Source organism: Oryza sativa, chromosome 1 (genome assembly GCF_034140825.1).
Source record: "Oryza sativa Japonica Group chromosome 1, ASM3414082v1".
Taxonomy (NCBI): Eukaryota; Viridiplantae; Streptophyta; class Magnoliopsida; order Poales; family Poaceae; genus Oryza; species Oryza sativa.
The window spans coordinates 37,332,845-37,475,167 of record NC_089035.1 but is presented as its reverse complement, the minus strand read 5'-3'; the positions used below and the strand labels follow the sequence as shown (position 1 = coordinate 37,475,167).

General features: G+C 44.9%; 13 protein-coding genes and 1 long non-coding RNA gene across 22 annotated transcripts; 5 read left to right on the top strand and 9 right to left on the bottom strand.

The window, feature by feature from the left end:
* Positions 1-6,083: 6,083 nt before the first annotated feature.
* On the bottom strand, positions 6,084-8,114 carry LOC4324825 (cytochrome P450 86A1). The gene has a single exon (XM_015776231.3). It carries the CDS (start codon positions 7,997-7,999, stop codon positions 6,362-6,364), a length of 1,638 nt encoding a protein of 545 aa, XP_015631717.1. The 5' UTR covers positions 8,000-8,114; the 3' UTR covers positions 6,084-6,361.
* A 17,675-nt stretch (positions 8,115-25,789) lies between these two features.
* Positions 25,790-29,064, bottom strand: LOC136355001 (uncharacterized; the record flags this gene model as incomplete). Its single annotated transcript, XM_066306958.1, has 4 exons — positions 28,032-29,064; positions 27,392-27,930; positions 26,478-27,250; positions 25,790-26,369 (listed from the first exon to the last, which is right to left on the bottom strand). Coding segments are annotated over exons 1-4 (2,925 nt in total), but the record flags the coding sequence as incomplete, so codon positions are not given.
* A 4,303-nt stretch (positions 29,065-33,367) lies between these two features.
* LOC4324824 (WUSCHEL-related homeobox 9-like) lies at positions 33,368-34,655 on the top strand. Its single transcript, NM_001428163.1, has 2 exons — positions 33,368-33,978; positions 34,088-34,655. Exons 1-2 carry the CDS (start codon positions 33,600-33,602, stop codon positions 34,309-34,311), a joined length of 603 nt encoding a protein of 200 aa, NP_001415092.1. The 5' UTR covers positions 33,368-33,599; the 3' UTR covers positions 34,312-34,655.
* Positions 34,656-39,589: 4,934 nt separating this feature from the next.
* LOC4324823 (josephin-like protein) lies at positions 39,590-40,224 on the bottom strand. Its single transcript, XM_015790800.3, has one exon. The coding sequence runs from the start codon at positions 40,175-40,177 to the stop codon at positions 39,761-39,763; it is 417 nt and encodes a 138-aa protein (XP_015646286.1). The 5' UTR covers positions 40,178-40,224; the 3' UTR covers positions 39,590-39,760.
* A 3,697-nt stretch (positions 40,225-43,921) lies between these two features.
* Positions 43,922-45,529, top strand: LOC136356268 (uncharacterized). The gene is made up of 2 exons (XR_010740964.1): positions 43,922-44,240; positions 44,368-45,529. It is a non-coding gene; the product is annotated as an uncharacterized lncRNA (long non-coding RNA).
* A 5,875-nt stretch (positions 45,530-51,404) lies between these two features.
* Positions 51,405-53,501, bottom strand: LOC4324822 (uncharacterized acetyltransferase At3g50280). Its single transcript, XM_015763304.3, has one exon. It carries the CDS (start codon positions 53,365-53,367, stop codon positions 51,916-51,918), a length of 1,452 nt encoding a protein of 483 aa, XP_015618790.1. The 5' UTR covers positions 53,368-53,501; the 3' UTR covers positions 51,405-51,915.
* Positions 53,502-76,052: 22,551 nt separating this feature from the next.
* On the bottom strand, positions 76,053-77,408 carry LOC4324821 (leucine-rich repeat extensin-like protein 3). Its single transcript, XM_015763317.3, has one exon. The coding sequence runs from the start codon at positions 77,292-77,294 to the stop codon at positions 76,311-76,313; it is 984 nt and encodes a 327-aa protein (XP_015618803.1). The 5' UTR covers positions 77,295-77,408; the 3' UTR covers positions 76,053-76,310.
* A 5,615-nt stretch (positions 77,409-83,023) lies between these two features.
* On the top strand, positions 83,024-84,735 carry LOC4324820 (transcription factor DIVARICATA). Its single transcript, XM_015765961.3, has 2 exons — positions 83,024-83,610; positions 83,727-84,735. Exons 1-2 carry the CDS (start codon positions 83,177-83,179, stop codon positions 84,190-84,192), a joined length of 900 nt encoding a protein of 299 aa, XP_015621447.1. The 5' UTR covers positions 83,024-83,176; the 3' UTR covers positions 84,193-84,735.
* LOC9268259 (uncharacterized) lies at positions 84,357-91,455 on the bottom strand. 5 transcript variants are annotated; one of them, XR_010737774.1, is made up of 6 exons: positions 90,971-91,455; positions 90,327-90,538; positions 90,084-90,159; positions 87,216-87,517; positions 86,912-87,112; positions 84,357-86,652 (listed from the first exon to the last, which is right to left on the bottom strand). XR_010737774.1 is itself a non-coding variant. In XM_066305652.1 (2 exons), exons 1-2 carry the CDS (start codon positions 91,445-91,447, stop codon positions 90,518-90,520), a joined length of 498 nt encoding a protein of 165 aa, XP_066161749.1. In that variant the 5' UTR covers positions 91,448-91,455; the 3' UTR covers positions 90,204-90,517. The 5 variants fall into 5 exon arrangements, 1 of the variants encoding a protein (XP_066161749.1); XR_010737770.1 differs by having other exon boundaries at positions 84,515-86,652; positions 87,216-90,159; XR_010737769.1 differs by lacking the exons at positions 84,357-86,652; positions 86,912-87,112; positions 87,216-87,517 and adding an exon at positions 89,218-89,572 and having other exon boundaries at positions 90,636-91,455.
* Positions 91,456-97,419: 5,964 nt separating this feature from the next.
* On the bottom strand, positions 97,420-101,120 carry LOC4324818 (coronatine-insensitive protein homolog 1a-like). Its single transcript, NM_001405443.1, has 3 exons — positions 100,285-101,120; positions 98,647-99,121; positions 97,420-98,566 (listed from the first exon to the last, which is right to left on the bottom strand). Exons 1-3 carry the CDS (start codon positions 100,788-100,790, stop codon positions 97,760-97,762), a joined length of 1,788 nt encoding a protein of 595 aa, NP_001392372.1. The 5' UTR covers positions 100,791-101,120; the 3' UTR covers positions 97,420-97,759.
* Positions 101,121-109,403: 8,283 nt separating this feature from the next.
* Positions 109,404-115,634, bottom strand: LOC4324816 (pentatricopeptide repeat-containing protein At3g09060). Of its 4 annotated transcripts, none has more exons than XM_066305625.1 (4): positions 113,391-115,634; positions 111,973-112,123; positions 111,673-111,862; positions 110,789-111,578 (listed from the first exon to the last, which is right to left on the bottom strand). In XM_066305625.1, the coding sequence occupies exon 1, from the start codon at positions 115,519-115,521 to the stop codon at positions 113,410-113,412; it is 2,112 nt and encodes a 703-aa protein (XP_066161722.1). In that variant the 5' UTR covers positions 115,522-115,634; the 3' UTR covers positions 110,789-111,578; positions 111,673-111,862; positions 111,973-112,123; positions 113,391-113,409. The 4 variants fall into 4 exon arrangements, with proteins under 4 accessions (XP_066161732.1, XP_066161722.1, XP_015616080.1 ...); XM_066305629.1 differs by having other exon boundaries at positions 111,251-111,578; positions 111,688-111,862; XM_066305635.1 differs by lacking the exons at positions 110,789-111,578; positions 111,673-111,862 and adding an exon at positions 109,404-110,290.
* LOC4324817 (uncharacterized) lies at positions 111,197-112,266 on the top strand. The gene is made up of 2 exons (XM_015760611.3): positions 111,197-111,626; positions 111,700-112,266. Exons 1-2 carry the CDS (start codon positions 111,297-111,299, stop codon positions 112,150-112,152), a joined length of 783 nt encoding a protein of 260 aa, XP_015616097.1. The 5' UTR covers positions 111,197-111,296; the 3' UTR covers positions 112,153-112,266.
* Positions 115,635-117,987: 2,353 nt separating the features above from the next.
* On the bottom strand, positions 117,988-120,422 carry LOC112937599 (protein FAR1-RELATED SEQUENCE 5-like). Its single transcript, XM_066303674.1, has 4 exons — positions 119,118-120,422; positions 118,463-119,042; positions 118,120-118,220; positions 117,988-118,032 (listed from the first exon to the last, which is right to left on the bottom strand). The coding sequence occupies exons 1-4, from the start codon at positions 120,330-120,332 to the stop codon at positions 117,988-117,990; spliced, it is 1,941 nt and encodes a 646-aa protein (XP_066159771.1). The 5' UTR covers positions 120,333-120,422.
* A 4,807-nt stretch (positions 120,423-125,229) lies between these two features.
* Positions 125,230-130,319, top strand: LOC4324815 (uncharacterized). 2 transcript variants are annotated; one of them, XR_003240230.2, is made up of 4 exons: positions 125,230-125,815; positions 128,964-129,688; positions 129,876-130,044; positions 130,188-130,319. XR_003240230.2 is itself a non-coding variant. In XM_015760602.3 (3 exons), the coding sequence occupies exons 1-3, from the start codon at positions 125,366-125,368 to the stop codon at positions 129,910-129,912; spliced, it is 1,212 nt and encodes a 403-aa protein (XP_015616088.1). In that variant the 5' UTR covers positions 125,230-125,365; the 3' UTR covers positions 129,913-130,319. The 2 variants fall into 2 exon arrangements, 1 of the variants encoding a protein (XP_015616088.1); XM_015760602.3 differs by having other exon boundaries at positions 129,876-130,319.
* Positions 130,320-142,323: the final 12,004 nt, after the last annotated feature.

The window sequence follows — 142,323 nt, the reverse complement described above, 5'->3', positions numbered from 1 at the left end:
CGTGATACAGTCAGGTGTCCCTGCCAGCTTGACAGTACAGCCTACCCTAGAGTCGCAAATCCGGGAGGCTCAGAAAGACGACGAAGGGATAAAAGAATTAATAAAAAGAATACAGGAAAAGAAAGACACAAATTTCTCCATAGACGATCAAGGCACAGTTTGGTGCGGACCACGCATCTGTGTACCGGCCAAGAAGGAGTTAAGAGATCTCATCCTAAAGGAAGCTCATGAGTCCGCCTACTCCATTCACCCAGGAAGTACGAAGATGTACCAAGATATCAAGGCATACTTCTGGTGGGCTGGAATGAAGCGAGACGTCGCAGAATACGTAGCCCTGTGTGACATTTGCCAAAGAGTCAAGGCGGAACATCAGAGGCCAGCTGGTCTGCTGCAACCCCTACCGATTCCCGAGTGGAAATGGGAAGAGATCGGAATGGATTTCATCACCGGTTTGCCAAGAACCCCCAACGGGTACGACTCCATTTGGGTAATCGTGGACCGACTCACGAAATCAGCTCATTTCGTGCCAGTGAAAACCACCTATGATGGAAAGAAACTAGCAGAACTCTACATGACCCATGTCGTATGTAGATTTGGCTGTCCCAAGAAAATTGTGTCAGACCGAGGCACTCAGTTCACCTCAAGGTTCTGAATTTTAGTACAGCCTACCATCCGCAGACCGATGGTCAGACCGAAAGGGTAAACCAAATCCTAGAAGACATGCTACGTGCGTGTGCCTTGGATTTCGAAGGCACTTGGGATCGTTGTTTGCCGTATGCCGAGTTCTCATACAACAACAGTTATCAGGCCAGCATTCAGATGTCGCCGAATGAGGCAATGTTCGGAAGAAAGTGCCGCACCCCATTGTGCTGGAATGAGGTGGGCAAAGCATTGGTATTCGGTCCTGACATACTCAAGTCAGCAGAAGAACAAGTTAAGCTGATACGGGAACGTTTGAAGACAGCACAGAACCGTCAGAAGAATTACGCTGACAATCGGAGGCGTGACCTTGAGTTCGAAAAAGGAGATCATGTGTACCTGCGGGTATCACCCCTCCGTGGTATGAGAAGGTTTGGGATGTCCGGCAAGTTAGCACCCCGCTACATCGGCCCCTACCTCATAACCGCCAGACGGTGCGAAGTGGCTTATCAGCTTGAGCTACCTGAAGGTCTCGCAAACGTGCACAACGTGTTCCACGTATCCCAGTTAAAGAAATGTCTTCGAGTTCCAGAAGAGCAAGTTCCCCTGGGTAATATCGAGCTGGAAAAGAATCTGACCTACAAGGAAAGACCGATCAAGGTTCTTGAAGAGGCAGAACGTCAGACTCGAAGGAAGACCATCAAGCTCTACAAAGTCTAATGGAGCAATCATTCCGAAGACGAGGCAACCTGGGAGCGAGAAGATCTTCTCCGCACCGAGTTCCCGGACCTGCTCCCTTAGGTGCTGAATCTCGAGGTCGAGATTCTTGTTAGGGGGGTTGGTCTGTAGCGCCCATTCCGTCGTGGCGCCTAGCGGGAAAATTATCTCTTAAAAACCCTAATTGCGAAATTTGTTTCTTTGCTTGTTGTCTAGTGTCCGTGCCATCTCAAGATCTCAATCCCCAATCTATCGTCGAGTTCAATTCCGAATCCAAATCCTTCCAATCAAATTCCTCCGCAAAAGTCTATTTTGTCTCCCCCGAGGTCGATGGGCCGAATCTCGCTCGGCCCATCTTCCCCTCTTCCCCGGCCCCCTCTCTCCCCGGGCGCTCTCTCTCTCTCTCTCTCTCTCTCTCTCTCTCTCTCGCTCTCCCATCTCTCCCTCCCCCCGCTCGGCCTCGCCCGTACGCTGCTCGCGCGTGCGAGAGCCGCCCCGAGCGCCTCTCTCCCCGCTCCCCCGCTCAGCCTCGCCCGCACGCCGCGCGCGCGTGCGCGTAAGCCGCCGCGCCGAGCGCCCCCTCCCTTTCCCCTCGCTCTGCCGCGCCTGCAGCCGCGCAGCCGCTCGTCCTCGCGAGCCAGCGTGTGCGAGCCCGCGCGGACGCCGCTCGTTGCTTCCCGCGCGCGCGTGCCGTGGTGGCCAACCGCCCGGTCGCCGCCGCCGTCAGCCTCTGCACGCGCCTGTCGCCAGTGTCGCCGCTCCGCTCCAAACCGCCCCGCCGTCATCGCCATCGTCATCGCCCGGCCCCCGCCCCTCCGCGCGCAAGCCGCCAAGGGACGGAGGCAGCGCCCCTCCTCCCTCTGCCGCGTCGCCCCCGCTCCCCTCCACCTTTTTCCTGAATCGGCAAAAGGGCAAGCCCCTTTCTCCCCCTCCTTTTTTCCCCTTTTTCCCCCGCCGGCATCATCCTCCCTGTCGCTGCTTTGGCCACGACCGCCGAGCGCCAGCTCGCGCCTTGACCGCCCTAAGTCGGTTCCCAAACCGACATTGCCGCCCCCTTTAAACCCCAGCTCCTTCCCCTCCAATCTCCCTCGTTTTCGCCTCCTCGCCATAGCTGCCGCCCCCGTGCTCTGTTCGCCGTCGCCGTTCGTTGTTGCGCGTGTCGAAGGAGTCGGCACGAGCAAGGACGCGGAAGGGGACTTCGGCCGCGCCCTCTCCTTCCTCTTCCCCGGCCCGAGGCCGGAGAGATTACTCCCGCGCCGTCGGCCTCTCGTCACAGCGCCCCTCCTCATCTCGGTGATGCCTCCCTCCGTTCTTCCTCCTCGCCCCATCTCCTCCCCCTAGCTTACGGTAGTAGCTCGAGTAGACTCCCCGTAGCTAGCCGGCGCCGCCCCGACCGTTGCCGTCGCTCGCCGCGTGCTCGCCGCCATCGCCGCTCGAGCTCCGTAGCACCCGCACGTCGCCAGCCTCGCTCGGCGTAGCTCCGTCCAATCCGACGCTAGCATCAGATTCCCGTGGTCGCGTGGATGCTCTCACCGCCGGGAATCGGTCTCTCGTGACCTCGTCGCCGTTTCCCTCTTCTCCCGCCGCCGTCGAGCAACCTCCGGCGAATCCGAGCCGTTGGCTCGTCTCCCCTTGTCACGTGCAACCGCCCGGTGTGCACGCTTTTGCCCGTATCACCGTGGTTCGCTCCGCCGCTCGCCACCGCCGTCCGCCGTCCATTCGCGGCCGGGTCGTCGTCTACCTCCCGCCGGACCGCGTGGCAGCCACGTAGGCGCCACGTCGGCGCCAGCTCAGCCTAGACCGGATCGAGCCGACCCCGGTCAGTCCCTCCCCGTGCGCGCGTTCCACCGCGAGCCGTGAGGCTGCGCGTGGGCCCGCCGCAGCTGCGTCCACCGCGGACCGCGCGCATGCACCGCGTCCCTTCCCCACCCGCGCGCGTGCGTCGCGTGCTCCCTCCGCACGGTGAGCCGAGCCGCTGACAAGCGGGTCCCACCCGGGACCGCGCGTGGTGAGCCCGGTCCACCGGCTCTCTCTCTCCTCCCTCCCGCGCGCGCGCGAGTTTGGGCCGCCTTGGGCCGGCCGGCCCATTTAGCTCGGCCAGACCGCTCCATTTCTCTTAGGCCGCGCCCTAGCCGTCCGAGAAAAGTCTATATTCCGTCCCTCCCTTCTTTTCTTTTTCTTTTCCAAAAAAGGATTTAAATAAATCCTTTTTCCTTTAGACCAAAAATCCAATAATCTTAGAAATTCAATATCTTCCCAACCGTAAATCCGATTGACTCCGTTCAACTTCCAAAATTCCTCAAATCTCGAGATCTATCTAATGGCACGCTTAGAGGTCATTAATAGGGCTTTATTTTCGCCGTTTGTTGAGTTGTCCCGTTTCGCGTGTAGTTTCGGAGCCCGAAGACCCGCAGTGCGAGAATTTCGAGGATCAAGCTCCGGATCTCGAGCAAGGCCAGCCACCTTTGAACATCTTGAGCCTCTATTTAGAATTTAATTATATTGCTTCCGAAATATTATGCATTGATAGGATCACACTTAATCTGTTGTCCCGTCTGCAAGGCAGATTGGCAGACCTACCTAATTTGTTACATTTGATCCTTCCTTTGTTAACTGTTATACCATGTCCCCTTGTAACCACCCAGTTGCGCCTCGATATTCGTGCACTCTGTGCGAGTATCGACGGTCGCCTTCAAACTTAAAATCTGAGTAACAACTTGGGTAAAACTGGAGTTTTACAACAGACTTGGAAAACCCGACACCTGGGTCGGTGCTTGCGAACTAAATGAATTTCCAAAACCGCGGACCGGCGAACATACCGGGTGTACGGTTTCCCGCTCTCGCACTTAAGGACCGATTCCCTTGGAATTTCATCCAAACATAAGACAAGTACGACCACATGGGTGGAATGGGACACCCCTGGCTGAGTAACTAGCTTATCAGGGGAGCCTTGATGCCGAGAGACATGTGGATTCGCCGGGGTGGTGTCGGGGAGGACCCCTGGGCTTCCTGGCACAGTATGGTCTGGGACCTAACCTGTTGTTGGTCTGGGACCCCTCTCGTCGGCATATGGTAAACCTGTATCGGCTTTCGAAATGCCTTGTCATGAAAGCTTGGGGGTCTCCCGACGTGGCTGATCCCCACGGGCTGGGTGATCCGGGTTAGTAATGTCGTGTGGGTAAAGTGTACCCCCTCTGCAGAGGTTAACAAACTGCTCGAACAGCCGTGCCCACGGTCATGGGCGGATGTGAGGTGATTCCTAGCGTAGTTTTGTTTGATTACTGCTTGTGAAATTGCTGTTGTGAAAAGGGGTTCGATGTTTGAAAAATCTGCAGCTGATGGGATCAGCTAGGCCCGGGTGGCCGTTTGAAAAGTTGTTGGCCCGGGTGGCCGTTTGAAAAGCTGTTGGCCGGGTGCCAACCTTGTTGCAATCCTAAAGACTGACACATTGCACATACTCCGACCGGACGAGACGCACTGTCTCATCCATGTCGTTTGAGAAGCACTCACTTAGACTTTTTAGAAAAGAGTTCAAACAAAATCAATTACGAAAACAACAGCCTTTCCTTGAAGCCTGCATTAAACACTTATTTCCCCTGGCTTGCTGAGTACTCCCGTACTCACCCTTGCTCCATATAAATAATCCCCACCTAGTTGCTGAAGAAGATGAAGTGGATCCTGCTGACGAGGAGTTCTTCCAGGAGCAAGCCGGCTACGATGAGTTTTAGGGTTTCGGCCTAGTTCCCAAGTCGCACCTGTGATGATTGGTCCAAGTCCTGGCTTCCGCTTTCCTTTTGTAATGCAGTTGTGAGCTCGGGATCTGCCCGCAGCCCAACATGACTGTACTTCTACTCTATAATAAAGAGACCTCTGTTGCTGTGATACTCTGTCTCCCTGTGATACCAACACTGTTTCCTAGGACTGGTATCGATTAACAGGTTAATTTGGAGCGTCACGGGCTAGTTCCGGTCGGGACTAGTTCGGGGCGTGACACTTCACGGCCTGCCTGACGTCCCTCCTTTTTAATCGTCAGTAGGATTCTATTTGATGTTTTATTAACAATTTTTATATGTCGTATCAACCGCCACCACTCTACTCATTTATAGGCCTGTTACTTAATTTATTTTTATTCCAAATTTTAATTAATCTCGTGTATTGGGTTCTTATATGAACTCTTCTTTTAATGTTCCTTATTTTTAATAACGAATTTCAGCTATTTTTAAATTGTATTCCTACTTGGACTCTCATTTCCTTTTCTAATTTTAGATTTTATTTTATTTTTATTTCCAATTTTGATTAATCTTGTATTGGGTTCTTATATGGAAAATTCTTTCAATATTGCTTGTTTTTAATTCCGAATTTCAGCTATTTTTAAATTGTATTCCTACTTGGACTCTCCCTTCCTTTTCTAATTTTGGATTTTATTTTATTTTTATTTTGAATTTTGATTAATCTCGTATTGGGTTCTTACATGGAAACTTCTTTCAATATTGCTTATTTTTAATTCCGAATTTCATCTATTTTTAAATTGTATTTCTACTTGGACTCTCTTTTTTTCCTAATTTTGGATTTTATTTTATTTTTATTTCGAATTTTGATTAATCTCGTATTGGGTTCTTATATGGAAACTTTTTTTAATATTGCTTATTTTTAATTCCGAATTTCAGCTATTTTTAGATTGTATTTTCTACTTGGACTCTCCTTTTCTTTTTTTTCTTTTTCTCTGATTAATGTGGGAATTTCTAGTCCCCACAAAGTTGTTTTAATAATATAATAGATCCCAACAAAAGTACACCACCCTCACCCTGATCACACTATCACACACGTCGGTATCCATACAACCAATATGACCCCAGGCACGAACAATCCTAATTGTACGCAAGGAAATTCGATCTCTAGTGCAGGAGAATTGTGAAAAGGAAAAAGACAATCATTTTGGCACAAGCAGGACAACCTCACCAGGCAGCAGGAATCAGACGCAATTCATGTGGGCGCGTACGCTGGGCTACGCAGCGGCTGCGGTGGTAGTCGGTATCACGAGGGAGCCCTGCGGCGGCGCCGGCTCCGACGGCTCGACGTAGCTGGCAATGTCCCTCGGCTTGACGTGCACTCGCAGTCCATTCTTCATGAAAAGCGTCAGCGACATCTTCTGCTCCACCTTGTGCCCCGGCACGAGCTCCACCGAGTTGCGCAGCAGCACGGCGGACGCGATGGATTTCATCTGCAGGTAGGCCAGGTCCTTGCCGAGGCACGTTCGCGGCCCGCCGTTGAACGCCACGAAGCGGTACGCGTCCTTGACAGGCTCGAAGCGGCTGCCGTCGGCCGATAGCCACCGCTCCGGCCGGAACTCTGCGCAGTCCTTCCCCCATATGCTCTCCATTCTTCCCACTGAGTAGATGGAGTAGGTGATCGCCGAGCCGGCCGGCACCACTGTGCCGTCGGGCAGCACGTCGTCCGCCACGACGTACTTGGAATCCTGCGGCACAGACGGGTACAGCCGCAGCGTCTCCGTCAATGCCGCCTTGAGGTACACCAGTCGCTCCAGCTCGTCGAAGTTTAGAGGCTCCTCCGTCCACCTCGCCGTGTCGTCCCCGCGCGTCTCCCTGAGAACGGAGGCGATCTCGAGGACCACCTTGCGCTCCACGTCCCGCCTCTGCATGAGAGTCCAGAAGAACCAGCTGAGCGCGACGGACGACGTGTCGCGCCCGGCGAGCACGAAGTTGAGCGCGATCCACTGGAGCACGTCCTCCGGGAACGCTTTGCCCTTGCTGTCGCGCTTCTTCATGAACCGGGACAGCAGGTCGTCCGACGGCGTCGCCTTGCGTGCCGCGATGGTCTCCGTCATGTGACGGTCCACCACGGCGAGGCTGTCGCGGAGGCTCCGCTCGCTGCCGACACCGAACGCCTTCTTGATGCGCCACAACAAGCTCGGGAACAGGAACCTCTGCATCGTCGCCTCGGTGGCCTCGTCAAAAGCGTTGGCGAAGGGGTTCTCCGGCAAGCCGGGGGACAGCGTCTCTGGGTCCTTGCCGAAGGTGAGGCCGCAGATGTTATCGAAGGTGAGGCGCAGGAGGAGGTCCTGGAGGTCCACGCTTGCGGCCGCGTTGCAGTGGTCGTCGAGGATACGCCACAGGCGGTACTTGATGGAGCGGTTGGCCCAGCGTGCCATGGCCTGGCGCAACGTCCGGGTGGTGAACTCGAGGGCTGCCGTCTTTCGCTGGATCAGCCACGTCTCGCCGTCGGAGTTGAAGATGCCCTGGCCGAGGAGGTCGTGGAACGATGCCTGCCACATGGGGCCCTTGGGGTAGTTGTCGAAGCGCGCGCGCAGGATGTGCTCAAGGTTCCGCGGGTTGCACGTCACCGTCACCAGCCCCTGCCGCCGCGCCAGGAATGGCAGAGGCAGGATGCACGTCTGGTACGTCGCGGCGTCACCCGTGGCGCGCAGGTTGTCGGCGATCCAGTCGTGCACCCGCGCCCGGTTCAGCACGACGCTGGGTAGGCTGCCGACGAGCGGCCACATCCGTGGCCCGGACAGCCGCCGCGACAGCGCCCAGAACCACACCATGTACGCCGAAGCCAATGCCACGGCAGCCGCGGCCATGGCGTAGGGGTGCAGCTGCAACACGCCGCCATCGGTCGCCATGGCCCTGCGTGGGTGCGTTTTAAGCTCGCAACCACACACCTTGCTAAGTGGAGATATAATTAAGAGGGGGCGGGTTTAGCACTATGTGATTTAGAAATGGTGCGGTGCGCCTGGTGAGTTGAGAAATGTGTTTGGCGCCATCGTGTATATATATGTGCACTTCACACGAGCCGTGTGGCGTTGCTTCCCTTGTCGGCCCAAGTTTAAGTCTCTCAAGTTTTTGAATTCAACAAGGGGAAATAAAATTCATTGCTCTTGTTCATACTTCTTGCCTTCTTGGCCATTCTTCCTAACAAGAAATTTAGCGACGTTGTTCTGTTGTTCACTCCAGTAGATAAACAAATTGTGTTTGGTGCTCTCTTCTCTTTTTTTTTTTTTGGCAAACATTGCAACAGAAAGCGAGGAGCGTCCTCGGTATTGGACTATCGCGGACTGGTTTCGGCGCAGAAAATTCAGTGCGTGTATCATCTTGATATAAGTCTCTGTTTTTCCTTTCGTCTTGCTGTTGGTGCAAACTAGGGAGAAGGTTGCCCATACTTTTACCAATCATTTTCGTCAAGTGTTTCCCTAGAAGCAGCGCAGGCAGCGCACCAATGTTGTTTCGTATAACCGGCCAGCGAAAGTAGTAGGTGAGAAATATGGGTCTCCTCTCTTACCAATATTCATCCAACCTACTAGTAACATACAACAAAGAGAGAAATTTCGGATAGGAATAAGTTCGTCTGAGGTCCCTTAACTTGTCAACGAATCCGATTTTCATCCTTCAACCGGAAAACCAGATACAACAGGTCCCTCAACTATTAAAACCGGTGCAGATAAGGTCCCTCGGCGGTTTAGATGGCGGTTTTGGCTGACGTGGCGCCTACGTGGCAAATTCGACTCGGTCTTCATATGACATGGCACTTACGTGGCAATTTGATCCGAAAAAATAATAAACCCTGTGGGACCCACATGTCTGTTTCACATACAAAATAATAATAAAAAAAATGGTGGGACCCACGTGGGCCCCACATGTCATCCTCCCATCCCTCATCTTCTTCCCGTTATCCTCTCTCTCTTTTTCACGATGTGCACTGGGGCAGCGGGCGAAGTGGGGAGACGGCGGCTGGAGCGGCGGCGCGCGAAGACCACCTTCGATCGTGACGAGCTCGAAGACCACCTCTGCGTTGCCACCGCCACCGCGGCGGCGGCCAGCACCCCCACCGCCTCATCCACTCCGACCACGACCCCGCCGCCCTCCAACTCCAACCTCCTCCTCCACCCACCGCCCGGCGCCGCGCCCTCCAAGTCCCACCGCATCGGCCTCCCTACCAATCCCAATTGCAACCCCAAACCCTAGCCTCCCCTCTCCTCCCTGCCCCCCGTGATGGAGGTCGAGATCAAGCTCCGCCTCCCCGACGCCGCCGCGCACCGTCGCCTCTCCTTCCTCGCGCCCCGTCTCCGCCGCGCACCTCCGCCTCTCCTCCTTCCTCACGCCCCGCCTCCGCCGCACCACCGCCGCGCTCCGTGTCCATCTCTACGGCCTCGACGACCGCGCCATCCTCGCGCTCAAGCGCTGCCCGCGCATCGACGGCGGCGTCAGCCGCGTCGAGGAGGTCGAGGAGCCTCTCGACCCCGCCATCGCCCTCGAGGATGAGAAGGCGTTGGTGGCGAGTGGAGGAGGCGGTGGTTGACGCACGTGACGAGGTAGGTGGTGAATCGGTGGGGGCGTGGGGCGCCGTGAGAGAGCATGTGGACGCGGAGCGCGTCGCGGATTTCTCCCGCTCCCCTCGGCCTCCGCCCGCGTCTCCTCTCCTTCCGCCGGCCGAGTGCACGCGCCGGTCCTCTCCTCCCTCCGGCCGGCGCCCACGCCCGCGCCTGCGCACCGCTCCTCTCCTCCCTCCGGCTGACGCTCGTGTGCTGCTTCTTTCCCAGCGGCTGCCGGCAATAGGCCCGAGGGGGCGGAAGTGGAGGAGGCTGCGCCTCTCCAAGCCGTCGTTATCTCCGCCGGCCGGCGAGACTGCGAGAGGAGGGAGGAGAGGGGAGAGAGATGGAGAAATGAGGAAGAAGAGGAGGGCTGGGAGTATGACAGGTGGGCCTCACGTGGGTCCCACCATTTTTTAATGTGAAACTAACATGTGGGTCCCACGGGTTTTATTATTTTTTCCGATAGAATTGCCACGTAAGCGCCACGTCAAACGAAGACCGAGTCAAATTGGCCATGTAGGCGCCACGTCAGCCAAAACCACCCTCAAAACCGCCGAGGGACCTAATTTGCGCCGGTTTTGAGAGTTGAGGGACTCGTTATGTCTGATTTTCCGTTTGAGGGACGAAAATCGGATTCATTGACAAGTCAACGGACCTCAAATGAACTTATTCCTTTCGGATATGCCATGGTCGTCGGCCTTCGAATCCTGGGCGGCCCACTTTGCATGGTGGATGGGCCATTATGTTTAGCTAAGGAAACAGACCTGATTCGGCTGGATTCAAGTCCAATTTTAGCCAAGTTTGATTCGTATCCTTTGAACTACAAAACCATGTAAAAAGATAGAGAGAATCTATTATATGCCACTCGAAATTACCCGGCTTCCATATATGCTACCGAAAAAGTTACATTTCCTTCTATGCCGTTGGGTTTCAATTTTTATCTCTTTAGTGCCACTACTGTTAGACTACTGTTAAGTTGGTGTTAAGTAGGCCATGAAAAGACACTAGTGCCCTTGTTCCCTCTGTTTTTTCTCAGGTTCCTCTCACTCTCGTTTCTGTTCTTTTCACCATCGTGCATATTCCATCACCGAGACACTAACTGAGCTAGCTCCTGTAGTCCCACACTCCCACTATTGTGTGACATCGTCTGCTCCTCTCCATGCATACCAGAGAGGTTGCTAATATCGGTGAACCACCTCCACAGGCTCTGCTGAACAAGCTTCCGTAATTAACTGTAGGCACACATTTAATTATCCTTGATTGCAAGCTTGCAGTCATTTGATGTAACCATTGGCACACATTTAATTTGCATCAAGGGCACATATATACTAGACCATGAATTAACTATCGGCACACATTTAATTATTCTTGATTTTAGCTTGCATTCATTTAACTAATCATCTTGATTCGCTGGGAGTCCAAGGATGAAGAGAGTGCTAGGCGCATTTCAGATCGTTAATTAGTGATAGCATGGACAGAAGAGTGAGGGTAAAACAGATATAGGAAGAAAAATCTAACATGTTAACTCACTTAACGGGAGCTAGGGTCAACTGACTTGACGGTGGTGGTATCAAAGGGATGAAAACTAAAACTCAGTGGGCATAAAAGGAAACGTAGAATTTTCAATGGCTTTTAAAGGAAATGAGTAATTTTGAGTGGCATGTAAGAAATTTTCTCAAAAAGATATCCCTCAACTATTAAAACCAAATCAATTTACCACAGTGGACAGTTTTTGTTTTGAAGCTTGTTTCATCCTAAGAGGCATTTTGACCTGGTTAACTCATATCATAGGTCCTTTGTCAATCTTCTATCTGCTTCTTTCGTTCTTATCTCATTTTCTCCGCTTGAGTGTGGCCGCACCTCACCACCTCCACCGCACACAACCATGTCACGACCACATCCCCCACCGTCGGCACCGAGCAGTGCCACCACCACCACCCCTTGCCAGTGCCCCAGGGACCGATCGATCTGTGAAACTGGTGTCGAGGGCAAAGAGGCACCGGAGGAGCCGAGTGCGATGAGGCAGTGTCTAGTGCCAAGCAATGGACACCTGCATCGGGAGAGGCAGAGCCAGTGATGGGAACTTGATGCTAGCATCCACATCCTTCCTAAAGCCTAGGCAATGACAACGGATCAGGATGAGCTTCGCCCCGCCTCTAACTCTGTGTTGTAAGGGTGGACAAAAAAAAACTCGTGGCTCGTTAGCTCGCTCGGCACTTGGTTGGCTCGGCTCATTGTGTTTTTCTAACGAGACGAGCTGACAATTTAGCTCGTTAAAGATAACGAGCTAGCTCGAATTGGCTCGCGAGTTGCTCACGAGCCAATGATAGCCCAACCCACAAGCCCATATGGAACTAGCTATGTCTTTGTCGACAAATCCTTGGGTCAAAATCACCCAGATTTTTTTCTACCGTTAGATTAAGATCCAGAGGACACAAAAAATGCTACATATTTTTTTCTCTGACTAGTCAGATCACAAAACTACATGGGCTCGAATTCTAGCCCATAGAACAATACAAAAAATTATACAGGCCATAACTGCAAATACATCATGGCCCATAATGATCAACTTCACATCCAATAAAGGTTAGAAAAAAACAAAATAACACAGGGAGACCACACCAGTTCGCACAAATCCCCTAGATCGAGCAAAACAAATCGAGCACGCCATAGACAGTGAGGAGAACGAGAAAAAGAAGAAGAAGCAAATTCTTACCAAGAACATTGAGGTCAAGAAGTTGAAATCAACAAGACATAATCTTCCAGGTAACAAATTACCTAGCACAAAATCCACCTTTACCTTTCCCCATTGACTTCACCATATTCTGCCAGTCATCTTTTAAATCAAACAAAAACAACTCAGTTCTGTAAAAATATTGGAGAAAAGCACTTGGAATAGTGAATTTCTTTTGGAGAAAAGTGCTTGGAATAGGAAATTTCTTTAGATCAAGTAGTTAAAAGTATGTAACTTTTTCAGAAAAACTCGTAACAAAAACTATCAATCTATAGTCAGTTACAGTTACAAATAACAAAAGTTACATATATAACTACAGTACATCTAAACTGTAACTGGGCTGTAAATGGAATCATTCTTAAATTTCTTAAAAAATTCAGTACTTATACTGCGACATTAAAACATTTCCCCAATTATAACAAACTCTAAATTATGTTACAAATATATAAAGAGCTATCTATCTATAGTCAGTTACAGTGAGAAATAACAAAAGTTACAGATGTAACTACTGTACATCTAACTGTAACTGGGTTGTAAATGGAATCATTCTTAAATTTCTTTAAAAATTCAGTATTCATGCAGCAACATTAAAACACTTTCCCCTAGTATAACAAGCTCTAAATTATGTTACAAATATATAAAGAACTATTTATCTACGGTCAGTTACAGTGAGAAATAACAAAAGTTACAGATGTAACTACAGTACATTTGAACAGTAACTGGGTTATAACTGGAATCATCCTTTGATTTTTTTAAAAAAAAATTCAGTGCTCATGCACTAACTTTTTTTTTGCCTATGACAAAATGTTCTAAATTATATTACAAATAACCTAATCATGTAGGGTCAGGTATATTGCAATCTCAAAAATCAGGAGATACACAATCAGATGGATATGAAATGAGAAGCAAAATTGTGTCTGAAGAAATGAGAAGCAAGAAGACAGTTAAAGGTGAGAATCATTCTCACCTAGCATTATGGACCATTTTTTATCTTGTCAGAAAATGTCATCTAGCAAAAATTTATATACAACAAATTAGAGATAGTAGCATGATAAATTTTTAAAGAACTATATATCTATATCCAGTTACAGTGAGAAATAACAGAAATTACATATGTAACTACAGTACATATTGACTGTAACTGGGCTTTAACTGCAATCATGCTTGAATTTCTTCAAAAAATTCAGTACTCATGCAACAGCATTAACATTTTTTTACTATTATGACTTGTTCTAAATTGTACTACAAATGATTGAAACATGCAACGCCTGATAGATTAGAAGCTCAAGCAACAGTGAATACAGAGTCAAATAGATGTCAAAGTGACAAAATTTTCTCAGAAAAATTAATAAGCAAGAAGACACTTGAAGGTCAGAACAATGGACAGATAGCATTATGCACCAAATTTGATCTTGTCAGTCATAAAATCTAGCACAATTTTGTATACATGAAAGCATGATTTTTTTTTTGAAAAACTATCTATCTCCAGTTACAGTGAGAAGTAACAGAAGTTACATATGTAACTACAGTACATATTGACTGTAACTGGGATGTAACTACAATCATGCTTGAATTTCTTCAAAAAAATTTTGTCTAATATACATTATCTAAATTATATTACAAATAACCTATCTATGCAGGTTCTGTTACAATTCGATCTCAAGTAACAGTGGATACATAATCAGAGAGATCTGAAAGAGATAACATTAATTTCGTCTGATGAAAAAAGAAGCAAGAAGACAACTAAAGGTCATAATCATGATAACCTAGCATTATGGTCCATATTTGACCTTGACAGACAATTTAATCTAGCACATATATTAGAGATGGCGGCTTTGAAAAATCTAAAGACCTATCTATCTATAGTCAGTTACAGTGAGAAATAAGAAAAGTTACATATGTAACTACATTACATCTGAACTGTAACTAGGCTATAACAGCTTTCATGCTTGAATTTCTTCAAAAAAATTTAGTACTCATGCAGCAGCATTAAATATTTTCCCCTATTATAACAAGTTCTAAATTATGTTACAAATAATATAAACATGCAGGGTCTGATGGGTTACAGTCTGAAAAATCAGGGGATATGCAATCGGAGAGATATGAAAGTGACAAAATTTTGTCCAGAGAAATAAGAAGCAAGAAAACATTGAAAGGTCAGTTATCATGCTCACCTAGCATTATGCACCATAAAATGATCTTGGCAGACAATATAATCTAGCATAAAATTATATACAACAAATTAGAGATTGTAGCGTTGATAAATTTTCAAGGACTATATATCTATAGTTAGTTACAGTGAGAAATAACAAAAGTTACATATGTAACTACAATACATATAGACTGTAACTGGGCTAAAACTGCAAGCATGCTTGAATTTCTTCAAAAAATAAAGAATTTCTTCAGAAAAGGAGTCACTTTGTCACAACGGACTGAAGATTTTCCTCAAGTGAAAATCATCTTCAGACCGTGGTGTTTAACAAAGCACAACAATTAGATTAGAGCCTAGGATAAAAAAAACAGAGCATTGTGGTCCAAACGGTCATATCTCCAGTTGTGTACAAATTTGCCCATATATTAAATTTTGTACATAATTTGCACATATCTCAAACTTCTGTGCACATATATTAAAATCACTCGACAACAAGATGTGACAAGTTAGCTGATGCAGAAGGGAATGGACCAGAAGGGAATGGACCAGACAGGGTGTTGTTGTTGAGCCTCCCGATTAAATTTCACAGCAAATGAGTTAACTGACTAACAAGCTCCACACATAATTAACATGGGAACAATATTGGGATGGGACGATGGGTCATTCAGAATAAAGAAGAAAAAAAATCATACAGATATTTCAGGCATGTGAATACCTCCAGGCACCCAAGTGACCTTGGTTTTGCTACCATTGAAATGCATTAGATCAACATTAGACTGAAACCCTCCAAATTATTTTTCAGTTTGCTGAAGTATGAGATTTTAAAAAGCTCATGTCGACTGAAACTGTGCAATAGCCTGCTCCAAGATTCAAAAAATACTGACAATTCAAATAGATTTACGAGCGTGCTATCCCCTGTTCCCAATTCAGAAATAGTGCCAATTATGTTCCCAAGTTCAGAAATAGCGCCAATTCAAACAGATTTACGATTTACGAGCGATTGACAATGAACAAAAGTTCAGAAGAGAAGAAAGAGCAGATGCAACCAATAGCCCATAATTTCTCAAAGCAACAGGGACCAAGTTCAGGTATTGGCTTGCTGCTAACTCATTTAGATCAGCACTAAAAAGTTCAGAACATGTACAGGAATTTTATAAACCAAATAGTACAGTAGAATACAATCTGAAGAAAGCAGAACGCATGTAGGGGTTTGGGTTTAATTTAACCAAGCAACTCAGCATACTAGGAAATCAAACCGTACATCTCTGAAACGAAATGATTCATATGCTGCAGAAGGCAACACAAAACATACTTGGGGTTCAGTTAGCATGCATATGTAAAACGAAATTCTTCAGATGCATAAGAATTCAGATATATGCAGGGAGTTGACAGATAAATCATCTCTGAAACGAAATGCTTCACATGCAGAAAAATTCAGACTCATGCAAGGAGTTTAACAGATCAGTCAACTAATCACTGAAAGTGAAATGCAACATTCAGATAAAGTTGCAATGATGCTTCCCTACTATATTCAAATCACACATAAATCAAAGCAAAAATAATCAACTCATGAATCTGACCCCCTCCCTGAAGAAAATTCATGCAGGGATCCAAAAAATGATCAACTATCTGGGTGATTAGAAAAAACCCTAAATCCACCTCGAATTAAACCTTTAACTCCATCAAATACCCCTGAATCCAACCCCCAACATGAACACCCCTGAAGAAAAATCGAACCAAAAATACAAAAACCCTCGTGGATTAGAAAAAAAAACATAGAACACCATCGAATCTGGTCGTTTGCAAACAATGGACTAGTAACAAAACACCCTAGACTGAACTGAATCAAACTATAACTAAAAACTTAGGGAATCCAAAACCTAAACGGATTCCAAAACTAAAACAAGTGATTCTGAATCAGATCCATACGTTGGGAGCAAAAAAAAATCGTCATGTATTGACCCGAATCTTCTAAACCTAGCCCTATTGACATTGAAAAAACCAAAACACAAGCTAATGATGCCAGCAAATCAGGGAAGAAACTCAAAAAACACTCTCTCTCGAGTTGTCTCCCCCAGCGAGCGCGCGCGCTCTCTCTCTCCCGCCGGGGAGCTGCTCGTGCTCTCTCTCGCCGGCGAGCTCTCTCTCTCTCTCGACGGAGAAAACGAGAAGAGAAAAGAAAGAGGAGAAAGAGATGTAGAGAAAGAGCGAGAATAAAGAAAGAGAGCGAGGAAACAACCAACGGTTACGGACATAATAGCGCGGAATCCAAAATTTAACATGGGTTGGCCCACATTGACTCCCAGGCCATCTGCTCACAGGCCACACGGTCTCATCCACACAGGGAAATGCACGAATCATGGCGCAAATCCTACGGATAGAAAAACGACAAATATTGGGGGTGAAAATCTGTTGACAAAGATCTAGCAAAATCGAACCCCAATGCCCAGCCCAGCCTCTCTTCCCTTGCTCTAGAACAGCCGCTAGCTACGCCACAGCCCGCAGGTCACAGGAGCAGCACATCCCAGTGTCGTTGCCGAGGGCGCCAGCGCCGCTCGCCCGCCGCTGCCCAACACCGGCATCTCGCGCCCCCAGTCCCTAGCGCCACCGCCACTAGGAAGCAGCTCGAGCTCCTCCCCTGGCGCATGTATCCCATGGCACCATCAACCGTCCCAGCTACCCCTTGTGGGCTCACGCCGCTGCTGCGTTCCCTCCTGGCCTCTAGTCTGTATCATCGTCGATCTGCCAATCTGCCTTGTCGATTTGGTTGGTGATTTTGTTTGGTTGATCTTTTGGTTCGTTGATCCAGGAAATTAACCAGGCTTCAGATCTGGTAAATCTCGGGTAGCTGGTTGTGTTATTGGATTCAATTTCCCATATTTCAAACTGATGTGCACAAAAAATTCATGTCAAGAATTTTATTTGCTAGTTGCTTATTTTTATTCAATTGCAAAAATCATTTCTAGCAGCTCCTATAATATCAGATGTTATTTTTGAGACTTCGATGTTATTTTGAAGTGAAGACTAGTCAAGAGTGCATTGGCTCGCGAGCCAAACGAGCTAGCTCGAGCTTCTAGGCAAGCCGAGACGAGCCGGGGTTTTAGCTCTTTAGCATAACGAGCCGAGCCTAGCCAGCTCGGTATCCACCCCTACAGTGTCGTAGTGACTAGCTGCAATGCTTGACGCGCACCCTCCCCCTCTCTGTCACCGTCCTCCTCGGTAATCGATGACCACAAGGGCTCATGCTGCTGGGCGAGCGCATACGGAATATGCTTCACCCCTTCTCTAGCTCCGCGTCGGTGGTGGTAGTGATGCGACGGCCGCGGGGATGTGTTTGCGACCCGCCCTTCCCTCCTTGTTGCTGCCCTTCCTATAAATCAATGACCTTGGGGGTTCATGTCGCCATGTGAACGTCTGTCAGATGTGATTCATGGAAGATGGAGGCAGGAACGGCCACAGTAGCAGTTGCCTCATCGACGAGATGTCTGTAAAGCTTGCCCTGGGAACCTCCTAGGGGAGGGGGGGAGGGGAGGGGGGCTAACAAAAGATGGGATGGTGCCACGGTGGTAGAAGAGGAGACCGGGGCACATGCTCCCACCATTGCTCGCTCGCTTGGATCCAAAAGATGCGTGGCACCTGTGATGTGGAAGGAGAGGGGTTGCTCATTGCCGGTGTGGTGCAAAGAGTGGAGAGGTGAAGGTGTGTGTGAGAAAGAGGTGTATGTCACTGACATGTTGGTTCTAATAGTTATCTAGGCGTCACATCGGATGAAAACTGGGTCAATGTACCACGTAGACTTAATGTTGGATAAAACTGTCATCTCAGGAAGGAAAATTGAGCTAATTTTGATAGTTGAGTTAGTCTTTCTATCCGGTTTTAAAGTCGAGGATGAAATTTATCCGGTTTTAAAGTCGAGGGACGAAATTCAAACTAAGGCTAATAAAACGGACTTTTCCCTTTGCAGTGTTACATGGGCCGTATTTACACTACGGCATATGTGATGTGAGCATGGTCCAGACCAGGTAGTATCTACTACGACGAACCATCGAGAACCAAATGTCACTGGTGGAGAAACCCTTTGTAGTCCCGGTTCGTAACCCCCCTTTAGTCCCGGTTTCCAAACCGGGAGTACCAATCCGGGACTAAAGATCGCTATCTTTAGTCCCGGGTAAAATAACCGGGAGTAAAGATCGATCTTTAGTCCCGGTTGGTAACACCAACCGGGACTAAAGATGGCTCAGCCACGTGGCCGGCTGAGCCATCTTTAGTCCCGGTTGGTGTTACCAACCGGGACTAAAGATAGAGCTGACCTTTTTTTTTTTTGCATGCCCCTGTTGCTGCATGGTTTATATATATATATATATATATATATATATATATATATATATATATATATATATATAAACCATGCATATATATGTTTCAATACATATATATGCATACATATATATATGTATTTATACATATATATGTTATGCAAATGCATATGTATATAGATATATATATGAACAAAATATATTTACATTATAGAAAATGTGTACACATGCATATAGAAACATATGTAGTCATGTATTAATTACAATCCATTATATGTCCTAGCTAGCTACGATTTCGACGTAGTAGTACTCGCTGCTAGCTCAGAAGCTAAGGACCGGTGAATTGTGTTTCCGTCGTAGTAGAATTCACCCTTGGGATCAAGGATTTCTTCGTTGATGAATCCCATGAGTTGTTCTTGAACCGCCGCGATAAATTCCTTGTGTGTGGTCAGGTTATCCCTCATGCGAATAAACTATATGAATGTATGAAATTGATTAGTAATTAAACAAGAAATCGCTACGTAATGAAATTTTGAATTTATTTGTACGTACATCGGGCTCTCTTGTGGTGATGATTTGGTCTGCAAGGCAGTGGCAATACTCGCACACGTAATAGCCGCACAAGTTAGTTCCCTGCTTTTGCTTTGCGCACTACAAATAAATGACAAACAACGAGAGATCTAATTAATATACACTTGTATGTATTTGAATCGGAGAAATATAAATGTAGAGCATGTGTACTCACAGGAAATTTGAACTTCCGCCTAAGTCTTTCTCTCCATTTGCCGCGGACCAAATGACGGAACCGATACCAAGCCCTACATGGAGTTTAAAGCTATGATTCGTAGTAGCAATTAACATAACAAGATTTTCTTAATTAACAAAGAAACTTATGACGGTACCTGTCTATAAGTTCGAAAACCTTGTCAAACGTAGACTCTTTTTTATCCATTGAGTCATATACGTTGACGGTGCAGGCCTCCAGGTCGATGAGTAAAAGCACCCAGTGGAATCTGCAATGTGCGTGGGATGCATTACATATGAAACACTTAGCAAGTTCGTACGGGAATGAAATTTGGTATGTAGGAAGACAGTAAAATTAAACTAACTCTGTGTTGTATGGCAACAGTATGAACGTCTTGTAATGCTGCGCCTTCAGGAGATGGACGAGATTGTCCTCTGTTTCTTGTGGATATTGGTCGAGCATTGCGACGTTTACTTTCCGAGGGTCGATGAATCCAGTATCGAAAACCCTCCGCCGTCGGGCCCTTTGAATCTCCATTCTACAACGATAAAAGGGAGTATATTATTTTCTATGGTCTACTTATATACAAGGACCTAATTAATTAAAGGAGACGTATAGTAAGAAATCTAACTGAACGATATACTTACAAAATCCAGCAACTCATAATAGAGACGTCGAGGGCGTCCAGCTGGTATAGTTCGTAGATTCCCCTGAAATTGATCCAGAGAATGTCATCTCCTTGCAAGAAGTCCGTGTCCCTGATCCTCGCTCCGATCATCTCTCTACCGGTGGCGCTCATCTCCATGTACAGCTGATAGAACTTGTACATTTGTGTGGGTAGGGACTGCAGCAGCTCAGGCTTGACAAGCGGTTTACCGAGTTCGTACATGTATTTCACTTCCGCCTTTTCGATTGGTGCGACTCCTAGCAATTGATCCGTAGTTAGACCGGTGTCAGTAATAAATTGTTCTATCGTCATTTCTTTACCGGTCACCAACGGCTCGATCTCCTAGTTTGGTTGCTCTCCAAGCTGAGGGACTGGTTTGGACTTTCCAGAAGATGCTTTCTTCAGCGTTCGCTCATAGTCCGATAGCTTGATGGCCTCCTTGACAGATGCAGACATACCCCTGAAGAAGTTCCTGACACTGGGGTCTATAGGAATCTTCTTTTCTGGACTTCGAGGCTTGAATTGTCTCTTGACTTCTGATGCAACGTAAGCGTCAAGCTCCTCTTGCGTGCAATCGTACCCCGGGTCCTTGTTCTTGGCGGCGTCAACTTTCGCCTTCTTTGTTGCCCTTGTGTGGGCAAGCGGTGGAGCTGGGGGGGCCCTTGACTTTGAAGGTGCCGGAAGAGGAGCTTGCGGGGGAGTAGGTGTAGGAGCACGAGGAGGAGTCGGTGCAGGATCCTGAGGAGTCGATGCTGGAGCCTGAGGTGGAGACGGTGCTGGCGGAGCATGAGGAGGAGACGGTGCAGGATCCTGAGGAGGAGATGGCGGAGCCGGAGGAGATGGTGCACGAGACGCCGCTTGTCGCCCAGGGAGGATGATGTACCGCCTGCGCCATAGAATAATGGCATGGCATGTGTCTCGTAGATGCGTCTCACCGTCTCCTCCAGGGTAATCCAGCTCGAGGTCCTCGTACGCGCCTTCGACCAACTCAACTTCGACCTTGGAGTATCCTGCTGGAATCGGCCTGCAGTGGTAAGTACCTGAAGGGTCCGTTGGGATGGCCATGCCCGACGCCACCTTCATGTTGTGAGAGATTATTTATTAGTAATCAACATATATAAGCAGCAACTAGCGGAATGGCTAAATCTTACCTTTATTGATAAGTTCTTGAAAGGAATATGCAGCTCACATGGTGTCCGCTGAGTGATGTCATCAACGGGACAGGTCGATTCGTCCTGTGTTTGCATGGCGTCCATGCTCTGTGATCCTACCTGCCCCGTTGAGGCGCAGCTGCTACGGTTTCCTGACGGGCTCACCATTGCAGGAGGAATGGTCGGCTGGGGATCATGGGACCGATGTGCGGCCATGCGTTCATCAACCTTCCTTGCCACCTCCTCTTGCATGTTGAGTTCGTAGCTCGATACCCGGAACTCTAGGTCTGCAATCTTCGCCTCGGTATCTCTCTTGCTCCTCATCCGACTCCTGTACGTGTGGATGTCCTCCTTGAAACCAATCTTCCAAGGAATCACCCCTTTCCCTCGAGTTCGTCCTGGATGCTCTGGAGTCTACAGGGCGAGTGTCAGCTCGTCCCTATCTCTGTCTGGTCGGAACGTGCCCTGAGAGGAGGCTTCCACTGCATCTGTTAGTCGTCGCGCAGCCTCTTGTATCTGATAGCCGAAGACCAGTGAGCCATCAGCTGGGTTGAGCGTTCCACCGTGAGCATAGTACCAGAACTTCGATCGTTCCGGCCAATTGGCTGTTGCCGGTTCGATACCCCTCTCAATCAAGCTAGCCTCCATCTGCTCCCACTTCGGCATCGCGACGCTATAGCCTCCTGACCCCAAGTGGTGATGGTACTTCTTCTTGGCGGCATTTTCTTTGTTTCTTTCCATCATCGCCTTCCCTTGTTCACCTGTCTTATATGCAACGAACTCGTCCCAGTGATCCCTTAGCTTTGGGAATGTGTCGAAGTTCGGTGTCTGCCCCTTCAGTATATACTTCTGGTACAGATCTCCCTTGAAGCTCTGAAACTGTTCTGCCATTTTCTTCAGAGTCCACCTTTTCACTTTGTCCTCTGTACCCGCAGGAAGGGTGAATGTCTCGAGCATTGTGGTCCACAGCATCTCTTTCTCCGAATCTAGGACAAAGCTCTCATGATCTCCGCGTGCCCTTGTTCTTCGCCAGTACACCGTACTGACAGGCACGTTATCCCGCACAACCCAACCGCTGTGACGTACATAGTTCTTGGCGGCTTCGGCCGGGGCACTAGGACGTCCATCTTCTTCCACTTCCGTTATGATGTGCCGACCCTCAAGCTTCTTCGCTGCACCTCGTTGCCCGCGTGCCCTCTTCTGTCCAACGGAGGGTTGACTACCACTAGCCTCCTCCTCCTGGTTCCCCTCCACATCCCTTTCCACGTGCCCCTGCTGGTTCCCCTCCGCATCCCTCTCCACGTTCCCTTCCTCATTCAAGTACTGGTTTGGATCCTCGTTCCCCTCTTCTTCATTCCAGTACTGGCTGCTTCCCTCCGCGATTGTATCGTACAATATCTGTTCCTCATCGCGGTCAGCCATCTGTTGATACAAGAAACATCTGCTAAGTCACGAGACATTTATGTTTTAACAAACTAAGTCATGTATGCTAAGTGTAAATGTCGTACATTAGAATCCTACACAACCTTACGTGCTAAGTCTAATTACAAATCGTGATATAAGCTAAGTCTAGGTGACGTATATTATACAACCCTAGCTAGTAAATAATTATATACTAAGTCTAATTACAAATAAAATAATCTTATATTAAAACTCAAATAATATTACATGCTAATACTAAAATAGTCATGTATATGCTAAGTGTTTCGTGCGTATATGCTAAGTCTAATTAAGACTACAATAGTCAATTGCTACTTGTCGCACCAATTCCGTAGTCAATAATTACATACCAAGTCTAATTACAAATAAAGTAATATTATATTAAAACTCAAATAATATTACATGCTAAGACTAAAATAGTAATGTATGCTAAGTGTTTCGTGCGTATATGCTAAGTCTAATTAAGACTACAATAGTCAATTCCTAGGAGTCGCACCAATTCCGTAGTCAATAATGTCATACTAAGTCTAATTTGCAATAAAATAATCTTATATTAAAACTCAAATAATATTAGAACACTACACAATCTTATATGATAAGTCTAATTACAGGTCTAATAATCTTAATTAATTGCATTACAAATATAACAATCATTTATATTATTACGTCACTTGCCTGCTCCAATTCCTTCTAGGGCTAGCTCTTCCACTCAGGCTTGACGGACGACTCCGACAACACGTCTTTTCTGCAAGATAAAAAAAATGTATTAGGATAAATGCGAAGTATATATATATATATACATATATGTGTATATATATATATACATATATGTGTATATATATATATACATCTATGTGTATATATATATATACATCTATGTGTATATATATATACATACATATATGTATATATATATATATATACATCTATATATATATATATATACATGTATATATATATATATATACATGTATATATATATATATACATGTATATATATATACATGTATATATATATACATGTATATATATATATATATTGCATTTCACGTTAACGTTCGTCCTCGTTCGTTCGCTCGTTCACGTTCCCTAGCTCGTTCACGTTCGTTCGATCGTTCTCGTTCTCGTTCACGTTGTCGCGGCAACGTACGTTGACGTGTTCGTTCTCGCTCTCGTTCGTTCGATCGTTCTCGTTCTCGTTCGTTAACGGCGGTGTGGCGGCATCGGGGCGGCGGTTGGCGTGGCGGCGTGGCGACGGCGGCGGCGGCGTGGCGTTGTGGGGCCGTGGCGGCGGCGGCATGGCGTGGCGGCGGTGGCGTGGCGTGGCGTGGCGTGGCGTGGCGGCGGCGGCGTGGCGTGGCGGGGGCGGCATTGCGCGCGCGGCGGCGAAGGCGGCGGCGGCGTGGCGACGGCGGCGGCGGCGTGGCGTTGGCATGCGGCGGCGGCGTTGTGCGGCGTCGAAGGCGGCGGCGTCGAAGGCGACGGAGAGAGATCGAGATCGGAGAGATCGAGATGCATGAAGGGAGATGCGGCGGCTCTCACCCCAGAGATGCGGCGGCAGCGGAGGAGGCGGAGGCGGCGGCGAGGACGACGAGCTCGAGACGACGGCGAGATACGGCGGCGTCGGCGCGGGGATTTGCCCTAGGCAGTGGCGGCGAAGGAGAGAGGCCGAGAGAGATCGATCGGCCGAAAACGTTTAAGTGTTGGTGAAGAAGACGAGGGCGCACCGGGAATATATATACCCCTGGATCTTTACTCCCGGTTGTTCTCAACAACCGGGACTAAAGATATCTTTAGTCCCGGTTGTTGAGAACAACCGGGAGTAAAGAAAAAATCTTTACTCCCGGTTGTTGAGAACAACCGGGACTAAAGATCTTTTCTTTACTCCCGGTTGTTCTCAACAACCGGGACTAAAGATATCTTAGTCCCGGTTGTTCTCAACAACCGGGAGTAAATATCTTTTCCCGCTATTTCGAAATTCTTTTTAAACCCGGTTAGGGTTAAGAACCGGGACTAAAGATTATAGCACTGCATATGATTTTCGCTTACATATGTGTTTATAAAATAGAAGTTAATGCATTAACATTATTTAAAGTACAAAGATTGATGACAATTACTTCGAAAAATTATTTTTGTCTGTAATAAATTAAGTGGATAAATTGTAATAAGCAAATATATGACTTATAATTAATAAAAATTCCAATATATATATATTCTTAGCATATATATGAATGATATTATTATATTGGTAAAAACTCTAATTAAGATATTAATGTACATACTGCATGATTTAAAATTAATAAAAATTGTAATCATCATATGTACTTAGCGTAGGAATTATATTAAATTAAATGCTAAAAACTCTAATTAACATATGTAAATGCCACATGCATGATTTAAACCTTTTAAAAATTCGAATAGTCATATATAAGTAGCATATGAAAGATAGTAAATTAAATTGTGAAAAACTCTAATATATGAATGATAGTTTTAAAAATATATTAAATTTAATACTTTTAAAAATTCTCCAGTCAATTATAATTAGCATATGAATGATAGTAAATTAAATGTTAAAAACTCTAATTAACATATGAAATTGCCACTTGCGTGATTTAAAACTTTTAAAAATCCTCTAGTCAATTATAATTAGCATATGAATGCTAGTAAATTAAATGTTAAAAACTCTAATTAACATACATATGAAATTGCCACCTGTGTGATTTAAAACTTTTAAAAATTGTAAGTATCACATATAACTAGCATATACATGATTTAAACTTGTTGAAACCTCTAATAATCGTGCGTAATTAACATATGCCATACATCAATTGATTTATATGGATAATCAATACATCCAAAATAGTTTACATCGTGTACACAATAATTACGGCACGTACTTTCTCCTCACTATTGTTCCCTCCTTGTGATCGCTGCGTGAGTAAGGGGTGTCTTCATTTGATAGGAGGATGCTAGGGTCAATCGTCACCGTGAAAGGGGGTTGCCCATCCAACTGATCGTAATCCTCGTCAGTCTTATCCTCAACTCCGACGATTTTTCTTTTGCCTGGGAGAACCACTTGACGCTTAGGCTCATCAGGCCCTCTGCCCTTCTTTCCTTTGCTAGACATGTCCTTCACGAAAAAGACTTGCGTTACATCATTGGCAAGGACAAAAGGTTCGTCCGAGTATCCAACCTTGTTAAGGTCAACAGTTGTCATCCCACTGTCATCAATCATTACGCCTCCACCAGTCAACCTAACCCATTGGCACCGGAACAGAGGAACCTTGAGAGGACCATAGTCAAGTTCCCATATGTCCTCGATGGCACCGTAATACGTGGCAGTTGTTCCATCGTGTCCCATGGCATCGACACGAACAGCGCTGTTTTGGTTCGTGCTCTTCATGTCTTGGGCTCTCGTGTAGAATGTGTACCCATTGATCTCATATCCCTGGAATGTCGCGATCGACCCAGACGGTCCCCTCGCCAGGAAGGCAAGTTGTTGGTTGATCGACTCGTTACCCATGAGATGTTGTCGTAGCCACGCGGGGAAAGTATCAATGTGATGCCGTGTAATCCATGCATCGGACTTACCGATGTTCCTGGCGCGAACTAGAGCCAAGTGCTCCTCGATGTAAGGAGCTACCAATGAAGAGTGTTGCAGAACAGTGAAATGGGCTTTACGGAATAAATTGTTGTCTACCGTCGTTATTTCTTTCCTTCCGAGAGTTCCCTTTCCCCGTAGTCTCCCTTCATGGCGTGATTCAGATACCCCGATTGGGCGAAGGTCTTCGATAAATTCTACGCAAAATTCGATGACCTCCTCTGTTCCATAACCCTTGGCGATGCTTGCCTCTGGACGAGCACGGTTACGAACATACTTCTTCAGAACGCCCATGTACCTCTCGAAAGGAAACATGTTGTGTAGGTACATAGGCCCGAGAATACGGATCTCTTTCACAAGGTGACAAAGCAGATGCGTCATTATATTGAAAAATGAAGGTGGAAATATCAACTCAAAACTGACGAGACATTGCACCACTTCATTCTGAAGGGCTTCTAATCTATCCGGATCGATGACCTTCTGCGAAATTGCGTTCATGAATGCACATAGCTTTGTTATTGTTGCCCGGACATTGTCTGGAAGGATACCCCTTATTACAACTGGTAGCAGTTGTGTCATCAACACGTGACAGTCATGAGACTTTAGGTTTGTGAACTTCTTCTCCTTCGTGCTTATTATTCGCTTGATATTCGTGGAGTATCCAGACGGTACCTTTATGCTCTCCAAGCATTCAAACATACTTTCCTTCTCTGCCTTGCTAAGAGTGTAGCTGGCTGGACTCAAGTAATGGCTTCGTTTCTCCTTTGGTTCCGGGTGAAGGTCGCCGCGTTGTTCCATATGCTTCAGATCATTACGTGCTTCCAGTGTATCTTTCGACTTTCCGTATACACCTAGGAAGCCAAGAAGGTTTACGCAAAGGTTCTTAGTGAGGTGCATCACGTCGATTGCGTGGCGTACGTCCAAGAATTCCCAATATGGTAACTCCCAAAATATAGAGTTCTTTTTCCACATCGCCGCGTGACCATCTTCGCTCTCTATATGCTGGCTTCCAGGCCCCTTTCCGAACACTACTTTAAGATCTTTAACCATAGCAAACACTGTTTTCCCGCTGCGATGTTTAGGCTTCGTACGGTGGTCGGCCTTATGTTCGAAGTGCTTGCCTTTCTTCCGTACCGGGTGGTTTGCTGCAAGGAATCGACGATGACCCATGTATACAACCTTCCTACAGTGCTTAAGATACGTACTTTCTGTTTCATCCATACAGTGAGTGCAAGCCTTGTACCCCTTGTTGGACTGTCCGGATAGGTTGCTAAGTGCAGGCCAATCGTTGATGGTTACGAACAGCAGCGCTCGTAGGTTAAACTCCTCCTGTTTGTCCTCGTCCCACACGGGGACACCTTCCTTCTTCCACAACTGTTTAAGATCTTCGACCAGTGGTCTTAGGTACACGTCGATGTCGTTACCAGGTTGCTTGGGGCCTTGAATAATAATCGGCATCATTATGTACTTCCTCTTCATGCATAGCCAGGGGGGAGGTTGTAGATACACATCGTAACGGGCCAAGTGCTATGGCCGCTGCTCATCTCTCCAAAAGGATTCATGCCATCCGTACTCAAACCAAACCGTATGTTTCGTGCGTCCTTTCCAAATTCTTTAAATTTTCTGTCGATGTTTCGCCACTGCGAACCATCGGCGGGGTGTCTCAGCATCCCGTCCTGTTGACGCTCTTCAGCGTGCCATCGCAACATCCTAGCATTCCCCTTGTTCCTGAACAAACGCCTTAGCCGTGGTATTATAGGGAAATACCACATCACCTTAGCAGGAATTCTCTTCTTTGTTAGCTGCCCGTCAACTTCTCCTGGATCGTCCCGTCTAATCTTGTATCGTAGTGCTTTGCAAACAGGGCATGCTTCTAGGTTCTCATACTCCTCACCGCGATATAGGATACAATCGTTCGGACATGCGTGAATCTTATGAACTTCCAGTCCTAACGGGCAGACTATCTTCTTAGCCTCGTACGTTGTCTCGGGCAATTTGTTTCCCCCCGGAAGAATGTTCTTGACGAGTTTCAATAAATCGCCAAATGCCTTGTCACTAACCCCATTTTTTGCCTTCCATTGCAACAACTCCAGAGTGGTATCCAACTTTTTGTGCCCCTGCTCGCAACCTGGGTACAACGAAGTTCTGTGGTCCTCCAACATCTTGTCCAATTTATGGGCCTCCTTTTCACTTTCGCAGTCTTCCCTGGCGTCCTGCAACATCTGACCAAGATCATCCGCAACGTCGTTACCATCAGCAGCTATTTCCTCCTCGCCCGTTTGATTTCCTTCAAATCCAACATACTGAGCAAAGTCCGGAATATTGTCGTCTTCCACTTCATCTTCTTCCATTTCAACACCTTGCTCTCCGTGGGATGTCCAACAATTATAGCTTGGCATGAACCCCGACTCAAACAAGTGGAAATGAATAGTCCTGGATGCAGAATACTCCTTCTGATTCTTACACTTATTGCATGGACAACAAATAAAACCCCTTTGCCTGTTAGCTTCGGCCACTCTCAAAAAATAGTGCACGCCGTCAATAAACTCTTTGGACCGCCGGTCAGCGTACATCCATTGCCGATCCATCTACATGAGTCAAAAAAACCGCACACAAATAATTATTCTTACAATAATGACAGTCATACAATAATTATAAGATATCTTTATTCATACAAAAATTATAAAATATTACACCAAATAATTCTTAAAAACTATTTGTAAAGTTTTAAACTAATTTTAATGTGTTTTACTTCTTTTAATTTTTATTTTAGTTTGTTTTCTATTATTTAATATTAACTTTCACTAGAGTTTTCCTTCTCAACTATTTTATAAAACCTTGTTTAGCAAATGAACTAAATTTCTATATATTCTTTCTTCCCCACACACATTTTCTCTCTCATCAACTTACAACTAAATTTTGGAGACAAAAAAAGTGTGCAAAACATAGGTGCAAATGTAGTATGACAAAAAAAACATTGGAGGATGAAGTTGCAAACCTTTTAGGCACCTCCGATTTGTATGTAATCACCAAAATAAATTCAATAGAAATTTTGGCATGACCTCCCCTCTTTTTTGAAGAAATTTTGAAGCTTGCTCGGGCAGCTGGAGGAGGAAGAAGACATATATATAGAGGTGGGACTTTAGTCCCGGTTGGTAGCACCAACCGGGGCTAAAGATCACCGGGATCATTAGTCCCGGTTGGTATTACCAACCGGGACTAAAGTTAAGATCTTTAGTCTCGGTTGGTAGCACCAACCGGGGCTAAAGATCACCGGGATCTTTAGTCCCGGTTGGTATTACCAACCGGGACTAAAGTTAAGATCTTTAGTCCCGGTTGGTGCTACCAACCGGGACTAAAGATCCCGGGGGGGCCTGACAGGTCCTGACAGCATTCGAACCGGGACTAAAGATGATCTTTAGTCCCGGTTGGTAACACAAACCGGGACTAAAGATCAAATATGCCCGTTACCCTTTTGAACCGGGACTAAAGATCATCTTTAGCCCCGGTTTTTATTGCATCCGGGACTATTGTGGAAATCGGCCGACCGACGAAAGATGGTTTCTCCACCAGTGTGTCTTGTGATTTGTTGCCAGGTGCATGGTTATACGCGATATGTACACGGGCACGGCTCGTCTCAGCTTATGACGAGTGAAAGATAGGCATCTGACATCCAAAACGGGCAACGACGGATCGGTCGCCTGCTGTCCCGCCACCCTGCATTGGGAATTACCGGCGGAAACGGCCAGATGGAACCATCCAAACCGAGCCGCGCCAACCCTTCCTCCGAAGTCAAACGGCGTCGATCGGTTCAACCCCCATCGCCCATCGGTACCGTTGATTTGATCGGAGACGGTTGATTTGGCGCGCGCGTGCAGTGCAGTGCAGTGGATGATGGCGTGGCCGGTGTTGCATCGAGATCGGCGGTGGATTTTCAGGAAGACTAGGGAGAACGGACATGAATATGCAAGGCGAGAGAGAAGCTATAGGGTGCCTCTTGCTTGCCCAGACCAAGTCCCAGGTGGTTGTGCGCGCGAGGATAAAAGAATCGGCGGCGATCAAGTTGAGGCGATCGAATCTGTTTTCGACGAACGCTTCAGGACAATGTGTCTTCCTCCATGCAATTCTGCTAGACTCGCTTATATATATTTAAGTGTATAACCATGTCGTGTTACTGTATTGACCTTGTACAGAGTGTAGCCAATCGTATGCATAAAACTGTCGTTACATCGACGTATATTTCAGGACTAAGGTTAATTTGTTAATACATTTTGTGACGCAGGGGAGTAAAATGGGCCATGGAATCATGGACAAGCATGGATCTATGATCAACAATATACTCATGATTCTTACGCACATGCACTTAAGCTCCACAAATTCCAATTTGCTTTACTTTTTATGATGCTCTGTCGGGGCAAAAGTAACCCCTGGTTAACCAAGCAGTCATGCTCAAGGCGTAGGATACCGACCAAATAAACCATAACAAATCATCCAAAGCCATGATAATTAGCCCCAAAACAACTTTACCCCCCTCGAGCCGGTCCATTACGCCCGATCCTTGAACTCGGTCAGCCACGCACACCTCCATGAGTGAGAGAGCGATCCCCCATGCATGGCATGCATGCATGCACCCTCGTCAATCACTTTTGCCACAAAAAGACGCACACGTAAATGATACGATGAGGTCGATCCAATCATGGCCCGGTCCCGTTCGCCCGTCCAATCTATTCGCCACGCGAGAAAGGGTGGTCACGAGATCGACTTAACTAATCCCGTCCCGGCTGCACGTCTCTGTTCAGTTCAAGTCGTAGGCAGCATGGACCACGCTCGGGCTCCCGATCGAGATCTGCAGGGTAGCCGAAGGGGCGAAAGACTGAAAGATCGATCGAGCGATCGCGCCCGCGCGCCAACGAGACGAGACCCCGTCCGCCTCGGGAATTGGCTCCCACGCAGCACGGATTTTCCGTGCATGAGTCGCTCGGGAACGCCCAAAGGGCCGTAAAGCCGGCTCGGCCGGCGCCGCGACCGACGCCGAGCCGCGACGACCGCGACGGCCGGATTGCACGCAGCTGGCGCGCGGCTTGGTCAGTGACGGACCAAGCAGCTTGCGCGAGCGCGAGCGCACCGTTGTGCCATTATTCAAACCGCATGCACCGCGGCACGGCAATGCTCCCGGCCTAGGCATAGAAAACTCGGCAAAGCAAAAGGAATGAGGTGGCCGTGCCGTCGCTTTCCGGAGCGGCCGCTCGCGATCTCATTCTGATTGCCCGCCCCTGCCGCGGCCGGGGGGTGTGGTCATATCATTGGTTTCTGCCGTGAGGACGCCCCAAAAGTATGACATCTTCCTCAACTTTTCAGGAGGCCGATCGTCCAAAAAGCTTGCCTCATGCGGACTTAACGGGTTGGTGTTTAGATACCACTACCGGAGGCATCCCCGAACAAGCCGGAACGATGACGAGCGGAATTAAGAACTAAATTTAATTAGGTCATTGTGTGCTTCGTCGTTCGCCCGTAGTAGTAGTACTGGTTGCATGCTTTAATTTGGAGACATTAGGCCCGTACGCTTTAACTAGCACCTTTCGCTGGCGCGGAGAGTCCGTGCATGCAAAGCAGACAGGAATTCAGCCGAATCGAGTGTCATGCACGTACGGTGCTTGCGTCTAGCGTTAACTCGTATGCATGTCGTGATGATTGGGCGTGTTTAACTGACGCGTTTGTGATTGTCGCTATGTGTCAAAAAAGAAGATATGCAGACAGCAAGTTGGTGCCTATCTCAGCTACTCTCCTCACATGACCAACAGTTGCCACGCTCGAATGGAAGTCGCGCGCGCCGGCCTGCCTGGCTCCTGTACTGTCACACTGTTATGTGTACCAGCTGTTCGTTAGATCGAACAGGCCATACGGATGAAGAGCTTGATGAATTGTTGTCCGGTGTTTGACTTATGCTGCGATCGAAACGGCCGTGCATGTAGCATCCATGTTACTGTCCTGACACCTCTTTTGAATTCCATGCATGATCACACCTTAAATTTGGCATGCAGATCACTGACAAGTTTGACTGAAACCGCTCATATAGCAAATCTCCACGCGCGCAACCACCAATAATTTAAGCGACGTGCAAATGGCCAAATACAACTTCAGACTTCAGTACGTATAGGCAACACATTACTGGAGTAAGCAATAAAAAAGAAATAAAGTAAATTCTGGGAAATTGGCATGCGTCTCGGTGGTCGCTGTACTTTCGCCATGAGAAAATAGCAGGTCTGTCTTGTTGCATCTTAACCTGTTCAGAAGCTACTCAAGAAATCTACACCTTTCATTCAATGCGAGCAGGCACTTCGATGGGTCAGGCTAGACCAGATGAGCGAACTCCAAAACTGGATTGTCCATGCGCCACGAGCCTGGTCCTCACCACGATTCTCTTCAACTAGTCGCGACCCATGCAAGGAGCCAGAGATCTCTATGGAATAATGCACCCCAGAAATCAGATCAGCACAGCGCATTATTCTAATCATCACCCCGCAAGCAGGGCTCATTCTAAGACATGATGCTACGCGACACGATGGCACTTAGATTTGCATGCATGGGCGACCAAAACCGCATTGTTAATTCGCGCCTTGAGGATGTCGGGCGCAGCGCACGAGATGAGCTAGCCATAGCAAGAAAGTAGCGTTCTTGCAAACAGTGGCAGCTTTCGCGCATGTCTCCGGCCTCCCCCTTTTCCTCTCTCTCGCTCTCACTGTTCGAGAAGACAAAAAAGAAAGAAACTACGCACCGGGACCTTCGAATCCGCTACTGCCACTCCCACGACCACCGCCTCGGCCCTGCCTCTGCTCGACTATATAAGTGCCCCCCCTCTGCGCATCTATTGATTTCAGCATTGCTTCTGATCAGAAGAAGATCCCGGAAGAGACCAAATCAGAAGCTAAACCTATCTACCACAAGGCCAAGTTACGTTAGACCGTTTTGATCAGTGAATTAGCTTTCAAGCAGTTCTACTGCTCCCAGCCGCTCGATCGATCGATCGATCAAACAAGGTAGCTAGCTAGCTCAGGATCAAATCTGGTTTGTCTACATATATAGGTAGTGATCGATCAGTCGGTCGGTCATGGAGGCTCTTAGCGGGCGAGTGGGGGTGAAGTGTGGGCGGTGGAACCCGACGGCGGAGCAGGTGAAGGTCCTGACGGAGCTGTTCCGAGCGGGGTTGCGGACGCCGAGCACGGAGCAGATCCAGCGCATCTCCACTCACCTCAGCGCATTCGGCAAGGTGGAGAGCAAGAACGTCTTCTACTGGTTCCAGAACCACAAGGCCCGCGAGCGCCACCACCACAAGAAGCGCCGCCGCGGCGCCTCCTCCCCCGACAGCGGCAGCAACGATGACGATGGCCGCGCCGCAGCCCACGAGGGCGACGCCGACCTCGTCCTGCAGCCTCCTGAGAGCAAGCGGGAGGCCAGAAGCTACGGCCATCATCACCGGCTCATGACATGTAAGCATACATACTTTGATTAATTATTTCGCCTATATACATGCATACGTACGCATGAATACCCATGATCGAATAGCTGATCAAGTTGCTGTTCGATCCGCGCTTGCAGGCTACGTGAGGGATGTGGTGGAGACGGAAGCGATGTGGGAGCGGCCGACGAGGGAGGTGGAAACGCTGGAGCTGTTCCCACTCAAGTCGTATGACCTCGAGGTGGACAAGGTCCGGTATGTGAGGGGCGGCGGTGGCGAGCAGTGCAGGGAGATCTCGTTCTTCGACGTCGCTGCCGGCCGGGATCCGCCGCTGGAGCTCAGGCTTTGCAGCTTCGGCCTCTAGATCGACCCGTGCATTGATGTGCCGCACATATGGCATGAGATGCAGCTTGCCGCGACTGTACCTGGCCTCTTGTCGCTGTGCCTAGTCCTAGTTCTAGCTGCCCCACATCAAAAGGAGTACGTACGAGATGTCATGAGATACGGCATGTGTTGTGGGAAAGTCCGTTGTTGCATGCAGTATCTGGGAGGATCAGGAAAGAGCACGCAAACGAGATTTCCCCATTGCCCTTTTCCTTGGTCTTTCCATCATGAGATGTACTTCTACTTTTCTTCTTTTCTGCTACATGGATACTAACATGGTCACTGCTGATACTTCTATATGATATATCCATTAATTAATATTCCATATTCCTTTTTTTTTCCATTCTTGCATGTATGCATACCTTTGCATGGCGATTGCTATATGTGCGCACGCTCTGAATTTCCCTTCGCAGATATCGACTCTGAAGTTTTAAAACTGTTGTATTATATATAGGGGAGATGGATTAGTATTATAGGCTGTGATTCATGCATGCTTGCATACATAGAGTTAGGTGAGAAGCAGTAGTAGGAACACATGATGTTACAGTACTAAACGATTCAAATGCCGCTCTGAAGCCAGCTATAATATTTAACCGTGGGCTTGTCGTAACGGAGTGCTCGTTGTCCCTGGCCTTTGTAAGGAAAGAATTCTGACTTGCTCGTGTGTTGCATGTGTAGACTGATAGTCAACTGCTACCTGCTTTCCTCTAGGAAAATGTTGGCTGATCAGCTGCTTTGGAAGCTAGCTTGTTGTTGGACATGAGTTTCAAAGTTTGCAGCTAACTTTTCGGTCATCTGATCCATCCCTTCTTGTTTGTTGACTTCCAAACACTGAATAATGGCACGGATAGCAGGCCCCTCTCTTGTGAAATACTTGTAGTATTGTACTTGTAGAAACCACATCTGTTTTAAGGAATCCTTGTATTAATTAGAAACGTTTCAGTAGAGGACTACCTTCAACTATTATAATTTGGTTAGTCGTTAGTTTCAGATGAGTAAAAATGTAAAATATGTCGTGTTAACGATGATTGTGCTACCGACCATATGGTCAAGAAAGACGCACAAATTGACAAGACAATAACACATGTAGCGTTTCTATTATCTATCTCTCTGCATTTCTTAAAAAGAAAAAAATTCTATCTGGATCAGTGTATACAAAAGCGGACGTCATGATCCCGTATTCATAAGATAAACATGATATTGTGCGAGGGAAGACAGTTTTTATATCCTAACCGCATTTGCTCGACAAACTAAATTGTATTTTCGGATATCAACGAAGTAGTACTAGTACGTCGTCAACGATGGCGTTTGCCTCCGAAGACATGGGCTATAGACTTGGGCCCATAAAGCCCGTTATTTTTTACAGGACCGGTACCCACTGAACGCTCGGATCGAATCTCCGCTCGGCAGGCCGGAAGGCCGGTACCCACTGAACGCCAGGAGCCCACGGCCAGTCTTCCGTCCCAGGGTCAGACAGCAGACGCCCAGACGGTTCCGTCATACGGAGTATTGCCGATGATCACGAGATGACGATACACGTGGAGTTGTGGTCACTGTTATATCGGGAAAAGCCAATGAGAATATATTTCTGTTGGCCTTTGGGGAATTCAATGGTTTCAATGTGCATATTCTAAATTTGTATACAAATTTAAGTTGAATTGGAACGGACTTAGGCTCAGATATTATTTCTTTGGCTCTTTTATATGCAGGAATTGCTTCTTGAGGTATGAGAAGCATCGTTGGTAAATGGATAGGGATTTAAGGGAGCGTTCGTTCTAAGGAAAAAATAGGAGAATTTTATTGTTTTCCGCTTGTGCATTTCTTGAGTTGCTAAATGGTGTGACTTTTGAAAAAAAAAAAAAAAGGAAAACTCTACCGTCGGATGCACATCCCCTGCCACCCTGGTTGCATGGCGCATGTGAAAGAAAAATAATGTGAGCATCCTCTGACAAATGATGCATGCCTATGGACCACTCTACTACATGCAATCCCTCTTGCTCTTCCTTAATAATGTTTTTAGCAAAAATTTATACTATTTTTCCTTATAAATTACCTATCCTATATGTGTGATTTGATTTCATCATTATATTCATTACAATTAATTTTTATAAGTTATAACAAGATCTCACTTGATTATATTTATTATAAAATATATAAATATGATTATATTTGTATTGAAATATTGTTATGTAATACATGAAACAATGAGCTTTAATTGATGGAACATTAGAAAATACTTTTTAAAACATTCAAACAACACCCCATGTAACAATCGTAAATAAATTAGTGAAACATCATTAAAAAAATACTTACTGAAACATTCAAATAACACCACATGCAACTTCAACTTTTAGATATAAACTAGTGAAATATCAAAAAATATCTAGTAAAACACCAAAATAACACTATGTGCACGTAACACATAAAAATAATCAATTGCAACACAAAACTTAAAATATGCAACAATGTCGAATTCCAATTAAAGCATTTATTTCTCACGTGTGAAACATGAAAATTTAACGGGCTAAAAAAATATAATTTGTTTGTTAGAATATAATCATTGAGATCTTATTGTAAATATTTAATAAAACAATACAATGGTACAATCGAATTATAAATCGGATAAATAGTTTTAATGGAAAAAGATAGTTCCATGCATGCACAAAAGTCTTAGCAGATAGACTTCATTACTGCATGCAACCTAGGTAGTGAGTTGCAGGTGCATAAGGAGAAGGAAGAGAGAGAGAGAGACTCAGGCACATACAGCTTGGGAGCCTTAAGCTCAACATTTAGTTTTTCTTTTCTTCGCCGGATGACCGATTACAAGCAGTCTAAAAAAATTCTGTAGGAAAGGTGATTTAAAAATCATATTAATCCATTTTCAAGTTTGAAATAATTAGTATTGAATTAATCATACATTAATGACTACCTTGTTTTGCGTATCTTCCCAATTTCCTCTTTTTCACCTATGTAGAAAACAGGACTCCAGAGAAGTTAAAGGTCTGAAGTGTGAACAGACTTGCGCTACCATTCATCTTTCTCGGCTAGGATTGGTTTTTGTGTCCTGGACTTTTGATAGTATAAAGGAAAAAGTACGAATTACCCCCTCAACAATTACGGTCGTCTGATTTTTAACCATGAACTCCAATACCAGTTATTTTTAACCCTGAACTTTACAAACCGGACGAATTACCCCCTAGATCGATCCAGGGTGGTTTCGGTCCTACGTGGACGCACACGTGGCAGTCTAGTCAGCCAAAACAAAGAAAAATATATGGGACCCACTTGTTAGCCACAACAAATAAATATGGTGGGGCCCACTGTCAGCCCAATCCTCCTCTTCTCCCCCTCCTCTTTGCCCCTTCCCTTCTTCTCTCCATCTCTGTGGAGCTCGTCGTTGATCTCGCCGCCTCCACCGCGAGCTCGTAGCGGTTGCTGACCCGCGCACGAGTGCCCGCTCCATCTCAGGCGCCACGGAGGAGGAGCACGAGCGCCCGCTGCCGCCGCTTCCCTTGCCTGCCCTGGAGGGCGCCGTCACTTCCCCCGCTCGCCCTGGAGGGCGCCGCCACCGCCGCCCCCGTTCGACCTGGAGGACGCCGTCATCGCCGCCGCTTTCCCGCCCGCCCTAGACGCCACCGTCGCCGCCGCTTCCCCAGCCCGACCTGGACGCCGCCGTCGTCGCCGCCACCGCTTCCCCACCCCGCCCTGGACGCCGTCGCTTCCCCCACCAGCCCTGGACGCCGCCGTCGCTGCTTCTCCCGGCCGCCCTGGAGAGTGCCACGCCGCGCCGCTTTCTATCTGCCCTGGAGGAGATGAAGAGAGGGGAAACTGGAAGAAATACATGAGCATGACATGTGGGACCACCTAATTTTGCTGATTGAATTTCCATGGCGGTGCCACGTGTATGCCATGTAGGACTAAAACCGCCCCGGATTGAGTCAGGGGGGTAATTCGTCCGGTTTCAATAGTTTGAGGTTTAATATGTCTGATTTTGTGGTTTTTTTTTTGGGAGGGGGGAGGAGGGGGTAATCCATACTCTCGCAATAATTCAGGGGGTAATACGTACTTTTTCCTAGTATAAATTTGATCCATTTAACATAAAACAAGTTTTTCACGCTTTCCAAAAACAAGGTTGTTTTTCCCCGAAAAAAAAAACAAGGTTGTTTTGTGTGACGTACTTATGACATCTAAATTCAGATGTAAGATCTTGCTATAATGTTTTTACAATAACTAGCTAGCTATACGCTCCAAGGGACGATAAGACTATCTCATTATTATTTTTTAAGCTTTATTTATAATACGATGGAGCCCTTACATATATAAATCCAAACTACCCGTTGAAGTTTTTCGAATGGATGTTGCAGTCAAAAGTAGTAGTTTTTCTTATCAGTGTGTAGACTCACCGTCTTCATTTGTGGTTGTGAAGAAATATACTATCACAAGTTCATAACTTTTGTAGAGTACAACACTTCATCGGACAGTGTACAGATTAGAGGTACTACTTCCTCTGCCCAAATAAGTTAATGTACCTTGGAATGTGACATCCTATTACAACGAATATTTTTTATATCGTCTGCATAGAGTAAGTTTCTATGCATGCTGCATGCTGTCAGAAACAATGAGAAAAATATCACCCCAGGAACTTAACATTCATTTTCATAAACACATAGATAGAGGAACACAGGAAATTAAGACCTCTAGTTTAGGGTTTGGGGGGGGGGGGAGGGGGGATATTTTTCCTAAAAAAATTTCCTTCAATTATTACTATGTGCTACCAGTATCTCATCAAATATATTTTCCTGTTTTTTATCTCTTTCTTGTAATATTTCCTCCTTTTTTTATAAATGACGGCATGGATGTTTTAAGATAAGTTTGACTATTTATTTTATTTTAAGAAAATACATTATTATCATTTATTTTATTATGACTTGATTTATCATTTAAAGTTTTTTTCAGCATGACTTATAACTTTTATATATGTAAAAAAATAAATGAAAATAATGTTCAAACGTATCTTAAAAACTTAAAGTTAAGGGTGTCGTATATTAAAAAAACAAATGTAGTATTTTGTAAGTACCATCGGATATGTAGTCATTAAAAGATATAAAATCAATATAGTACAAAAATTTCGACTTGGAAAACATCACAAAAACTAGCTTAATTATGTTGATGACTGAGCTACTACATACTGTGATACTGACTCTTATACACAAACGAAAATACTATTCGCGGGGAGAGATTTCAGAGGTAGATCGGCATAAAGATGAATGAAACGAACAGCCAGCCGTATGATTTTTCCACTCTAGTACAAGATTAGAGCAAATGCGCACATAGATGAAAGGCCAAATGGGGAAAATACAGTGGAAAGACACTAGCATCCGCGCACGAGTGTAGGTTGTAGAACCACAAAAAAGAAAGAAAAAACAAATCTACCGGTACTTCCTTGACGAGGAGTTCATGAACCTGATGCACTCCTCCACAGCTTCGCTCTTGTGGGAGTCATCGGCGACCACCGGCGCCAAGGAATGCCGCCTACTGCTATTCCTCGCCGGCGTACAGTCCGGCGAACGCGACGCGGCACAGCTGGCAGGGCCTTTCTTGGTCGACGCCGGCCGGAACGCCCGGGCGACGCTTGCCCTCGCGCGCCGGTAGAACCTCGTAGCCGTCCACCGCGCGCTCCTCAGCAGACGAGAGCCGCAGGCGCCGCGCGCTAGCCTCGACCGCCGGTCCGGGTCCGACGGTTCCATCCGGCTGGACCAGCTGGACGCCTGCAGCGAGATCGTGGGCTTGCCTCCGCCGGTGGTCTCCGGGGTAATTCTTGTGCACTCACTGCCCTTTCTCCTCATCGCCAGATGCTTAGCCCCGTCTAGTGTGTTTTGTGTGCGAGCGTATCACCAGCGTGGCCTAGCCACGACACGTTTTTATACGGTAAATAGCTAGTGATACCTCACTGCTCAAAGGAAAAGCAGACTACCACTACTACTAGTACGTGACAAGAGCATGAAAGTCTCCCAGCGCAGAAAAGATAAAGAAGATGAGGGAGAGACAAGCTAGGGAAAGAAAAGGTTGGTCTAATTGACCACCAGGACATTGTCGATCAGATCACACAAACCAATGCATGGAGAGTTCCTTTCACTTCTTCTAATCCTTCATTATGACCAGTAACCGCCAAGACCCGCAGCTTTAATTTAGAGGCAACAGGAGAAGAGACCACGACATGTGTGTATGTGGGGCGCCGTATATCCTTGTTGTCTAGCGCTGGTGCTGCTGGTGGTGGCCGAAGAATATTTCGCGCGGAAGCGAGCAAGCAGATCTTGCAAGGGATCGATCTAACCCCCAAACGAGGCTATGCCGCTGGAGGAAAAGAGCGAAAGCGAGAAAGAAAAGGAGGAAGTTGATGCAACAAGAGAACATTGCACTGGGCAGAGGACCGACCGAGCAGTTCTTTTGAGGGCGGCAGGGCTCGCCGGCTCGGGCTGTGCCGCGGGGGTCCCTTCTTCTTTTCCGGCTAAAAGACGGTGCCCGACGTCGCGGGCAAGGCGACGCGACGGGGGAACATGGAATTGACGGGGCAGTGCGGCCAGGACGCGACGGTGCTCGCCGGGAGGGACAGGGTGGGGGCCGGCCGGCGTGCGCGCTGTCCGAGGCATGACGACATGGGACGCGACGTGTGTGGCATGGACGAGCGCGGCGGGAGGGGCACCAATCATTGTGCAGTTGGGGGGCGTTTTCTGGGGAAATGGAAGGCTGCGTGCCTGCGTCGCTGATCAACTGGCAGCGCAGGGTAGGCAGCCTGTGCAGATCGCGGCTGGCACGGAGTACGGCAGCTCTGCCTGCCGTCGCACTTTGCGCGCGCGCCTTTTTCTTTCGTTTTCTTCTGCTTCGGATGCTGATTGTTCCGGCTGAGTTGTCTTGGTACAGGTTTTAGGGTGTGACGGCTCGTACTCTAAAAATTGGGACCAGCGGTTTATGTTGTTCGCGGTATCTAAGTAGTAACAGTTTGACTGCGTTAATATAAGAGCCGTTGGAATTGTTGCCAGAGATTATCTCAATTCTCAGCAGGTTTGTCGCTGTTAGTTAGGAGTATTTAGTTCCACACAAAATTTTTACATTATATCACATCAAACGTTTGAACATCTACATAAAGTATTAAATATAGTCTAAAAAAACAACTAATTGCACAGATTACGATTAATTTACGAGACGAATTTTTTAAGCCTAATTGCAGAGATTATTTCAGCAGGTTTGTTACTGTTAGTTACTTGTAATGTGATACCTTTGATAAAAGAAACATGAAAAAATATATATACTCCGTGTGCTCTAGTACTCCCTCCATCTATAAATTATGATGTGTAACCCATTTTAAATTATGACCTGCGGAAAAAAAAACTAAAATATTACTGCTTGAACATATGCGAAAAGAAGCAAATTAATAGAAAATTAAAGAGTCAATCCTCTTCCAATCTCCTCTGATATGATATTCAAAGTTCAAACAGATTTAGGAGCCGGTCTTGAAGAGCGCTCACGTAGGTTAGTACTCCCTCCGGGTTTATAATACTTATCGTTTTAGACAAGGGCACGGTCTTCGAAAAGTAGCTTTGATAACTATTTTCTATTATAATATATATAAAAATATCAACAAATATATGATTTTATTGAAATACTTTTTAAGACTAATCTACACATCTGGTTTTCATATTTTAAGACAAATATTTTAGAAAATATTTATAGTCAAAGATTTTAAAATTTAATTGTACCCTTGTTCAAAACGACTAATATTATCAGACCGGAGGGAATACACAGACCTTATGTAGTGCACCTCATGGCTCCACGTGTCAGTAGTGGTGCTGAGAATTTTTTTTTTTGAAGTAGTATATAGTCAAGCTATTTACATTCATAGTTGGATTGCATTGTGTAGTATTTCCTGTAAATTAATGAGGGTCATTACTCCATAAATTAAGCATAGTGAGTGGTGGAGGGTTATAATTGGATGAGTAGTGGAGGTACGTGAGAAAAATGAATGATGAAGGGTTGTGATTGGTTGGGAAGAGAATGTTGGTGGAGAAGTTGCTATATTTTGGGACAAATCCTGAAGGCTAAAAGTTGTTTTGTTATATTTTGGGATGGAGGGAGTATTAAATAGTCTCTCTGTTTCAGGTTATAAGACGTTTTGACTTTGGTCAAAATCAAACTGTTTTAAGTTTGACTAAGTTTATAGATAAATATAATAATTTTTATAATACTAAATAGTTTCATCAAATCAATAATTAAATATATTTTCGTAATAAATTTGTCTTGGATTAAAAATGTTACTACTTTTTCTATAAACTTGGTCAAACCTTAAAGCAGTTTGATTTTGATGAAAATCAAAATGTCTTATAACCTGAAACAGAGGGAGTAGCTACTACCTTTGTCTCATAATGGTGTCTTCTTAGGGTTTAAAGTTTATCCCAAAATCGTTGTCACCTTATACTATTATTTGTCTCATGATTCACCTCTGTTTAAAATTCTACCTATTCTACCCTTATCATCCATCCTTTCCTATTCAAATAAGATGCACTGTAGTATTTTTCTTCTCAAAACTTAATACCCGCTCCATCCCATAATATAAGAATCTAAAATTGAATTAGATATTTTCTAGTATTACGAATATGTAAATGTCCAGATTCCTAATTTTAGGAAATATCCAATCCAATCATAGTTTCTTATATTCTAGGACAGGGGAGTATATGTTAAATAATTTTATGTAATGGAGGAAATTATATTTATTTTAAAAGGGAGGAGGCAGTAACCTTGGAGCTCCAACTATAAGCAAACTTGATTACTACACATATGAAGCCGGTAAAAGTATACATACCCGCAGAATCACCCTCTTTTGTTGCTTGACCAGTATTAGATCTGAAGACCTGGACCATTCGTTCGGCAAATCTTTCCGAAGACAAGTTTGTCTAAAGCATCCTGTCGTCAGTCGTCACTCCCCTAGGCTACCCTCTTGTTCTGGGAACAATGCAGGATCAGTCACTGTCTCACAGTTTCACAGCTCGTGGTACAAAAAGCACCATTATTACAGTGAAGAACCTCATGAGAGCAAGAATAATAATACAGCCAACTGCTTAATGTATAGATCCTTATAGCCTATCTCTTAGCTCACTTATATAGTGATTAACTCTTCATTATAAATATATGGTTCACCTGTCTGTCTCACAAATTTTCTTGGTTACTATGCCTAAGTCGGCTTCTCATCTCTCTCTCCTCTCCTCTCTTATCTATCTCAGCATACAGTCTTTTTATAGCCTTCTATTATAATTGCTCCCTCCGTGGCTTTTTTATGTTAAACTAACCCGCAAATGTTGATTTTGGAGAGGAAAAAGTGCACCGAAGGTCCCTCAATTTGTCATCGGGATAAAAAAACATCCTCAAATCACAAAACCAGATATACGGGGTCCTTAACTATACAAAACCGGTCACAATAGGTCCGTCGGCAGTTTTGATCCCGGTTTTATCCTACGTGACTGCTGAGTCAGCGTGGGACCCACGTGGGCCCCAAATGTCAGTATGACACGTCATCTTCTCTGTTTCCCCTCTTTTCTTGCCTCCCTTCCTGTTGCTCGGCGCGGCGAACCGGCGAGGCGATGGTGGTCGTGACTCTGGCGGTGAAGAAGGGTGGCGGCCGGCCCGAAGCTCGGTGGGGCGAGGCGGAAGAGGAGGAGGGCGGCGCCGCGACGGCGGCGGCAGTGGCGGCCGCAGTGGGGCTCCACGACGGCCAAAGATGGGACCGGGGAGGTGACAGCGTGGGGCAGAGCGCCACCACTGCGCTTCTCCCCTGTCAGCGGCCAGACGCGCCGCCTCGTCGCCGTTCAACCTGGCCGCCTCCGCCTCCTACCGCCCGGGGCCATGCGGCTCGCCGCAGTGCGTGCTGGTGCCCTCGGCCCTCCTCCTCATCGAGTCCCTCCAAGATCTCCTATATGCCAGGACAGGATTATCATCCATACCTTGAAATTGCTTCTCACCATTTTCTTTCTCATCTTTCAATCAGGTTTTTATGCAAAGGAACTATCACGGGCTGGAGGACAAATCTCCTGGGTGCAGCAACTTCTTGGCTTTAGCTCCTTGGACACCACCACAAATTGCCACGGCATCTAATTGGTCTTCTTCAGATTCAGAAAAGAGAGAATTCTTTGAAGTGCCAATGGAGTCTAATGAGACAGAAGTCGATTCTATGGACGTTGAGGAATCTCCTGAAGCAAATGCCGCAGCAATCGATGGTGAAAGCCTTCACCAGTGGGCAGTGGCAACAACACTGCATGACCCCATCGTCGCTACCAAACCCTTCAGCACCTGTTATGTGTTCAAGGTGACGGTGAGATGCCATTGTTGTGAATTGACTGCTGCTGTTTACTTACAGGAAGGATGAGGAAATCCTCCAGTTAGTTAGCCACGACTAGTACCACACTACCACCAATGGTTGCCATGTAGTGCATAGTGTTGATCATTAGATCGGTGGTGGGGGAGATCGCGTGCGGGCGGGCGATGCTGGCGCTGGCGTCGCCACGGGTGGGCGACGCGATCCCGTGCCCGCCATCCGCCGCCGTCGTCCCGCTCCCCGTCCCGACGGAGCTCCGCCTCCAGTACCTTGCCATGGGCATCTCGCCACCGTCGCCGACTTGCTCCCCTGCTCCCGCGTCGTCTCCGCCGGCCGCCGGACCTCCTCTCCTGCCTCGCCCCGTCGGTCCGCTGGCCTGCCCAGAGCCCTAGAGAGAAGAGTGAGAGAGAGAGGGAAGAGGAAGGGAGAGAAGAGGGGAAAGAAAGAGAAGCTGACCTGGACAGGCTGACACGTGGGTCCCACGCTGACTCAACAGCCACGTAGGATAAAACCGGGACCAAAACCACCGAGGGACCTATTGTGACCGGTTTTGTATAGTTAAGAGACCCCGTATATCTGGTTTTGCGGTTCAAGTACGTTCTTGTAACCTTGTAACCTGATGAGAAGTTGAGGGACTTCGGTGTACTTTTTCCTTTTGGAGAAGGAGGTAGCATTTCTTTCGGAAACAGAAGAAATGAGGCCCAATATACAGTATCCTAGGCCTGGCAAGGCAGGCAAGCTCGAAGATCTTTTGTGCTTCAGGCCTATGGGCCATAATGGTGTTTGGGCAATGGAATTGATTACAATCTCACCGGACCCTTAATGGGCTTGGCTAGATATGTGGACTATGTGATTTTCTAAAGAAAAAGTTCACTTTAGGTCCCTTCAAATATGGATCGAGTTTTATTCGTGTCCTTCAACCACAAAACCAGGTCACATCCTTCAACTTCTAAAACCAGTGTAAATCTAAGTCCCTTGGTGGTATTGAGAGTGGCTTCTAGCCTACGTGGTAACCTAGTCAGCAAAAAATCTATACTACTTAAAATGGTAATAGTGGTGGTGTCCATCCCACATCACCCTCGTCACTAATATTTAGGCCCCGCAACCTATTATATTACACCACCTTTCAACAACTCCTCTCCCATTTCTCTCCAAAAAAAAGTCCTCCCCCCATTTCACTATTGGCTCTTCCCAAATTTCAAAATCACCTACTTGTTCAATCAAAAATTAAAAGCCATAGTATTACTTAGATTAAATAAGTGCGTATTAATTGATTTAATAAGCTACAAACTCAATTTGTTTTCAGTTGCCATGCACGAGCTCTAGATTAGTAAAAATAAAAAACGCATTGAGAACATCTGGGACCCACATGTATGCGCCATGCAACTCACATTCTCCCTTCATCCTACCCTTTCTCTCTTCACCCTCTCCTCTCTATCTCTTCTCTCCCTACGGCAGCGGCAACAGTGGGAGCTCCGAGAGCCACGGCGGTAGCGGCGGTACAGGAGGTCGACGGGCAGTCAACCCAGGAGCTTGAGGAGTCCTTCAACTCCACTATCTCCTCCACCGAGCGTGCGAGAAGCTTGAAACTCTCGGTGGCCAGCCCATCAAGTGGCGGTGCCATAGAATGGCAATGCGCCGGACGGCGGAAGGGACGCTCGCAGGCAGCGGCTAGCAAGCCCCGTCGACCTTGAGGCACTATGGCGTGCTGGCCTCATGTGCGGCTCCAAGGTTATGTCCATCTCTACGGCACCAAAAACAACGGGTGGCTCGAGCTCCATAGCAAAGTGGAAGAGGGGATCTAGCACCCGCTGCTAGAGCCGATCCGGTGATTCCTCCGGGCCGCACAGCTCGACAGTCTATTTAAGGAAGGAATAGTGGACCTGACGTGGCATCGATGGGGGTGCGCCAGATCTAGGAGAAATTTTATGTGCTCCGAGGAAGTAGTCGGGAGGTAGAGATGGACCTGGAGCTTGCATTGCTGCTACCATAGTTATTGAAACTGGACTGGCAATTAAACCAACTTGGTCATAGTTTCATTTGTTCACCGGTGACCACTAGTCCAAAGCAGTTCAATAACCCATAAATAAATAACTGATTCCATTCAATCATGAGGAGCATAGCCTGGAGGTAGGTTTCCTTGCCTGTATGCCTGAGAACCAGGGTTTGAATCCCCACTCGGACCATTTTCTCTTATTTTCTGTCTACTATTCGGTCATCCATGCAAGCCTTTGTCAGTTCAACCCGATTTTTGGAGCCGGTTTTCATAGGCGCTTGGTGGTCGGAGTCGATTTTCATAGGGTAGTCTAGTCGGTTTACACCAGTTTGATTACACAGATGGTCTTTTAATTGGACCAGACCCGTGGAGGCGTTGGTTCCTATTTTTTTAGAGCTCATTGAGGCGCACGAACACGGAGAGGAGATCCATGATTCTGTCCTCCCCCTCCTCTTCCTCTGCTTCGACCATCGCCCACACCGTCTGTTGTACCGAGCTCTGCCTCCTCCATCCATTAAACGTCGTCGCCCTGGAGGTAACGAGGCGTGGTGCGGCCGTCCTCTGGCTTCAATGAGTGCACGCCGTCGTCGTCGTCGTTGTCCCGATGTGTAGGCCTATTGTTTAACGTTTTGCTATTCGGTCTGCCACTGGCATGTGGGTCCCACTGGTATTTTTATTTTTATTTTTGTTTCTAGTGCCACGTAAGCGCTACATAGACTGCTAAGACTATATCAACGAGCCACGTAGATGCTACATCAATAAAAACCGTTTTTAATATTATTAGGGGATTTGATTTACACTGGTTTTAAATGTTGATAGATATATTTAATATTACTGAGGGATTTGATTTACACTGGTTAAGGAACGGGAATCGGCACATAGTTGAGCGACCGAAAGTGGACCCTTTCCTTTTCTAGAGGCACCTGATTTATCTCGATCCTCACTAATTAGGTTGTGTTCTTTCCTCGTGGTTGGAAACACTACCCTCCAGCATGGAAAACAGAGCAGTCTATTAGCATGTGGTTAATTAAGTATTAACTATTTTATTTTTAAAAATAAATCAATATGATTTTTTTAAACAACTTTTATATAGAAACTTTTTGAAAAAAATATACCATTTAGCAGTTTAAAAAACGTACGCGTGGAAAACGAGAAAGAGGGGTTGGAGAGGGTGCGGCCCAAAATGTTCACGGCCCTGGCCTCCCGGTCAAAGTGGCCACACTTTGGAGACTGCAAAACAAGGCCTTTTTCTCGTAGCCCTTGTCGTTTATCCTTTTTTTTTCCCGCTTCCGGTGCCTAAGAGCAACGTGTTGCACATTTTGACGACACGTAGTAGCCACGTGCCACATGGTTTGCCAGGAAGAAAACCTTTTTATTGTCTGATTAATATTTCAAGGGTACAGACACAGAAATCCACAATTACCAGGATTATCTTAAAAAAGGAAAAAGAAAATTACAATAACCAACCCATAAAACACTTAAAGTTTAATATTCCATCTCACAAGTCATTTGATTACAAATATTCACTCCTAATAAGTTTTGTTGCAAAACCACCGTAGTGAGTAGATGCTTAACCGAATTAGCCCGTTTTGTTGCAAAACCACCGTAGCGCGTAGATGCTTAACCGAATTAGCCCGTTACCGCTTATGTAGAGTCATCACATGTTAAGTTAGTCGAGTCAATCTTATATAAGTACTTGCTTAGACTTATTTTTCGTGATTGATTGGATTTTTTTTTTCATATAGCGAAACTCAGTACAATAATGTTTAAGGTTTCATCAGTAATTCTATTTGTGAAATATTGAAAAAAGTGTCAAGACTATACTATGAAAGTATTTAATTTTAGTAAAAACCACATCGATGGCTCACACTTTATGAATAACATGTTGATTTGGTTATATATACACACACTGGGTGTTTTTTTAACAAAATTGAGTATATGGATGGACATTTGCAACAAAATAACTTATGGGGTGGAATATCAAACTTGAAGTGATTTATGATGTGGTATTTATAATTTCCCAAAAGAAAAAAAACTAGTACATACAAAGTTGAATAGATATTTAAAATAGCATTATATGAAACTTATATACAATCTTTTTCTATTTATAAAAATCAAATTATTTGTAAGCTTGTGAAATGTGTTTGTGATAATCAGCAATATAATCTATGAGGAAAAAACAACTGACCAAAAGTGTGCAAATATAACAAAAAATGTAGTGCACTGTATAAAAAACGGTCAACGTGGTCATTCACTTATGTTCCATATATTAATTATTAAAACAATTAGTACTCTCGACTTTGGAGTAATCAAAGAAATGTGTATCACTATGCATTTGAATGGAGCTAGCGCTGAATTATAACGGTTTAATCAAATTAAAGTAAATAAATCCATGATATACAAAACACGGAAACTTGAATTTGGAACCATTAAATAAAAACACTAATTTGAAATTCCACCACAGGCAGCACACTTGCATTATCGATTACAAAGTCTTTGACCAAATAATACTTATTACGTTTTAATTTTAAAATTATTTAACCAATAAAATAATAAAGTGAAATTCCAATTTGAGACAGTATTACAGTTTTTATTTATATATTTTAAATTATTAACTTAATAAAACATAAATTAATATAAAATGTATTAGAACATGTCTACATATAATTTTGTAATGATTAATTTTGTTTTTAACTATTAATTAATAAAATCAAATAATTTTGGGAGTACACGATAAAGGTGGTAATGAATTTGTGTGTTGACCGCATATGGCACCTCCCAAGTGGCACAAATATTTATATTTTTCACTAGAAATTTAATGAAGACATGGGTTTGCAGCTAACCAGGGGATGCATTTATCGATGAATGCTTATGATGTGTGTTGTGATATGTGCATGTGTGTCATTGCAAGTTGGGAAAAAAAATGAAACAGTTTTATCCTTGATACTTATAAATGAAGTGTTTTTTTGGTGCGGAATAAAAAATGAAGTTGATCACGCATCATACTCATAGTCAACACTTTACATTGAGTTAATACTCCCCCTGTCTCACGATAAGCATAACCATGAGTTTCCGTGTCTAACTTTATTTTAGTTAGACACGGAAACTTATGCCTGCGCTTATTTTAGAATGGAGGAAGTACATTATTATGTTGGGAAGGTGAATAAGATTTTATAGGACTGCTTTAATTGCTTTACAAAGTCAACGAGAAGATACCATAAAATGCTTTACATATTACTAAGTCATCATTTGTGGAGCAAAAATGCTGTATTCTTTGTTGAGAGTTCTCAACGCGCACACGATTTTCAAATTACAAAATGGTAGGAGTAGTATTTATTGTAAAAATTTTCTATATAAAAGTTGCTTAAAAAACATATTAATCTATTTTTTAAAAAAAATAGTTCATACTGTACTAAACTAATCACGTAATGATGAGTCGTTTCGTTTTGCTTGTGATATTGGCACGACTTTGAGTTATTATGAAACAAAAGCTGCACACCAGTAAATCTATTCTAAGGGCAGTCCCAACCCTCCAACTAGAATGGTGTCTATAGCATTAACTATATTGTCATGTAGCACTTTTAGCTTATGTGACACTATATTAATTAAGAGAGAGTGTGAAGAGAGGAAGAAACTAGATCTCATGCAAGACACAGCTTTAACACGAGAACCTATGCACTAGATACTATCAAGTTTGTATGGGGAGAGAATAGTGTCTCATAAGGCCAGTAGCAGTGCGGGAAACGCACATGAGTAGCTCAACCCCTCCAGCTAGACAAAGAACCGGATTTCACAGTGCAGGCAATATACATGTTAGTGGGTCCCACCCATGTTAGTAGGTCCCACCCATCTCTCTTTTCACGTCCATCTCTCCTTCTCCCTCTCTCTCTATCCTATCTCCTCGCATTCCACGGATCAAGACCGCAAGCGGCAAGGGGCGACGACGGCGGGCAAGAAGGTAAGGACGCCGGCGAGCTCGGACGCGGCCTCGACCTCGAGCTCCTCTCCTTCTCCGCGCTTTCCCCATCGAGCCGGCAAGCTTCTCTGACGAGGACAGTGGTGGCGGCGCAGATCGAAGCGGTGCGGCGACGAGCTTCCCGGTGACCGAGGTCGGTGACGCGGAGCAGAGAGCGGGGACAACGACGAGCGGCGCTGGCTCTCCCCTCCTCCCTCCGCCGGCGCAGGCTCTCCTCTCCTCCGGGCCGAGCGGCGGCGGCGGCGCGGAGCGCGGGGACGACGATGAGCGGCGCCGGCTCTCCCCTCCTCCCTCCGCCGGCGCAGGCTCTCCTCTCCTCCGAGCCGAGCGGCGGCGGCGACGTGGATCTGGGACCCTCCTCTCTCGGCCGGCGACGAGGAGATGGAGCCGCTCGTGGTCGTCGTCCTCCTCGCTTCGTCTCCACTTCCGGCCGGCGACAAGGTTTCGGAGGCGGCGGCGCGGAGCGGAGCGCGGGGACGACGACGAGGTCGGCGACGCGGAATGGGAGGGCGCGAGGTGACGGCGAGTCGGAGGCACGCCATCCACAGTGCAGGTTCCAGCCGTTTCTCCGCCGCGCGTGGTCCCGCGCGAGTGAGGAATCGTGCTTCCTGTTAGGGGGCGAGGAGCTCTGGTGGGGCGCGCGACCTAGCGCCACACACGCACAAATCCGAGCTGGCGGTGCTAGGTAACGCTCCACGTCCCCGCACAGTGAGAGGCCTAATAGATGAAGAATAAATATGATTGATAAAGAAGAGAGATGTTGTATTTATTAATGGCCCACTTTAAAAAACCAACCATGGTGGTTGTAGAATGCAGTTTCTATTGTGATGTCTTATTGACACAGCACCATAGACACTACTTATGCACATCATGGGTTGAGACTGTCCTAAGGAAAAGGTAAATCCATCCTAATCAAACGCAAATTAATCGGTTCACCGTACTTGAACGCCCGGAAGACTTTAGCAATCAAGCAGTTTCACGAGCTCCATCCCCCCTGCAACGCGCCAATGCTTGCTGGAGTAGTTACAAGTAATAGTAACAGCTAGTCAATCCAAGTACTACTACTAGTTACCACTGTCTACTACTGCCACGGCACGCTGGCACTGCACAACCAGAACACGGATACATTATCTTAGCACCAAAGGACCAAACTATGGGCAGGAACGGACGCAAAGCCGCAGCGCAACGGCATGTGTGTCACGATGGACCAATAGTCGCGCGCGCGCTCGCGCACGCACTGGCGGAACGATCACGACACGAACTGCATGAACTCGCTGTCGCGGAGCAGCGCCGCCATGGTGTCGGGGGCGAGGCACACCTCGATGTCCACGCTGCCGTCCCCGGCGCGGGCAGGGAACGCCGACATCTTGCCATCGAACTTGTTGGCGCGGCCGCTCCGCACCGCGAGGGGGCGGCCCCACCCGAAGTCGTTGCCCTCATACATGGGGAACCGGTTCGAGCTCCCCATCGTGATCACCGCGCCGTCCGGGTTGCCCAGCGGGAAGCACCGGGGAGCGCCCTGCCACGCCGCCGCGGCGCGGCGTATCGCGCCGTCGTCGTACGCCGCCAGGCTCGCGTTGAGCTTGGCCGCCGCCCACCGCAGGTCGTTGGACGCCAGCTCGGCCACCGTGGCCGTGGTTGCTGCGCTCTGGATGGCGTTGCCGAAGTACACAGGGGAGATCGCCGGGCGCAGCCTGTGCCGGCAGTTCACCGCCATGCGGAACGTGCTCGTCGCGTCGGGCGCCAGACGCTGCCGCGCGCGCGTCACCGAGAGCCATATCTGCGCGCACAGTGACTGGAACGACGAGATCGCACTGAGCCCTTCGGGATTCTTCCGATCGTGCGCCATCTTGCCGTAGACCTCGGCGTCTTGACCGCCGCTCGGGCGACGGTTAGTGATTGCCTTGAGCTCGCGAATCGCATCCGCGCTGAAGTGAAAGACGCGCTCGCGGAGAGGCGCGTCCGCGTCGAAGGTCACGGCGGGGCCCACGCCTCCTGGAAAGCGGAGGACGGCGGTTGACTCGCCAAAAAAGCTGCGGCGGAAGTCCGGCAGCTTGGGTGACGCGCCACGGCAAAGGGCGGCCCATGTATTAAAGAAGTGCCAAAAGGAGGTCCCGTCCACCACGGCGTGGTTCGCGACGATGCCGATGAACACGGCGCCGTCGCCGAGCACGGTGACCTGGAACGACGTGAGCGGGCGGCGGTGGCCGTCGTAGCTCACGGTGCGGTCCATGGGGAACAGGTCCTTGGTCAGCTTGGTCGGGACGTCGGCGTCGGGCACGATGAAGTCATCCAGCGACAGGTTGGGCGCGACGGCGTGGCGGAACTCGACGCCGGCGTCGTTGCAGCGGATGACGACGCGATCATCGGGGAGCGTGACAAGGCGGCCGGCGAGGGTCGGGAAGATGGCGAGCGCCCGAGACAGCGAAGACATGAGCAACGAAACCAGGGAAGCCATGGGCACGTCGGGGGCGGGGAAGAAGAGGCCCTTCTGGATGTAGTGGCACGACAGCATGGGCAGGTCGGAGACGGACAGCGTGAGGTCCCCGACCGCCGAAGCGCCGTCCGGGCGCACGTCCTGTCTCGACACGACCGTGATGCCCGACGCCGGCGCGTCCACGCCGACGAGGCTCTTCGTCACAATGGGCGACGCGGCCGAGGCGGCGCCCACCATGGCCACGGCGGAGAGCATCTGAGCCATGCGTTCCGATCGATTGGCGTTTGTGCGCCACCGGCTGCTGGCTAATGGAGCAGTAGCAGGAGAGTGTGCTGCCGTTAGCGTCGCGCAATTCAGGCCAAAGAGGTGGTTTGGGCAGTGCTGCCTCTGCTTGCCCTGGACACACTCGGCTGTCCAGGCCGATTTATATAGGCGACGAAGAGGGGATAGATGCATGCACCTGGATCAGTAGCACTCGCAACCTTTTTCTTTAACAGCAGCACTGTTTTGGATATTCTCTCTGAGTATGCAGGTTTTGTGGTTGTCAGATGAGGAGATATCAGATAAAGGAGCAGCTAGAGATGTGAGCTACGCTTGTGAACAGTTGGACAAAAAAAAGGGCCCAGTTTTAAAATATTGGCGATGAATATGATTACCACCAGCATAGCTTTTGTTGCGTGAATTTGGTTGTTGGATGGCTCTACAAGACTACAACTACAACAACTGTCCCCTCCTTTATCAGCAAAATATCATCATAAATTAGAAAAGAACAAGTGTATCACAAATGATTTATCCACCAGAGATATTTCCATCTTCACCTGGTTTTCTTTTCATATCCAAATCCTCATTTGGTTTTCAAAAAGATACTTTTAGGTTTGGTTTGTATATATATGAAGATTGAAGAGGACGGTTCAAAAATCTTTTTGATTCTTGAAAGTAATTGCACGAAAAGAAAAGAAGTCTCAACTTTAGCTATTTAATGTAGTTATTGACGAGATAATGAAAAGTGCATTTAATATTTATCCGAAAAGATACGGTGAACACATAACGGCTACCCTTATTAAAACGAACGTGTAACGTCAAAAGTATTTGCTGTCATGTTAATAGCCTCAATTTCTCAAGAGTTATCTGTTCGTTTTGAATGCATTCGGTATAATTAGGCTCCAGCAACGTGTGTAGGCGCCAGTTAGAGAGCCAGAAGCGTCCTATTCATGGCATCCACATCCACCTTTAATACGAACGGATTAGCGTTTTATTCTCCGTCACCTGTTACGTGGTCTACATCTGTGTCACAGAATAGGTTGATCTTGTCTTCTTGAATTGGAGAGGGGGAGAGAATGAGTTGCTCGAATTTAACTTGTTTTCTAGCCTGTATCCAAGGCCAAGTTCCTTTTTCTTTTTCCATTCCTTAGTCTTGCTTCTGGATTGTGGTATTTAGAAGTTGGATTCTTAAAAGTTGGATGTGGCTTTAGATACATATGGAATGCACTACTCCCTCTGTCCACAAATATAATGGTTTTTGTCCGAATGTGACACATTCTAATACAACGAATCGACTCTCTGTCCAGATTATTGTATTATGATATATCATATCCAACCAAAAACCCTTATATATATATATGGACAAAGCGAGTACATAATACTGCTAGCAATAGTTTTAGAACATCATCACTCTAAAATCCACTTGCCTAGTAGAAATCCACTTGTTTTTATATTATAGGGCCTGTTCATGCAATTTTCAACCATACCATTTTTTGGCAAAGTTACCAAAACCATGTCTATGTTTAGTTTGTTGCTAAATTTGGTCACTACATAAGAAATCATGCCAAAATTTTGGCAATATTGCCATCTTGATAAAATTTTGGCACTGCCAAAACTTAGTACTCCTTCCGTTTCACAATGTAAGTCATTCTAACATTTCCCACATTCATATTGATGTTAATGAATATATATATATATATATATATATATATATATATATATATATATATATATATATTCATTAACATCAATATGAATATAGGAAAACCTAGAATGACTTATATTGTGAAACGGAGGAAGTAAGGTTTATTTTGGTTACAATTTGAACAGGCCTATAGTCTTTATCAAAATTTGCCTAGTAGAAAAACATATTTTGATACTTGGTCTCACTAAAATTCTTACTTCCTCCATACCAAAATAAGTGTAGCTATGTGGTTCAATAGTTTAAATTTGAGGTATTAAGATTTGAATTTTTGATGCTAAGGCTATTAAAATTTAACAGCAAACGAGAGTAAATAGTACGGATATGAGCACATGCTTAAAAATATAGCACAAATCCTTGGCCCGTTTGCCTTGAGAAGCCAATATGCCAGACTCGTGGCCATAATCACCTAAACACTGCTGACGATGTCGCACGTCACATGCGTGATTTTGAACTAAACAATACTAGCGTGTAATATTTCTTTGTTTCATCATTTGTAAGACTCTTATGCTTTATAATTAAAGCTAGGCGGGTGACCGTCTTTTCTCTAAAATACTAGCGTGTAATAAGGTAAAACTTTTCCAACTCAAAGTAAACATTATGGTTTGTAGAAACCAAAACCCAGTTGGTCCTTCGCAATTTTCTTTTCCTCGTGAAACTTCATCTTCTATCGTACCGAGTGCAACATCATTAGTACTATCAATCAAATTATGCACAGGACAAAGGAAAAACAGCATGCTCTGCCAACACACAAAACGTACCATTATACTGTAATTGATTAGTTGCAAATACGACTATGCTATGCAGTGACGCATGCAGTACACATCGGAGGAGTTATATGTACTGACAAACGAAAATGCGTAGCACGCGTTACAACTTGAAAAGTCACGCGATGGCACGGCCTCGCGAGGTTCGATGGACCTGTCGGTTTCGCCACAATTTGGTTGGGCAGCCTACACGCGCGTCAGTACCAGCACCCGACGGCAGTAGTTGTGTGTCGCAAGAGTGTACTCCCTCCGTTCAAAAAAGTCAAACCCTGCGTTTCCGTGTCCAACTTTAACTGTCCGTCTTATATAATTTTTTTTTATAATTCGTATTTTTATTATTGTTAGATGATAAAACATGATTAATATTTTATGCGTGACTTGTCTTTTTAATTTTTTTTATAATTTTTTTAAATAAGACAGACGGTCAAATGTTGGACACGGAATTTAAGGTTTGTCTTTTTTTTTTTTTTGGATGGAGGGAGTACTCACTAGTCACTACTCAGTACGATTTGGCACTCTGCGACAGTTAGCCTCTCAGTTCAGTGCACGGTTGAGGGGCCGGATCGTGTCCGACGACGCATCAGCACGGCCTACGGCTCCATGGATTGGATCCTTTCCCCTTTTCCCCTCGCGACCGCGAGACGTCAAGCGGTCGCGTCGACGCCGCCGGTAGAGACGTGGTACTACCTTGTAGGCTGGCCGAGTGGCCGGTCACCTTTCAGCTCCGGGCGGATTCGTTCACGGTTCATGAACCTGCTGCTGACAGATGTACTCCCTACGTCCAAAAAAAAAAAAACAAACCCTAAAATTCCGTGTCTAACGTTTACCTGTCCGTCTTATATAAATTTTTTTTATAATTAGTATTTTCATTGTTGTTAGATGATAAAACATGATTAATATTTTATGCGTGACTTATTTTTTATTTTTTTATAATTTTTTTAAAGAAGATGGACGGTCAAACGTTAGACACGTAAACCCTAGGTTTTTTTTTTTTGAGGGAGGAAGTAAAATCTTAGTACTAGCTGCTGCCCGCCCCCCGCCGTCCTTGCAAAGAATCTTCTCTGTTCGGACCGACGGGGCACAGAGAAACTGAGATCGATCGATGCTGCCGTCGTCGTTGTCCTGCACAAACTGGGATACTGGTGGATGCATGTATGTTCTTGTCGCTCCGACAACATACTGAAGTTCGGAATTAGCAGCGACGACGCTCGTGCATTGTGTCTACACCCTCCCTCTAAAAAAAAAAAAAAAGATAAACCTTAGTTTTAAATCTGGACATACATTATGTCCAGATTTAAATCCAGGGTTTGTTTTTTTTGGACGGAGGAAGTAGCTAGGAACGTGTAAACTAGTCGATGCTCCTCCCTGCTGCCGGCGCTGGTGAGCTGGAGCTCGATCATTCGATCCGTCAGCCACTGAACCTGAGCGCCGCCCTGCAGCTGTGCATCATCGCTGAGAGTAATTCGCAATCCAAGCTCGTGGTTAGCATCCCCGGCCACGTGATTAGCCCCCACGGGCGCATCGGAAAAATGGCCGGCTAACAAGGCTTAAGATAATCGCACCTGGCTTAGCGGCTCTGATCCCGAGGACACTCGCGCGCGCGAGCGATATACTCCAGTAATTAAGCGCGCGTGCCGCGACCATAATATAATGGCAAGCGGGCAATGCGATTAGTGGGGGAGCGCGCGGGGGCGGGGGCACGAACAATCTGGCCGGCGAGCGAGGCGGGGTCGGGGAGGTCTACTCTGGTGGTGGTACAGCGGAAGTGGGCGTGGAAATAAAGAAAGAAAGGCAGGAGCAAGGTGGGACGCACCCACGCGGCCGGCCGGCGCGCGTCCTCGCTGTCTCGCGGCCAGCAGTGGCAGGCGCAGGCCGGCCACCTTGCCGATCAAATGTCAAACGCCAACGCGCACGTATTACAGCTCAGGCGCGCGCGCAGCGGACGTGGGATGGTGGGGCAAGTTGGTACCGGGGATCGTTCATTCGTTGGCAGCCTTCGCGTTGTCTGGGGTACGTTCTGTCCGGGTTTTGAACAGCCTTGTTGCGGTTTGCTCAGACTGCCTCAGTGCTTCGGCCTTCGAGGTGCAATGCTTCCGTGAAATGTTGCCTTCCACGGCAACATTGTCGGCTTATCGCATCGTGCACCTCAGCATGCATTCGTAGCATAACGGAATGTACTGTGCGCAAATTTAAGCGGTGATGCCCCACTGCCAAAGGTAGGAATACATGCAGAAAAATCAAGCAATAAATGTTCCATTTCTCGCGGAGCTCATGAGAGTTCAATGTTTTTTTTATTGACGTAAGAGAGAGCTCAATTTCAACTTCAACATTACCTTTTCCTTTTCCCAATTTTCAGCAAATATCTCCAAGCTTGTTGCATTTCGTCTTATTTGAATTTTTTTATGGTTAGCATTTTGGTTGTTATTAGATAATAAAACATGAACAATACTTTATGCATGACTACTTTTTAAATATTGTTTAAAAAAATTAAATAAGACGAACGATCAAAGTTGAACATGAAAACTCATGACTGCGTTTAAAATGGAACATAGGAGTAGCGTTTAAAATGGAACATAGGAGTAGTCATGCATAGTTGTGAATGCGTCTCCTTAACACACGCTCAAAATCTCGAATATAGGTAAAACAAATGGACAGCAACAAATCTCTAAGCAGGACTAAGGCCCCGTTCGATCTCTCCCCTTGAAAGGATATTTTCAACGCACGGAAAACGAGAAAATTCATTAGTACATATTAATTAAGTATTAACTACTATAAAAATAATATATACACACACGCCCGCGCTTGATTTTTAAACAACTTTTATATAGATTTTGTTTTAAAAAAACACACCGGAGTATTTAACAGTTCGAAAAGCGTGCTAACGAAAAACGTGAAAGTTAAAGTTTAGAATTAAGAAAAAGAACTGGGCGCATCAAAGTATTTAAGAAAGAAGGAAGGATGAGGAACCTAAGGTTCGAACCCATGCCGTTGAGCACCTCCTGGCAACACCCGCGTTGAAGAAAACTAGAGATATTTTTCTAATACTATATGAAAATTTTTAAATATCTTTACACTACTATAAGTACATTACAAGAAAAAAAAAGCTTTATAGAGACACTCCCCAAATGCCTTTACACTACAATAAAGACATTTTCAAGTGTCAAATGGTTACAAACGAAGATGCTGTCATGGTTACAAATAGGGCATACCTTCTATCTACGAAACTCCTCAAACGGGGGACTGTGGGACCCCCTTTCTAGTTCGGACCAATGACACGAGTGAAGGTTCGAGAGCCGATGGGGGGGATGCAGAGGGGGTCGGGCCCCTCGGGAGTGGTGGAGATGCGAGCGGTTTATACATATTTGGGCCGCGATAGGAGCGTAATACCCTACTCCTGTGTAGGATTGATTCTGGTGGAAGAATACAAATGCTTTCTTTCTCTGGGTTGCCGTCCCCCTCCCCGCTCAGGCATGGACATCCTTTTATATCTAAGGGGTTACCACAAAGGCACAAGACCTAGCTTCAAGGGAAAGGAAAACATTCTTTACAGGCAATTAATGCGTGTCTTGTCCTCCCGACGTGTGAAGCTACGTGTGCCTTACCACGACATGGGCCCCATCCCATCATGCCAAGCGACACGGGCAGACGCCCGCGCCATTCCTTCTTAATTGTCGACGACTTTTGGCCGTCCGCCCCCACCAATGGGTGGGGATCTCCCAAACTGACCAGTGTGGGAGAAGCTGGTCCGAGTCCAAATGAGAGGCAGAAAGCCCCTCATTGATGGTGACGAGACGGGGCAGATGCAGGCCACGCCCTCTGCTAGTGTTGACGTAAAACACGAGGCCTGGGAGATCTGCTTAACTCCAGTGCAGGTCCAAAGCTCGCCTTTGGGTGTGTTAGCGTGCCAGTTGATTTGATCCTGCAATCAACAAGAAATAGAAACAAAGAGATCGCGGTTAAATCTATAAATGATAGCCGATCGGCTAAGTGCCGATAACATATCATTTACCTTTGAGCCGATGTCATATGTGAATCGATCGGCGACTATAAATAGATAATAAAGAACTAAACCTACTCGATCGGCTGTAGATATTACCAATATATAGTTCTTATATCGATATATATTTAAATCAAGTGATTGGGATAGATCAGTCGCCATGCCGAGACAGTATAAATCACTTGGATCGAAATATATATTAATAACAGGACTATATATGTTTATAGCATAGCCGATCATATAGATCTAGCATGTATCGGCTAATACTCCGACACTACTCTATATTAGGATACTAAAACAAGTATAATATATCAAACAAAAGCTTAATATACTTAAATGCAATAAGATCTTGACATAAAGGGCGGATTTAACATGCCACTGAAGCATATAGAGCGAATATGGTTAAATCAGATAAGATCGGCTGAAACTCCGATACTACCCTAATCGGCAACCAGAAGGCAGGCTAGAGATTGATATTCTAAGCACGACTTAATAGATCAAACTCAACTGATGCAGCATTAAGTATGAAAAGAAGAACAATATCTAGACAATCAAGCCGCTAGAAGTTTCATAGAGTGGTGGATATCTTATATAATCTAAATCAACATCAAAATCTAACCTAATCGGCTGCCCTCTACTAATAGATGTTAGCCGATTGTAGGTTAGATACTGATATTGCCAGAGATTATGTACAATATATGATAACTCGACGAATTACGTAAACAAGATTAGAGTATCATAAAGATGGAACAAGTTTTACCTCTTGTTGAAGATCGAAACCGATGCAGCTCAACCCGAAAGCAAGAACTCGTCGAAATAAAACTAAAGCAAAAAGGTGGCGATACGCCGAAATTGTATTGAACGTGTGTGTTTTATTTATATAGGGCTCGGGGTCTATTTATACCCAAGAATTACAAGATATGTCCATACCGGACACGACTATTATCTCTAACAAACTCTAAGATACCACAAGTCTTTACGGCAGACTTTTGCCCAAGCATATCTCTAAGGAAATTACATAAAATGTCCTAATTAATAGTTACAATTGCCTTCCCAGGACTCTATCCATGCATGGCAATTATCTTGAAGCACCTCAACCCAACCCGATGTCGTACACCAAGTCATATTGGCTGCATCACCTAACCAAGTCTGACTCCAATTCCGCCGATCCAATCGTAGCCGATCCAGACTTCAGCCGATTCTTACTCTGTTTCCGCGACAATCTTCATCTTCGATCCCGCTTCAATCTAATCTTCATCTCCGATACTGATATTACCAAATTTGGTCGTTAACAGCTAGCAGTAGGCGCACGTGCACGGCGCCCTGCCCTTGTCACGCCCAGAAATTTAGCCCAAATTTCCAGACTATTTTGTGCATTAAATCCCTGTCCAGGACCAGCCAGGGTACACAAAACGACAAGTAATAAACAGTTCCAAACATAAATAAAGCGTAAAATACTTACAGAAGAGGCACTTAGTCCTCACACCGAAACAAAAGCAGCAGTAGCGGAAAAAAGGCCATCCTAGCGGGGCTTCAGCTCCACTCCATAGGCAAAACTCAACTGGGGTCTGAGCCTTGGTCTTCTAACTCCGTCTTCAGCTCAGAAGCACTACACTTCTTAAAAGGGGGAATAATAGCAAGACTGAGTACAACCACCGTACTCAACAAGCCACACCAACGATACAGGCGTGCAAGGGGAATACAAGGATGGTTTGAGGCTATTTGCATAAAGGCGGTTGTAAATTGTTTTATTGAGCAAAACAGTAAAACTGTTGAGTAATTAAAGTAGCATTAAATCTCCACTGATCAACGCTACACCACGTTGAACAGGCCCAACCAACCCACCTGAACTACAGTGCATTGAGTCGATTTATTAAAGTGGGACTAATCACGGTGAATCTGGTCGACCACCCATAACCGCGGGCACGGCTATTCGAATAGTTTTACTCTGATCAAAGGTGTACAACTGTACCCACAAGACACAGCCCCACGACACGTTTCCGTGCGCCGACATGCCGCCATGACATACCGGAAAGAGGCCGTGACAGGACCCTTCACATAACCCCCTCTAACCAAGCACACCACACCTCAGGTTTCACCCCCACTCCTCGCAAGGCAGCGGGCAGTCCCCTCTCGTGCCTAGGTGAATCCGGAAGCCGCATAGGCCGTCGCAGGGCCCATCCAAATTCCATCACGCCCACCCTTGCCTGGATGCGTCAGCTAGAGGAAAGCTATACTACAAGCCCAGCCGTTGCCCACGCTGGCTTGTGGTAAGTACGATAAGTTCTTCCAGGGCATCCCGCGAACCGGTCCTTAATTGCCATGGGTGCGACTAGCAAAACCATGCACCTACAGCCCACCATTCGGTTGTATTTTAGTTGGATAATTACGGCCACTGAAACATGGCCGGGTGTCTCGAGCACGCAGCTCGTTCTGATGCTAAAAAGGTCTAATACTGTAATTATCCCATCAACTGAGCTAGTGGTAATTAAGCATGGCTAAGCATATAGTTATAGCTAGGTCACATAAGTAACCTGAGCTAGTCAATTTATTACCCAATGTTGACAAAGGACAGATATCAAGTAAACATAGCATAAGCAAGCAGATAGGTAATACCCGGATCCCATGTAATTAGCAAGACATGCATGTTTATTGGCAAACGGTAAAACGTTTATAAATTAGGATCAAAATGCTCAAGGGGAATCTGTGACTTACCTTGCTTCTTCACTTTGATCTTCCGAACTCTTTTCCTCGCGACCGCGGACTTCCGAAACGACGGATTCTACACGCTGGCACGCAAAAAGAGGAAAAACTCTAATAAAAACCAAGGAAACAATACATAAAAAGTAAACATACATGTAGAACTCAATTTTAGATGAATTTTCCAAGTTGAATGGCCCAATTTGGAGTTCGAATGAATTAGATATGAATTTTAGAAGTTTTGAGCCATTTAAATGAATTTCTATAATTATTAACGAATTTATTGCGCAATTAAAATCAATTATGACGTCACCGAGGGGATAGGTGGCGCCGGCAAGCGGGCCCCACCTGTCGGTGACTGAAAGGGGCGGTCCACCGTGGACCAAGTCCACGGAGGCACGAGACAGGTGCACCACGTGGCGCACACATGGCGCTGACGGGGCACCGACGTGGCGGCCACGTGTGCGGACACACGGGCGGCCCAGATCGACCCGAGGCCGATCGGACGGCTGAGGGGAGAGACGGCTGGGCACGATATTGCCAAGACCGGCCCAGCCGGCCATGGCGCGGCGGTGGCGCGCGGTCTCCGGCGACGGCGACCGGCGGCGGCGCGGGGAGCGGCGGCGCACAAGGGCGTCAGGCAGCGCACGCGAGAGAACGGCGGCGCGGCGCGGCTAGTGCACGAGCGTGGCGCAAAGCCGGCTCGGCCGAGCGATGGCGCGCGGCGGCGCGACCACCGGCGACAAGTGGCGGCGCAGGACGACGCGAGGAGGGCGGCAAAAGGGAGAGGAGGAGGAGGCGGTTCTCACCGTGCCCGCACAAACGGCGAGAAGGAGACGGGAAGGCGGCCGGCGGCGAGGAACGGCGACGGCGTGCTCCTCGGAAAGACGGCTCGGCGGGGCTTCGGCGACTCTCGGTGAAGACCGCGGCACGGCCGAGGCCCGGCAGGGCCTGGGGAAGGTATAGAAGGGAGCTAGAGTGAGGGAGGTGGCGCGGTACGACGGCAAAAGACGACCGGAGTCCGGCGGAGGAAACCGAGCTCACCTTGAGCCAGGGAGTTTCTTCGGCGATTCGCGAAGATGGAGAAGTGGCCGAGCTTGCCCTTTCAGCCGCGAAGCCGGTGATGGCGGTGGCACAGCCTGAGGTGGACGGGGATGGCGGCAGTAGGCGGCCGGAGGCGACAAAACGGCGGCGGCCTCGGGTTGACAGTGGGGGTGGAGTTTCGGTGAGGGGTTGGGGAAATGGAGTAGCGGCCGGGCTTGCCCTCGAGACGGTGAAGCCGGTGGAGGTTGTCTCGTGGTGCGCCGACGACTAGGACGGCGGCGAGGTGTGGCTGGAGTCGGCGGTGGCGGCGGAGAGAGGTGGTGCGCGTGGCTGCGGCGCTTCGGAGGTGGAGAGGGGAAATGGAGCGGTGGACGGGGTGCGCACGGTGGCTGCAGTGCCGGGGAGGGCGACGGCGCAGTGCGGGGTGAACAGGAGCGGTGGCGCGGCACGGCTGGAGTTCTCCGGAGAGCGGCGGCGCGTGGGCTCGGCGCGAGGAGCGCGAGGGAGGGCACGACGGCTTGGGGATTTGGGGAAAAATGGGAGAGGGGGCCCCGGGGATGCTTTTTATAGGTCCGGGAGGTGGAGATCGTGGCCGTGGCGGGTGGCAACGGCCGACGGATAGAGTTCCGGCGACGTGGGTGAGTGGGGCTCGAACGGCGCCGATTTTTGGGGGGAAAATGGGGGAGAAAGTGGAGAAAGGGAAGGACGTGGGGTGGACCGCGCCCACACGCGCGCGGGAACCGGGAGGCGCGCGGGGAGGGGCGGCGACGTGGATGGCTCAGGCGGCCATGGCAGTTGCCGGCCCGGGCTGGAGGTTAGGGGTGACCCCGACAGGTGGGGCCCACCTATCGACGGCTCGGGGAGAGGAGGGAGGCGAAACGGACTTGTGCGAAGGAGGGGGCAAGCCGGGCCGACGGCCCAAAGAGAAGGGAGGAGGGGAAAAGGAGGGTGGTTGGGCCTGGGAGGAAGGAGGGGGAGTTGGGCCGAGGCCAAGAGGGAGGAGAGGGATTTTTATTTGGTTTTCTTTTTATTTAATTGATTAGTTGAATTTTGTGACTTTAAGATTACTTCTTGAGCTCCGAAAATTCGCGGAAAAATCCGGAGAGTATTTTAGGGCACAAAGAATATTAAAAAATATTCTCGGCCAATGATTTTTAAGGGAAAATTTTAATTCCCCCATTAATTTCACTTGATTGAATTGATTTAACTTTTATTTAATTTCTAGAAAATGGATTATTAAATGATTTTTAATCCCGAACGAAAATCAGGGCGTTACAGCCCTACGCCTGCCCATCGTCACATCTGTCATTTCGGCCGCAAGTGGCCTATTAGTGCGCCTGCACGTGTCGTGCTGACACTACCTCATTAAATGCGGTAGGTGGGTGTTGGGAGTGCCCGCCCAGGCCGCATACGCGAGACAGAACATGGAGGTGGTCGAGACGGCCTGACCCCTAGCATGGGAGGCAGCCGCCGCTCCAACCCCAGGCCCGACCCCCCTCGGGGGGGGGAGGGGGCACGTGGGTTTGGGGCGGCCTTCTCCCTCTGTACGGGGTACCTCCAGTTCCATATCACTAACATACTCGGAGAGGATTGGGATTGTACTATATCGTGCTGGGTTCGGTATCTCCGAGTTCTACTTGGAGATCAATGTAACTCACGGTATAAATACACACCCCCTGGGGGGTCCTAAGGTATCAAATCATAGCACCAACACCACCACCATAACCTACAATCCGAAGGACGTGAAGCCTACCCGCCGGGAGATCTCGTTGAAACCATCTCGATAAGGGTCTCGCCGGTAATCTTGGGATCGTCGATCTTCTATTGTAATCTGTAGTTTTTTCAAATCAACCTCATATAAACTAGATTAAGGCTATTACCTTACGAGGGGTCTGAATCAGTATAATCCTTATCTTCTTGTTTGCTTGATGTCGTATTGTGTAGATCCTCATACCAACGTAACTCAATACCCTATTCATCCGGTCTACGGGTATCCCCCGTCGACAAATGCATTTTATAAAATGTCTATAAGAGAGTAGAGACATTAAATTGTACCACAGCCATATTAAGCCAATGTTGAAAACAATGAATAAAATGTTTTCCCTTGCTATTGCCAATCCTTGAACTAAGATCTCTTGGGCAAATATTAATTATATATTTTGTGCCTTGTGTTACTTATTTTTAGTCTCTTATAGTATACACTATCATTCTAAGAAACATCTCTGTAGAGTTTAAAATATCTCATGAACATACCTTTGCATATTAGGCACATCTAAAAATGTCGAAAGAATACCTCTGCGAGATAAAATGTCACAAAGTTTTCTAGGAAACTTTTAAAATGCCTATAAAAAGTATTTACTATAAATTCCTGATTTTAGAGACAATTTATAAAACGCCTATACAAAATTGACAGGTTTTTATTGTACTTAGCGCCGACCTGCTATAGCTGAGCTACTCCGTGTTCTCCCCACTGTGTGCTTTTATGGTTATAACATTTTACTATCACAATATTTAGATTTAAATAAGTAAGTCCTCCATGGTTCATTTCAATTTTCTAGCAGAGGCTTTATTAATGACCTCGAAGTACGTATTAGATTCCAAGCCCTCTTTACTCTTTTGACACGCATATTTCAAGCCACTGGACCAGCTGCTATTTTCATCATCCCCTGGTGTTTTTGCCATAGAAATCTTGTTAAAAAAAAAATCCTATTCTCTGCCTAGCCCCTTTTGGGGAGAAGTTAAATAGAAGGGATGTACATTGGAATGCTACTCAAATAGCTTGAGTTTATCAGGGTGAGTGTTATTCCAATCGACTGTAACATACCCTGCCAACAGCCCAAGCTATATGCATATTAACCATAAAAAATGTTTAATGTTGTATGCATATATAACCATATGGGAAGTCCAAAATGATGGTGTGTAGTGGTTGCTTATCCAAAGAGTACACTAAAAGCTACATAATACTCTCTCCGTTTCAGGTTATAAGATATTTTAATTTTGATCAATATCAAACTACTTTAAATTTAATTATAGAGAAAAGCAGTAACATTTTCAACCCAAGATAAATTTATTATGAAAATATATTTAATTATTGATATGTGAAACTAATTCAGTATTATAAATATTACAATATTTGTCTATAAATTTAGTTAAACTTAAAACAGTTTAACTTTAATTAAAGTCAAAACGTCTTGTAATATGGAACGAAGGGAGCACCAACAATCTTGTATTTTCTCTGCTAATCATGTAGCTTTTCCTCATTGTTCATACTAAAAAAAAAATTCTATCCATCAGGTATCAGCAGCCACCATGTGTTGCTAATCGGATAAGCATTTGGCGACATAGCGCATCGCGACAAATCAGCGCGATTTAACTTTTAGTTTATTTTCTATCAGGCAATAGTCGAGTAGGAACAAACAAAACCAAATCCATTGAACTAATCTTGGTCTAGTTTGGGTCTTCTAATCAACGTGCCCCTATTCCTGATATGGAATATTTAATCATGGTTTACACGAGGAAAAGGATCTATGCGCCATTGAGACATTGATAGACACAAACCATGAAAAAGTGATTTCTATCAAAAAAAATATAATTTACATAGAGCTATTGGGTCATCATGTTCGACAACGCAAGTAGATAGGTTTGCATAATTTGCGGAAAAAAAAGACTCGTCCATTAAGTGTTGTCATGAAAATATTATTATTTTTAAATTATGATTCTGTCGACTTTTCATATCATGTTCAGTCATTCGGATTATTTAAAAAATCAAGTGAATATCATTTTTTTCTTGGTTTGTCACTAAAAGAACTTTAAGTATTACTTATGTTTCTAAAATTTGCACAAAATTTTTAAATAAGATGAATGGTGAAATGTTATAACAAAAGTCAACAACATCATATATTGAAAAATATAGGGATTACCTAATATTAAAAAAGAGTTGCCGTGGGACTAAGGGGGTGTTTGGATGGGACTGAAACTTTTTTAGTCCCTGTCACATCGGATATTTGATACTAATTAGAAGTATTAAACGTAGACTAATGACAAAAACTCATTCCATAACCCTAAACTAATTCGCGAGACGAATCTATTAAGCCTAATTAATCCATGATTAGCATATGTGATGCTACACTAAACAATCTCTAATTATGGATTAACTAGAAAAAATACTTGTGCGTTGCAGCGGGTGAAGTCTATTTTAATCTTATTATTGTTATATGGTTTATTTAAAATGAAATTCACTGTGGAAGTTCCCTTAGATATATATTTTTTTAGAAAATCATGAGCTGGTGGTTAGGAGTACGATCATCTCAAGTTAGCATGCGAGTTTTTTTAAACAGATTTCTTATATGATTCCTTCTGTATTACCAAAAGTGAACAATCTTACAAACCGACTTAAATATGGATATGTATTTCCAAAAGCAAACGAACTTAAAAACCGACTCATACATGGATGACGTACCAAAATACCGGCAAAAATATCTTCAATTTTTATAATAGTGGAGATAGAGATTAGGCTTAAAAAAATTGTCTCGTGAATTAACTCTCATTTATGTAATTAGTTTTGTAAGTAGTCTATGTTTAATACTCCAACTTAGTGTCCAAACATCCGATGTGATATAGACTAAAGTTTACTTCATGGATCCAAACACCACTTAAAACTGAAGGGAATCACTCTTCACTAGCGGAAATCTCTTATCAAATTACATGGACAGCAACATGAAGAAGAAATCAATCAATATTGCTGATGAGGACATCCTTCACTATTACCTGCTGGCAAAGACACAAAAGTCAGGCGGCAACCGTGTGAGCCTGTGAATAATCCCATCTTACTTAGCTTGGGAGGAGAAAGCCACCTTAAAAGGGAGAGCCACCATTCCCCTATTGGACTAGTCTTTTAGGGAGATTGGGCCTTTCCCCGGGTGGGTGTGCATAAGAACTGTTGGGGTTCGAGCAACCTTAAGTTATTGGGCCTCGGCCGACCCCACCTAGGCCAGATTGTTATCATTTGGTATCAGAGCTGGGCCCTTGTTAAGGGGGTGGGAATGATGAGGACATCCTCCACTATTACCCGCTAGCAAAGACGCAAAAGTCGGGCGGCAACCGTGTGAGCCTCTTGTCCTCATCTATTACCCGCTAGCAAAGACGCAAAAGTCGGGTGGCAACCGTGTGAGCCTCTGAATAATCCCATCTTGTTTAGCTTGGGAGCCACCCTTTCCCTATTGGACTAGTCTTTTAGGGAGATTTGGCCTTTCTCCGAGTGGGTGTGCTTAAGAACTGTTGGGGTCCGGACAACCTTAAGTTATTGTGCCTCGGCCGACCCCACCTGTACCGGATTGTTATCATTAGCTTGAGAGCCACCCTTCCCCTATTGGACTAGACTTTTAGGGAGATTGGACCTTTCTCCGAGAAGGTGTGCCTAAAAACTGTTAGGGTCCAGACAAGCTTAAGTTATTGTGTCTCGGCCGACCTCACCTAAACCGGATTGTTATCAATTGCTCTTTTTTTCTCTCGACTGGGAGCAAGAGAGTCAAAATATTCTAGTTCATTGCCACCTACATTCAATTCAGCATCACGCAAGTACGTACTCATACGAAGGCATGCTTACCTAGTTCGGCACTTCGATCGGCAGCGGTGCAGCCTCCCTCATCTGGAATCTGGTTAGTTCGGTCCGCGCGCGGGGGCCGCACCAGAATCTTCCAAAGACTACTCAAGGAGTAGCTAACTTATAGGTACGTACGTGCAATGCATCCATCCTATCCCTTTGACAAATTAGTCGTCTTCGCTTCGGTTACGTTTCATTTGAATTCTGAGGCCTGGAGATGCGTGATCGAATTTCCTGCGGCGTACTGGAAACTTTCGTTTTCGGCCGGAGACCGTCGTCATCGCGTTCGATCCCTCGATCAGCTCCTTTCTGTTACGTTGGGAAGCCAGAGACGCAAAGAATCACAACTGTCTGTGTGACCACTGAGATCGATCGATCAGACGGCATCACGGCAACACCGGCCGCGGGTGGTGAATCGCAACCGCACAAAGCGCGGTGCCTTTGGCGCGCGGCGCGCGGAGGCGGCCCATCGCGCGCGCGGGCGGCGTCCCATGGCGACCGCGTAAGGCTAAAATCTACAGCAGCTGATCCAGTACGTTGATCCGGCTGCGGGTGCGCTACTGCGCTGGACCCAGGCGTGTGGTCTGCTGGGTGTTGGGTGGGGCTCGCGCGCGGACACTTTTTGTCCGAAGGAGAGGCACCAACCGAGCCTAGTGCCCTACTGGTGCGTGGCCGTTTCGCTGCACGCACTCGCCGCGTGTTACTCGCGTCTCCGAATTCCCTACCAGTCTACCACACCGTCGTCTAGTTTTCCTGAATCCTGACGTTTCTATCCTGACCTCAGAGCCGGTTCCGGAGCTTTAGTGGAGGTCGCTGTACTAGTTATTAGCTCGCTGAGTATGAGTGATCATCCATAGACGCTGACGGGGGCGTCGCGTCAGTGATCGTATTTTTCTTTAACATAACTCCCAACTGCAATTGCATTAACAATACGTAGTGATAGAGTAGTAATATAGGAGTACCTTTGGTTAGAGGAGTTAGGAGTATCAGTGCTGCAGTATAATGCCGCTCGAACGTCATTACACGATCGAACAACACTCGCAAGTCGCAAGCAAGCAACCACTTGTGTTTGCGATTACGACTAGTACAACAGCCCATCGCGATCAAGCACGTGAAATAGCACACGGGCGCATCGCGCTTCACGCTTCACGCACGATGAACCTAGCTTGGCCAGTCACGCTGCATAGAAGGCGAGCTAGCCCAGTGCCGTACCCAGTGGTCACCTGACATGCACCTCGAGTGGACACCGGACCGCTCAGGACGGACAGTCACGAGGACGGCGTCGTGGCCGAGCCGGAGCCATCCAAACCGCCGATCCACTTGCGAAATTATTGAACGCCGACGTGTCCGCTCCCCGGAGGAGCGACGTGTCGGCACCCGAGAGGCGGGCTGTGCAGCTACAACAGTATTGGTGTAGTACGAGCGCTTCGATCCGTGCATCACTGATCGGAACGCACAAAAGCGACGGTGCGTGTCACGCGGAGACGATGGCGACCTCGCCTATTCGGGCATGGCGTAGTATAGCCAGGTCAACTAACGAGCATCACCCATAGCCAATTTAGCCAGCGAGTAGCAGCAAGTGTGTGAAGAGATCCACTGGACTGGACTGCAAACTACGAAGGCATCTTGGTATGCGCCTGGTATCGACAGGTTCACTGAACACTTTCTTTATAGCTCGAGCTGAAAGGATGGTGGCAAGCAAAAGGCGAGTAAAAGGGATGGACAAGATCTGCTCGAATTGGGCGTGTAAAACGTCCCAGTCCTGTTTAGCCTCACTCACTAGACATGAAAAAGGTCTCTTGCGGCATTATCGTGCCGGAGAAATGGCAAGAGAGGGTGATGTGGGTGATGAGCCCCATGATATGGGTGATGTGGTGCTCATCAGAGGCAACGTGTCGAACGCGAGAAATTGCCGCTAGATTGTGTAAGCCAGTAGCGTTCCGTGGCAGAACAGGCCAGGCCTGTCGGCGTCAGCATGTAAGCAGGGCGACCCATATCATTTGGACCAGTTTGTCGTCGGAGCAAATATTTAATCCAGGATGGCCGAGCCAGGCCGATTCCGGTCTGTGAAGGACGCATGTAAGCCACGGCAGCATAAACTAATAAGCAGCATGTGAAGCACTCACCCCCATCATATAAACAACCAGGGGGACGTATCGTATTAAATAGTAGGATGGAAGAATCGAAATGAATTGTGTAAGAATTGTTTTCTATCATATTAAAAAAGATGGAAGAAATTGAATAAAAATTGTTGCCCCATCCCTGTCAGTGTAACAGGGAATGGATCAATTCATGATCGAAGAAACGAAGCATATCGCTTTTCTGACGGCGTAGTCGCCTTCAAAACAAGAAAAAGGTTGGCGGTGCGAAAGCAACAATTTCGCAATTTTTTTCGTAATTAAACCAGAGATAAGGTATTCTATGATAGATTCTAGAGAATGGGATAATGGAAATGACTTAAACACAACACGTGGATCAAGGATATAGTCACCAAACAAAAAATAAGATACAGTGCAGCTGATACCTGATTACTAGTTTTTAATGGGTGCGTGATTAACAAGTTTCTAATGGTTCACAAGTTGCCGTCAGCCTTCATACCATTCTTCAGCATTAATAGGTTTCTTCCAAAGATCCAGACCCCACGCTAAAAAAGCAGTAAACTTTCGCGCGCGCCAGGACTACGAGCAAACAATTAAGCTAAGTAGACGAACTAGATGACGAACTTGGCCTTGATGACAAACTAGAAGTTGCACAAAATTAATGTTAAAACAACACTAGACATAGCTAGCGTAAGTAAAACAAAAGTAGATATTTTGCAGTAGTGACCAATGGTGCTAACCGGCAGTCTGGCACTACAGAGCCCCCACCATTCACAGAAATGGACTATGCGATATTTGCCACGAGAACTAGATAATCAGCCGATCAAGTTGTCGATGATTCCACAAGTTTTATCAGCCTGGCATGTAGAATTAAGCCATCCACAGACAGGTGCATTGAGCATAGTTTTAGGTTTTTAGCCGTTAAATTCAATGATAAGTGTAGTACACCACAGACGACAGACCTAGTGCTGTCAAACTCAATTACAAGTAAAAACATAACTTCTACTTGGTCAGTTGAATATTTTAAGCTGCCACAAGTAGTGTACGGTGCAATTGCAAGAATAGTTTAAACACCAAAGTTTCAAGAATACTAGTAGTTTAAACCATCGTTTCATTCAAAGAGATAATGATGCAATTGCAAGCTGAACACGACTTTGTCTAAGGAACATCAATCAAAGTAAACGTTAATTTGACAAGACACAAACATAATATCTTGAGTCTTCAGGGATTAAGAAAATTAAAGGTAGTAAGTCATTTAACATTACAAATATAGATCTCATGCACGAGGCAACAAGGAAATACTCCTTTATGACTTGACAAGCTCAGGGTCAGAAGAGATAACTAAATAATGCTTCTAATGAATTATGATGGAAGACCTTATTATCTGGAAGTTATACATACACACAATGACACAAATCTGAAGAACAGCAAATTCCAATTTTAGATATCTATTCCCTCTGTTTCAAATTACTAGTCATTCTAGCAAATCTCACACAAACCAAGGAGATGTGGTATATTACATTGTTACACTCATTAAGTACATCCTAATTATTTTCCCCAAGCAGACGAGCCAATAAGAATTGTGACTACATTAATGAAGAGTAGAGAGGGAAGGTTACCTCTAAAAGTGCTTTGAAATGTGAGAATGACAAGTATTTTGATTAAAAAAATTGAATGCTAGAACGACAAGTAATGTGCAATGGAGGGAGTATAATGTGAGAAAGTGGGTTGAATCAAGCAGTGCTACAAAAACAGGCATGTTATGACAGGTTTTGTTTGCCACCACAAACAGTGAATACTTTATAAACAGTCCATGTAAGGGTTACACTAGTAGAAGAAATTTAACTAACACATAGCCAATCTACACACTGACATCATATGGCATGTACCGAAACAGGAAAATCTTAATCCTTTGACCTCATGCCAGGGTTTTAGTTAATGTATATTTTCAGACATAACTAACGTTGACTACAGATCAATCCAAAGACAAGAGATAGATACATCAGCAAGATATCCATTAATCGAAGAAGGGTCTAGTGCGGGGAGTGTGTTCGGGGGTAAAAATGGTTCATTGTGTGCCCACAAAGATTTATGCACGAAACCTGGACCAGTATTCAATAATCAAGCCATAAGATGGGAAGCTGCACATATCAGAGCCTCTCACTGAACAATAACAAATGAAAGGATATACAACCTATTTATTCCAAGAGGCAATAATGCTCTACAGTTGACACCAAAAGATTAAACAAGACATTAGAACATCAGACCTACAATTAGTGACGAAAATACCACGTTTCCACATCTACCATTCTGTGCTTACTGCAGTACTGCTAAACACCCTGTATAGGAAAAAACATGTATGTATTGATGGCATGTACAGCTAGTCACAATTCTCTTAATTTATGCAACGCCCTTCCGCAATAATTTCTTTGCGGACTACAAATTAATTATAGCAACCAAAAAAGCATCAATTATCAACTAAAGAAATCAACCAATTCAATTTGGTCTTACAAATCAAATACTCCCCCCGTCCCATAATACAAGGGATTTTGAGTTTTTGCTTACACTCTTTGACCGCTCGTCATATTCAAAAAATTTATGCAAATATAAAAAACGAAAAGTTGTGCTTAAAGTACTTTGAATAATAAAGTAAGTCACAAAAAAATAAATAATAATTCCAAATTTTTTTGAATAAGACGAGTGGTCAAACAGTGCAAACAAAAACTCAAAATCCCTTATATTATGGGACGGAAGGAGTAGTACATCAGCTAAAAAATGATGCCTTTCAACATTTATTAAGCTTGAGGGTGACGTGAGGTACTATGGAATCTAAGTTACAGACTTACATATGACTACTCCAGCTTTCCCAAAGATGCGAGTATAGCAAGTAAACATGACCATGAAAATGCTAGCAGTGGTGGTGTCCATTCTGCCACATCACCCCTACCACTGACATTAGGGCCTCACAATCTATACTATTACACCACACTCTAACAAGTCCTCTTATGTTTCATTCCTAGCTATCTCTAAATTTTGAAATCACCTAATTGTTCAGGAAGGAAAATCATAAAGGTACTACTTAATAAGCTAGGCACTCGATTTGTTTTTTCTTGCAACGCATGGGCTCTTGGCTAGTTTTTGTTTAAAAAAAGTAATAATAAAATATCCTTATCCCTTAGAGGAAAAACAAATGGCAGGAACCTCCCTGTCATTGTAATACACCTCAAACAAAAACTTTCCCAGGTGTATCAAAGAAAACACAATAAAATAAGGAAAGCATGTTCTGTTACAGAAAAGATAATAAAATAGGAAGATCGCATCATGCTTAGGTATCGGTAACATCACTAGCTAGTGGCTAACATAAGTGTTGGTGTGACCTAATCTGGACCCTGAATAACTAGGATTTTTTTTCTGCTTAATATGTTCAGGTGGTTATTGCAAAAAAGCAAACATAGGTATTTCTTGTGGTTCTAGAAAGAAAATTATTTCATCAACAAATCATTTAAGACACCACTCCAGGGATCTGCCAATAAATTCTACAGGCCAAAAGCATGTGTTGGATTTATGAGCAAAGAAGAGTAAGGATGAGAAAAGCTTATGCAACTACATGCCATGAATAGTATAATATGCAAATGAAAAGGTTCCATGCAATAAGCTTTAAATTAAATACATATTATATACTACCTCCGTCCCAAAATATAAGAACCTAGGACCGGATGGGACGTTTCCTAGTACAATATATCAGTATTGTACTAGGAAACGTCCCATCTTGTCCAGATATATTGTACTAGGTCCTAGGTTCTAATATTTTGGGACGGAGGGAGTATATTACCTTTGGATGTTCTAGCAAATGTCTGTGCAGCTTAATAAGTGCATATTTACTTGGAATTTGGGTTTCAGTTCATTAAAGTATTTTGAAAAGTTTGATAAGAGAAAGGGTAATAGAAATCAGTAAGAAAGATCGCCTAGTAGTGCACGCATACATTGTAATTGCCTTCAGAGGCATAAGAAACAAATGGACATGACAAATTTTTGCTTAATATGATAAATTTTGATCTGAAATAAATCTAAGTAATTTCAACCTACCTGTTTTGACCAATGTCCCCCTCAGTGCCAAACTATTGATCTATGTCACTAAACTGTGATCTGAAATGAAGTATGCCAACTTAATACATATCCTTTCTTTTAAGGTACCAAGTACTAAGCTCAGGAGACTAGGAGAGAGTAACAGCTATCAATTAGTGCACCATAACGGAAAGCATGTATACAAAATTTATACTACCTCCGTTTTTTAATAGATGACGCCGTTGACTTTTTCTCACATGTTTGACCATTCGTCTTATTTAAAAAATTTACGTAATTGTAATTTATTTTGTTATGAGTTGTTTTATCACTCATAGTATTTTAAGTGTGATTTATATCTTATACATTTACATAAAATTTTTTGAATAAGACGAATGGTCAAACATGTGAGAAAAAGTCAACGGCGTCATCTATTAAAAACGGAGGGAGTACATGGTAACAATCACAGAAACATAATTTATCTAGCTTTTGGTTTAGTCAAGTACACAATTGCCTAACGCAAGAAGCTTGCTTACCACATAAGTGAGCAGCCTAACTACACATTGAGGAATGAACATAATACTGAAGTTGGCATACTTCACTTGGATATGCAAAGACTTTGTGTGACCTAATTATCATTGCTATCCCACATATTATATCTTTCACTTGGATATACAAAGGTCTGGAGGAGTCTACAGAAATGCCAAACACCAGATACAGGAAAGATAAACTATAGAACAAGACATTAAGTTACATGTACAGTTTTAAATATGATAATAGAACATTCATAACACACACCAAATTTGTCATAAGACGCAAGCCATAAGCATAAGTAACATGATAATTCACAACACTGAAGAAAATATATACAAGAGAGCGAAGCATAATACCACACTGCAATTTTATTCCCACATTGGCAGGGATGGAGAAGGACCAACTCACAGTGCATCCTCACCCACATGAACTCCTATAATCAATACTCACGGTACCCCCTTGAGTCGTCATCTCTTCCAGCAGGCACTACCTTATCTTCAACCCGATCTGCCGACTTCTCCTCTTTGTATTTCACACCTTCATCAATTGCAAGCCCTCCAAGGGCCCCCGTCACCGTTCCCACTGCAATCCCAGTGCCTACTCCATACCTCCCATTTCCACTCCCACTCCCCGCTCTAGGATCATATTGCCTGTTGTATTCCACCGGGGCAGAGGGCCCTGCGGTGTACTCATACTGAGGCGGTGGCGGTGGTGCAGAGTAGTACCCACCGGAACGGTAGTACTGCTCCGAGCCGTATTGAGGCGGAGGCGGGGCCGAGTATGCGGGAGGCGGAGGGGGTGGGAAATAGTAGGGGGAGGAGGAAGGAGGCGGATACTGCGGCTCGGGAGGAGGCGGGGAGCGCTCGCGAAGGGCGAGGCGGATGCGGAGCTTCCCCTGTGGGCGGCCGGAGGGGCGGAGGAGCGGGAGGGTGATCAGCGCGGAGGCGGGGGAATCGGGGCTAGGGTTAGGGTTGGTTGAGAAGAGGAGGTCACGGAGAGGGGAGCGGGCGGAGCCGACGAGCGGCTTGGGCGAATCGGAGGGCTTGGAGTGGAAGACATCGAGGGAGAGGAGCAGCGACGGATCGTGCGGGGAGAGGTGGGGCGGGAGAGGGAGGACGACGCGCTCGTTCCATGCCGGCTTGCAGCCGCCGACGTCGTCGGGGCGGGTGGCGGCGCGGCGGGAAGGGTCGAGGTAGGCGACGACGTAGGCGCGGAGGTCGCCGCGGCGCCAGTTGACGTTCTTCAGGTGCTTGCCCGAGACGACGGTCACCTCCAGATCGATAGCTTTGAGTGGCGCCGCGGGGGGCGGCGGCGGCATCGGAGGCGGTGGGGATTGGTACTGGGGCTGCGGGTGCGGGGGAAGCGGGTGCTGGTGTTGATGCTGCGGGTGGAGAGGTGAGGAGGACGGGGACGGGGAAGCCATGGCGCGGCGGCGGAGTGCTCTGGTTTGGCTTGGTGGCGGCTCGCGGCGTTCGCCCAATTGCGCTTAGCTCGCACTATGCAATTTTCTCCTCGCAGTGGTAGGTGATGACATGACGCGGTGACGACGTGATGGCTGCCATAAAAATCTTGCAACGTCAACGGAAGGGGAAATTGGGCCTGACCTGGGTTGTGGGCTGTAGTAGGCCCTCCTATCGGGCCGAGCAGTTGTTCTGGCCTGCCAAGGTTGAAGCAGAAACGGAAAATCGAAGGTCCGTGTCCAATTCACCTGGGTGGCTGGGTTCAATCACAGTTGCATGCAGTCATGCAGATGAACATAGACGGGACAATAATCATATTTCACATTTCTTTGTTGTTGTTATCCTTAAACGAGAGAATTTGCAGCTACGAAGCGACCTTTTTGGCTTGTATTATTTGTATATGGTCAAGTAGCTAAGGACTTGGGGTACACTACAAGTCTACAAGATTAAAGCCCCTTCAAGCAAGATAGTTTTCTCAGCCCTCTTGGCCAGAGACAATGAACCATATCGATGCCCTGTTGTGAAAATTGTCCCCTCCTATACCCCCTTTCAATCGAAAGTAGAAGTAGCCAACTAGCCGTAACATACGAGACCCGAGCGTCATCCCGACGGCGTCCCGCGGCTGGAGAGCGGCAAAACCACCGGGAATCCGTTGAAAAGTATAGGAAAGCCAAGTCGCAGCCTCCCAGGTGACCCCGTTTTTTTACTAATCCCCGGGCGCGAGCGGCCGCGCGTTGGCGCTCAATCTGCGCTCGACACCGCATTGCTGCGGACGAAATTGCTTAGCCCGGCGCCGCGTCATTGTCATGTCCGCTGCGAGACAATAGGCAGAGAGAGAGAGAGAGAGAGAGAGAAAAGAGTAGACTGGTAGTTGGTCACGTCGGCCGCTCGGGACCGCGACGTGGGCCGTGACAGCGAGTGACCGAATTCCATCGCTGATTGGTACCAGCAGTATTGTACGGCCGCGGCTGCCCAATCCAAAAGTCAAAAAATGCCCACCAAACAGTTGCGTGCCATCGTCCATCGATACGTCGTGCAACGCGAATACGCGATGCGATGCTCCTAGCCTCCTACTCAAACACAAGAGCTCTCAGTGTTTTGCTCATGCTACCATTGAAGTTTTCTGAAGAAATCTGCAACTCCATTCACTGAAAACAGGCAGCTGAGCTGAGAGGCAGGAAAGAGTGCGATCTGAAGGTTCGCCACGCAGTGAAACCAGAGCACGGGAGTAGGTAAATAAGCCTATTATTGAAGTTAGTCCAGGTCTTGCCTTGCTTATGCTTGATGCAGAATTTTAGCTCCTGTCTTCATCTGTCAATCTGTCATTAGATTAGCTCAGTGTCTGTTCTCTACCGTAAGTTAAGAATTGCTGTGACAGGTGACTGAAAGGTACGCTAATTTGTTTATTTGTGTTGTGGATAGGCATTCTCAGCTTGAAAAGGTCGGCGCAAAATTATGTAGCGCGTGACCCCTCTCAAGAGGAGGTAAAAGCGACCTTCTCATTGCTGCATATTTTTATGCTGAATTGCTGATACAGAAACCTTGCATGAAATTTGTACGAAAAACATATCGGCACTGCCCATTTTCGAGACAAATCCTTTAACAGGGTTGTTAGAAATTTAAAACATTCCACTAGGGCACTTTTGACCTGTCTAATCTTATAAACAATGCGAAGAAAAACACCATTCAGAGGCTGGAAAAATGGAATCTCCACTCGAATTCTCTTCTCAAGAGACTCCAACAAGACAATCATTTATGCGCTACTGTGCAGTGGTCCAGCAGCAAGGTAGGTAGCCGATATACACCGGTGCGGTGAGCCCTTTGTATAAATGACATCAGTCTAACATTGTTGGAATATCAATTATGTGATGAACTTTTTCTGACCTTTTTTGTTTTTAGCAAACGTTTTACATTTTTTCTAAAGTACTACTCCCTCCGTTTTACAAGGTAAGTCATTCTAGTATTTCCCACGTTCATATTAATGTTAATAAATCTAGACATATATATATCTAGATTCACCAACATCAATATGAATATAGAAAATACTAAAATAACGTGTATTATGAAACCGAGAAAGTAATATCTAAGCTAGTGTACGTTTATTAGCATTACTGTTGTTCCTGCCTGTCATACACAGTTCGGTTACAGATTGTGCAGGCGTAAGGACGATGCGGTGTAAAAGTGGCTCCTCCTGTCCTCCATGTGAGCTGGGACGTGAATCTGAGATTCTGCTTTCGCAATTGGGAATCCACGCACCAAATTCAGTGAACCGAGTAGTACTACTAGCAGTGTGGGTGGACCCACAACGGTTAACCCTGTACTAAGGGCTTCTTTAGTCGGCAAAAAATTTTGCCACTACATATTATATTGGATATACGGACACACATTTGAAGTATTAAATATAGTCTAATAACAAAACAAACTACAGATTTCGTCAGAAAATTAAGAGATGAATTTATTAAGCCTAATTAATTTATCATTAGCAAATGTTTAATGTAGCACTACATTGTTAAATCATGGCGCAATTAACCTTAAAAGTTTTGTCTCGCAATTTCCTAACGAACCGTGTGTAATTGGTTTTTTTACAATTAATACTCCATGTATATGTCCAAACATTCGATGTGACAGCGTGAAAATTTGTTTGGGAACTAAACAACCCCTAAATATAAGGCCACCAACCCTCATATCATCTATTGTCCATAACATTTAATATATTCCACATAAGTAAAATTTTAATGTGAGAAGAGAGTTAACGAGAAGAGAGGTAAAAAGTTGAAGAAACCATTTCTCATGAAAAAAATTATATCTACACGAGAATAGGTGGATAAAAGAAGAAAGAAGAGAGGTGATTGGATGTGAATTTAATTTAAAAAAACCATTCATTAGATATATAGTTTCTATACATAGTGTATATATATATATGATAAGTATGAAAATTATTCTATAGTTTTTAGGTTTGGGATGGCCTAAGAAACCTTCCACTAGTGTGATACTTAATCTGCTCAGAGTTCCATGGAGCAGTTGCACTGAAAAACACCCGACCGTTGTATAACTGCATCGCCTAATACCCAAAACAGCAAGAGCAATTAGCAAAGAGTACACCCAAAACAAGCTTTGACAAAAAGGGATCGAGGAACTCTAGAACCGTGATTAAATAAATCAAAAGCAGGCGTGAGAGAAAGGCAGCAGGCAAAGGACAATAAACAAATGCAACACCACCTACAATTGCACAATGAGAAAGCTGCTCTCTTCTCTACTGCTACCACTGTTTCTCTCCAGACCTGACAAGCGCACAAGGCACACAGATAGAAATAACTGTCGTCACGGAAAGAGAGACACAGATGTCAAACAAGGAAGCAAATTACGCGGAGCAGCTAAGGAAGGCCCTGTTAAGTTTTCACTCAAAAAATTTTTTACCCTGTCACATCAAATATTTAGACACATACAGAGAGAATTAAGGGCCTATTTGGCACAGCTCCAGCTCCACCCCTCCTGGAGCTGAAGCTCAGCCAAACAGTTTCAGCTCCACCAAAACTGGGAGTGGAGCTGGGTGGAGCTCTCTCACAAAACGAACTATAGTTGTGGAGCTGGGTTTAGGCAGCTCCACAACTCCACTCCAGACCCAACTCCTGGAGCTAAATTTAAGAGTTGGAGCTATACCAAACAGACCCTAAATATAGACAAAAAAAACTAATTACACAGATTGCGTGTAAAATATGAGACGAAACTTTTAAGCCTAATTGCGCTATGATTTGACAATGTAGTGCTACATTAAACATTTGCTAATGATGGATTAATTAGGCTTAATAAATTTGTCTCGCAGTTTACATGCGGAATCTGTAATTTATTTTGGTATTAGTCTATGTTTAATACTTCAAATGTGTGTCTGTATATCCGATGTGACACGGCAAAACTTTTTACCCCTGGATCTAATCACAACCGTAGGTGGTGTTTGGATCCCGTCACATCAGATGTTTGGACATTAATTTGGAGTATTAAACATGAACTACTTTCAAAACTAATTATATAAATGAGAGCTAATTTGTCTGACAAATTTTTTTAAGCCTAATTAATCTATAATTAGCACATGTTTACTGTAGCATCACATAGGCTAATCATGTATTAATTAGGCTCAATAGATTCGTCTCGTGAATTAGTCCAGGGTTATGACATGTGTTTTGTCAATAGTCTATGTTTAATACCTCTAATTAGTATACAAACATCTGATGTGACAGGGACTAAAAATTTTTAGTCCCATCCAAACAGCCCCTTAGATCCCATCCTAAAACTTTACACCATGTCACATCGAACGTTTGAACACATACATAAAATATTAAATATAGGCTAAAAAATAACTAATTGCACATATTACGACTAATTTGCGAGACGAATCTTTTAAGCCTAATTGCTATAAGATTTGACAATTTGGTGCTACAATAAACATTTGCTAATAACAGATTAATTAGGCTTAATAAATCCGTCTCACGGTTTACTGATGGGTTCTGTATTTAGTTTTTTATAAGTGCCCGAACAACCCATGCGACACCTTATATAATAACCGATGTAACGCGCCAAAACTTTACACCCCTAGAAACACCCTCGAAATCACTATGTAAACACCAAAAAGTCACTTAGTCAGTGCGTCTAAGTTCATGCTGAATTTGGAGGTTTTTCACCTATCCTATCGGAAATATTACATATCTTGCTACTTAGGGAAAAATCAAACGCGGATATATTTTACCTATAGCTAGTACACCCATCCTACATGCCCGTATGAAAGGAAACTGTTTTAATCACTCGGGTGGATGTCCACCCGTTTATTACATGTCATCTAAATAGTTATATTTTTTTTGACAAGATAGATCAATATGTAATATATCACTCCACAAACATACAAGTTAAAATTCAACTTTCATAAATTGTAACAAAAATAACAAACAAAACTCAAATTACTATACATATATTTGCAGATAAATTTGTTATTTTTGTTACAACTTATAGAAGTTGAATATAAACTTGCATGTATTGTGGAGTGATATATTACATATTGATTTATCTTGTCTTTTTTTTTAAAAAAATTGTTCATAACCATTTAGTTGACATACAATAAATGAGTGGGCATCAACCCGAGTGATTAGAATCCATCTTCACTTCATTTACAAGATCATAAACTTACACCTAGAGCCTATCCCATCCAAAAAAAAAACGTGGATCCTTGTTTGTTGAGACATGCTTATAACTACGAGAATTCAGGGTTCATGGTTTTCGTCTAAAATCGAGAGCTCTCCCAAATCGCTCAGTTGTCTTTAACTTCGAAGAAGATTCATGAAAGAGAAAATTCCACATCTCACTATGTTTGCATTTTGACCCCATGACGGAACTGTGAACCCTACCTTTGTCCTTTAGGTTGACATCAGAAAGTAGATGGCGCGTAGCATTTGCGATCACGAGTTTTGAATCTCCTGCGTAACTGAACTTGCTAGCTGTCGATTGACAAGTCCTCTACGAAGCCACCGACTAGGGTAGCATGGTGAATGCCCTAATCCGTTTGCTTACTCAAAGTTTAAGAGAGCTAACTATTTTTTCCTCCTGGGTTGGAGATGCCACAATCTCCACCAAGGCCCAATCACAAACATCCACTTCCTTGAGTACCTTTTCTTTAAGGCCTCTAACGGTGGAGGCGGAATAAACTCCGGCCACTTCGGCTACCGCCCGAATTTCACTCCTTCCCTATATACGCAAGCTTCCTTCCACCTCGCCCTTTTACTCCCCGTCTCTCCCTGTGTCTCGTCTTCGTCTCGGCTCGTCGCCGCCCTAGGTCACAAGCAGCGCGAGCGAGGGCAAGATGATGGCAGAGGCGCTTCGGGAGGTGCTACCGCTGCCCTACTTCCCCGGGCAGCCGTGCTGGTACTTGCAGGAGCGGCGAGGTGCGGAGGCGTGGTCGGCAGAGGAGAACAAGGTGTTCGAGAGGGCCCTCGCACAGGTCGACCTGGACTCGCCGAACAGGTGGGAGATGGTCGCCGCGATGCTGCCCAGGAAGACGGTCATAGACGTGATGAACCACTACAGGGACCTCGAGAACGACGTCGGCTCCATCGAGGCAGGGCTGGTGCCGTTCCCTCACTACAGCAGCAGCTTGTCCCCGGCGTCCTCCGGGTTCACCCTGCAGGACTGGGACGGCAGCGACGGCGGGTTCAGGCGCGGCTGCTACCTCAAACGCGGCCGCGCCCCGGACCAGGAGAGGAAGAAAGGCGTCCCGTGGACGGAGGAGGAGCACAAGTAAGCACCCGATTCGATCAGAGCCGTAGCTGTTGCTGCTAAAATTCGGTGGATCTGAGACCGACTATGTTGTCGCTTCAATTGGCTGAGTTCTGATCGCGTTGCTGTGGGTGTAGGTCGTTCTTGATGGGGCTGAAGAAGTACGGGAGGGGAGACTGGAGGAACATCTCGCGCTACTTCGTGACGAGCCGGACGCCGACGCAGGTGGCCAGCCACGCGCAGAAGTACTTCATCCGCCTCAACTCCGGCGGCAAGGACAAGCGCCGGTCTAGCATCCACGACATCACCACGGTCAACCTGCCAGAAGAAGACACCAGCAACCCCTCCCCATCGCCGCCGTCCGTGCTCACCACCGCCTCAGACCAGCTCGGCTCCCTCGTGGACACGAAACCCGTTCCCCCGCCACCGTCACTCGGCGCGCAACGGCACTTCATGTCGCCGCTGCCGGGAGCGCTCGGCGTCAGCCACCACCCCTACGGCAACGTGAAGCTAGAGCCCAATGCCTCGTTCTTGGCCGGCGGCGGTACGGGGCCTGGCCTCGACGACGCCATCCTCCTGCAGATGCAATGCGGACACTTGTGACGGCGGTTCTCAGCGGCGGAGAACCGCACAAGGAGGAACACAGAGCACCGCCTCCGATCATATCTACGGGAACGACGAGGCTCCGGCCAAGTCGCAGTCCCGTGTCAGTGTGTGATTGGCTAGCCAGTTGGTTGCAGAGTTGCTTCATGCGTCTCAGGATCGCAAAGTACTGGACGGAAGGGGTAAGGGCATCAGTCCATCATCAGAGAGTGGCACAGCGTTCAGCGTACTGCCACCATCTCCCTGCAGCCGTGTCCATGGAGAGCCACGAGACGCCATCGGCGCGCAACTCCAGTGTACATAGAAAAGTATAGGGCCAGAGTACTGAAATAAGCATTTGATGAAGCCTGTGTGTTGTTTTCCAGCCACTAACCGGTTACTGTTTTGATCAGGAACACCAGGTCAGATTATAGCTATAACGGTTTTCTGATGTGCTGATGTTGTTGTAAGGCAGTTGTAGTGTACTAGTGCCCCTGTTTGGTAGTACTGGGAGCATATGCTATTCAATGCTTGTAACAAAAGAAAGCGTCTACCGTTGTTGCACTGCACCGCAATGGGAGTTCAGATTTGATAAGGCTCTCACCGATCTGAACGAAAGCATGCCGTCGCTGGAGCAATAAAGACCTGGAAATGGTAATCCCGTGTCCACAGCGCGGCTAGGGATCGGTCGGCCTCGCCGTGGACTCCCTCTCTTAATTGTTGTGTGTACTTTCCATACGACCCAAAATATATTAATTGTTCACCTGCCACTAATCAGATCGGCTTAAAATACTCCGCCTCATGATACTTGCCAGCCAGCCTCGGCTTGCTCTGAATCTGAGTTCAAAAGGGGCAGCTCTGCTCCAGTTAGTTGGCCAGTTGCAGAGTGAGTCCAATTGATTCGTCAATCAGCTCGTCTGGAAATGAAATGAAGGTTGTCCCTTGCCTGATAGTGGCTGGCACGCAGTAGTCGGGAATGAGTTGGAGGTCCACCCAGTAAGAAGAATCACATGCCCCAATAATCTCGAGTCCTTCTCACTGTCCTCTTTTCACTCTAAAGCAAAGCCACGGCCAGATACTTGCACCATCCAGTTGGTGGACACTGTGCAGGCAGCAGCTGCAAGATTCATTCATTTCCCAGCTTGGGCACACGGCCACATGACTCTTCTCCGGACGAGCAGATCCACTCAAAAGCTCCGGTGGGCAGTGGCAGACACTGTTACAGAGGACGGCCTCGAGACAGTTGTAGAGGAGGTGCTCATTAACAGTGCGACATACTACTACTACTAAAACAAGGGCTTTCCGAGAAAGAGAAAGCGAAAGGCTCTGCTTGATCGATGCGACTATACAATTCACTGCATGAATCTTTCACTTGATTGTTTGTTCGGCAAGCCGCACCGACCAGCCTCAGCCGGAGGTCAGTGTATCTCAACGCCGACGCCGTCGGCGATCCCGATTCCCGACCGAATGCATGGTGAAATAGGAGATCACAGACCGGAGATAAGTGAGTGTGTCAGCGGCTCAATGCCACTTTGCTCTGTTGCATCGCGTGGTATCTGACTCAGCTCTCGCAGGGGACTCAGCTCTTCGTCGGGAAATTCCAGTTCGGTCACGTCACGCGTTAAGGCATCACCTGACCTGACCGGTGACCACTCTCCGCTTTCTCCTTCACGAGTCATCGTCTGCTGCTCTTTTGCGCAGTTTCAACTTTCAGGCGAGTCCAGTTTCAGTGCCAGAGATCGCATTAACCGGATTATAATAGACTGCGCCGGCGAATGGGGTGTCTCGCCCGGCCACGACAGAGCGTGGAAAGCTGACCTGAAAACTAGACTGAAAAACTCACCGGTGCTGCAGCCTGCGCGCGCCACATGACCCAGTCTCTGAATTCTGAATCCCACGAAGTGATTGGTGTCTCCTCTACTGTTAACCACCCGGCTCTTTTTAAATCGCCTTCGCCTTTTACCTCTGTGCCTCCACAACCACAATGCATGGCGGCCATTGCCATGTACTGCTCATTTACACAAGGCAGTGCTGCTGCCTTGGCTCCAGCCACAAGCCGAGAGCCAGCTCTGGCTGCAACTTGCCGGCCGGCCGAGGGGCCCCTCCCCGGGGCACGCAAGATTCATGCAAATCCAACGCGACGCAGGGCGCAAGCCCCGTGCTTTGCCTTTGCTTTCGCTTTCGTCCTCTGGTTTACTTTAATATTCTTTTGGCCCTTCTCCTCCCTGGGAGATGGCAACGGTGACCATCACGCGGTACGGGGTGTGTGTAGAGTGGCACCGGTGCTACTGCCGCTTTGTGTTGTGCTCCAGCGACTTTTGTTCGTGCGAGGTGGAGGAAAGTGCCAGTACTGGCGGTGGTGCGCTCCTTTCCAGCATTTGCTCTGCCATTGGGCACGGCAGGGAGAGTGAAAGCATCATCGACGCCATCGCGCTTTTGGGGCGTCATGTCCGCCCTCGCCTTCGTGCAAATATTCAGATTCTGCAAATGGACGATATAATTGAGGAATAAGAGGTGGAGCGCGGAGATTCCAGATTCCAGGCCACTTTCCCGCCCCGGACCACCCAGACGTGCCTGTCGCGATACCGGCAAAAACATGCCATAACCAGGGGAAAATAAAGATAAACCATGTGCTTATTGGTGACCAGCACCATTATTATTTTTAATTTCCTAAGGTTGCATCACCCACTGTAGAAAGCATAGGCCTTTTTCTTGAATAATGGTGGAAAGGTGCGTGTACCTGCGCTCCAATTTGGTTATAGAAGATCGATCATCTTGGTAGGTACAGCGAACTCTCAGCTTCTGGCGTAGTTGACATGCTTCCCGTGGTTGATGGGGTAGCAGATAGAAATATTGCATGCTTCAACATGGACTATTGCATATTTGCATAGATGCAGAATTATTGTACTGGGCAGGTAGATGTCGTCTCCCGTTGGGGAGCCTGCAAGTTGTTTAAGGGAAGTGCAATCCGGATTTTGTAATTCACATGTCTTACAGGAGAAGTCGGGCAGTTATGAAGTGCATTGTTTAAGTACAGGACATACCAGTATGTATTGACAACGCATCGATGACATCTGCTTGTTCCATTGAATTATAGAGGTTGCTGAACATATTCTGCTCATGCCCGATTGGAAACTAGTTTCCTTGGTGGTATTCGAGCATTCAGCATTCCCATGTTCTGACGCAATTGATACAACTGGCTGAAGCCATGCCACAGATAAATATGCCAGAGGAATCGTTATCTCCAGGTAGTCAGTGATTCCCACAGCCCTGATGCCAAGCAATAATCCAGCAGCTAAGATGTATGTTCTCCGAACAATTGGCATTCCTTTTGGCACAATCGGACCTGCAGAATTTGCAAGAGATATGGAACCGGAGGCCTGGAGCCACTCAAGCAGACGCAATATTCAGCTTTAGCGTCATCAAGAAGGAAAAGGATGCTGAGACCGGCTACTACTTTGGATGCATGAAATAGAACGAAATATGGCTGTACCCGTAAAATGGAAAGAAAACTAAGTTACTAATAAAGGGAATATGGTATAGGGGCCTTCTACTATCTACATGCTATAGATGAAACTGAAGTGTACCGAACTTGCACGATCTGAGACTTGGTATAGGAAAAAGAAACTACCATCTTACATGATGTATGTGAACAAGAAGAAAAAGGGTACTGTGCATGGTGCACAGGTGCAACATTCTACAGGCAAATATGAGAGATTAGCAGAGAATCCATATCCACCCGTTATTTTTGTGAATAAATAAGTTTCCTCTTGGAAAACCTAGTAAAAAGGTGAATTAGTTTGTTTCTCTGTATAAACAACTTTTGCAAAATCAGCAGTTACCCTGTGGTGGAAACAACTTTTTTTTAACAAAAAAACAACATTCATGACACAACAAGGGAAGAATCACTATTCACCACCAACAGAGATTGAATGAAGCTCACTAACCATGGTTGCCCTTTCAACAAGCAGAAATACCAAAGGTCCAAAGTTACATTCATTACAATGATCTAATATAAAAAGTAAAAAAGATCTTCCTTTTAAAAAAGAACAAAAGTAAGATTGGACTGCACATCAGACCATGCTACCTCTGCTAAAGTAGGTCCTGAACATTCTAAATAACTTGTGTGATATTTTATGACCACCCAAAAATGTAAGTTCCATTTTCTCTAACCTTCCTTTTAATATCTATAATGAACAAATGACTAAATAGTAGTTAAAGAGATTATTCATCCTTCATAAAGCTGGCATGCTTCCAGAACTTCTTCTGTTATCTTGATAATACACAAAAGCAAAAGTTTGCACCTAAAATACTGAAAGAACTTTTTTCTTGAGATGAAGTCCAAACGGTTAGTTTTGCGCAGCAGCCTAGCAGGTCTAGAAACTGTCCTATTAGACTTAAGATTGGTAAAGACGAAGGAAATGTTCAGTTAGCTGATAAGCTGGATGTCGGAATTTTCTGCCATTGCTTTCAGAACCTTGGTTGTATGGTTATTACAGTTGTATCTCATTATTTTTTTTGTATTTTTCATAGTTGTGAAATGCTCAATGTTACTGCCAAAGGCTAAGTTGAATACTTGGATTGAAGTCAGGATTTATAGTTCTGCAAATAGGATCTCAAAATCTATTGCACACTGCAGTGCTCTTCCAATGGTGTCAGTAACATAAGTTTGCACTCTTTAAAAAATAACAGTATATTATAAATGGGAGCAGTTGTAGGGTAAGTCATAGTTATTTTTATCTTTGTGACCACATTGTTAGTTATTTGGTCTGTACTTTACCACAAAACAGTCTAAACATGATCTCTATAAACAGTCTAGAGCAGTCAAGGAGAGTCCAAAAGAATTGCTCAGGGAAAAGATAAGCTAATACAAAAGATCACAACTCTCTGCAAGACACAAACCAATTAAGTGCGAATGACACAACCATGTTCCAACACCATAACTCTCTGCAAGAAGCATACCCAGTGCAAACCAATGAGTTACACAAAATTTGATAAAACAAAAAAGATCAACTTCTTTCAACGCATACCCAAAAGGGAAAAAAAGAATCATAATTAGCATTTCCACTATTTTTACCAATGAAAATTCGATAGGGGCCATTTAGAGGAAAATTTTACCAAGGGAAATGAGAAGCAACTTGACAAAATGGCATCTATTTTAGACTGGGAGTACATCACTGCATGATTTTGGCTAGTAAAAGGAATAGCAAGTTCAGCCTTTATCTCCATTCTCCTAAGTATTCATGATTTGGGGCCTCTACAGACGTAGCATATTAAATGCTTCAAAAAACCACTTATCTGGAACATATCTGCCAATGAGTATTTCTAGTGCAAATCTTCGGTTTCTGTTCCCGGAGGTTCTTTTGTCTCAGTAGAAGGCACAGTGCATAATTATTTTCATCTGGTAAAACCATCAATAGTGGTGCAGCAAATAGGAGAAAAGCAAACATATGATATACATTCGAAGGAAGAAATATGTAGCCATCATAATAAGTTATATACCAGAGCAAATGATCCATTAAACTTTAAAACATGTAAGTACTTCCCCTTGTATATATACTTCCCCTTGTATATATATAGTTTCAATGGAATCTATAGTGTATCACAATATGTAGGTGGTTTTGGACAAAGACTTGTAGCTTTAACCGGGTTTCCTAGTTTACCCTATGCTTATGAAGAGGATAACTGGATAACATAGTAATTCTGCAGTTTAAGTGCAGAGACAAAACATGAAACCACTAAAACTATCTTGACTCTTGAGGCAGCTTACGTTCCCAAACACTAATATTCCAGGCAATAATAAATTCAAAAAAATGTTCTCTGTATTGGGATAAACAAAAACCAACTTATCTGAGCATGTGATAAGCTAATCTAGAACATGTAATCAACAGATGTAATCAGCAGATATATACCATTAGAAAGAAGTATTGTGGACAACCATTGTATTTATCTTCCTCTCCACTTTCGTGCCAATCAATTGTCAACTATCTGCACTGACATCAAATAATATCATGACACATGCAGGTGATAAATGAAACAGCAAATGGAACACTTCCCATAAGAAATTTTTGCAGCAGCATCAAGTGATTACACTTGCGTAGTGTAAAATTCTTGAAAGCCACCAAGATTACAAGGTCTTCCAAGAAAATGTTTACCAGTCTGTGCAGCACTCTTTATATATCACTCAGCCACTGCCGCAAAAGAGCCAGGAACTGTGATTTTTGGTTACAGGAGCACCAGGTAAACATGCGTCATATTCATTCCAGCTCCAAGCCACCAACTGGGCATGCATTGGTGTGCCAATAACATGAACCATTGTGACTGCCTTATACTGCTGGCATCCTTCTCAGATCAACACCACAAAACCCTGAAACAGGAAACCGTTACATGTTCAGACTTCAATCACCATCCATGACTAACATCGATCAGTATCGCCATTACCCTTTCAAACAACAGTAACCTACCTAGCCTACCCTAAAAAAAATATCCACCCAGCCCAGCGTATAGGGCAGTTCACATCCAACAGGTGCAGGGATTCCCGGTTCCACTCGAAACGGCAAGACAAGCATTAGCACCACTTGAGATGAAGGACCGGGCTATGTGCTCGTGTAGACCGTTTCCACTTCTCCAGCACTTGATACGAGCAAGTGATGTTACATCCACCCATGCGAGCACTAACTTTCCTCCAGACGGGTGCAGGGAAGGCAAGCACATCCTCAACCGCCTCGCGGACGCACGGACGCATTTTAACAAACAGGTTTCAGGCACAAGCGGCAGCGCCCAATGCTAGAGATCTCACCGTGCCATCAGATTTCCTGATCAGGGGGAGTCGAGCCCTCGAGAGGGTGGCCGTGACTCCGTGAGGACGCCCTCGCCGTCCCCGGGCCTGTAGGTTAGCAACGCACCAGAGGGGCGGAGGATGACGTAGAGGGGCGCCGCCTCCGGTCCGGTGGTGCGGGCGGGTGATCCGCGATCGCCCCCCACAATGGGGCAAATCAAACCGAGAGGTGACCATTGCGCGCGGCTGCGGGCCACGGCGTTCGTCGCTGGAGCCCTGGAGCGCGCCGCCACAATGTGCGGATGGGGCCCGGCCGGGAGGCGTGGCCTCGTTTCTTCTCGTGGATCTAGATTGGCGTGCAAACGGATGACCTTGTCGACACCACTTATGCCGGGTACGCTTTGGTCCGCGTCCGTGGCTGCCACTGTCATCTCCCTCAGTCGAACTCGCCACGGTCAGTCCGACGACGTGCTCGACTCCCTGGAGCTCCATCTCCATTGCCAACCACGGAATCAGATGGTGCTCAAAGCCTCAAATCACAACTTGCCCTACAGAGTACTAGAGTGGTGTTTGGTTGGAGGGATTAAAGTAGGGCTAAACTTTAGTCCCTCTCACAAAAATATAAGTCCCTACCATAGGGACTTACGGCCCGTTTGGTTGGAGAGAGTTTTTAGGAGGGATTGGAAGTTTAGAAGGATGAGGCTATTAAGAGTTTTATGCCATTTTCAACCCAATCGTGGATTTTATGCCTATCATACCTGTACTTTTTTTTCTATCAGCCTTTGTTTGGCAAGCTGCTATAAGTTTTCGCCTTTGTTTGGCAAGCTGCTATAAGTTTTCGATGAAATCTTTACTACTCTGTCTGCCAAATTGAATCATGTATTCATTCTAAAAAAATTCGAAAAATGGATAAGAGCCGAGAAGTCTTATATTATGAACCTTCGATTCTAAAATTCAAATTCTTCTACATTGAATGTATAGCTGCAGCAATAAATTTGGATCAGCCTTTCTACTCCCTGCATCTACGTTGAGCAGGTATCTTTAGGTTGTTTGGTTAGAAGACATGGGAATTTTGGTGGGATGAGGATGGGGAATTGAGGAAGGAACTCCCTCCTTTTCAATACTTGGGTAGGGGCAGGTAATTGGGAGGGAATTCCTCCTTTACTTTGTTTAAGCAAATCTCAGCCATCCGTTTTTATTAATGACCTAATCTCCAACTAAATTCCCTATCAATTTCCATCACCTCTACCAAACAAGATATTGGGATTAAAAATCAAATTCCCATATTAATCTCATCATCAATTCCCTCGTGTAAACTCTCAATCCTCTTTCCTCGAGTTACCAAACAAGTCGTTATACTTTTGTAAGAGGGACTAAATTTAGTCCCTAGTTCCCAAACACCCCCTAAGCATCACCGTTACCGCTTACCGTTTGGTATTGTACCTCTATCCAAAAGATAAAATCGGACATGTCTAATCTGATCCTAAGACTACAATGTGCTCTAGGATTGTTATAATTTTGGACGGAGATAGTAGTTGTCTTTCATTGTTCCATCGATGCCTCGCGTTGTGAGGCCCGCAACCTCTTCTGTCTTGGAACCTGAGCGGTGAACACGCTTGTTTATATTCATCTGTTGCTGCTGTGCGAGTATCAAGCATGAACTAGAAGGAAAAAAATGAGCCGGTGATTCGCGTACATGTAGACATGCGAGTAGGGAAGATAGATGCATCGCTTTTATGAGTAAGTTTCTTCATGACCTCATTTTTTATGAGTAAGTTTCTTCATGACCTCATTGATATACTTTCCAAATCGTAAGCAATATGGACTCTGTTATGTACTGTGGTTGAATCTTCTTTCTCTGCAAGCTGATGCCTCCTCCTCACACACATAGTGACGTGTATGCCTACTCTACTCCTCAATGGTGAGTGGCGATGGTGGTACTTACTCTGTACATGACTAAGTGATGCTTTTGACATCATCTGTGATTGTCTATGGAGATGGAGCTCAGGTAAAGTCGAGCATGTCATCGAACAGACCACTGTGAGTTCACTCGAGAGATATGATAGTGGTAGTCACGGCTGTGAACTAAAGCATGCCCCGTTGTAGTGGTGGCGACAAGGTCGACATGTATCTAAATTTGACACGGTGTTTGATTGGTCTCCTCTAATTGTATGGCCCCACAAAAGATGTTTGGTGTTCATGCGCTTTCTTCCGCTCCGTTTCGATCAAACACATCAATGGTTCAAGTACAAATGTAGCGTCTTGAATTCAAAAGAACACCCATTCAAGAACGCAGCTTATGTGCGTGCGCCAGTATGTTTGGTGGGACTACTACCGTAGGAGTGAGCATATTCTATAGTGCCTAAGCAAGCCTAGTTGACAATGGACATGTCGAATTAGTCTTGTTATGCATACTGTTGGAGGAACGAGAGCTGGGGTCCTATTCCCTCGGGTCATTGGGGCATGAGTGATACAAGCAGAGGCGTACAATATCTACATATTCAAGAGACATATAATATCTACATCTTCATAGCATGAAGATAGGACACGATGGCTGCCTAGAGATGGGGCCCGATGTCTTTGGGTCCGAGGCAAGGGTCCGAGCACGCCCCTGCCCTGGTGTGTGCAGTCATGCCAGGACAAAGTTGACTGGACGAGTGTTAGTGCTATAGATAAGACATACCTAATAGTTTTGGGTTGGGCTCGGCGGGACTCACCATATACCAAGTCTTATACAGAATAATGTCTCATATACGAAAGGTGTTACGGACAAGGAAAGAGAAGCATAGTTCTACTCGGATCGTATTCATACTTGCATCCCTAGTTCTACTTGGACGAGGGAATATCCAAGAGTATAAATACAAGACCTCCTAGAAGAAGGGGGGAGACAAGGACAGATGATAAACCCAGTATAGGATGTAAAATCAAAGGTGTTTTTGATTATTATTATGTGATGAACAATTGGCATCGGAGATTATTGGTTTTGATATTTGGAATTTATTCACGAAGTGGTTTTGGAGATGATTGGATTTCACAGGTGAATCTACAGGTACTGCTGGAATTGGGTCCGGTCAGACCGGGCAGTGGTTGCCGGTCAGACCGGCAGTATGCGCGCGGTCAGACCGGCCAGCCCGCGGTCTGACCGGCCGACGCTGTGTCGGTTTCGGTTTCAGGTTGTTTGTTTGGATATCCGTGATTATTTCATGATTATGGCTTCTAAATGGATACTATACGTATGTAATACTATTGTTTGCTACTAATGAGTCAAGTTGGAGATAGCTTGGTCTCGAAATATGGTTTTTTTTGTTTATTTTATGTGTAGGTGACTCGATACCTCAGGAGAGTATTTGCGGTGATGAACCGGGAGTCGGCTTGGGGATAAGACGATGTCCGTGGTGGTCAGAGATCATGCGGGATACTTAGGCTAGAGTTGATGCACGTGGTTGATGGAGATTCTATATGGCATACGATGGAGGTATTGTGTGCGTATGGGATGCAGAGTCGAATTTGGAAGGTGTCCAAATTTGGTACGTTTGGTTATGTAAAGTTTGTTTCTTGTACTATAGGGTTTCCTAAGGTATTTAGGACTCCTAGTATGAGTTTGGTTCGTGGCTTTAGGCTGCCTACCTCGGGTATAAATAGAGGGGGAGCGTGAGGCTTCCCGGTATCGTTTTAGAGAGCAATTGAGTTGAGTTTTGAGTTAGGGTTTCGAGTTTAGTCGAAATTTTTGTAAAGAGTGCTATTGGTGCACTTTGTAAACACAGAGAGAATCAATAAAGTCGTCATCTACTTTAAGAGTTATTCGATTTGAGTTTCACCAGGTTTCGGCGGTCTAACCGGCAGCACACCGGCAGCATCGCGGCGGTCAGACTGGCGGGTACACGGCGGTTAGACCGGCGACGACAGGAGTCAGTAGCAGGCGATCTCGGCGGTTCGACCGGAGTTCGATCTCGGTCAGACCGACGTTCATCAGGCGGTCAGATCGGCGCATTCACTTCGGTCAGACTGCGATCCGTCGATTTCGAGGGTAACTTTTGTTTCCGCTAAAAGTTTTCAGTTTTTGGGTATACCAACCATTCACCCCCCTCTGGTTGGCTTAGTTCTTGTGATTCGATCCTACATAGGATCCACAAAGGTCGACATGAGGGATCTAGAGGCATCTCCAATCTCATTGAATTCATATTCGAGGAAGCTGACTACGCTAGTCATCGACCACATGTGAGTGCTCCATGCCGCTAAACCGACATTGACTACATGTGAGTGCTAAACCGACATCGACTAGATTAGGTCATCCCAAATAAATTGTACTCGTGTGATACTGATATCTAAAGGCAACACCAGCTTCAACCAACAGGAGTAGGGCTATTACTTATTAGTTAAGAGGCCCGAACCTGTATAAAAATCTATGTCTCCCATCTCTTTTACCTTAATCTCGTGTATACCCTGGTTCCAACGAATTTCATAATCTACAAATACCTAGTCGAGATATGCTCCTCATCAGCGAGGAAGTTGGCCAACAACTCCCCCGCATTAATGATGATATGGTGTGAGTCGTCCATCCATCTCGTTTAGAACATGGGAGCGCTTGTGGAAGGTGTCACCCTGGTGGACCCACGATCAACAGGGGCATGCGTCTTTTTGACTATTGGCACATTTTCTCATTCAGCCAACGAGAAAGCATTCCTCCATCCGGATCGAAGGACTTCAATAAGACCAATCATGACATGTTTAATGGTACAAGCCCCATCCAAAGACCTATGTAACGGCACTGTGAATGCCCCTTAATCTATAAAAGGAAAGTCCAGTCATAATCTATAAAAGGAGAGTCCAGTCCAATGGATAGAGGGATACGATGGCTAGCAATTAACACACTTGCAAAGTTCCTATCTTATTGTAACTCATCCACGGTTATCCATAGTACACACACAGGAGTTGAGTATTACGTATCCGTGTAGCCCGAACTTGTATAATCCCCTATGTTCATCACTCTTTGATTGGGATCTAGGCTGGAACTGTCCCCTAGCCGAATCTCTAAAGAGGGAGTATACGATCTCCACTAAAGGAGTTTCATGCTCCAACGCATATGCATTCTGAGGCACTCTAGAAAGTTGTTTGGTTGTAACCACTATCAACATAAGTAGCTTTCCAAATTGGGTAGAAGTACAATGTGATAATAAATAAAGTAGGAATTTCTAGTGGCTTGGCTAGACACACTTATTAGCTCCAACATGGACTCTCACTAGTTTATTTTATGCGTGCATTCTCTTTTAGTTGTTTGGTTTCTTCTATATGGATTGAGCCGGGCCTAGCTGATACATGTCTATTTATAACTAATGATCAAGTATTTCCTCTGTTTCACATTATAAGTTACATTTACTTTTTTAATTAAACTTTTAAAGTTTTATCAAGTTTATTAAAAAATTAGCAACATTTACAAAACCAAATTAGTTTCATTAAAACTAACATTTAATATATTTTGATAGTATATTTGTTTTGTGTTGAGAATTTTACTATATTTTTCTGTAAACCTAGCCAAGTTTAAAAAAGTTTGATTAGAAAAAAAATTAAGATGACTTATAATATGAAATTGAGGTAATATCATCCATTTTCATTGATACTTGGCAATGATCTGCATTGAGCAGGCCAAGGCCTCGTAAAGGTACCAAACGCGCCCTTAACAATCTGCAAATTCGAATACGATCTGCACCAGCTTTCAAAAGCTGGAAAACAACTCGGGGCGCAATTTGGATCAGTTTCAAAAGACATGAACAGCAACCTGAACTGTTTCTCCTTGATGCTTCTCGACAGCAGTGGCTTTTTTCAGACTGTTCTTCAAACTACTCCACCAAACAACCCAAACCACATGAGGGCGACTTTCATTCATAGAATGCGCGATCAGGTACACGCTAGGCTGCGGACAAGTATTCGAGTAGCGTAACAAGAGACACGAGGACGAGGTACATTCTCCCATATGGACCAACTCTTGGCATGTTTAGATCAGCCGCTTCTCCGTTCAGTTCATTCTCTGGACACAAGCCGACAGAGACGTCCTTATCTTGACGAGGAAATCCGCCCCCCACTTTGTAAATTTTGTGGCAGCCTCAAATGCACGCTTTTTGTTTGGTAACCATTAAATTATTAGTCATCACCAAACAGCGGCTTTTCTTTTATGCCATGTACGCGACCTTGTCGCGGTCCGGCGTCCCTCACTGGGTCACTGGGTAGGCGGCAGCACAAATTCCATGCCGCTCCGCCACTCGTTCCGTCGCCTGCTTGCCACTGAGGATCGGTGAAAGTACTCGCTATTCGCTACGTGCAGGGAACCCCTTCCCGTGGCCAACTTTGTGCGCGGATGGTCATTGTCGCGGAAATTACTGGATCATGGTGGAGGATGCTGCACTTGGTTCTTCGCGGCGGCGCCGTTGTTTTCTGCACACCTAGTGTTGATGAGTCTTTGGGATGCCATTTTCATGCAACTACCGCACCAAACTCCCGGCTTATATAGGCATATATTATGGCAAAAAAACCAGTAACACATGATTTCTGATACTTACAATGTACATCTCGCAACCAAAGCACAGATCACTCTTACAGTTACAGAGGAACTTAGTATACATCTTCCTAGGATTAGATACGTAGAACAAGTGACAACAACTTATTGCACTATAGACCCCAGCTAAAGTACTAGTAGTAGCTTATTCGGGCACAATCACAAAGGTGGCAAGCTAAGGTTCTTACAATAACCATACAAGGCCATGCTTATGCCCCAGGGATAGATAGGAAGGTATACACAGCTTGACATATTTACAATCACGCAGGATGCAAGGGGATCACCCACTGAGGGCAGTCAGACCTCCTTCCAGCAAGGGAATAGTAGGCAAGAACCTGAGCATGGCTATCCACACAGGGTTCTCCATCTTCTGTCATATGATTAAAACTCTCAGGGCTCGGAGGTGTAAACTCGATGTTCCAGAAAGGCCTGGCCATGAGCAGGAGGTCAAGGCCTGTTTGAGATGCTCTGTATCCTTGCACCCATATGTATCTCAGGGAGGGCATCTGCAGTACAGCGAGGGACAAAGCTCGCTCGCTGAAGCAGCAGCTTCTCAATTCAAGCTTCTGAAGGTTGGTGCAGCCCACTGCGAAACGGATCAATCCATGGTCAGATTCACCAACATTGCCCAGTAGCATGTATTGGATATTTCCACTGTACTGTCCGATGTAGCTAAGGCCATCATCTGAAAGCCCTCCTGGTCTAAGGTAGAGAGCAAACCTCCGAAGCTTTGTGCAATTTCTTAACAGAGCACAGACACCATTGTCAAGTGGCAGATCTGTTACCTGTCTTTCTCTGTCAAGTAGCACAAGCCGAAAGTCGTATAGATTTTTGCAGAAAGTCCCAATAGACTCCAGGGCCCCATTGGTGATATCCGATACATAGGCAGCTATGTACTCCAATTCACGGCAACCAACAGCAACGGCTGTCAAGCCTAGCTGAGAAACTCCTCCTTGCTCTTCCTGCAGACCTGGATCATCATCACCCCGCTCAATTCGGAGTCTTCGTAGCTTCTTGCATGTATCACCAACAACTTCTAGCCCTCTATCTCCTATCACGTTCCTCACCTGTTGAGGACATCTCGTTGTAATATGGCATATACTAATTCAAACACAATTAATCAATGCTTGTATACAGGAAATATTACCTCAAGAATTAGTAGATTGGGACATTTTGCAATAATCTGACAATGATCTTCTGTTGTGAGAAAAGTGTATTGCAAGTCCAGTTTCTTGAGTTTCATCGAAAAAGGGAAGATAACAGGCATCTCATTTGTTCCCATGTAGGTAAGCCCCAAGAAGCATAATCTGGGTGGGAACTTAACTTTTTCATACTTGGTGAGCTCTCCTACCTCGTAGAATGCTCCTCCAGCAAAGTCTTGCAGCGCATTGGCTGTTTGAAAAAAACTAATCAGATCTGAAAGATCACACTCACTCATCTTCAATGAAATCAATGACTTGCAATTCTTTGCAAGAAGCTCTAGATCAGCTGGCGCCACTTTGAGTTCAGTCATGTAGAAGTTCAGTGTCACCAGAACAGAATTGTTGACAGCAAGTTCATGAAGCCATTCACCACCCTTATCAGTAATATGGCACTCTTCCAGAAATAAAGTTCTCAGGGATCTGTTGACATAATTTAGAATGACATGTTACTGCAGAGATAGCATGTAATCTTAGCATTGAGCATGAAGAAATTGCTGTTAGAAGAAATATATATTGGAGGAAAGAACAGGAATCACATTTTAAGTCAAGAAACATAGCAACTCATAGTAGATGTGTAGTGACTTGTGAAGTACTTCCAACCATCACAAAGCATCCCATACATGCATTCCACACAAGGTATTACTGGTCATCCACCCCACACATCTCCATATGCATGCAGACTTCACAAGTTAGGTCTCAAAAATAAATATATACCTTTAGCACAAAATATTCTTGCGTTCTTTATAAATTTTTTTTAACGGATAATTGGTGCGACATCATTGTTGCGAACTCAAAGTCAAACTAAGCAAAGTTAACAAGAAACATGAGACAAGACATACTGCCGCACAAATCGGAGCATGATATAACTGACCGGCAAGGCGGCAACATAATCCCCAACTTGCAACTGTATTTTGGTTCCAAATATGTCTAAGGAGGAACAGGGTAGTCCTTTTCAAGTACAATCCAACCATTACAATAGTACTTACTCCTGGTAAAAGATATATGACCAACCGTTATGGGTCTGCCTCAAATTATAGCAGATTGCTTATGCCAGACTTGCTACCTCTTATAAGTTGTTTTTATGTATTAGGGACTCTTCTCAAACCCAGCTCAACAAGTACACAATTAGATGAAATAATGAAAGTAGGTAAACGAAAGAACCACACAAATCTATTGAGGCAAAAATCTTGTGCGCATCTAATGCTCACAAATTTTGCTGTTGAAATTCGGTGCGTTATGGCCTCAACCAGTCACGAGTGGACTGTGGAAGCTAATTTGTGACAGCTCCTTTCTCGAGGGGGGGGGGGGGGAGGAATTTGTGAACCAGAAAGTGAGCAAGGTTGGCTCAACTTTGCTTGCCCATGTTAGAACACTAAGAACATGTCACTACTATCCATTACTCCATTTAGGAACACCAACTAACAACAAAATTAGCACCTCCACCAGATCAACCCTAACTTCTAAATGAGGAAAAGACCAACTGCTCAGTTGCTGCTGCTAACTTTCGCTTAGGCAAGTATTGGAGGTAAAAAAAATCACTGTTACAGATGAGTAGTACAAGAAAGAGAGAACTCCTGGGTTACCTGCACGAGCGGGCGACGAGGCGGAGGGCGTCAGTGGAGAAGCCGATGCACTTGTCGAGCTTGAGCTCCTGCAGCATGTGTCCGCGGGCGCGGACAAGGGCGGCGATGTCGGCGTCGGTGACGGTCATGCGGCGGAGGTGGAGCGCCTTGAGGCACTCGAGCGGCGCGGCGAGCTCGTCGATCCATGGCGCGGCGTAGGCGCCCCAGTCGTCGGGGATGAGCCCGTACATGGCGGCGCGGGGCTTGCCCTTGAGCGAGAGCGACTCGAGCCGCGGGAACCGCTCCCGGAGGCGCGCGGGGCGCGCGGCGTAGCAGAAGGCGACGGTGACGTGCTTGCGCGTGAGCGCGTCGATGCGGTGCCAGCGGCGGCACACCCGCGACGCCGCCTCCCTGTCCCGCGGGTCCTCGACGTGGCCCATCACGAGGTGCAGCGCCTCGTCGGGGACCCAGTCGTCGAAGCTGAGCGCCCGGTTGAGCCGCCGCGGCTCCGGCACCTCGCCACCCATCGGATCGGGGCCGGATCGGCTGCTCCCAGCGGCCGTCTCGCCGGAGATCTAGCCCGAACCAGGTGGCATGGGGCTACCCCAATTCTTCTCCATCAATTTCCCTGGGCTTTGAGCCACCAGAGGGCAAGCGAATTATTGGAGGGAGAAGAGCGAGAGAGCAGCAGCGGCCAGGCGGGGACGGGGGCATCGGAGACGCAGCGAGCGAGCGTTTACTTGTTTCCCCGCACGGCTCGGCCGGTGGTGCCGGGCCACGTAAGCCCGCGGGTGAAATGGCTTCGCCCACCGGGCACAGCACAGTGCAGCCGTGCAGGTGAGCTGAGCTGCCAAATTAGTCGTCCTCCTCCTCGTCCTCGGAGCTTTGTGCGAGCCGAATATTGGGTGCCCGATAATATTCCACTACGTAAGATGCACACTAGATGGCATGCTACTAGTAAAGAGAAAAAACCCAACATATCGATCGAATTCAATGCTCCTTGCTTAGCGTAGCCCTAGCCACGTTAACTGGGTGTTAGCATCACGTAAGCATCGCCTAAATTAACCTGTAGCATAGCACCACCACCACCACCAGCAGCCCACCACCATGAATGGATCGATGATGGATGGATTTACCCTGAAACGCAAACGGATACAGCTAGCCGACAACAGTGCGTAAAATACTCTGTTTTCTCTCAGTACTCTGTTGCATCCGCACCGCTCTCTCCTCTGCTTGGCTTATGGAGAGTTCCATTATTGCGTACCGGCCGCTGCTTGTTGTTGCTGGCTGGCTCTGCCCTAGCTGTTTCATACGGAGGCATCCTTTTCACTGGACCACGGCCGCTTAAGATAGGACGAGACCAATCTACTGATCTACTCCCTCCAATTAAACGGAGTGTGATATCTTTTACTATAATAAATTTGGATAAAAAACTGTACAAATTTATTATATTAGAAGGGATCGTTTTAGGAAGTATAAGTAACGCTAGCTGTGGAATAGATGGGCTCCATCTGCATACGGTTATTATGGCAACAACATGTTTACTTGATATACTTATGATCGATTTAATATTTAAGCTACTACTAGTTGTTATGTTTGGATGGCGTCGCTATCTTGCTAACACCTTTGGTTATAAACAAAATGAGTGGGGTCCCTCGCATATGGAAATGCTTCGCATAATAAAGGCTTCATAGTAACTAGTACAAAACGACGCAGACTTCGGTAACTCAAGGTCATATTCAATTGTGCCATGATGTAAACTGCCGAACAAAATTTAGTTCATGTCAAATGTTTCATCTCTTCTTTCCTTCTTTTTTCCCCTCCCTTTTCTCGTAAAAATATTTGGGTCTTTACTTGGTCCATGGAATAAGAGTTTCTGCAGCCCTTTGTAGTAACATTTACACTTGTTATGACTACACACAAAAAAGATACTACCAAATAACTCAATTATATTGTAAAAAAATATTAAAATGATATTTGTTATTCTATGTAGTACTCCCTCCATCCCATAATATAAGGGATTTTGAGTTTTTGTTTGTACTGTTTGACCACTCGTCTTATTCAAAAAATTTTAGAATTATTATTTATTTTTTTGTGACTTACTTTGTTATCCAAAGTACTTTAAGCACAACTTTTCGTTTTTTATATTTGCATAAATTTTTTGAATAAGACGAGCGGTCAAATACTACGAGCAAAAACTCAAAATCCCTTATATTATGGGACGGAGGGAGTACACACTAAACACATAAAATGAGGTGGTTCATTAGCACGTGATTAATTAAATATTAACTTTTTTTCTGAAAAATGGATTAATATAATTTTTAAAGCAACTTACATATAGATTTTTTTTATAAAAAATACATCGTTTAGCAGTTTGGGAAACGTGCACGTGAAAAAAGAAGAAGGTGTAGTTGGGAAAACAAGCTGCCGAACGCCTAAGGCGTATGATTACATTATCTTACACAACTTCTTTAGTGTAAATATTTCTTAACATATTTACACGCATACATATCTCAGGTGTAAATCCCCCCGAAAATTGTCTCTTTCAAGAGCCCTCTTTAAAGGCATGCTAATGGTATCCAGAAAAATAAATTGGGATGGTAATGTTAACACAGTGGAAATATATTTGGTGAAAATGTACCACAATTTGGTTAAAATCACAATCGGTTGAAAGTCAAAAATAACATTCACCAATCTGAATTGAGGGGGCACCCCTACTGTAGCAATTGGAGTACAACCGATATTAAAAAAAACATCAATCTATTTATAGATTTATAATATTAGGATATATCGTATCCTACGTTTTTCTAATGTGATGGAAAGAGTACCCTAAACTGTTAGAGAAATTAATTTGTGAATGGCAGAATGCGCATCAAGACGGGACGTCAAGGCACCACAAAAGTGCCATCAGTTCAGATACAGAAAGGTGAAAGCTACATTACTTGAACAGGCAGACTTATCAGCACATCCTGCTCCCTTTTTTCAGAAAAAAAATGTTCAATAACTTAGTTCTTTGGCTGGTTCTTTGCTTCTGTTCAGAATGTGCCAAAATATGATAATTCCATACCAATCAACGCAGATATGCAACACAGCCTTGTACTCTACTAGTATAAAACAAGCCGTACATTCTAGCTTTCCAAAACACAAGCAATTCCTTATATTTTGAAGGATAAGCACTTTTAACATTTAAAATTATACTAAAATATAAGTGTTTCTAACACTATTTAGAGCATGGTATTGATCATCTCCCACGCATTCAAATTTCTTTTCATCTTTATCCCTAACCACTCTTTCCACCTTCAACCATCGTTGACTTAACAAGGGGCATCAAAGTTTTTCTTCTCGACCTTAATAACTACTGAACAACTTATCCTAATATGAATCTGGTCACATATGAGTCGAGGATTGGGTTCTTTTTAGACGCGGGAGTATGTGCTAAATTAATTATTGACTGGAACCTAAACATTCATCTTAATACTTATTTATTAATTGCAGGTATGTATACAATTTTCTGTTTTGTTACATGGGGATAAGTTATTTTGTTCTTTAATCTTGGTAAAAAAAATATCTTAGAGCATCTCCAACAGTCTCTATAAAACGGACTCTTCAAACACCTATATAGTCAGCTCTCCAATTGATTTGTCAAGACAAACTCATTTCTCACTCCAACAGTCTCTCCATCTACCTTCTCTATTACGAGCATATGACAATTAGGGCCCACATGTCAGCCTCTACTATTTATTCTTCTTCCTCTTTCTCCCCTTCTCTTCTCCCACTGGAACCATCCTCTACTATGGCGACGATGTCCACGCGATAGCGGCCGGGAGGCGGCTCGCCGATGTGCGGTGGCCGGCGTCGGTGGCAGCGGAGCATCCGCTACAAACGAGGGAGGTCGGGCGGAGCTTGCAGCGGAGGGAGGGAGGGAGGAGGCGCCATCGTCGCGCGGTGGAGGGGCAGCGCCAGCGGGGCATGGAGAGTCGCTCGATTTCGGAGGGGATTCTGGGAGGGGGATTGAGGGGAGGAGGGGGAAGGTATGGGCCCCATGATTGGAGAGGCGATTTTGGCTGGCCAAAGTTGGTCAGCGCGAGGCCGAGTTTGGCCAGCAGTCTGTTGGAGTGCATTTTTATCTAAAATTGCTAAAATTTAACTTAAAGAGTTGGATAAAAAGACCGTTAAAGATACTCTTACATTTTGGAAGGAGGGAGGGAGTACTAGCTAAGCTAACTACTCTAGTCCGTAGTTAAAAGTCAGATGAGAGTTTTCATGTTAGAATTAATTCCCGCGTACTAAAGAGGACAATGGACCGTCCGTTCAAATTTAATCATCCAAGCGCACTAAAACTGTGCAGACGACACGTATCCCCTATGCGACCTAATGCATCAATCGTAGTACTACTGAGTACTGACTTGCGTGTTTAGCTTAACATTTTCTGTTGCTGAAGCCTGAAAGTCTCGACATGATTACGCCCCCGACTCCGAGCTTGTGCGGACTCGAGCGGTTACTCCATACGATACGATACGGCCATGCAGATCGTTGGACTTTAGCCCAACGCTGACATTTTCCCCCAACAGATCGCAGAAGCTATCGTCGGCGCCTCGACGGGAGAGGGGAAGACGAAGGGGATTGAACGGACGCCGCGGCGACGACAGCGACGCTTCACGGCCTCACGGGTGACCCAAGCGGCAAACTGAAAGACTTTGGAAACGCACTATGGCCCAGTTCTTTTCTTCAACAGAAATTAGATGAAAATTAAAATTTTCGTGGCACTCTTTTTAAACTATTAAACGGTATGTTTCGTGCGAAAACTTTCTATATATAAAAGTTGCTCTAAAATATCATGTTAATCTATTTTTCAAGTTTATAATAATTAAAATTCAATCAATCATATATTAATATGTAAAAAACTTAATCTCCACCTACCTTGGAATCGGATTAACGGCAAAATGCAAAGCGTTGCCGTCTAAGGTGCCTACAAGATATAGGTTATTAGTTTCTTTTCTTTTCTTTTTCTCTATGGAGATGAGATTATCAGTTTAGTTTCTTTTTATTTATTTATTTTTCTATCGGAGACGAGATGATAAGCTCAGCTAGGAGGAAGGACCTAATCGCATATACTGTCACTGGCCGGCATCTGCATGTTCGCTGGGATAGGCCTGCTGAATTACTCCTCATGATAGACAGGGATGGAGATGGGTGTCTCATGGCCGTGTTTCATCAATTCAAGTTCCCGGTGCATCTGTGGGGGGATTGTCTCGGCGTAATGTATATTTCATTTTCTTGAGAAATGCTATAGTATAATAGTACTCCAGTTGTTAGAGTAAGAGTTAATTAAGACCCTAAGTCGTACATGCATGATTTATGGCACGGTGGTTGTTGAATAAATGTGCTCCGGTTTGATCGTCTTCCGATATTATTTGGCAGGTTTTTTAAAAAACAGAGACCAGAAGCGACGACTTTAACTTATGCCATGATAATTGTTAGCCGGTGTTGATTTTTTTTTTTTTGGGGGGGGGGGATGTGAGCTGCCATGCTGGAATTGTTAGACGTCCGAATCATTTCGATCACTAGAAGCTATGACTTCAACTTGTGTCATGATAATTCTTAGCCTGTGTTAATTTCTTAGGGGGAGAAAACGTGAACTGCCATGCTTGAAGGGTGAGACGTCCAAATCACTTCCGTCATGGCTTGCTCAAATTTACTATCACTGATTTTAAATAAAACTAGCATGATGGCTCGCGCAGATTGCGCGGCTAGCATCATTATATTTTCTCTCATATAATAGTATATATATTTTCTCAAATTATTATTAAAATATATTAAAATGACAACATAATTTTAAATTTTGTACTAACTTTACTAAACTACTAATGTGTAATATTCATATTGTATTATATATACGTGATAGTAATTGATTATTTTTAATATCAAATTTTAGTTATTTCTAAATTGTATTCTTATATTGATTTTAGACTCGTCTTTCAATATTTTTTTTTCAATTTCGAATTTTCGTTATTTGTAAATTGTATTTCTATATAGACTCTAGGCTCTTCTTCCAATATTATTTATTTTAGTTCTAAATTTTGAAAATTTCTAATTGTATTTATATGTGAACTCTAAACTCATCTTTCAATATTCTTTATTTTTTTAATTTCGAATTTTAATTACTTTTGTATTCTTCTTCTCATTTTTTAAATTTCTAATTTTAGTTATTTGAAAATTGTATTTCTATATAGACTCTAAACTCTACTTTTAACTTTATTGTTTTTATTTTAAATTTTAGTTAATTATAAATTCCTATATGGACTCTATACTTTTCTTCTAATATTCCTTATTTTTAATTCCGAATTTCTATTTTTTTTCTTAATTGTATTTCTATATAGACTCTGTACTCTTCTTCTAATATTCTTTATATTTTAGTTCTGAATTTTGGTTATTTCTAATTTGTATTTCTATTTGGACTCTAACCTAATTTTAATTTTCTTATTTTTTTAATTCCGAATTTCTATTAATTTTAAATTGTATACCAGCATAGTCTCTAGTCTACTCTTGCAATATTTCTTTTTTTAATTCCTAATTTCAGTAATTTTAAATTGTATTTCTATATAGGCTATGTTTTTCTTTTTCTCCGATAAATATGAGAATTTCTAAACCATGAGAGCGAGCGTGGGAGCTTCTTTTTTCATTACTTTAATAAGTTAATAAGATAGATTTGAATTAGGTTTAGCATTTTTTTTCCTCCAAATGCAAGCCTTCATGATTCACAATACTACGAGTCCGAGGCATATGCCACCAACTAAATGAACGCTACTCCCCACGACCACAAATATAAACATTTTCAGTGTTTGAAATATGTCCGCAAAACATCTCTAGATTAATAATTTCTCAATCCAACCACCTCTAATGATTTCCTATATTGCTACATTGCTAGACGTGATCTTTCCACGTCTCAAGTACATCAAAGTAATTTCATTTCAACCTTAATCTCTGTTAAAACTGCCAATCACTCCTTTTTAAAACTAAGCTTTTATAGAATTGAAATTTTGTATATGTATACTAATTTCAATTTACGGGAGTCCAACATATTTAGGGCTCCTTTGAAAGGAAAGAAATTTTCGAGGAATTTTTTAAAGGATTCAATTTCTATGGGAAGAATTCATATTTGGTCATTTGGAACAAAGTAATAACTCTTCCACATTCCTTTGAAATTTCTTAGGATTGTCTCAAATCATATAGATTTTGAAGGATTTCCAACATAAGGTCAAGCCTCTTAGAAAACTATTTGTGTTTTTCATGTAAGCTACCCAAACGCTCATTCTGCAGTTTTCATGTGTCTTTCCATCGCGATCATTCCTGCAGTTTTCCTACGATTTTTGATCCATTGGATTTCAATTAGGACTGATTGGATCCATGTCATTGCAAATATGTCGATTTAGATAAATATCATTACAATTTATCTATTTGTATCCATGCCATTCAAAATTGCACAAAATTAGAACAATGCCATCGTTGTCACGTTTTCCATCATCACATAGACCAAAATACCCCTAAACATGGGACCCACATGTCAGTTGCATCTTCTTCCTTCATCCTCCCTTCTTCTTTCTTCCCCATCTCGTTTCAAATGCGGCAACTAACAAGGAAGGCACGCATCTCGGCCACCGGCGACGGCAGTGGGGTCACCGTCGCCGTCGTCCTCCTGATCCCTGTTCCCTGCCCCTCTCCTTGTCGGCGGGGATATGCAAGAGCGGTGGACTCGCCAGTGTCGGTTGGAAGCAGCTCCTTGAGTGCGCGTTGGACACGGAGCCCCTCCTACCAGCGCCAACAAGCTCCTCACAATGGACACCGCTGGCAACACTGCTCGCTCCTCCGCCTCCTCCATGCTGTTGTCGCCCCCTCCTTCCCCTTCCTCCCCATCTTCCCAACCAGTGGCATCCTCCCCATCCTCCTACTAACTCACTTGCTCCCTCCACAAAAGCTGGATGCGAAGAGGTCGACGCTGCTCCGGCGACACGGTGGCGCGGCGAGTAGAAATGAAAACGGAGCATATACAGATGGATAATGCTTATACCATATTCATTTTTTATATTTTTTGTCGGATACGAAAACAAATACGAATAGCTTGGATACGAAAACAAATATAAATTATCTAGAATACAGATAAGGATCGAATATGATCAGACGCGAATACAGAAATTTTTTTTTCTCGGAACACGGAAACCACCTCAACATCTAATAGTAACAAATACCATCATTTGTAATTAGCTCATTTTATATAAAATATAGTATAATTTATAAAAAAAATATTTTAAAGTTTAAATTGTATTAACAGTGAGGACTGGTGTTAAGAGATGGACTACTATTAAAATCTAAAAAGGTAGATTTAAGGTTATAGAGTTATAAAGAAATGTGGTCTGTCTCATGGCTTCAGCGGATATCCGAATACGTCGGAAACTCCGATACCATATCTGTATTCGTATTCATATCTGTAACATCCTGGCCTAATTAGGACGAGGCTTGTATGGCCCATGTGAGCTGTGTGCTCATGTTTAGTACCACCTTACTAGTTTAGCAATGGTGAAACCAACTTATGAGACCTTGTCTCTCCAACCATGCCACTCTCGAGTTAACCCTTTTATACGAAGCGAGGACGAAAGTGTAAGTGGAGTGATATGTGTAAGTGGGCCCGCCCGTCAGTCGGGCTGAGCTGCGTGGTTCTGGAGGGAGGGCTGCTATAGTATCCATACCAGAACTATCCAAGAATTATCCATATTCTTTTTCTCCGTTTTCATCCCTAGCAGCGAACGATGGCAGCATCATCCCTAGCGACGCGGTGGCACAAAGTGTGTCCGCGACCATTGGATGCGCCTCTCCCACTGTAAGGGATTGAGAGAAAAATAAGAGGGAGAGAAAATTACCCAAACACCCCTATTAAATGAGAGATGGTATGAAGTGGGAAGGTAGTTGAGGGTAAAGTGAAGATAAATTTGAATGGGATGTGATTGATGTGATAAGTAGTATGGTAAGTTATACATATTTTAGGATAAAAATAAAAGCTAGAATTGGACTAATAGTGAGACGATGGGAGTATTTAGGAACATAGGGAGGAGAAATGCTTATTTCTAGACGAAGTACCACACGAGTATATCAATGAGATGCCATTTCTAATATATCATGATTGAAGGGCTACTAAGGATACTATTATTCTCATGCACGAGAATAAAGCGGCATAAATCAGTGGGGGTAACTTGAAGGAATAAGTTCACCCGAGGTGCCTCAACTTAACAGTGAGATTTTTTAAGATCCTTTAACCACAAAATTAGAAATGTCTACCTCTAAACTCATAGCACGCGGGAGTTCCTCCTGGAGTTGAAGGAGGAGGCCGAGGACGACGAGGGGACGCGGGTCAGGAACGGCTGATGATGATCCCACCGCTTCAGGGGCGCGTCCACGGCGGGGGCGCCGGCGGGTTTCTTGGACATGAGGTAGAGGAGGCTCGCCACCGGCGCGGAGCACGTCCGCAATGGGGAACGCGACAGCTGCGGCAGCCGTCGCGTGCTCCTCCCAGAGTTGCATGACGAGGTCGACAAGGACGACGACGAGGCCCGCGAGAGGAGCGGCTAGGCATGCGCCTCCCGCCGCTTCAGATTCCCACCAATCTGATCCTTCGCCTCACCGTCGCCCAGCTTCTTGGACACAAGCATGAGCAGATTGCGCCACCAATGCCCACTACACTGCGAACCTCCAAGCACGGCGGAGGCGAGCACGATGGGGAAGGGGGGCGCAGTGGCGGGAGCATCGGCATGTGCCTCACACCGAAGAACAGCTCGTCAGCGGCGGACAGCACGGCAGCGACCGCGTAGACGCTGAACTCGAACTTGTCATCCTCCTCGTTGTCCAGCGGCGGCGAGCGTGGCCGGAGCAGGCGAGCGAGCGCGCGGCGGCCGGCGGAGTGGAGTAGAGCGGCGGCGGCGGGCGAGAGCACGGCCGGCGGAGCGGAGTGGGCCGCGGTGGGGCCATCTACCGCCGGCTGCGCGTCATCTTCGAGAGGTTAGAGAAGAGAAGAGAAGAGAGAAAAGAACAGGAAAAAAAAGAGAAGAAATAAGATATGTGGGCCGCATATTTTTTTCATCTCACTTACATGTGGACCCCGTACTTTTTTTATTTATTTTTTCTGGCTAGAATGCCATGTCAGTGAAACCACCCATATATACTACCATAGAGCCTTGAGTACACGGTTTATATGAGTTTAGGGATACACATTTCTGGTTTGTGGTTAAGGGACCTCAATAAATCTCGTTGTTAAGTTGAGAGATCTCTGGTGAACTTTTTCCTAACTTGAATATTGCCATGATTCGCTTGGAACATGATCATTCATTGAGGCCCAGCTCTGAGGGCTGATGCAGCCCAACTATACCTATTCTAGCCCAGTTCATAATTACATGGTAGCAAACTGGGCCTCCAACAATCTAACAGTTGCGAGTAAATACAACTGTTACCACCAAAACAAATTTGTTAAACACAAGCGTTGATGAAGCAATGTTTTTCTTTTTCTCTATAATAACTCTCAAAGGGAGAAGAATCAAAGAGCAAAACTATGAAAATGAAAGAGCTGAAACTAAACACTCGAACGCCAATATGGGGAGAGAAGAAACAGCTATACAGGTCTCTTTCTTCTTTAATATATACACTGTAAATCAAAGATACTTTCCCCCTCGAGGCCAAATGAAGTCAATCTCAGTAAGAAGATATTTTTTTACTAAAGTATCGACAAGTTGTGCCCAATGTCTCAGATAAGGTCCAAACAATGGACCTAGTTGATAATTCCCAACACGCAAGGAACGTCCAAGAAATGGACCTGCGAATGCCCAACATGCAAGGGGCAAATTGGTCTTGTCATGAAAGCTAAAAGCCAAAGGATATCGTTCCCAAACTCAAGCTCAACTGCTCAAGCATCGAGTGGTGGGCAGAAACAAATCCTTCCACGATAGTACTTCGCAGAGCAAGAGCAGCAGCATAGCAAAGATTAAGAGGAGATGCTTAATCTTCACACCATTAGGATGTCCATTCCTTCGCTACACAGATCCTCCCCATACCGATGTGCGCTGCTAAAGAGGAAGAGATCTTGTATCCGTGCCTGCAGCTCTGAAGATGATGGATCCGATGCTTCGTCGTCGCTTGGCGGAGACAAACGCCAGCAGGAGGTCCTTGCGAAGATCGCAATGCTTCAGGCGCAGAAGGTGCGCATCACAAGCTTCTTGGACGAGCGCTCTGCTTACCTGACCAAGTTTGCGAAGGATGCGGACACCGAGTTCGATCTGATTGGCCAGAACGCCATGAAAGAGCTTGATGAAGTTGGGGACCAGGTGAGCAACTCCCACAATGAAAGTTGAGCAGTTTATTGTTTCTCACCATTTGACAAGGTACCTGATGTGGTAGATAATGGAGAGGCTGGACAGCAAGATGCAGGCCTTTGAGGAGACTGCTGAAGTTCAAAGGCAGGAGATAGAAATGAACGAGAGGGTGCTTGAAGACTTCGAAGATTGGATTGAGAAGGAGAAAAATGAAGGTATGTTCTTCAAAAGCCTTGGGAAGGTGAAGCCTCGCAACAAGAAGAAACTCACAGTAAAACCAATACCCAAGCTAGAAGCACAAAAGGTCAAAGATATTGCAAAAGAAAGTGCAGGATCAAAAACTAGGATGAACATTTACCTTGGGCTCATGGCAATACTCGGGCTTACAATTGCAAATGCCGTCTTCGCAACACCTGAGGTGGAGTGGAGGAAGGTTGCAGCTCTGGGTCTAATATTCATTGGTTTGGTTGCTCAGGTCATCTACGAGCAGGATATCTCATCACCAGAAGCTGAAAAGAAGGGAGGAAAAGAAGAATGAATGAAAGACTTGAGAGATAAGCATGAAAAAGTAGCAGTAGATTTTAATCAACATTTTCACAAGAAATGTAAAGTGTATAAAGTTCATATGAATATATAGTCTTTTGCAATCCAAGAATTTATTTTACTTGTAGCTTGGCCAATAGACCACAGGTTTCTCAAACCTGTGATTTGATAAACTCAAGCTAACTTCACTCTTGCATCAGATATATGTTTCAGCCATTAAACTTTCAAAAGCCAAAAACAAGGTAACTGGGTTACAATCAGATGCACCTAAAAGGCGTCTTTCTCTAGTTGTAATTCAAAGTGAATACTCTAACAGAGCAAAGTATGCGTCCAAAGGCATTATATTATCATAGGGCAAGAGAAATTATTGGCCATAAATCTGCAATTTGCATCTATAGTTTTTAAATCTCATAAAGTTATAGGAGTACAATCCAAGAATTATTTTGTTTGTAGCTTGGCCAATAGACCACAGGTTTCTCAAACCTGTGATTTGATAAACTCAAGCTAACTTCACTCTTGCATCAGATATATGTTTCAGCCATTAAACTTTCAAAAGCCAAAACAAAGTAACTGGGTTACAATCTGATGCACTTAAAAGGTATACTTCTCTTTGTTGTAATTCAAATTGAATATTCTAAGAGACAAAAGTATGTGTCCGAAGGCACTATATTATCATAGGGCAAGAGAAACTATTGGCCATATGGCTGCGATTTGCATCTATAGTTTCTAAATCTCATAAAATTATAGGAGTACAAAACAAAAAAGAAAAAAAATCTGAAAAGAACTTGGTCCTAGGCTGGTTGAGAAATACAGACTTTCAGTTGTTTTAGTCCTCAAGCTTGGCAAATGCAGAATCAAAAGAACAATAATAGGCAGGCAATAAAACACTGCTAAAGTTGTAAGGCAAAATTTGGTAAAGAGGTACTTCCTCCGTTTCACAATGTAAGACTTTCTAGCATTGCTCACATTCATATAGATGTTAATAAATCTAGGCATATATATATATGTGTGTGTGTGTGTGTGTGTGTGTGTGTGCCACTGCACAGTGAGCTGACTTCCTTCTTAATGTACAGCTTAATCTGTCAGTTTTTATCACGATACCCTCAAATGAGCTTCATGATTAACATAAGAGGAGTTGAAAAATGATATTGCATAAGACCACAAAGCAAAGTAAAAAGTGTGATGCATTGAAACAGAACAATATGCTGAAATCAAATGAAAAGAAATCAATACCATAAGGACTTTGAAGGTGTTATACTTGGATAGGTCCATACTTGATTACAGCCCTGACAAGTATATTCCATGTAATTACAGTCGGTATAATGCCTCGTGAGAGAACCTCATCCAATAACTGGATCCCCTCATGTATTCTGTCACAAGAGCATAGGCCCTTGATTCTTGTATTGTATGAAATTATGTCTGGTTCCAACCCATCTTCTGTTATGGAGGTCCAGAGAGTTGCTGCTTTGTCAATATAGCCAGTTTCATAAAGTCCATCCATCAGGGTGTTATAAGTCACTAGATTTGGGGGACAATTCTTCTTCTCTTTCATATCTGAGAAAACATGGAGAGCTTCATCAACTTTGCCAGCAGAACAAAGGCCATGGATTAGGATGTTATGCATCATCACATCAACCTTGAGACCCTTATAAAGAATTTGTTTCCAAATAGAAAGAGCATCATCAATCTTCTTGTCACTAAAAAGGCCACGGATCAACGATCCATAAGTAGTGATATCTGGTGTAAAGCCATTCTCTACCATTTCCCTTGCAACACTTGAAGCTTCTTGATACTTTTCAGCCTTACACAGACCATCTATTAAAGTGTTGTATGTGATGACTGTAGGAGAACAACCATTGTCTGCCATCTTGCTGTAAATTCTAACAGCATCACTAGTCCTGTATACTTGGCAGAACCCACTTATTAGTGCATTGTAAATATGAGAATTCGGTTTGCACCCATCCTTATCCATCTTCTCATATACTTTAACCGCATCAACTAACCTCCCAACATTGCATAATCCATTGATCATGGATGAATATGAGAACACATCTAATTGTTTGCCACTGACTCGAGCTTCCTCAAATATTGTAAATGCCTTATTAGCAAAGCCATTCTGGCATAATCCATGGATCAGAGTGCCAAAAGTCACTGTGTCAGGAATGCAAGCCACATCTTTCTCCAATAGGTCCCATAACTCTATAGCCTCATCAACCATACCACTGTCAAAGAGCCCCTTTATCATTATATTGTAAGTTCTTAAATTACGAAGCCCTGCAAACCCAGCACTATCCCAGAACTTCCAAGCTTCCTGTACCCTCCCTGCTTGACAGAACCCCTTGACGAGTGAATTATACATGGCAGCATCAATAACAAGCCCAGTCTTGATAATCTCAGAGTATACTCGTGCTGCACCATCCACATCTCCAGATCGGCACAAACCATGGATCAAGATCCCATAGGTAATTACATCTGGTTGGAGATTATTTGCCACCATCCTTTCCCAGACCTCACCCACCTCCTTGAATCTCCCAAACTTACACAATCCATCAAGCATCACATTGTAAGTAGCGAGGTTGGGCCTTGCACCTGGGTCCTTAACCAGTTTGTCCCACACCCTCATGACTTTCTCGAACTCACCGGCCTTAAAACACCCACCGAGGAGTGCATTGTAACAAACGACATCAGGCTGAACTCTACTCCTCGGCATTTCGTCGAGCAGGTCGAGGGCGTGATCCAAGCGGTCCTGTTTCGCGAGCCCGCACATGAGGGTCGAATAGGTGATGCGGTCGGGAGCAACTTGGCGGCGTCGCAGGGAGTCGAACAGAGTGACCGCTCGATCGAGGTCGCCACGGGCGCAGAGAGAGCGGAGGACGATGTTGTAGGTCTGAAGGTTGGGGGCGATGCGGCGGCCGAAGGCGCCATGGGAGAGGGAGGCAAAGAACGCGTCCGCGTCGGAGAAACGACGGGCGCGGACGAACGCGTCGAGGAGGGCGTTGTGGGAGCGGATGCCGGGGTTGCAGCCGAGGATGGAAGGGAGGGCGCGGAAGGCGTCGAGCGCGGCGTCGGGCATGATGGCGCGGGAGAAGGCGGATAGGACGACGAGCGCCGCGGACTCGGAGAAGCGCGGGCGGTGGCGCAGCCGCGGGAGGAGGTTGAGGAGGCGAGGGAGGTGGGACGGGGAAGAGGTGGCGAGGCGGCGGAGGAGGTGGAAGAGGAGCGGCTGGGGCGGTGGGAAGGCCGGGCGGGTGGAGACGAGGAGCTCAAGGTGGGCGAGCGCGGCGGTGGCGTCTGGCTCGGACTTGATCAGCTCCAGGAGGCGGTGGATGGGCGGCGGATCGGGATCGAGTTTCGCCGGCGGCATTGGGTTGTGGGAGCCGTCGCCACTTGCGGCGGCTGCGCGAGCGCGGAGGCCGGAGGGGATTTATATATTTTTGCAGAATTTGCGGATGGTTGCTGGACGCCCTGACCTGGACTGAATGAGGACTTGGCGGCCAAACGGTGCGAAATAGTTGAGGCTAGGGTCGAGTTAGGGCTACTTTTGGAGTTTAGATTGAAAACTTCCAAAAGAAATTTAGATATTTCATTTCTTGACAAATATCTCCTATAAGTTTATGGGAGTATCTAAGAAAACTGAAAACTGACGTAAGTTTTTCGAGTCAAACACTTTAATATAACTATAATATAACTGAAATTTACTTACTTCACTACATTATAACTGTGTTGTAACTACGATGTCTTATAAAAAATAGTCTTCAATTATGGTTTGGTTAGCTAGATCTGGGATTTTACGCGTGAAATATGTAAAAATTTCCTTCTAGCATTTTTTTCCTTTATACACAAATCATGAAGCAATTCAATGGTTGCAAAACTGAAAGTTCTAGGGGCAAAAAAAAAACACTTGCGGAAGTTTTCTAGCAAATCCGTAAGTTCATTTCTAACAAAGAAATGGAGTTTGCAAAATCCTATGTATTAATTTCTTATTATGTCCTGATTTCGCGTAGGAAAACAACAGATCAAGTCTCAAGTCCTATCTCATGTTTTCATTCTTCTTAAAAAAATTCCAACCCACTCATTCTCTTTGTCTCTCTACACACTCTAATTCCTTCAAAATTCTAACGATTTGTTTTCTATTAACTATCCAAACGTATTATGATTTTTTTACACTTTAGACTTTTTTTAAAAAAAATATTTTACAAATAAATCCCTGAAAATCTAATTATAGGAATGGACTCTTTTCAATATGATGATGACAAACATGTTAGCGCCGTCCCTCTAGCCTCCTAGTGGAAGGTAAATTACTAAATGAAAGGGGTCGGCGCCAATGTCATTGGCATTGGTGCACCGAGAATCTATTTGTCAAAAAAAAAGACCTATTTGTAGTAAAAAAATATTTATGAACAGTTTCTCCGTGTTAATATCACTTACGTCAAGGACCTATTTGTAAATATTCTTTTTACAAATAGGCTATTTTCAAAAAAAAAAGCACAAATAGATTCTCACATAAGTGACTTAGCTAGTGCGAGAAGGTTAGCAGAAGGCATCGTTATATTGTACCACAACGCCAATGATGTTGGCATGGTGGTGTCGCAAAAAGGGACTCCATTCGTAAATTAAGTTTTTTGAAGTGCCTATTTGTAAATAAGTTTTAAAAAGGAAAAAAATAAAAAAGCAAATATATTGCTTCTAATATTAATGTTTTGCAATCCTATAGGATTCCGTTATGCATAGCATCATATTTCTAGTTTTTTTCCCTGTTACCGTTTTTCCAAAATAATGTGTTCCAAAGGAACTCTTATAATAGAGAAATATTTATCTACCTAAAGGAAAATATTAGGTTAATTTCTGAGGGAGAGCAGCCGCACGCAGATTGGAATTGGGGCATCGCCCTGGCAGCCTTGTTTGGGACAAGGAAAAACTCTTTTAATTCCTGCGGGTCCCGATTCTTCCTATACAGGCCAAATCAAATTGCGACACCTGTCCAGGGTGGCCCTACTTAATTACGCATGCAACGGAGGTTTAACGAGGACTAAACGGCACAAGGCATCACGTTAACTTCTGTTATCTGGATTTCTCTTTCCTGTTGGTAATCCCCTTCTCACTCCCATAAAAAAATCCCCTTTCCTCTCCAGCCTTCTCTTTCCTCAACCACTCCTGAACTGCATCACAAAGCAGTGAAAGCACATCCAAAAGATCTTGCACATGGCGCCATACTCTCAAGGCAAGCTGTCGGGAGCGAGGTCAATGCTTACCACGCCATTGCCAGCTGCTGCAAATGTGCCTGCACACCTGCCGTTGGCTGGGAAGTGGTGCTCACCATGGGCCATCGAAGAGGACGACGGTCTCGAGGCAGGCCGCCGGGGTGGGGCGGCGGTGCTTGCCGGGTGCCACTACAGGCTTGCGCACTTGCCGTGGGGCGTCCTGAGGAGGTCGCATCGCTCACCGTGGGAGAGTGGCCGGCGGAAGGAGCCGTGGTCGCCATGGAGACTTAGAGCAGGGAGAGGTCATGCAGTCCTGATGGATTAGGTTGGGCTTGCTCTGGATCGACCAAGCCTGTCACAGGTTAATGTCTAACTGCTTAATAATTTTTTCTTGTACTATAATGTATACACACCATAAGCATAGATATATTGTTTAGATTGCAAATGGAAATATTAATGACATTGAACTGCAGATCGAGATGTAAAAAAAGCCCAATTTTGTGCCTGAGTGTTTGCTCTATATAAATAAAAGAAAATTTCAAGAACCAATCCATATGTTGCATATATTTTTAATAAAGGAGGACAACTAAGATAGAAAATATCAAAAGGTTATTCTAGTTTCTACAGATCTAGAAATGCTTGTCTTGCAGATTTTCTGATGGGTCATTGGGGACCTGCAAGATTGGTGTACAACTACATTAGTTGGGCTGAAGTGTGAAAAAATATAACTTGGATATGACCATGTTTAAATGGACTGATACCTCACTTGGCATCTGATCATTCTCATTCGATACGGTGAAATTAGGAATTACTTCAGATGTTGTAGAAGTTCCACCAGCATTCCTGTCCACTTTAGATTTACCTGTCAGATTCAAAATTTATTAGCCCTTTATATATAATTCACTATATGCAGTATGTATCTTTGTAATTAATAAAAAAAACCTTTCTTTGGCTGCTTTTTCTTGTTCGATTGAAGTCCTGATTTAATCCTTTTGTTACTGTTTCCTTTTTGTTCCTTTCTCTTTATTCCCTGTACAAGGGTTACATTTTCACTGTTGCATCCAATTGGTCGTTTCTCTGCTGATTTATGGCTAGTTGATGTACCTTCTGACTTGTTTGCTTGCATGATTTGGTCAACTTGTTCCATCAATTCCAATGAAGTTCTTTCTAGTAGTGCATAAGCTTCCTCATTTTCTGCAGCTTTGCTTAATATATTGTTGTAAGACCGACATAATGATCCATACCTCCTAGCTAGAACAACTCTAGCATCTTCATCATTAGCACATTTTCGATTAGCCTGTGATGATCCTATCTTTGCATATTTTGTCCATCTCTTCAAGATGTACTCTGATGGTAACTCCTTGATATTGTTATGGTCCAACACCTTCAATGCGTGGCGGCATAGTATGCCAACAAATTCAAACTTTTTGCATGAGCAAGAAACTTTAATTTCATTGGGATCAAACTTCACCAAGAAACCATGCTCTCCATGCTTAGCTGAATCAATAACCTTGTATTCAGAAGTTGACAAGGTGTGATCGTTGTTGTATAAACAACATCCCATCACCATATCATATTCTTCTCGGAATATCTCAAAAATGGCCGGTGTATATGCTTTTGAAGCTTGTATCAACATATGCACTTTTGGCATTCTTGGGGATGTTTGGCTTGCGTAGAAATCACTCTACAGCTCAGCATGCCTTCTATCATCTACTGCTCTTTCAAAATGCTTAAAAAAATCTAATAGATCAAGCCGCACATGCAAGTATCTTTTCAGCAGGGCATTGAGACTCTCACTTCTCTGTGTGGATTTCATATCTGCACAGAATGTTTGCCGACCATAAACTAAAGCCCACTTCTCCTTGATCTCAAATAAATGATGTAACCATTGGTTATCATTCAAATTGTACTCCTCTATCATCTTGTTCCATGCTGATATGAACTCATCAACTTCTTCAAAATCAAAAACACACTTGCCAAAATCATTCTTAAATGTTTTTGAACCTTGGAAAATGTGACTCAAATGTACCGCAGCATTTTGGTACATATGCCAAACGCAGAGACGATGAGTTGAGTTGGGAAAGACAGTCCCAATAGCATTAATGATGGCTGCACATTGATCAGTTAATATTGTCCTTGGTTCTTTGCCTGACATGGCTCTTTTGAAAGTTTCAAATAACCATTCAAATGTTGATGTTGTTTCATCATACAGTAACGCTGCTCCAAAAACAACTGTTTGCTTGTGATGGTTTACACCAACAAAAAGAGCAAATGGCCTACCATAATTATTTGTCCTGTATGTTGTGTCAAAGCATATGACATCACCAAAATAATCAAAATCCAATACTGATCTTGCATCTGCCCAAAATATATTAGTCATCATCTCATCTTCATCTACTTGTATTGCATAGAAGAATGAAGGGTTTTCCATTTGCTTGTCCTGTAGGTACTGAAGAATGGCACCCGTATCCCCTTCTTGGATAGATTTCATGCGCTTTGATCGGAGATAATTTTTATAATCTTTTCTGGTAAATGTAAGACTTTGCCGCCCACCTGCTTGCCTACTCATCACCTCATGGCCTTCTTTGGATCTAACACCTGAATCATTCAAGATGTCAATTTGAGCTTTTTGAGCTTCTGTCATTCTTCTCTGAGAACGTAACAAATGGGCCTTGCTAGGAGTTATGAGTTCATGGTTATGCGTGTTAGAAAAGCTAGCTATAGCATATTTTCCAGTAGGAGTGATCTTAATGGTCATCTCTGCCATACAACCAACTCTTGTATCAGCTCGCTTCCGTTGGCATGCATCTGAAGTATTCCTCTTATTGAACCCCTCCCTTGAGCACACAAATTTTTTTGTGCGAATCACATTTGTTGAAGATTTATCATGCCAAAACTTTCTAATGCTAAAGCCAACATCTCCAGCATACCGATTGTAGAACTCATATGCTATATCTTCATCATCAAATTCCATGCCAATTACTGGCTCTAACTTTTGCACACAAGCATCATCAGTACTGCTTATATTCGTGTCTCCCACGTCTTCTTTTTCATGATCTAAATATAAGAATAAGTATAACGTGATCATTATTGTGTATATGCTAGTTTAACATGCAAGGAACAATATAAAATCATATTCACCATATATAGGTGAAACCAATCTAATTTAATAACAATTAGCAGATAACTTATGGCAGAGATTGAGACAAACTAATCGGGTCTTGCCAAGTTTATGGACAATTAACATACTCTTTGAAGATGAAGGGTGGACTGGGGCTTCCGCCATGCGTCTTGCTTCACGAGGACACTGATCTCTATCAAGAATCACCAATCTAATTTTAGAGATCTAGCAGTACAGAAGAACAGAGAAAGAGGAAAGAAACTCTGTGCGGCGTCGCGCGCGACGTCAAAGTATTTCGCGGGTGAATGGTTCTGTTATCTGATTTTGTGGGATCGTGGTTAAACCTCCGTTTACATTGTTACTTGGTTGATTGGGTGGACCTACCTTGTGTACAGGTGTCGCGATTTGATTTGGCCTGTATATTACTATGTGCAGGGTTCCCTGCACCTGAGCCGGACTACCCATCCACCCCCAGTTGGGCAGAGAGGTCCCCCGGAGTCGCGTCGCGTAGGCGTAGCGTTTCGCTGGCTCCCCCCTGCCGCGTCTCTCGCTGGGCCGTGCCCGACCCGCGAGACCCGGCGACCGTCTCCTCGCCTGTCCTCTCCTGTGACCGTGAGTACTTCTCCCCCCCTCCCTTTCCCTTCTCGTCGCCCCTCCTCCTCACCCTCCCCCTCCTTTCTCCTGCCCCTTCTTGTACAGTTCCATCTTTTTATAATTTGCTTTATTTAGCTGCTCGTATAGCTTCGTTAATTCCATGGTGAAATTGCTGGTAGAAACGCTAAAATGGTAGCCCTAATTTTGGGGGAAATTTGGAGCCGGCGCACCCCAGTCTCGTGAACGGGCAGTTCTGTTTAGTCGTGAGCTAACGGCTAATCCTCCCTATAGATCTAGAGTTTGTTAGAGTGATTGTACCACATATTTAGAGCTTTTCCGGTGTCGGCGCTCGATCCAAAGTCTCTCCGCGCCGCAGGATTCGCTAATTGGGGTTGCACAGTTCACGGTTTGGGTGGCTGATTCCTCTTGCGAAGTTGAGACCGTGCCTTGATTCGAATCGGCTACTTCAGCGAATCGGCTGCCGTGGAGTATCTCATCTTCAGGAATCTTTCGCCTGCATCACCACCATTCACCAATCCCTATACCCGCGAAGAATTTGACCACTTCCTTTTCTTCTCGTAACTCCTAGTGCTACCAGGTCTAGGGGTCAATCTCCCAACTCGTCGTGTCCTCCGCTGGTTGGAGCTGCTTGCCCTGTCCTGTCACCCCCATCAACAACAACAGATGAACAGAAGGTCGCGGTAGCACCACAGATAAACGTACAGGAATTCGCGTCAGATTCTCTCCATGCTCGTCCGAGGTACCGTTGCTGTCTCCGCCGCCGCCGTCCTGTCTCGGCCGGGCTGTTTACCCGGTCACGTTTCGATTAGGGCCCTGGGGACTGGGGTTGCTGGAAACTTGAATGCGTGCATATTGGATATGCAGCAAGAACTAGAAGACATTCCTTGGGAAGAACTAGACATTCCTTGTTCTTCAGGTCCTTGTCTTCTCCGTACTACTTACTTGTACTATACTTTGCATCTAATTGCTGGATGCCCTGGATCTGGTTGTTGGCATGGAGCAAACCGGGACGGAACACTGCCGGCAGGCGGCGTATGTGCACAAGTACAGCTATCGAAATCCTTGTGGACTTGTGGTCTCACTTAAGTCGTGTACCCAACTAGATATTGGCGTGTGGCTCATCTCTTATCTCATCTTCTTCCATGATCAAGAGCAAATCCCATCAAATCTGATGCGTCCTTGTCGGGGCCATCTGATGCCCGTGGCCTCTTGGCCTCTTCCACTTTGCCCCCAATTCTACTAAGGTTTATTTCCAGAGCTTGAGTCTCAAGATGGCTGTGGGTACTATATTGCACATCTGACACCTGAATAAATCAGAATAAATGAGAGAAACAGCTGTTTGATACTCCATCCATCCTAAAAATTATAGTCAATCTTTTTATTTCAAATTTGAAACGGAGGGAGTAGCATAATTTGTGAAGACAAGTTTAAATTTCAAGCAAACTATATTTTTTTTGGCAACCGATTATTCATGGTACCTTTCAAATGCGCGATTTTTACTGATTATTTATGGTACCACTAAACACATGAATTTTGCAGCGTTTGGTTCAAATCCTCCATAATTCCTTTGAAATTCCTCAATTCTAAAGAAAGTCCTAGAGTTGTTTAAACAAAACACAAGAGATAAACTGTAGAGATAATTAATAAATAGACTAGCAGTTATATTCAGATTTAGGTGTTTTGTTATGCTTCTGCATATAGGTTTTTTTAACAAGTAAGGTTAGATAAGCTGCGGCAAGTTTTTTGTGGTGCATATTTTCAAGCTGTACGTCTTAATGACACATAAGTTTTAATTTTTTTTCCAAAAAAAACCAGTTTTTTAATAATTAAAAAAAACCTGTTTATATCAATCTTCTTTTGGTGACGCCGACATGTCAGCGGGCCAAGAAAGGACCACGACGTTGTGCTTTGCACAAATACTGTAGCACCACGCCAGTACCCCTTGTTGAGTTCATTGCATCGTGCTATCATTGCAGTGCTTACTCATCAACGAGCAAAAGCAAAATAAAACCATAAAAAAAGTCCTTGAAGAATATTAGTTCGGTCTATAATTTGACAGAAGTAGTAGCCCTACTGCCCCATCGCTGGCTTATAAGGCATAACAAAAAAAACTTAAATATGAAGTTGGCTTTGAGATTTTTTTCATCTTAATTTATTCTTCAAATTAGTTTTGAATCGTTACTAATACCTATGTAAAAGTTTTATTTATAATTTATTTTAGATTAGCTTGATCTTTTTTCCCTTAAATCAAGTTTAACAGTAGAACCCACTGCTAGCTATAAGTTCATTATAGAGCTAACATGTATAATAGATTAGCTATGAGGTCAATTCTGTTTTTCCCTTTTATTTCTCTTACTATGACTTACATATATTTCATAGAACATGTGTAAAGGTGGCTTTTGTATGAGAGGTTGAGAGCCAATACTCCATACTTTTCTTTACCTCTTTTTTTCATGTTTAGAGCTCACTATTTATCCTTGCTTTTATCGACCAAAGTGCATGTAATAGGAGCGTAGAACTAAAAAGATGCAAGTAGCGCATTGATTACTACCTTTGTTCTAAAATATAAAAAGATTTGATGTTGAACATGGTTATCAAGAAAGTAGTAGAAATTAAATGTCTAATTGACGTTTTTGGTTCAGAAGAAAAAGTATTTGGCAAAAATTAAGAAAGGTGAAATATTGTGGTTGATTGAAAAGAGAATAAATTGTTATATTTTAAGGTAATTCTAGGATGCTAGAAGTAGTATGTTAGGACGAGCCTAATAGATACCAACGGACTGAGGTAGTGTTTGGATTCAGGTAGTAAATTTTAGTCCCTGTCATATCGGATGTTTGGACGCTAATTTGGAGTATTAAACTTAGACTAATTACAAAACTGATTGTATAAATAAGAGCTAATTCGCGAGACAAATTTTTAAGCCTAATTAATACATAATTAACACATGTTTATTGTCGCATCACATAGGCTAATTATGGATTAATTAGGCTCAATAGGCTCACATAGTCCAGGGTTATGGAATGGGTTTTGTCATTAGTTTATGTTTAATAGTTCTAATTAGTGTCCCAATATACGACGTGACATGTACTAAAATTAGTCCATGTGTTCTAATTAGTGTCCCAACATACGACGTGACATGTACTAAAATTAGTCCATGTGATCCAAACACCACCTGAATATGGAGCGCTGCATTACAATCGATTTTAATTTCTCTGGCTTGCAGTAATGCAATAGGAAATCTTACAGTACTCAAGTCAAATCTAAGAGCAAGTTTAATACTCCCTTATCCTATAATATAAGGTGTGCACGTATTCCAAGATTTAACTTTAAAAAAATTTGACCAACAATTATTATAATATAAATTAAATTTTATTTGCTAAAATTAATATCATTGGATTGACATTTAAATTTATTTTAACATGGTTATAATTTTGTTACAATAAACCTTATAGCATATGAGAGATTATAAGTCAAAGATTAGTTTTGAAGACTGTGACAAGTTTGACCATGCCTTATATTATAGGATGAAGGGAGTAGTATACCTAACTACTACCTCCAAATCATCTATAGCCAATTCATACAATAATTACTTATAAATATATACTTCCTCCGTATCACACTATTAAGAGCAAGGCTAATAATAAAGCCGACCTGTTGCCTATAAGGTTTTTTTAGCCTTCTTTCAGCCCGCCCACATAATAGCTAGCTTTTTACAATTAATACATGGTCCACTTATCTTTCTCACAAAGTTTCTTGGTTCTGTGTCCAAGCTTAATATAAGTTTACAGCCCACTTCTCCTCTCTCTCTTATCTTCTCTTCTCCACCTCAACATTTAGCCGGCTTATAGCTACTATTATACTTGCTCTAATACACACATTACGTCTTAAAGTCTGTACTGCAGCTACTGCTCATATCTTTTTTCTTTTATCTTCTCGATATGTGTTTATAGCTGGCTTACAGTCCGCTATTGTACGAGCTGTGCTCGGAGGCGTCAATCCTCTTCAGCTTTGCGTGACAAGAGGCACACTGGCACAATGAACCCGTCTCACTGGCTGTGGGGCCCGTCAGGCTTTGCATCGACGGACCACACCTGCGCTCCACTCCCTAACCTCGAACATTCCATAATTCCATCCCAAATTTTACGAGTTACAGCTAATAAACCGCGGTCTCCATCCTCGCAGGCGCAGGCGGGAGCAGCAAGCTGGGGGCGCGCGGCGAGGCGGCTGCTACACCCGCCGCCGCCGCGGCCGGCCGCGGCGACCTCGCCCCGATGGTCGGGATGTACCAGCAGCAGCTCGTCGAAGATCCCTTCCCCCTGAGCGGCGGCTACTGCAGTGACCAGCCACGGCACGCGCCCGCCTCCGCCTCCACCTCCACCTCCACATCCTCGTCAGCTGCCGTTGCAGCCTCGCCGCTGGCGCAGGCGCATGGAGCCGGCGAGCCACGGCGGCTGTTCGAGGCGTTCATGGGGGAGATCCTGCTCCCGCTCCGCGGCGAGGGAGGTGCCAACGGCGGCGGCGTCGGCCGCGGTCCCGGCGGGGTTGGGGATCTGGGGGAGTTGCTGCGGTGGACGCGGGAGGTCGCCGCGAATCCCGTGGCGGCGCGGCCTGTTCCGGCGGAGGTCAAGGCGAGGAAGCGGCAGGTGCTGGCCTTACGGCGCGCTCGCTACCTCAGGATGGAGGACGTTGCGAACGCGGACGAGCTACCCAGCTTCTTCAAGGTGAGCTCCTTTACTCAATTTCCGATCTGTTGCCCATATATTGCGCGTCTGGCCTCTTGCTTGATACGCGCCCGTTGGTGTTTGCTGCTGCATCTAGGATTTTGTCACTTTGTGTTGTTCCCTTTCGTACCATTAGGTTTGGCTTTCTGGATGTGCTTTTGTGTCTGGACTCTGGAGTCGCAGCCTCGCAATGGCCGCGTGTTGACAATTGACCGGTCCTGCCCTGTTCATAGAATCTGTCACTGGCATTACAATAGAATAAAATCACAGCCTGCATAAACACACATGTACTGTTTACTTTTACTAACAATAGAAGATTCTAATCCGGAAGGGGAATCCTGACTTAAAACATGCGATTATCTCAGCGAGATCTTCTAATTGAAGGGAGCTTTTATTGGAACTGCATGTTGTGGAAATTAGGCACAGTGTGACCTACTACAATATATTTCCACATGACGGTGTCACATAATGCAGTACCAGTTAGAAAACTGTTGCCTGCATTCATGAACCATGATGGTTCCATCAGACACTGTTTTTCCTAGATGACCGATAGGACCTTTGTTTTTATACCTTCAAGTCTAACAACGGAAAACATTCTGCTACATGACCGATGTCTATTTGCTCAATGCACGGCATAGAAAGCTTCTTAGTCAACATTGTATTTGTGAAATAATTGATCACTAAACATATCTGCAAATTATGTTGAGGTAAAACATGAAACATCGCGGACAAATTGGAATGACTCTTAGTTAAGATGCCAATGACGTTGGTCATTGGATCTGTATAAATCCAGTCTACATATGGAGTAACAGTATGATTTTACTGGCAGTGATAAGCGGTGTTTTAAATTTCTTTTTCTTTGTTTAGTTAGTTTCTTTTGTTTCAATTTTTTGGTAGAGCCTTCTCTTGTGTTGCGATAAAGTTACCACATTCTGAGACTTCCTTCTCTTCTTTAATGAAATCAGTGGCGCTCTAGCCTCTCCTCTTTTTGACAAAGGACTTTACCCACTTGACTAGAGCCACCAGGAGTAATACTGTAGAAAACTGCACTAAACATTAAGAGAAAGCTAGATCAGACATAGAACAAGAAAATTATATTAGCAAGATTTTCTTTCTTGACACACCCTTTTACAAAGGTCTACATATTGGGGGTTCAATAAGAAAAGTATTTACATAGACAGACATAATTGTAGATCCATTGGCAGCAGCTTATGATATGTGTCATGTATAGCCAATTTTAACAAACCCTCATTACATTACTGATGTGAGATTGCTTTATGTAAAATAATTGTATCCCCCTCTTTGTTATTGTAAATAAAAACTATATTTCTGGAATCTGGACATGGTTGCATAGTGTAAATCGTGGTTGCAATGTGTTGACATTATGGAATATATAAAAACCATCAATGATCTCTACTCATATCTTTCATGGATAATCATACTGGTAATTGGAACCCTAGAGTTGTAACATATACTATCACATTGTCTATTTTCATGTAGAGCTGGTGAAAAGGCTGTCACAGCCTCATAATTTAGTCCCAGAAGAATCATTTTTATAGTCGTTCCAGAATTGATCTGAAACCTCGACCCAGAAAAAGCTTTGGTCTGAAGCTGAAAAACCATATATGACCAGCACAGGTGCCATAGTGTGGTAAAGGAACTCAGATAAGTGCCAGTATGGCGTGTTTATATGTGGAGAGAAGCAGGAACTGCAGTTCACACACATGTCCTGTGCTTGAGGTTGATGTTTATCTAGATGCCAATGACAGTGTAACAGCCTACAAGCAGAGTGGTACTTAAGGGTGATAGATAATAATCTTTGGCAGATCCTAAATTTATTAGCTATGGGTTTTGTTGTTGGAAATTCAAGTATAATATTGTCATTTTCTTGTTAAAATCCTTGTGGTTCTGGATTTTTGTTATGTTACCAATAACACTCCAGTGGGCTCATTTTGAAGTCCCATTTGTGCACATGCCTTCATTACTGATCGTTAGATAAAATATCTGAAGGAGATTTTTATTAGTTTGAAATGTTATATAAGAATTGAGAATGTTTTGGGTAATGTTTTATTGGTAGTATGTTTACGCAGTATTGGTAGAAACAAATATTTGCCATGGAAATCCTCACTAATTGTTTGCTATCCAGAGAATTCCAGGACTGACGAAACGTTTTCTTGATAGTGACTTGATTAAGTTGATGTTTAATACTCATTTTAACTGTTCTGTTGTCTATAACTATTGAGTCATTTTAATTTACTATCTTTCGAAGCATAACTTAATGTGCATAGGAGCAAGCTGATGTATTCTTTGAAAATAACAGCATATGACATAGACTAAACCCAGGGCATAGTTTTGCTGTGGTATGCAATCTTGTTAGTAGGAGTTCTTACCGATTTGAGGAATATAATGCGATTGCATCAAAAAAGAAATGGTTCGAAGCATTTATGATATCCCATCAGTCGGAAAATCAAACGCTATGATGAGATACTACCTGTTCACCAGAATTACTTCTTTTCTGGGTGGTATGTATATGGTGGTGTGTTGCTTTAGGAAAAGTGGCTCTTCACTCTTATTCTTTTATTATGAATCTTGTGTTCTGCATGCCTAAACCTTATGTGGTATGCAATGGCAATGCTAGTTTCATAAATTGGATGCATGTATACCTCTGAGACGTTGCAAGGATTTGCTCTTTTGTCAAAGATGCTCAAGCAGTAGTCTTCTATCATGCAGCAGCATTACCCCCGTGGTGTTCTCTATCAGTAAACATATCACTGCAATTTCAGACTCCACAGTGAACATGGATACCACTGAGTCATGATTATTTCATTTGTTTCATCTAATAAGGGCATGAGGACTCCGTGTAAAATAAGTTGGAAATGTTCAAATAAAAGTGGTGAACAATTGTTTCCTATCTACATGGCAAATTTTACTTCTAAGTACTACGAAAACCCTGAGTTAAGTTTGTGGAATTTCCCCCCTATCTCAGAAGTTTGTCGATGTTTGATAACTTTGCTTTAGTACTTTTCAGTTTGTTTGCCAGATTATGATTATTTTTATTTTTCATGTCAGCTGCTACTGTGCATTATACTGCGGAAAACAATTTCCTTTTCTTACTATTTTAGAGCTTCCTGTGTTTTCAATCTTGCAGAAAAGGAAGTACAGATCTCACAATAACCATGCAGAAAGACAAAAAGGTAAAGGTTCGATGAATATGCCAACAAGGAAATCAGAGAGGCTAGCTAAGAGAATGAAACTCATGACATCAGTGCTCCTCACACAAAGGAAAAAGATTGGAGTTGGTGAGCATTTTCAGGCAGAGGTACCTGACTGGACTGAACCACCTTCAGATGAACTTGCTCGTTACAAAAATGACCCAAACATCTCAAAGATGCTAGGAACCAGAATTTGGCCACCTGAAGGTCAAGTTCTACAAACTGATAAAAAAATAGCTGGCCAGGGAAGGATGGAATCATGTAACTGTTCATACCCGGGATCCTTCTTCTGCAGACAGCATCACACAGATGCAGCCAGAGATCAGCTAAGGTGTGAACTCGGTAGAGCTTTCACAGAATGGCGATTTGATTCAATGGGTGAGGAGGTTTCTAAAATGTGGACTCGTGAGGAGCAACTAAAGTTTAATGCACTTGAGAGGTTGGTCCCTGTGATGGACCATAAGACTTTTTGGGCGGTAGCATCAAAACATCTTGCCTCAAAGACCAGGATAGAGTTGGTGCGTTATTACTTGAACGTTTTCTTGATGAGAAGAGTATTGAGCCAATGCAGATTAAATCTTTTGGAGATTGATAGTGATGAAGATGAAACAGAGGAAGAGGAGGATGAAGATCAATCTGAAAGCACCAGTACTTCCCAGAGGTATTGTTTACATTTCCTGGAATGGCCCACATATATTTTTGTAGATGGTTATAATCTGAATGCGCTGATGATTGAGCTACGCATTGGTCATTTCTATGAGAGTAGGATAACCAATTCACTTCAAACATACGCGTATTCTCTGGTACTATTGATGATGACTTCTGCTAACTCTTTTATTTTACTCCAGGACCCAGCATGCCCAGAATGTGAAGAGCATTTCATGAAATGGCTGACAGCTACCTGTCCACATTCTTTTTTGCATGTGCACTTGTTTTGTCTATGTGGAGAGTGACCTCAATCGATTTGTCATTTCTCCATGTGGTCATTAGTCTGATCTTGGAAGATATTTGGATAAAGTGAGTCGTTCACTTTGCTAGAACACATCCATTCTGCAGAGAAACTTATTTGAATGGCAGACCATTCTCAATGTCTGTCTCAAGACAATCCATTCGGTTGTAACTCGAAGATTATCTGATCTGAATTGTTTCCCATTGTACAGGAAAAGAAAAGGAAAAGTAGATTGGGGGAAAGAAAACAAATGGTCTGGAACATTTCTTATTATTGAGACTTGGAAGGGCCAATGTGTCGCCTTTAGCAAGCTTTTTTGGCAATGCATATCTATCGTTCTGTTTTTTTTTTCTTTTAACTCCAGTTTTAATAGGATCTCTTCTTGTGTTAATATTTACATTTTGGCACGATAAAGCTTATATCTTACAGAAGAAAAACAGATGAGCCCATTGTGTTTGAAAAGGCTTCTAGGTATCTTTCAATACGTAGTACTAGAACCTTTTGTTTCTTAAGCAGGCAACTTTTCAAACTAAAAACCATGTCTCGAAGAACAGGTTCATGCAAAAGGTTATTTTCCCTCACATCGTGTTCAGATGAAGAAATACCTTTTCTGGTTTATAAACGATTTACAAATGCTTTGAACTTCAAACAACAGTAGCATCTTGCATATTATATTCGCTGTTCCATATTGTAGAATCCAAAATTCTGGAAACATTGGTACCATGTTGTTTCTGTTCCGAATTTCAGGAAACGTCAGGAGAACTAGATTTGCAGTAGGATTGTGTCGTGTATGTTTGTAAGATTGCTGTTTTAGTGTCCTCTGAATGTCAAAACAGCTTGGGGTACAGGAAACTGACTTGGGCTTGTTAGGAGGGGATTGACCCTCAATCCCCTTGAAATGGGATTAACCGAATAAGGTCTCAATCCCCTTGAAAAGGGTAATGTCTGAGGGGTTGGGGAGAATATACACCGAAAACCACAAACATAGCAGAAATCACTCATTCAAAATTCCCAATTAATTCTCATATTGCATTTACATATAATTTTTTATTTTGTTAATTGGCAAACAACAAAGAAAAAGACAAAAACAGGATGTGCGTCTTCCTTCTCCCTGTAGTCAGTCAATTTTATGTCGCACTAACAATTGAGTTTGATCTTTAAATTTAACATAGATGTTCAAATTCATAATATTAGAATGTATCTATTCATTCAAAATCTCTTATATTTAGAGATAGAGAGAGTATTACATTCAGGATATTTTTAGAAAAAAAATGTTTGAAAACTATTTTGGAGTGGTGTCTACCGTTTTCCCGTTACACTGTATATGCAATGCAGCCCGTGAGTTACAGACCGCGGGCTTCTATCCGGTGGTTTGGTTGCAGCTGAATCCATCGTGGTTTCACCAGTCTAATTTACCTGTTCCGTGAGCTACACGCGACATGCGAGCTACTATCTGAAATTTGCTCTCCTGTGCCTAGTTTGCAATTTGGGCACGTTGTTCTGATCCTCACAGCAATAAAACGATTGCACACGAAGCTCTCGCGTAGTCGCGTTGTACGTTGGCCTAAAATCCTAAACATCTCCAGCCGCAGAGACAGGGCACCCGAGATCTCAGCGGGCGGCAATGATTAGGCCAAGAACTCGGAAAGGTCCGTGCTTGATTCGATGTAAAAGCTGGTCTTTGATCATCATAAACCATCATCATGCGAGATTAGTTGCGTCGAGATGCGAGCCCGCGCGTACGGTCCTCGTCTCATCGCCAGTCGTCACGCCGGCCACAGCTCCTCCCCCCCCCCCCCCTCGTCGTGTACTCGTGTGCCCGTGTGTGGGCCGAGAAACAGGATCGTCATTTCACCCGCGGATCGAGACGTACGCGATGGCTCTACGCCTACGTCGCGCTAGTGCGCTACGCCGCTACTACTGCTGCTGTCTCCTCTACTTGTGGCTGCGGCTACGTGCGTACTAGTACTCCTACGCGCGCGGGCGAGTGTGGTGCCAAGCCATGCCACGGCCTGCAAAAGAAGCGGCGATTAAAGCTGGCTCGTCCCGTTGCTTTGCCCACCACTTTGGCCGGCCGCCTTTGAACCCGAGCGGCAGCATCAGCAGCAGCAGCAGCTGCGTGCCCGGTGATTCCCATGCAAATACTACACGAAACGACCGCTCTTTGCGACGAAGAGAAAAATAATAAAAAAAAACTGCAATTTTCCCTCGCTTCCTGGGCCATCCATGCTCCCTCCTCGCGAGCCACCGCTCGCCATGCAGATGTTCCCGCCCTGAACCCCATTGCTTTCAATCCGGCTAGCTGTAGGAAGAGAGCCGTAGTAAATTTCATCGCTTCATGCCCGCGTCGGCTTCACCTGGCGTTAAATGGCTTTTGATATTTACTCTCCTAGTACTACTGTATCTTGGTGGCCTTGGATTCCTTGGACTCTAATTGAACAAATGGCATGTCTGGTACAGGCAGGCACAGCTATTGGGTCATATGAAAAATCAATTACGCCTGCTCGGTTGGATGTTGTGCGTTTCTTTGCCGTTTTCATCTCACTTGAGCTGAGTAATAATTCGATCGAGCTCAAGACGTCTTCATGGTTCCATGCTCCAACACGAATGAATTGGGCATCAACTAGAGATGAACATTTTCTTCTGCCGACTATGGTATAACGTGTGTCTGCTGAATTCTCCTACATGAAGAGCTAAAACCACTGGTGGAGAAACCATCTTTCGTTGGTCGGCTGAATTCCACAATAGTCTCAGATGCAATAAAAAGGATAACGGACATATTTGATCTTTAGTCAGATCATCTTTAATCCCGGTTCAAATGCTGTCAGGGCCTATCAGGCCCCCCCGGGATCTACTAAAGATCGTAACTTCAGTCCCGGTTGGTAATACCAACCGGGACTAAAGATCTCGGGGATCTTTAAAGATCTCGGGGATCTTTAGCCCCGGTTGGTAACACCAACCGGGACAAAAGTCCCACCCCTATATATATATGTCTTCTTCCTCCTCCAGCTGCCCGAGCAAGCTTCAAAATTTCTTCAAAAAAGAGGGGAGGTCATGCCAAAATTTCTAGTGAATTTATTTTGGTGATTACATACAAATCGGAGGTGCCTAAAGGGTTTTTAACTTCATCCTCAAATGTTTTTTTTGTCATATTACATTTGCAGCTATGCTTTGCACACTTTTTTGTCTCCAAAATTTAGTTGTAAGTTGATGAGGGAGAAAATTTGTGTGGGGAAGAAAGAATATATAGAAATTTAGTTGATTTGCTAAAGAAGGTTTTATAAAATAGTTGAGAAGGAAAACTACAGTGAAAGTTAATCTTGAATACTAGAAAACAAACTAAAATGAAAATTAAAAGAAGTAAAACACATTAAAATTAGTTTAAAACTTTAGAAATAGTAAATAAGAATTATTTGGTGTAATATTTTATGATTTTTATATGAATAAAGATATGTCATTATTGTATGACTGTTGAAACAGTTTGTAATTATCTTATAATTATTGTATGACTGTCATTATTGTAAGAATAATTATTTTTGTACGATTTTTTTTCGACTCATGTATATGGATCGACAATGGATGTACGCTGACCGGTAGTCCAAAGAGTTTATTGACGGCGTGCACTATTTTTTGAGAGTGGCCGAAGCTAACAGGCAAAGGGGTTTTATTTGTTGTCCATGCAATAAGTGTAAGAATCAGAAGGAGTATTCTGCATCTAGGACTATTCATTTCCACTTGTTTGAGTCGGGGTTCATGCCAAGCTATAATTGTTGGACATCCCACGGAGAGCAAGGTGTTGAAATGGAAGAAGATGAAGTGGAAGACGACAATATTCCGGACTTTGCTCAGTACGTTGGATTTGAAAGAAATCAAACGGGCGAGGAGGAAAGGGATGCTGATGGTAACGACGTTGCGGATGATCTTGGTCAGATGTTGCAGGACGCCAAGGAGGACTGCGAAAGTGAAAAGGGAGCTCATAAATTGGACAAGATGTTAGAGGACCACAGAACTTCGTTGTACCCAGGTTGCGAGCAGGGGCACAAAAAGTTGGATACCACTCTGGAGTTCTTGCAATAGAAGACAAAAAATGGGGTTAGTGACAAGGCATTTAGCGATTTATTGAAACTCGTCAAGAACATTCTTCCGGAGGGAAACAAATTGCCCGAGACAACGTACGAGGCTAAGAAGATAGTCTGCCCGCTAGGACTGGAAGTTCAGAAGATTCACGCATGTCCGAATGATTGTATCCTATATCGCGGTGAGGAGTATGAGAACCTAGAAGCATGCCCTGTTTGCAAAGCACTACGATACAAGATTAGACGAGACGATCCAGGAGAAGTTGATGGGCAGCTAACAAAGAAGAGAATTCCTGCTAAGGTGAAGTGGTATTTCCCTATAATACCACGGATAAGGCGTTTGTTCAGGAACAAGGGGAATGCTAGAATGATGCGATGGCACGCTGAACAGCGTCAACAGGACGGGATGCTGAGACACCCCGCCGATAGTTCGCAGTGGCGAAACATAGACAGAAAATTTAAAGAATTTGGAAAGGACGCACGAAACATACGGTTTGTGACGGAGCGTGGGGCTCCTCACCGGGAGACCGCGCAGGCCCCCCTTTGCCGGTTCGGCCGGGGGCCCTGGGTGAGATTCTAAGCTCTCGGTGTGTGGAAGGTTCGCGAGAATGGAAACACACAAGACACGGGCGATGTATACAGGTTCGGGCCGCTGAGAAGCGTAATACCCTACTCCTGTGTTTTGGTGGATCTATCTATGAAGAAGCTACAAAAGAGCTGGAGAACCAGAGAGCTCTTACTCCCTCCCTCTCTGATCCTTCTCTGATCCTTCTGGATCCCAAATCCTCCTTCTAAGTGGGCAAGGTCCTCCTTTTATACCTCAAGGGGATACCACATGCACCATCTCTCTCTTTTTTTGTGGGGACTTATCCTATCTTTTCATAAATAGACGGAGACTTGCATGGTTGCCGTCCGAATGACCTTCTGATGGGACGGCCCATACCTACCTCCACTTCCGCCGGAAGCAGGCGCGACGTGGGAACATGGCTGTCTGCTGATGACATGACCAGTGTCAGACCGGTCACAAATCGGTCATTCTTGTCCACCACGCGTCAGTTTATCAATCTGCATGTTCGCCCCTCTTCATACAATGTCTTGCTTGTAATGGTTAGGATGAAGCCTGGCATATATCTGACCGGGTCCAACGTGCCACCCCCAGGAGCTAACACGCTGGCTCCGGCTAGGGACGAGTGCTTGGAGGCTCTCATCCTGACGGGATGGGGCGAGGCGTGCGTCAGACCGCCCGTCGCCACCTAACCCGCAATCTGACCGGTCTGTGACCAGTCACAGACCGGATAAACGAGCGCGCTGTACTGCATTACGTGTGGCGTGACGTGCTCACCCAAACCGCAATAAATGCGGTTAGGTGAGCCCCGCTGCGCTCACCTAACCCATACACGCGGCGCAAAACCCACAAGGGGTCGGGGCGCCTCGGCCCTCGGGGCCGAGGCGGGAGCGGTCCGACCCCCTCGGGGAGACAAAGAGGAGGGCGAACACATCACCCTCGGGCCCGACGCCCCCCGAGGGTGCCAGGCTACGTGGGCGATTGTGTCTGCCTCAAGCCTCTAGTCATGATACTCCCGGTCCCATGTCACCGACAGTTTGGTTTGAGTACGGATGGCATGAATCCTTTTGGAGAGATGAGCAGCGGCCATAGCACTTGGCCCGTTACGATGTGTATCTACAACCTCCCCCCTGGCTATGCATGAAGAGGAAGTATATAATGATGCCGATTATTATTCAAGGCCCCAAGCAACCTGGTAACGACATCGATGTGTATCTAAGACCACTGGTCGAAGATCTTAAGCTGTTGTGGAAGAAGGAAGGTGTCCCCGTGTGGGACGAGGACAAATAGGAGGAGTTTAACATATGAGCGCTGCTGTTCGTAACCATCAACGATTGGCCTGCACTTAGCAACCTATCCGGACAGTCCAACAAGGGGTACAAGGCTTGCACTCACTGTATGGATGAAACAGAAAGTACGTATCTTAAGCACTGTAGGAAGGTTGTATACATGGGTCATCGTCGATTCCTTGCAGCAAACCACCCGGTACGGAAGAAAGGCAAGCACTTCGAACATAAGGCCGACCACCGTACGAAGCCTAAACATCGCAGCGGGAAAACAGTGTTTGCTATGGTTAAAGATCTTAAAGTAGTGTTCGGAAAGGGGCCTGGAAGCCAGCATATAGAGAGCGAAGATGGTCACGCGGCGATGTGGAAAAAGAACTCTATATTTTGGGAGTTACCATATTGGGAATTCTTGGACGTACGCCACGCAATCGACGTGATGCACCTCACTAAGAACCTTTGCGTAAACCTTCTTGGCTTCCTAGGTGTATACGGAAAGTCAAAAGATACACTGGAAGCACGTAATGATCTGAAGCATATGGAACAACGCGGCGACCTTCACCCGGAACCAAAGGAGAAACGAAGCCATTACTTGAGTCCAGCCAGCTACACTCTTAGCAAGGCAGAGAAGGAAAGTATGTTTGAATGCTTGGAGAGCATAAAGGTACCGTCTGGATACTCCACGAATATCAAGCGAATAATAAGCACGAAGGAGAAGAAGTTCACAAACCTAAAGTCTCATGACTGTCACGTGTTGATGACACAACTGCTACCAGTTGTAATAAGGGGTATCCTTCCAGACAATGTCCGGGCAACAATAACAAAGCTATGTGCATTCATGAACGCAATTTCGCAGAAGGTCATCGATCCGGATAGATTAGAAGCCCTTCAGAATGAAGTGGTGCAATGTCTCGTCAGTTTTGAGTTGATATTTCCACCTTCATTTTTCAATATAATGACGCATCTGCTTTGTCACCTTGTGAAAGAGATCAGTATTCTCGGGCCTGTGTACCTACACAACATGTTTCCTTTCGAGAGGTACATGGGCGTTCTGAAGAAGTATGTTCATAACCGTGCTCGTCCAGAGGCAAGCATCGCCAAGGGTTATGGAACAGAGGAGGTCATCGAATTTTGCGTAGAATTTATCGAAGATCTTCGCCCAATCGGGGTACCTGAATCACGCCATGAAGGGAGACTACAGGGAAAGGGAACTCTCGGAAGGAAAGCAATAATGACGGTAGACAACAATTTATTCCGTAAAGCCCATTCCACGGTTCTGCAACAATCTTCATTGGTAGCTCCTTACATCGAGGAGCACTTGGCTCTAGTTCGCGCCAGGAACATCGGTAAGTCCGATGCATGGATTACACGGCATCACATTGATACTTTCCCCGCGTGGATACGACAACATCTCATGGGTAACGAGTCGATCAACCAACAACTTGCCTTCCTGGCGAGGGGACCGTCTGGGTCGATCACGACATTCCAGGGATATGAGATCAATGGGTACACATTCTACACGAGAGCCCAAGACATGAAGAGCACGAACCAAAACAGCGCTGTTCGTGTCGATGCCATGGGACACGATGAAACAACTGGCACGTATTACGGTGCCATCGAGGACATATGGGAACTTGACTATGGTCCTCTCAAGGTCCCTCTGTTCCGGTGCCAATGGGTTAGGTTGACTGGTGGAGGCGTAATGATTGATGACAGTGGGATGACAACGGTTGACCTTAAAAAGGTTGGATACTCGGACGAACCTTTTATCCTTGCCAATGATGTAACACAAGTCTTTTTTGTGAAGGACATGTCTAGCAAAGGAAAGAAGGGCAGAGAGCCTGACGAGCCTAAGCGTCACGTGGTTCTCTCAGGCAAAAGAAAAATCGTCGGGGTTGAGGACAAGACTGACGAGGATTACGATCAGTTGGATGGGCAACCCCCTTTCACGGTGACGATTGACCCTAGCATCCTCCTATCAAATGAAGACACCCCTTACTCACGTAGAGATCACAAGGAGGGAACAATAGTGAGGAGAAAGTACGTGCGGTCAACCGTCACCGCCGATGTATTGCCGTAATTATTGTGTACACGATGTAAACTATTTTGGATGTATTGATTATCCATATAAATCAATTGATGTATGGCATATGTTAATTACGCACGATTATTAGAGGTTTTAACAAGTTTAAATCATGTATATGCTAGTTATATGCGATACTTACAATTTTTAAAAGTTTTGAATCACGCAGGTGGCAATTTCATATGTTAATTAGAGTTTTTAACATTGAATTTACTATCATTCATATGCTAATTATAATTGACTAGAGTATTTTTAAAAGTTTCAAATCATGCATGTGGCATTTACATATGTTAATTAGAGTTTTTCACAATTTAATTTACTATCATTTATATACTAATTATATATGACTATTCGAATTTTTAAAATTTTTAAATCATGCATGTGGCATTTACATATGTTAATTAGTTTTTAACAATTAATTTAATATAATTCCTATGCTAAGTATATATGATGATTACAACTTTTATTAATTTTAAATCATGCCGTATGTATATACATATGTTAATTAGAGTTTTTACCAATTTAATAATATCATTCATATGCTAAGATATATGATTATTAGAATTTTTATTAATTTTAAATCATATATTTGCTTATTACGTTTTATCCACTTAATTTATTACAGACAACAATAATTTTTCGAAGTAATTGTCATTAATCTTTGTACTTTAAATAATTGTAATGCATTATCTTCTATTTTAGAAACACATATGTAATGGAAAATAATATTCAGTGCGCTTATCAGTAGTCCCGGTTCTTAACCCTAACCGGGTTTAAAAGGAATTTGGAAATAGCGGGAAAAGATATTTAGTCCCGGTTGAGGAGAACAACCGGGAGTAAAGATATCTTTACTCCCGGTTGTTCTCATCAACCGGGACTAAAGATCTAGGGCTATATATATTCCTGATGCGCGCCCTCGTCTTCTCCACCAACACTTAGAAGTTTTTGCCCGATCGATCTCTCTCGGCTTCTCCTTCGCCGCCACTGCCTAGGGCATCCCCGCGCCGACGCCGCCGCCGTATCTCGCCATCGTCTCGCGCTCGTCGTCGTCGCCGCCGCCTCCGCCTCCTCCGCCGCCGCCGCATCTCTGGGGTGAGAGCCGCCGCGCGCCGCCTCCCTCTCGATCTCTCTCTCCGATCTCGATCTCTCTCTCTCCCTCTCGGTTGCCGCCGGCCGCCGAGTTTCAGACGCCGACGCCGACCTCGTCACGACACGACGCCGCGCCACGAGACGCCACGACTCCGCACGCCGCCGCCGCGCCACGCCGATGCCGCGCGCGGCGCCACGCCGCCGCGCCACGCGCCGGCCCGATGCCGCGCGCGGCGCCACGCCGCCGCCGCGCCGCCCCGCTGCCGCCACACCGAGAACGTGAACGAGCGAACGAACGAGAACGTTGTCGGACGAACGTGAACAAGCCAACGAACGTGAACGTGAAATGCAATTATAGGCAGGTTAATGAACGTGAACGAACAAACGTTGGTGAATGAAACGTGACCTTAACGAGAACGCGAACGTGAACGATATCGTGAACGAAACGTGAACATCAAATGCAATATATGTTACTTCGCGTTTATCCTAATACATCTTTTTGTATCTTGCAGAAAAGACGTTGTCGGAGTCGTCCCTCAAGCCGGAGTGGTAGAGCTAGCCCTCGAAGGAATTCGCCCAGGCAAGTGACGTAATTATATATATATGATTGTTATATTTGTAATGCAATTAAGAATATTAGATTTGTAATTAGACTTAATTAGCATATAAGATTGTGTAGTGTTCTAATATACGACAGTTACACTTAGAATACATGACTATTTGAGTTTTAGTATAAGATTATTGGAGTTTTAATATAAGATTATTATATTTGTAATTAGACTTAGTATATAATTATTGACTAGCTAGGGTCCTATAATATACGTCACCTAGACTTAGCATATATCACTATTTGAGTTTTAGTATAAGATTATTAGATTTGTAATTAGACTTAGCTTGTAAGATTGTGTAGGGTTCTAATATACGACAGTTACACTTAGCATACATGGCTATTTTTGTCTTAGCATATAAGATTATTTGAGTTTTAATATAAGATTATTATATTTGTAATTAGACTTAGTATATAATTATTGACTAGCTAGGGTCCTATAATATACGTCACCTAATCTTAGCATATATCATCACTATTTGAGTTTTAGTATAAGATTATTAGATTTGTAATTAGACTTAGCTTCTAAGATTGTGTAGGGTTCTAATATACGACAGTTACACTTAGCATACATGGCTATTTTTGTCTTAGCATATAAGATTATTTGAGTTTTAATATAAGATTATTATATTTGTAATTAGACTTAGTATATAATTATTGACTAGCTAGGGTCCTATAATATACGTCACCTAGTCTTAACATATATCATCACTATTTGAGTTTTAGTATAAGATTATTAGATTTGTAATTAGACTTAGCTTCTAAGATTGTGTAGGGTTCTAATATACGACAGTTACACTTAGCATACATGACTGTTCGTTTAGTCTTAGCATATAAGATTATTTGAGTTTTAATATAAGATTGTTAAAACATAAATGTCTCATGACTTAGCAGATGTTTCCTGTATGAACAGATGGCTGATCGCGATGAGGAACAGATATTGTACGATACAATCGCGGAGGGAAGCAGCCAGTACTGGAACGAAGAAGAGGGGAACAAGGATCCAAACCAGGATTTGAACGAGGAAGGGAACGTGGAGAGGGATGCGGAGGGGAACCAGGAGGGGCACATGGAAAGGGATGTGGAGGGGAACCAGGAGGAGGAGGCTAGTGGAAGTCAACCCTCCGTTGGACAGAAGAGGGCACGCGGGCAACGAGGTGCCGCGAAGAAGCTTGAGGGTCGGCACATCATAACGGAAGTGGAAGAAGATGGACGACCTAGTGCCCCGGCAGAAGCCGCCAAGAACTATGTACGTCACAGCGGTTGGGTTGTGCGGGATAACGTGCCTGTTAGTATGGTGTACTGGCGAAGAACAAGGGCACGCGGAGATCATGAGAGCTTTGTCCCAGATTCGGAGAAAGAGATGCTGTGGACCACAATGCTCGAGACATTCACCCTTCCCGCGGGTACAGAGGACAAAGTGAAAAGGTGGACTCTGAAGAAAATGGCAGAACAGTTTCAGAGCTTCAAGGGAGAGCTGTACAAGAAATATATCCTGAAGGGGCAGACACCAAACTTCGACACATTTCCAAAGCTAAGGGATCACTGGGACGAGTTCGTTGCATATAAGACAGGTGAACAAGGGCAGGCGATGATGGAAAGAAACAAAGAAAATGCCGCCAAGAAGAAGTACCATCACCACTTGGGGTCAGGCGGCTATAGCGTCGCGATGCCGAAGTGGGAGGAGATGGAGGCTAGCTTGCTTGAGAGGGGTATCGAACCGGCCACCGCTAATTGGCCGGAACGATCGAAGTTCTGGTACTATGCTCACGGTGGAACGCTCAACCCAGCTGATGGCTCACTGGTCTTCGGCGATCAGATACGAGAGGCTGCGCGTCGACTAACAAACGCAGTGGAAGCCTCTTCTCAGGGCACGTTCCGACCGGACAGAGAGAGGGACGAGCTGTCACTCGCCCTGCAGACTCCAGAGCATCCAGGACAAACACGAGGGAAAGTGGTGATTCCTTGGAAGATTGGGTTCAAGGAGGACATCCACACGTACAGGAGTCAGATGAGGAGCAAGAGAGATACCGAGGCGAAGATTGCAGATCTTGAGTTCAGGGTATCGAGCTACGAGCTCAGCATGCAAGAGGAGGTGGCAAGGAAGGTTGATGAACGCATGGCCGCACATCGGTCCAATAATCCCCAGCCGACCATTCCTCCTGCAATGGTGAGCCCGTCAGGAAACCGTAGCAGCTGCGCCTCAACGGGGCAGGTAGGATCACAGAGCATGGACGCCATGCAAACCCAGGACGAATCCACCTGCCCCGTTGATGACATCACTCAGTGGACAACATGTGAGCTGCATATTCCTTTCAAGAACTTATCAATAAAGGTAAGCTCGTAGTTTATATATTTTAGATTTGCCCATTCCGCTAGTTGCTGCTTATATATGTTGATTACTAATAAATAACCTCTCACCACATGAAGGTGGCGTCGGGCATGGCCATCCCAACGGACCCTTCAGGTACTTACCACTGCAGGCCGATTCCAGTAGGATACTCCAAGGTCGAAGTTGAGTTGGTCGAAGGCGCGTACGAGGACCTCGAGCTGGATTACCCTGGAGGAGACGGTGAGACGCATCTACGAGACACAAGCCATGCCATTATTCTATGGCACAGGCGCTACATCATCCTCCCTAGGC

Bases quoted from the DNA above. Each gene is read 5' to 3' on its own strand.
- LOC4324820 (XM_015765961.3), top strand. From the start codon at position 83,177: ATGATGGCAGAGGCGCTTCGGGAGGTGCTACCGCTGCCCTACTTCCCC. The intron at 83,611-83,726 runs GTAAGCACCCGA...CTGTGGGTGTAG, and splicing joins TGGACGGAGGAGGAGCACAA to GTCGTTCTTGATGGGGCTGA.
- LOC4324822 (XM_015763304.3), bottom strand. From the start codon at position 53,367: ATGGCTCAGATGCTCTCCGCCGTGGCCATGGTGGGCGCCGCCTCGGCC.
- LOC4324817 (XM_015760611.3), top strand. From the start codon at position 111,297: ATGCTTAATCTTCACACCATTAGGATGTCCATTCCTTCGCTACACAGA. The intron at 111,627-111,699 runs GTGAGCAACTCC...CTGATGTGGTAG, and splicing joins TTGATGAAGTTGGGGACCAG to ATAATGGAGAGGCTGGACAG.
- LOC4324825 (XM_015776231.3), bottom strand. From the start codon at position 7,999: ATGGCGACCGATGGCGGCGTGTTGCAGCTGCACCCCTACGCCATGGCC.
- LOC4324818 (NM_001405443.1), bottom strand. From the start codon at position 100,790: ATGGGTGGCGAGGTGCCGGAGCCGCGGCGGCTCAACCGGGCGCTCAGC. The intron at 99,122-100,284 runs GTAACCCAGGAG...TTATGTCAACAG, and splicing joins CTCGTCGCCCGCTCGTGCAG to ATCCCTGAGAACTTTATTTC. The intron at 98,567-98,646 runs GTAATATTTCCT...TGTCCTCAACAG, and splicing joins CCAATCTACTAATTCTTGAG to GTGAGGAACGTGATAGGAGA.
- LOC4324821 (XM_015763317.3), bottom strand. From the start codon at position 77,294: ATGGCTTCCCCGTCCCCGTCCTCCTCACCTCTCCACCCGCAGCATCAA.
- LOC4324823 (XM_015790800.3), bottom strand. From the start codon at position 40,177: ATGAGGAGAAAGGGCAGTGAGTGCACAAGAATTACCCCGGAGACCACC.
- LOC4324816 (XM_066305635.1), bottom strand. From the start codon at position 115,521: ATGCCGCCGGCGAAACTCGATCCCGATCCGCCGCCCATCCACCGCCTC.
- LOC9268259 (XM_066305652.1), bottom strand. From the start codon at position 91,447: ATGGAGATGGAGCTCCAGGGAGTCGAGCACGTCGTCGGACTGACCGTG. The intron at 90,539-90,970 runs GTGAGATCTCTA...TTCCTGTTTCAG, and splicing joins TCAGGAAATCTGATGGCACG to GGTTTTGTGGTGTTGATCTG.
- LOC4324824 (NM_001428163.1), top strand. From the start codon at position 33,600: ATGGAGGCTCTTAGCGGGCGAGTGGGGGTGAAGTGTGGGCGGTGGAAC. The intron at 33,979-34,087 runs GTAAGCATACAT...CCGCGCTTGCAG, and splicing joins TCATCACCGGCTCATGACAT to GCTACGTGAGGGATGTGGTG.
- LOC4324815 (XM_015760602.3), top strand. From the start codon at position 125,366: ATGGTCGGGATGTACCAGCAGCAGCTCGTCGAAGATCCCTTCCCCCTG. The intron at 125,816-128,963 runs GTGAGCTCCTTT...TCAATCTTGCAG, and splicing joins AGCTACCCAGCTTCTTCAAG to AAAAGGAAGTACAGATCTCA. The intron at 129,689-129,875 runs GTATTGTTTACA...ATTTTACTCCAG, and splicing joins AGCACCAGTACTTCCCAGAG to GACCCAGCATGCCCAGAATG.
- LOC112937599 (XM_066303674.1), bottom strand. From the start codon at position 120,332: ATGGAATTTGATGATGAAGATATAGCATATGAGTTCTACAATCGGTAT. The intron at 119,043-119,117 runs GTGCGGCTTGAT...GCTGAGCTGTAG, and splicing joins TGCTGAAAAGATACTTGCAT to AGTGATTTCTACGCAAGCCA. The intron at 118,033-118,119 runs GTATCAGTCCAT...CCAATCTTGCAG, and splicing joins ATGATCAGATGCCAAGTGAG to GTCCCCAATGACCCATCAGA.